Consider the following 144,179-nt stretch of genomic DNA (forward strand, 5'->3'; position numbering starts at 1 on the left):
CATTTGACTTTAATCTATTTTTCATCTTTATCTTCCTTGTTCTCTTTTTTCGTGCCTTTAATCTATTCATACTTACTTCATGAGATTTCCTAATTTGCCTGCATGCATCTTGTTTCTTTTTCCCTTAAAATAATTTTCTTTTTCTTTTATGAGACCCTTGCCTTTGCTGGTAGTAGCATTTCAAAAAAAGTGACTGTCCTAATGGCTTTGACAGAGTTGGTAGAGTTCCTCGTTCTCTCCAAGCTGTCATTGTATTTACAGGTAACTCATTGTCATTTTTTATGTGGCAACAAATATTTTCATTTTTCACATGTGACCCTCCCTTTGTGGTTTAACCTTTAATATTAGTCTTCACGTCTCTCTCACTTTTGTATGTCAAAGGGCCTTGTAGGTGCCTCTTGCATACTGAAAACACTGAATAGACCTGAAAAAAAAAAAAAGCAAGATGTAAGCAAAATTCCTGGAATATATAATTCCAAACCAAAATTTTAGATATTTACTGAGAGGTGGCCTGAAAGAAGGCAACAAACCCAAATTTTAGTTCTTCCTAACTCTAGAACCTTAGCAATTGTTAAGATAAATTCTGTTCTTGACAAAGTTAACCCACCAAATGAAGTCAGCACTCCTGATGATTTTTAATTTACTGAATAAACAAGCTACCACCAGTAAAGGGTTTAGATAGTCACAGGAAGCCCATTTGGTAAGCTTGTTTTCAAGATAATTTTAAATGCTTTTTCATTATATCAGTTATAATTAAACTACTCTATATATGTAATTATGCAGCATAGTAATCAAGACAGTATATTATATAACTGTATAAAACAATTCATAAAGATTTGTACTTCTTCAGGGCTCTGTTAGTTCTTAATCTGCTTCTGACCACCCACCGAGCTGCCCTGGAAGAAACTGTTTTGATCTCTTTTATGAAATGACTTTTGGGGGCAAAAATAGATGAGAGTAAACTTTAAAAGATTTGTTATGAATTTTCTGTTTGGCATCATGTTTCTTTCTAAAATGTCAGAATAAAATACTTAATAAAAAGGATAACTATATGGCTAAGTATATCTTACTGTCTAATACTACTTTCATGCTAACCAACAAATTTACATCAAAGCCCCCAACATTTTCCTTGTTTAAGGCTGGGGGCAAACAAGGATGAAGAAACTTCCACGCACATGGTCCAGGAGTTGGGCTTTTATTATTTAAACTTTCCATTCCCCTATAATTCTCAGTATTTTCAATCTGCAACCAGTCAGTGCTCCCCATCTGTCATTAGAAGCAACATATGTACGCAGAAGGGAAGGACAGCCTCCACTAATGATGCCAACCTGCTCTGTCCTGCTTTAATCAGAAAAGGCTTATTTAAAGCCTGGATAAAGATGGCAGGTGAAATAGCTTGTGACTACCAAATGCCATGAGTTCTGAGACTATTAAAGTTTTATATTTTACTATGATTAAACATAAGAGGAGTGTCTGAGATAAAACATTGTTAATTTCTCTTGCAAAAGTGATACAAGTAGGGTTGATTCCTTCTTTCAAAATTAAAATTTCTAAATTAGTTACTTTCCATCACTTACTCATTCACCAATCATTAATGAGTATGTGAAAGACACTAGTTGGTACAAGTACACCAAATGTCTAAAACTCTCCATACTGACAGCCTGAATCATGGTTTGTATTCTCACTGTTACAGTTCAAACTTCCATACTTAACATGCATGACTACTAAGCTTCTTTAAGAGCATTTAAAAAAAAAATCTTTGAATTATCTTAAAACTGCTGCTATTTTAGTGATTTTTACCAAAATTGCCACCCGTTTTTGTTATGGAGGAACCTATAAGATACACACCCTTGGGGCTGGTAGTAGCATTTCAAAAGAAGTGACTGTCCTAATGACTTTGCACAAAGGACCAGGTAGAAATCCAGCCATACTAGTGACTCCCTGTGAAATGGAAAATCCAAACAAATCGTGTTGGAAAGTCATATTGGCATGAAGAAAGGCTTAGTGGGCAGGAAGTGACTGAAATGAAGTGGCAGTGATTGAAACGACTTAAATGTCTCAACAAGGAAATCAGCAGGAAAATGAGGTCATAAAATAAGGTAACCACTCAGAGTATAAGAAAGAAATGGAAAGAGGAATTCTAAAGTAGAATGTTGGCTTACGGAAATAAGGATTCAATATCTGATTTAAGAAAAGATAACAGCAACTGCAAAGCAGTTACATGCCCATGTACACACATGCGCAAATCCTCTACAATTCTACACCCACCTCAGGCTCTCTGTCTCTGTCTCTGCTTCTCTTTCTCTTTTCCTTTCTTTGTCCTTCTCCCTTGCCCTCACCCTTGCCTTCACCCTCTCCCTGTCTCTGTCTCTGTCTCTGTCTCTGTCTCTGTCTATGTCTCTTTCTCTGTCTCTGTCTCTGTCCCTGTCTCTGTCTCTCTGTCTCTCTGTCTCTCTGTCTCTCTCTCTCTGTCTCTCTGTCTCTCTCTCTGTCTCTCTCTCTCTCTCTCTTTCTCTCTCTCTCTCTCTGTCTCTGTCTTTCTCTTGCTCTTTCCCTGTCTTTCTCTTTCTCCACACCAGGAGGAAGGTTTATGTGACTGAAGGAATAAACAATTGATTAGGCTGGTGAAGGGAGCAAGAAGGAAACCATTAGCACAGAAGAATCAAATTTGGACAAAATAGGTTTAGAATTTATTCCAGGCTTTTACTTTAAATAAATAAATGACACTTTACTAGCTTCTAAAAGATAATAAGTATATTAAAGAAAGTACTATTATAATAAATATCCTACAATTTTGAAACACCTAAAAATTATGTAACATTTAAAATTCTGATTAAAATAATGGCTTATTACTTTAGCTGCTAATTTAATGAAATGGCATAAATATTATCTTAAATAATTCAACTTTTCATTTTTAACTACTGGAAAACATTAACACTTTGTGATGGATTTACTGGTTTTTGTATTTTGTTTTTGGTGTATTCTTTTTAATTTTGTTTTTTTTTTTGTTTGTTTGTTTGTTTGTTTAACTGAAGTGTTTATATAGTTTTTACTGTTCTGCAAAAGCCTTTGTACTAGTCAATTCCATTTCTCTTGTGTGTTTCAAATGTTCCCCCTAGGTTTATTAAAAAAGAACAAATTAAAAATCTTTATTTTTCAAGAAACAAAAAGGCCAACAGCGAGACAGTAAGAAAATCCTTACTTTTTTCTTTAAATTCAATTAGAAGAGATGTTAAGTCAGATATTTCTGCATTGTCTTCTAAAACAGACTTCTCTAACAATTTGGGTTAATCATTTCCAAGATGCATTACCCACTTGAGGATGTTTGAAGTGCAGTGTTATCTTAATTACTTACGCTATCATTAAATAATAAGCTTTAAAATATTGGGTATTTTAGAATAATTATTGAAACAAGAGGTATAATCAACATACTTGGGATTTAACCTTTGAAAGACTTAATTTTTAACATGCTAAATTTTTAACATGACTTTAACATTGTGACTTGCCTGACTTTTGGATGCAAAAGAAAACCTTGATCCACTGATGTCTACCTAGATATAGCTACTGATCAGCCTTTGCCCAGTAGATCTGTAACACATATTAATCGTATCATTGAGATCTGTGTGGTTGCTGTGTAAGATTTTGTTGTACTTCTTTCAATGAACTGTCTTTTTATCCTGTTTGCTGACAGTGGAAAATATGTCTGCAGTTCATTCATATAATGAATGGGGTGGGAAATCAATTCTATAGGGACTGAGATTGTTTGGTTTGCTATGAGACATACTCAACATTTATGATATTTTCCCTTTTGTGCTATTGCAGTACACTGTTAAAAGATTGTGCCATAAATCTGGAAGCATGTTTTGCAAAGTTCATATCTGCATTTTGTACCTTTAATATTAATAGGAGTGCATCTTTAAAGTGAGTAAATTGAGAAAATGGCTGAAACTATAGTTTATAAAAGAAGATTAGTGGGTTTAATATGCACTGGAGAGTAAAAGAAAAATCTTATTGCTGTATGGAGAAATTACCTCATAAAGCAGCTAATACAGCAGGCTAGGGAGTAATTTTTAACAAGGTTTTTATGATGCACAAGTGTAGGCAAGTTAATGAACTTATCTTTCTAGTTATTTTCAGATTGTAACGATGCTTTTCTTTTCTAGTTCTTGTGCTTTAAAAAGTAAAATACATTTAATCACTTACAATAAAACTAATTCATTACTTTAATAAATCAAGTACAATCGTATACTGTACACTTAAATGCTATTACAATAATGCTGGAAACCAGATCAGGTGCTAACATTTAGCATGGGTTAGAGCCAAAGGTAACCATGGAACTTATTTATTATTTAAATGAAACTGTCTCATTTTGACAGTGCACTGTCACTCTGGGAAAATGTGATTCCCTTTCCAGTTACTGGATGCCGGAAGTGAATATGAAAGAATAAAAAAAAAAAAACACTTTAAAAGGCAATCATATATATTTTTGCATCATGACCAGGCAGTCCTTGAAACTTGCACAAAATTCTGAAGACTTATACATTGTAAAGAAAAATAGTATGTTAAATCTAGTAAACTCAGGAGGCTCATGTGCCCAGCAATTTTCTTTGACCAGGAAGAGTACATCAGCATTCTTCATGCACAGATAAAAGACAAATGACTAAATCCTCATATTGATCATTGTGATGCTTTTTACACTAAAATGTGATGAATTTGCTAAAATAAGGTAAAGGCAAATGCATAAAGAAATGATGTGAAAAAATAAGCTCCTGATATTATCTAACTTAAATAAAATGTATTATCACAAGTTCACTTCTTTTCACCGTGAATTATGATAATACACACATTCAAGACTAGTTTTACTCAAAATTGACGAACCAAGGAAAGTAATTTGAGTTGGAATACATAGTGTAAAATTCTATATGTGTCACCTTAGAACCAGTACTAGAGTTTGATAAACTTGTGAGATAGGTGCTTGCTCGATTCGGTTGCTTTTGCCAACCTGATGACATAGACTTTTCAGAAGTATTTTAGGGACCTTTTGATCTGTAATCAAACCCTGGTGCCAGGCCTCACTATTCTAGTATCTGTGCTATCTCTCAGCTGAATACTTCTTACCTTGCATATTCTCCTTCTGTTTTTAAGTCAGTACTGTTCAATCAAGTAAAGTTTCAGTAATTCATGCCCAAATGCTCACCAACTGATAGACTGACTGTAATTGACAATTAAATACCTATTTCTTCATGCATTCTATTTTCATCTTGTTTTCATTTTTAAGATTAAGATTATTGATACATTTTAGAAATATGTAATGACCACATTTATCACAGGATATTTGTATCTGTACATAATATAACTTAATTCTTTTTTCTCCTTTACCCTCCCTTCAATTGCTTTTCCTTTTATTTACAAAAGCTCCCTTTACATTTTTTCTTTTCTCAGTGTTTTCCTTTTCCCCTCTTCCCTCCTTAGTTTCCCTTTTCACTGAGCATTTTCTCCCTATTTCACAATATCTATTATGCATTTTTGTCCCTATTTACACTTTCAGCTTCCCACACAAGAGAAACAATGAGATATTTACACACATGTGCCTAATTTATTTCACTGAAGAATGTGGTCTCAAGGAGCATTCATTTACCTAGAAATGTCTCAGATTTATCCCTCGTTATGGCTGAATAGTACTCCATTATACAAAAACACCATATCTTCTTTATCCAGGCATTAGTATCTTATGCTCATTTGAGCTGTTTCCAAAATTCATTACAAACTATGCTGCTATACACATGGGTATACATGTATTACTATGGTATGATACTTTTAATTCCTTCAGGAAGATACCAAGAGGGAAAATAATTGGGTTGAATACAAACTCTAGTTTTAGGTTTTTTTTGAGGACTCTCCACATTGATTTTTCACAGTGATTGTATGTGTCCACACCACCATAAATTATGGAGAAGAGTTATTTTTCTCCGCAATCCAACCAGTGTTTGTTATTGATTGAATTCTTGATAATACCCAAGTGAGATAGAATGACTGAAATGAAATCTCAGCATTGTTTTAACCTGTATCCCTTGAATGACCAATGATGTTCAACATTTTTATATATTTATTTATCATTTCTAATCCTTTATCTGAGAAATGTGTATTGATTATAGATGCCCATGTTTGATTGGTTTTTTTTTTTTTTTAATTTGGGGGCTCTGATTTTTTTGAGTTCTTTACATTACATATTCTGGATATCAGTCCTTCGACAAACAGCTAGCAAAATTTTTCCCACTCTGTAGATTATCTTTTCATTCTGCTATTTCTTTTTCTGTGTAAAAGCCTTTTAATAAAAAGAGATGCCAGTTGTTCATTCTTTGTAATATTTCCTGTGCACTCTTATGGGTACTGATTTTAGTAAATTTAGGCATTGGAGGAGGTTAGTGAAGAATGTGCCATATTTTCATCAGTGTTATTTAAAGTGACTTTAAGTTATTTCACAGAACTTGAAGACTACCCTGAATACCTTTGAATTTCTGGAAATTAAAGTTAGAAAATTATAAAATATATTCATGTTTTAGAAAGCTGTTTTTACTACACTGAGTAATTTATATTACTTTATATAACAGAACATATAGTGTTTATATATGTTTCATGTGTTTAAATCTGACATGAACATAGGCAGAACAATAATGAACATACTGGAAATTATTTTCTGAATCACAGAAATTAAGACTCTTACATAATATTCAAATACTGGCAATTCAACCAAACCAATCTTCTACTGTAATAAACTGGTACAATTGTAAAATTTCTTGATTCCAAATTGTTTTTGTTGTAATGAAGTAAAAACTAAACCTACTTTGATATGTTTTTCCATCTTGAGGAGTGTTACTCCTAAAGTACTTCTTGGTTGCTGGAAAGAATTGAATAGATCATATCTATGTTTTCTGACAGTCAGTCACAGGTCAGGAAAGTGTTACAGTCAGCTAGGAGGCAATGTGCAAGGATCCATCTTGCTCTGGAGACTTGACTGGTTTGTTGGATGGAGTCCAATGGTCAGCATTGAACTGAGCTCTTCCTATGCAATGCCTGTCTTTATGAACTAAATTATTCACTTGCTTTCTTTGGTCAAAGAAAATTTTCTCACAAAATCTTCATGAGCACTCTTATTGTCAATAGTCTTATATTCAATGGCATTATTGCTCTGGAATGGTGTTTCCTGGTGTTTTTTTTTTATTTGTTTTACTAAGCTGACACAGAAAAATCTCCTAAAAGAGGTACTATGCATGACTGGGATGATGGGAAGAAAGCAGAGCAAACACTGAAGAAGGTATGTCCTCCACACTGAGTATCAGTTCAGTGAGAGTAAAGTTTGGTAGCAAGAGTTAGGTCAGGATAAGACTTGAGCAGAGTGGAGAAGGGCAGCAGGAAGTGAGATTTGACATCGACATGCCACAGCCAGTCCAAAGTCTTCCCAAATCAGATAGATCACTATTTGGTGGATTGACAAATGCCTGGTACAATAGAGGTAATAATTCAGTAAAAGAAGTAATTCTTATCTAAAACACAAAATTTCACTGTTGTTTTGTGATATAAAAGCTAATCCTCTAATCTGAGATGTTTGGTTGTCAGAATTTCTTCTACTATTCCCTTCCCTTCCCTTCCCTTCCCTTCCCTTCCCTTCCCTTCCCTCCCCTCCCCTCCCCTCCCCTCCCCTCCCCTCCCCTCTTTCCTTTGTATTACAAGCAGCCCCATAATTATACCTACGGTAAACCCTAAAAATAGAATTGTTGCATCAAAATGTACTAAAGTGTGCAAGGCTTAAAAAATCTGCTGTCATCGTCCTTCACAAAAGACCTACTATCTTGCTCTTTCTCTACTCCCTTACTTAACATAGGTATTATCATTTATTTTTTGTAACTTTATAAGTAAAAACTTTGTATCAAGATTACTAGTCATTAAAACTCAATATCTCCAAGAAACTGACCCAGAACTTTGTATGGTTTGTTCTAAGAGGCACAATGATGTTTTAAGAAATGATTTTATTTATACTCTTTCTGAATTACTTCTTAATACCAAAACTGTTTAGCAAAGCATCTTATTACTTAATTTGAGAAAATACTCAATGTAGTAATTTTAATGTATTGATTCCCTTATAATTAAAAATCTCCTAATCTTTGGTTTATTCTTGTCTTACAATTAATTAATTGCTTTCAGAAATGTGTGTGTGTGAGTGTGTGTGTGTGTGTGTGTGTGTGTGTGTGTGTGTGTGGACAGCCGTCCTTTTCTAAGACAATTGAGTCATCAGATGCCTCCAGACTTTGTTATCTTTACTTTTCTTCATTACACTCAATGGAAAATTTAAGAAATTACCACAATTGCATGTGGATGCCATGAATAGGATTAGCTGATGCTATCACTATTGACTGTCCATAAAGATAGTGAATAGCTCATCATCATTCGTGGATACATTATATGCATGCATATATATATATATATATATATATATATATATATATATATTTGCTGACAGTAAGAGTAAGAGAACAAAATAGTAAAGTAAATTAATAAGAAACATTAACAAATTTTTGTTGTGTATATGAAAGATTGAAAGTGAAGCTGTTTTCATTAAAAAATACACATAATTACATTATTTGTGACATTATAAAAAAAACAATGCAAAACTCAGTGTCTCCCACTATTTGGAAATGTGATTCAATCAAGATTCATGGTTTTATTCTCCAGTCCCATTTAACAAATGTATCCTCATGTTCTATGCTTTTCCAGCTCTGAAACCCTTCTTGAGTCCCCTTCTGTCCAGCAATTTTATTAGGAGTCTCCTGAACATAAAGGCTCCCAGACATGTGTTTATGTTACCTATCTTTTTTTCTTTCTTTTTGGTTAATGTTTTCCACATGCCACTGGCCCATTTTATGAAATAGTTTCCTTTTTCTGTTCTTCTTGCCTCCATGTCCTACTGTTCTGAATATAGCCATTCTCTTTCATGGTATCTGCCACTGAGAGTGTTTAATGTATATGTTTTTCATTCAAAAATTTATTTCTCAGATAAATAATGGCACTTGCAATATAGTCTAGGATCACAGAGCAATAATCCTCCCTACACCATATGTTATAAATATTTTAACTTTAAAAATAGGGTTTAAAAACAGGGATTCAATTGACAGAGAAACAGCCTATTTGAAATCTGTTACTCATACAGACATCAAGCAACATTACACATTTTCACTTGCTATTAGCTGTTTGTTATTTGGAAAACCTTTTACATGGATAATCAACCATGTGAGAATTACAAGGTACTTTACAAATTCATTTATTAAAGCAGATTTTCACAGAGTGTCTCCAGAAAGAAGGCAAATGGAAGGAGGAGGTATTCATACACAAAAACGGAGACCCTGAGCCCTCCAGTGTAATGCAGACAAAAGCACACCTTCATCTGACAAATGAATGAATTATCCTAATCTGAATGCAATCTCAATTCATTATTTGGCCCACAATATAACCACAACCCTCTTAAGAAGTGTAAGGACTAAATATTTTCCCTGTATCCTGTCCTGAAATGAGAGGATTTTTTGTTTGGTTTTGTTTTGTTTTTGTTATTAGGACTGAGAATCCTTCAGCCAGAGCTGTCAAATTCTGTGGTTACTGACTGAAGCAGTTTCCCAAGCAGCTTTCAAAACTGCTGCGAAATCTGTCAGTGAAGACACAGCTGTGGTGATTCTATACTCTGCACTGCTCACATGAGTGTGTGTCTTTTTTCTGGGCTGGGCTTCAATCCCCAAGGAATACCCGCTCTCTTTCTACTCCCTAGGGACCACAGTGTGATACAGAAAGCATTCTGCTGGAGGAATCAGACAGGGTCCAGGGATAGGTTGGACACAGCCTGAAATAAAGGCAACTCAGTTTTTTTTTTTTTTTTTTTTTTTTTTTTTTTTTTAATGACAGCTAAGTAGACAATAATCTTTATATTGCCTTACTTGTAGGTTGTTGTGGGTAGAAAGTTTCTGAAGTTTATGAGTTTTTCAAGTTTTTGCTTTTTTTTCTTTTTTTCTTTGTTTCTTTCTTTCTTTCTTTCCTTTTCTGGTACTGGAAATTGAATTCAGGACCTCACATTTGCCAAGCAGGTGCTTATGCAGCTGAGCTTGGTCCTGGACCCACTATTTTGACTTTTAAACAATAAACTTTTCAAAACTTTTCAAAATAAAAAGCCACCCCACTTTAAGAAAATTATGCTTACAATACCAAGATATTCTATAAAACATCTGTTGCCAAACTGAAACAGCAAAATAATTCACGGTAGAAAGGTAAAGGTAATATTGTTCCAAATATTCAGAGTAGAATCCCAATGTGAGTTTATTTTGAAAGGTTTGAGAAATAAATATGTCTAAACGTGTGCTATTTGCATCCTAATGACACTATCAAAGCAATTCAAAAGAATCACGTTTGCCTGGGACACCTACAGCTGTGGAATCTGCCCTCTCCAGGGTTACTTAGCAAACCTCTGTGACAATGAAACTTATGGATTTGGGAAGCCAGGGAAGTTCTTTTTTTGGAAGGGGGATGTTGAGCCTTTCACCAAGCAAAGTTACAAGATCCTCATACCTTTAAAATTTAGGAGCTACTTTGATTTTGGTAGAGAGGGATTAGAAACTATCTCTACTAAAATCGTTCATTCCAGTACTATAGTGACCTTCATTAGTTGATGCCTGGCTATTTCCCGGCCATCATAGTCATATTTTTCAGTTGTTCATTTGATAGATTATTTTCTTGACTTGTGTTCTTCAGGCTCTTGATGTTTCTCAAATCGTACTACCATTCCATCTGGAAATGGCATCTTCTGATTTGGCAAAGTGTAGACAGTTGAAAGCAGATATTTATTTATCTGTATTTCCTAACAGAAATTACAGGAAAATGGTTGCTCCTGAAAAGTGTGGATGAAGGGAGAAAGTAACTGCCAACTTTTCCAGGCAAATGATAAACTTATTTAAATTGGTTGCGTTTCTAAAACTGTTAAATTTAAGCAACTAGATCATGAGACTATTAGCAATATGGGGGAAGAGATTTGAGTCTTCTGAAGTGATCAGTAATTTTCTTCCTGCCCTCTTAAAGACAGTAAACCAATATATAAATATATCTGGTTTACGAAAAAAAAATAGATTTTTCAATTTGCTCATGCATTTTAGTCTCATTTCTTGACACATGGCAGTCTCTTTACGTTGTCACTTCTTACTTGTCTGAAATCTTTCCCTTTCTGAGACTGGGATGACCATGGTTTCCAATAACACAGGAATAAGGAAAGGACATTTCCATCTATGGAGCCCGTATGCTTCTTCCAATTGGAAAGCAAACAGAAAGGTTGCTAATATATTTTCCTGGGATGCAAGGAGTAGACTAGTTTGTAAATGAAAAAAGTAATGAATATAATCTCATAAATTAGGCAGCTAAATATATTATATTGCTTAAACATTGCCTTCAATTTTAGGTAAGTACAGAGGATACCTTTATTTCTCAAAATCAGAACTTCCAGCATCTAAATTGAAATTTGCTATGGTATCTGAAACAATCATGTGTTTCTGTTTCCTGCAATTCTCTATTTACCATGTTCAAAATATCTGTAAATATGATATTTACAAATGTGAGTCTGATTCATTTCACTTACGAGGATGATCTTAAGTTGTCATCATTTACCTATAAAAGCCTCAAGATCATCCTTTTTTATAGCTGAGTAATATTTGATTGCATAAAAATACCATATCTTTTTCATTCATTCTGTGGTTGATGGGCATTTTGGTTATTTCCAAGATTTAAATAATTAACAATAATAATAATAAAGTGAAAGAGTAATATGATTTAAAATGTATAATACATATTGTAATAATGAAAGGGATAGAAAGTACTCAGAAAGAACAACTTGCAGATATACACATATAACTATATGCATGTTTAAGTGTACAAGACAGATAACCATACTACTAAGTTTTTGTTAGCACATGAAACAGGATAGTTTTTGCTGTCATTTTTTTTTTTTTTTTTTGGTCTTTTTCCTTTTTATCGGTACCAGGGATCGAACTCACTACTGCCTGCTTGCAAGGCAGGCGCTTATGCCGCTGAGCTAAATCCCCAGCCCCTGGTGTCATTGTTTGATTGTTGACTTTTTATGCTTTGATTGTGTAACTTGAACAACTACTTCTAAGATAACAATATGTAATATAGCAATTACTGATGATTTATTAATATTATTTTTTGAAATGCTGTATCAGTTCTATCCTTTTTTCTGTTTTGCTTTTTTAATTAAAAATAAAATAAAAATGATAAAAAAATTTCTGATTACTGTTAGATTCCCTTTGTACAATGAGATAATCATCAAAGATCTTTAAAGTCTGCTTTGTTTCTTTTTACAAATTATTTTATTAACAAGTAATACATGTACATGGTTCAGAACTCAAGGACACTGCAAGAAATACTGTGTACAATAGCTTCTTTTTCTTTTCTTTTTTTCTTGACATTTGGTTCACCCTGTAGAGGTAAAGACTGCTACCAATTTTTATTGCATCTTTTCTTGCATATGCTGTGCATACTAAATTCCCTATGGAGATCCCTTTAATTCTTTTTTTTTATTTCTTCACATTATTAATATATTTTGCAGTACATAATGATTACATTATTGTGGAGAGTTGGTACACATACATAATACATCTTAATGCACTCTTCTTTTTAATCACCTAACCATGTTCCCTCCATGCTTCTTCCAACTCGCTCCTCTTCCCATTTCAGAAGCTCTATTTTAATTTTTCTTGCATTCTTTTTTTCTTATCCCTTTCGTCATCTCTTCCCTTATCTTTGACTTTGGTTTCCACTATCCATTTGAAAAAGATCACCTTGCTTCCTGTTTATCGATCTTTCAGTTTGCTCTCACTCCTTACCTCTTTTCCTCTTTTCCTCTCTTTCCCCTTTCTTTTTCTCTCTATGTCTCTCTCTCTCTCTGTGTCTCTTAATTTGCCTGTCTCTCTATGTCTACCTGTATGTGCATATACTTATATGCGTATATATATGTATATAGAGTGAGTTTCTCATATAAAAGAAATCATGCTGTGTTTGTTTCATTTTGTCTATCTCATTCCATTTAATAGTATCTTCTTAAGTTGTATTCATGATTGCATGAAGTTTACAGCAGAGAAGTACTCCACTGTGTGTAGGTACCATATTTTTCTTTTATCCATTCATCTATTAATGGGCATATAGTCCATTTTCAAGCTATTAAAATTTGTGCTGTTTTCGACAGTGATATGCATGTATCTCTGAAATTCTCTGACTTGAACTCTTTTGGAAAGATATAGCAGGCGTTTAAAAGGGGAATATCTGGGTAAAACTGAATTTCAATTTTAAATTTTTTCCTCATGCTGATTTCCACAGTGTTTGTACTAGTTTCCATTACAATCAACAATGTAGAAGAGTTTCTTACGCCTTGATAATCACCTTTATTCTTCACTGTGATCAACCTCTCCAAACTGTTTTACTCACTTTAAATACCAGTTAAGTGCTATAACTTCCTCAATTGAATAATCACTTGATGATGTACTGTGGTGAAAAACTGTTGCCCCATCATAAGTAGAGGTTAAAAAAAAAAAAACTATCATAGACCACTCTGGGAGGGGAAATGTTATGAAATCTCTCAGCATCCATCATGAAGACTATAGAGAACATATCTGCAAGAAAAGACAGACTAATAAAAGACAAACTTGTTTGATGAAAGTTTTATATAACTTAAGACCCTTCAGAAATGAACACCCCAAAGGCTGTGGAATATTGTCTATTTGTATGTTCAGGTTTGATGAAGAACGGACAACCCTGTGGAAATATAATTGGAGAAAAGTGGTCAACATGGTGGTAGAAGACTACGAAGAGAAAAACCATAAGATCTCTCCATCCAGATCCTTCCTGTCCTTTCTGAGTAGCATTCCCTCCTTGCAAGTGTGCAACAGGGTCTTTCCGGATTTAAAATTTCCAGGATGAAGCAAGCAGAAAGCTAGCAACCTTATTATGAACCTTGTCTGTGAGAAAGAAGGGTCCTATTACCTATGTCTGCCTTGAGGCGGAGGAGCTCTGTTTCTATGCTTGCTTCTGGGGATCAAAGTGGGAGACAGGCAAGAGGTGAGAGAAAACTTCTCCTGAGGCTTTTCAGTCTCCTTAACATTGAAGTACACAGCATGGCAAAATATCATGCTTCCGAGTAACATTTTCTGAGCCCTGATAACAGAAATGTCATGTGATTATGGTAGAGAAACTGAACCAAAAAGAAATATATTAAAATGTAACAACTTATTTCAGCAACTGCAGTTTTTTTCCCCCAATATATTAATGCAGTAGTTTAAGGATTGCAGTTGATATCTTCATAGTAGTTCAGAAGCTAGAACATGAGGAAACTTTTTTGGATGAACAGTATGAATTGAATCTTGATCATTCAATACTCTTAATTTGTTACAAATGTCTACACTGCTACTTATTGAAGCTGAAGAAAACTTGAAGAGTTCCTAAGCATCACTTGCTTTTAGCTACTTTCTTTTACCACCAATTTCAGAGGCTATGCTGTCAGAAGTATGGCCCTATTAGTTTTGTTATTGGTAACACTTCTGACCTGTGGGCAAATTGCAACAGGTGACAATTTTTTTTCATGGGAGATAACTCAAACTGGTTGAAACCACTGATCATTCTCTTGGAATTGCTAGGTGTCAAATGGGTGAACTTTTGGTGTCCGAAGATCAAAATTTAATCCATGAAATGCACTAATACTACAATTTTCTGTACATATATCCTTTGAAGAGCCATAAAATTTGATTATGCATATGTAGAACACTGATTAGTTCAATTTTCCTTACTCCTATCTTCCTGGCACCTTAGACCACTCCTACTCTTTAATCCTAAAAATATGCCTAAACTCTTTCCTCAGGGAAGAAGATTTTAGGGAGCTCTCCAGTGCACATGATCGCCACAGCATGAGTGATCTCTTTTACAAAATTATGGTTTCAGAAATCATCATGCTATATAGTAGGTGAAATAGACTTGGCTCAATAATAATAATAATAATAATAATAATAATAATAATATAGTTTTACTTGAAAAAGATTCTAAATCAGTTTTAATTATTCTATCATTTCTTTTCATACTGCCTTAGTGCAATTTTTTACTCCCAGAGTGGAAGTCAAATGTACATGACTTTGAAGTTAAATACATGAGATATGATAGAAAAATACTGTGAAAGTTTAAATATAAACATTGAACTTATTACAATAAAAAACACATTATCATGAGCACATTTTTCAACTTTCTGAAGCAGTTTGGGAAATCCTACTTTGTGTCTTTAGCTGTGGTATGGCAGCTCTCTCAATGTCCTCAACTGATTCAAAACATTTAATTTTTGGTCATTTTGACACTGGGAAAGAATCAGAAGTTTCTCAGAACCAGATAAGGTAAATAAGATGGATGAGAAAACACTGTAATTCCTTTTATTTGATAGAAATTAACCTAAACAAAACTATAACCTGCTTCAGAAAGTGGTGAGAACCCTGAGACAAGTGTCCTTGAAGTGAAGAGTTGTATTTTAGAGGAAGATTGATACAATGTTTACTTCATTACAATGCATTTTTTATTAAAACATTCACCTCACATTATGATCATGCCTTGTAGGGTTCAGTTTCATTTGTTCGTTTTGTTAGCAATCTTAACAAAGAATGTAGTAGGAAGATGAAGAAAAATTACCACAAATGAATTGAAAGGATGTTATGTGCATTCCTATTGGCTGTACTGTTACAAGAAGAGAGACCAGAACTAGTGATGCACTTGTGCCATCCCAGCTGGTCAAGGGGCTGTTGAAGGAAAATTGCAAATTTGATGTTATCATGGGCAGTTCAGTGATATTGTCTCAAAATAAAAATTAAAGAGGGGGGGAAGATATAGCTCAGTAGCAAGCAGAGCATTTGCTTAGCATATGCATGGCCTTGATTCAAACCTCAGTACTACAAAATAGGGAGGTAGAAAGGGGATTCTTAAACATTATAAAGTATTATTCTCCCTTTGTTTCCTTGAAATTCAAGGCAGCACTGTAATCAGTGATACAACTTTCTGCCTCAGAGCATGTCTATGTAGAGATTAGGTACCTTGCAGAAGGCACTTACACAGAAAGAACAAATGCATAAGAGGATTATGCATAAAAACAATAGCTGCATAAACCAGACTATTGCCTTGAAAAAGGATTTCCCCAAATTGCACGTTCTCCTTCTTTAGTATAACAAAAATTCAACATTAATTTTCTGAAATTTTTGATGCAGAAAAGTTTCTTTTTCTCTGCTCCAGGCAGAGAAAACTGGCTTGTTGCTGCTAGGTAAACAGCCCATGGTTTAGGGTAGTGTAAAAAAATCTTCTATGTACCTTTGAAGAAACAAAGAAGAAAAAGATGATCAGGCAGTCATAAATCCGAGCTTTGGCCTGGAGGAGAAAAGCATAATAAATAAAGTAGGATAGGACCGATAGAGAAGATACTTTGGAAGACACTTTTAAAGAAATCTCAAGATATTTAAACTTATTCAAAGAAAACACTACTGCTATATTTTGTTTATGTCACCAAGAATTTATATTAATTAAAATGTTTTTGCTGATTGTAATATCTAGTATCATTATATGGTAGATATTCAAATTTGCTTAAACAATATTTTAAAAAACGATATTTAGATAATTTCTCTGCTAAAAGTACAACTTTCCTACATAGCTGATACTTTTCATTAAGTCACAAGAGAAAAAAAAAGCTATGATGCATTTGTTTTGTTATGTTGTTTTGGCAATATTTGCTTTTGGAATGAAAAATCTATAGCATAAAGGATATTTATAGATCATCTCTAAAACAAAGAAATCGTAAGTTTACAAATAAATATTCTGGAGGCAGTTTAAATAATTATCCAATAGAGTAAGTAAATATTTTTCTTATTAAATATAATAAGTATTTGAAGAAAAAGTGAACTGTGTGGCAGTTATTACTATTCTCAACTGAAGCCAACTGAAACTCAGGCTTACATCTGTTTGTCCAAGGCTGGAGCAGTATAGCTATGAGAAATTTCATGGCACCCAGTGAGTGATGCACAGGTGTTGTATGAGTCTTTAATGACAGCTGTTTTCCCAAAGGATAGGAAAAGAAGAGACCAAGCAAGATTTTAAAGCAACTCAGTGTTCCATGTACTTTAAACATAATATAGAATGCACAAAACTATGATTGAGTAGGTTTCCAAGGTGTTCACTTAATTGTAAAGTACAACAGGAATCTGGGAACTACGAGTGCGCTTTGTCCGTATGTTTATTTTGATTCCTTTCTGCCCCCTACTCTGTTAATTCCTCTGCCTCATTCTGATGCAACAGGAGACAGTTGGCAAGTGACACAGGGGACTGTACTGCAAAGTGAAGCAAGATTAGAGTGGAATGAAGTGTTAAAGGTTTCTTTTTAAAATACATCGGACATTCACACCCAAGTTTCCAAATCATTGATCAGTGTATTCAGTACTTCCGTCAAGAAAGTGAAGAAATATATTAATGGGTGTCAGAAAACACATTACTAGGATCCACTCCCGAGCCAATGGTCCTGTGAAATGGCAAAATTCAACTGTGAAAGACACATCTAGGAGACCTGTGGTGTCTGTTTCTGAACAGTTTTTGCAGGAAACTTACATAAATTATTTGGTCTTCATCATTGACTCCTTAATTCATAATACATAGAGTTTGTAATTTTATTTGTGATAGGTCTACAGATAATACTGAAATAAAAGAAAAATAGGAGAGTGTTCAGAACTGAGGATTGAAACTAGAGCCTTGAGATTACACACATTCCATTTATTTCATTTTATGTTTTAAATTTAAGTCAGGATTCCTGCTAAGTTTCTAATTTTCCCAGACTGGGTTCAAATTTGTGATTCTTGCACTTAAGCTACTCAGATTGCTGAGATTACAGGAGTATGTCACCATATCTGACCGAAAATTAGAGATAGCTTTTCTTTCAAATTCAAATTTTTGTTGTTGTTGTTGTTCAGGGGATTGAATTCACGATCTTGTGTTTGCCAGGCAGGCACCTATACCTCTGAGCTAAATCCCCAGTCCCCAGAGATTTTTTAATAGCTGCAAATAAGAAATGACATTGGAATGAGTAGAATATATTTAAAACAAGAGATGTAATCTAAGAATAGCACCAAAATGGCAGAGTGGTAAGCAGCAGAGAAAGAGCCTCTCTGAAAGCTGCCATACAGATGCTGGAGTAAAGCATTGTGAGGAAGACAGGAAGGAGGAAAGCAGGTCCCCTGGGCCCAGGAAGGACTTGAGGTGAATATTGAAGCCCATATAGACAGTGAAAAGATAAACTTCAATGAGGAAGAAGGAGGTAGCTCGCAGAGCCTTCTCCCTGAACCAAGATTCATTGTAAGAGAGGAGCAATTCAAAATCTTCAGACACAAGGTAACTGCTGGTGGCCCCAGAGACTTGTAAAGAAAGATGCAGCAGTGGAGGGAAGCAGTATTCGTGAATGAATACACTAGCTAAGGGTGAGTGTTGAGGTCTCAGCAATTCCACATGAGAAATTGATTGGCCAGGAGCCATCTTGGAAAGGGCCCAGGTGAGCTTAGAACTCAGAGCAACTGCTGGCTCCATCTAGCAGCTCCCAGCTTGGCTCAGATCCAGCACAGAAGATGTGCTGACTCTTTTAGGCTAAATGAATCTGCTCTCAGCCCACACAACCAGAATACAGACTGAACTTCAGAGAAAATAAAGGTACAGTCTTGCTGAGATTACCCACTACTCCACCTTAACGCTACTGTTGGTTTGCTGGGATAAATAAACACAGATCGGGACTCTGTCTCTACATGTTGTCTACCAGTGACATCAGAGACAACCTGGAGTTGGACATTTTTCTCTCATTTTGTTATTGTGGTGGTTTTGCTTTCATATTTTGTTCTTATTTTTGTTCTTTATTATTTGGCCTTGTTTTTATCAGTGTGAATATAGTATCTAGCCTCTGTATGATTGTTGGTCTATTCTTCCTTCTATTTCTTCCTTCTGTCTTTTCCTCCAGTCTTCCACAGCAGTTACCCAATATTAGCATGATAGCCTTTGTCCTCCAGTCTTACTTCTAATCTCTTTCTCTTCTTCTATTTCTATATCTTTTTTCTAATCCCTTTTAAATTTTAACTAGTGAGGGCAAAATTGACATATTAAGGACATATATATATATATATTGCATATAATTTTTTGGTTTGATTTACATTTTATTATATAATCGTGAATCTAGTTAAAATGGTTAAATTAATTGTTACCTCAATTTGGCAAATTCTAGGATGTGTTTGACGCCGTTATTGCTGATAGCACCACTGGAGCCAAAAGTGATATAATTGTTCTAACCAGCTGTTTTTTTCTGGTATTCTAAAACTTAAATTGACTAAGGGTCATAGAAAATACTATGGGACAGTGCCAAAGAACCAGGAACTAGACCAAGAAGGCAGCAATTGTTCATCCCCAATAAATTGAAGACATAAGAGCTTGTAAAAGATGCAAAACCCAGAATCCAGCTACACATGGAAGACATCTTGGAGAAGTAATAATTTCTTTGGAGTTCTAAATACTAGCAATAAACAACTCATCATAGGCAATTTACAAACATCAACCCAGGAATTAAATTCAAAAAAAAAAAAAAAAAAAGAGAAAGAAACAAAGAAAAGAGGAAGGAAGAAAGAAAAAGACAAGACAAGAAAATAAAAGAAACTGATAAAACACATAAAAAGATGCAAAATAAGACCTTAAGTTCCCCCCAAAAAAGCTAGAACAGAACCAAACTTTTGAACAAACGGACTAAGTAGATATCTACAAGAGTGTTTCACGCTACAACATCAGAATACACATTCTTTTCAGCTGCACATGGGACATTTTCTAAAATAGACTACATGCTGGCTCATAGAACATGATTAATTAAATGCAAAGACATTGAGATTATTCTATGCACATTATCATATCATAGCACAATGAAATTGGAAATCAATGGCAAAAGAAACAAGAGCTTTGTAAATACATGGAAATTAAGTTATACACTTGTGAAAACCCAATTGGCTACCGATAAACTTAAAGAAGAAATTATACAGTTTCTATAATAAATGATAATGGCAATAAAACATACCAGAACTTACGATACAAAATGAAAGCAGTCCTATGAGGGAAATTTGTAGCCATGAGTATCTATATCAGGAAAAGAGAGAAATAAACAATGTTGAATATCAAACTTCTATAAAAAGAAGAGAAGACCAAGCCCAAAGCTCATATAAGGGAGGAAATTATAAAGATTAGAGAAGACATTAATGCATTGGAGACAAAGAAAACAATTCACAGAATCAATGAATCAAAGAGCTGGTTCTTGAAAGAGTAAAATTGGAAGGGTATGGAGACCCTGAAAGAGTGGTGCTCGAACAGCTTAGACTATTCTACACAGGAGATTTTGGTCAGAGCTCAGAAGGACAGAAGGCTGATAGAAAGCCTTCAAGTAAAGACTGGGCTCAGAAGGTTTCTGCTGGAAGGAGGACTGAATTGGTTGCTGGACTCCATACACCATGTGTGTTATGGCTTGGCAGAAAGTTTGTTTGAATTTTGCTCATGTTCAGACACTTTGCCTGAGACTGAGATTAAGGGCAGTGGACTGATTAATCTGGCAAAAGAAATTTCAAAGCAGTCTAATGTTGAAGTGGTGGCATGGCTATTTAGGGGGACTTTTAGCCAGATTTGTGTTGCAAATCAAGAGCAAAGAACCCAGTAGGGTGATTTAAAATGTTGTAAGTTTAGCCAGAAAGAAAGCTCCAATAAAGCTGTACCTTACATATAGATCTGAGACCTCATTTGCTAAGAAAGAACAGAGAAATAAAAAAGAGGCCTGAGGGCATCTCAGGAAGCAACAGATCTCCACCTCTTTACAACCTCAAAACTGCAAAGGTAAAAAGACTTTTCTCAGAGGGGAAAGCTGCAGAGTGCCATGTTCCAGAGTGGTGGTGGTGGCCACATGAAGTTCCAAAATGGCAGTAGCATAGAGTAGCTATGTCTCACAGTTTGATTGAGAATGCTCAGTGACCCATGCACTTGACTCCTACGGCCAAGAGAGAGGAAATCCTGGCTACTGCTCCATCTGGCAGCAGACTTTGGCAGCATTCACATTGCCCTAGTTTTAGGTGAATGGAGAATGCATGAGTTCTAGGGTTAAGACAACTTCCACCTGACTTCAGAAGGTCTGGGAGGCCAGTGTGCCCCTGAGAGGGCAATGTGTGAAGCTGTGAATGTGAAGCCAAAGATGCAGTGTAGACCCCAGAAGTTTGGAAAAGCCAGGAACATGGATCATCTAAGGAAAGCTGCAATACTGAGCAGAGGGGTTTAAGAGAGAAGCTGTGGGAGCTGAATCCCTGGACATGCCATGGTGGTGGCATCACTCAGGCCTTTTGGTGCTTGCAACCAGATTGTTTCAGGTGCTGAGCATAGGGCTCCAGGACTTAATGTTTGCCCTGCTGGATTTTGGACTTGCTTTAGTTTCAATGCTTTATATTCACATTTGTAACTTTTGGAATGAAAATGTTTATCTGGTGCCATTATATGTTGGAAGTGTTTAACTTTGGTTTCATTTGTACAAGGGCTTGCATCTACAAGTTTGCCTTAGATCTCAGAAGAGGCCTGGGACTTGAACTTTTCAGCAATGCTGAAACTATTAGGACTTTTGGCAATTCTTGAAAATAGATTAAATATCTTTTACATAAAAGATATATATGAGTCTTTGGGGTTCCAGGGATGAAATGTTATGATTTGTGTCTAGGTGGCTCCCCAAGCATCCTGTAATCATGGTTACTGCTGAGTCCAGATTTGTGATTGGTTTGTTGTCTAGTGCTGGGATTGATAGTGTGAGTTCTGTACCCGCCCAGGGGAGGAGCCAACATATGATGTAAAAGTAGAAAGAAGGCATGTTTTTTCCTCTTTGGCCCTGTTTGCTCTTGCTTTTTGCAGTGGCCTTGAATGGCTGCCCCTCAATCATACCATGAGCCAGCTGAGTATAAACTGAAACCTTTAAAACTGTAAGAAATAAACCTCTCTTTCCTTCAGGTTGGGCATTAGGTATTTTTTCCCAACAACAACAAAAAAGTAACCAAGACCATTGACAAAGTCTTAGCCAATCTTTAAAAAAAAAAAAGAGAGAGAGAGAGAAATACTCAAATTTATGCAGTTGGGAATAAAAAGGTAAAATCACAAACAGACATTGCAGAAAGTCAAAAGGTCATCAGTACCCAATTTCAGAATTTGAAATAATAGAAGAAATGGACAGAATCCTGGATACATACAGATTATCAAAGTTGAATCAAGAAGATATAAAAATCCCAAATAAGCCAATATCAATCAATTAAATCAAAGACATAATAAAAAGAAAAGCCCAGGCCTTGACAGATTCACAGATGAATTACACAAGAAATTTAGAGAAGACCTAATATCACTATTTTACAAACTGTAATGAAATAGAAAGGGAAGCAATATTTCAAAATTCATTCCTAGAAACAAGTACTACCCTGATACCAAAACTAGAGTAGGACCCAACTAAGAAAGAGAATTACAGGTTAGTCTCCCTAATAAACATAGATGCAAACATTCTCTAAGCCACTAGTCAACAGAATGCAGCAAATCATCAAGATCATACACCATGACCAAGTGGGATTGACCCCCATGGATAGAGGGATAGTTTGACATACATGAATCAATATTGGTAATACCCCATATTAACAGAGCAAGGACAAAAACCATATGATCATATCAATAGGTGCAGAAAAAGCCTTTGACAAAGTCTAGCACCCATTCATGATAAAAAATCCTACAGAAAATCAGAATGATGGTATCTACCTCAATCTGATAAAAACCATTTATTAAAAAAATAGCCAACATCATACTAATTGGACAAAAACCTGAAAGTGTTCTCTCTAACATCAGGAGAAAGATAAGGATGTTTACTGTCTGCACTCTTATTCAACATAGTCCTGGAGAGTTTAGCCAGAACAATTATAAGAGAAAGAAATAAAAGAATAGGGATAGGAAGGGAAGAAGCTATATTATCATTATATGTGGATGACACGACACTTTACAAAGAAGGCCCCCAAACTGCACTAAAAAGTGCTATACGTAATAAGCAAATTCAGTATTGTAGCTGGTTACAAAGTCAGCACTCAAAAATCAATAACCTTCCTATGTACAAATAAAAACCTCAGTGAGAGAGAAATTCGAAACAATAAATTTCACAGTATCCCTCCAAAAATGAAATGCCTAGGAATCAATCAATCTAATAAAAGACATAAAATACCTCTACATTGAAAATTACAGTTCTCTGAAAAAGAATATCAAAAAATGGGAAGATAGTCCTTGCTCTTGAATAAGAAATAATATAGTGAAAATGGCCATACTTCTAAAACTTTTATACAAATTTAATACCATTCTGATCAAAATTCTAACAGTAAATGTCACAGAAAGAGAGAAAACAGTTCTAAAATTCATCCAGAACCAGAAGAGAATAACAAATCCTGAGCAACAAAGACAAGATGGAGGACACCATCACCTCTGCTTGAAATTATAGTATAAAACTTTTGTGATAAAAGCAGTGTGGTGCTGGAAAAAAAAAATAGACCCGGAGATCAGTAGAATAGATTACAAGATACAGAAACCCAAACACACTAAACCCCCTTATCTTTGACAAAGTTGCCAAACACATTCACTGGAATAAAAAGACAACCTCTTTAATAAATGATGCTGGAAAATTGAAATTGGACACATTTCTTTCACCATGCACTTAACTAAATTTGAAATGGCTCAAAAGTCTAAATATTGAAGCAGAAACAATAAATCTGCTGAAAGATAAAATAGGTGAAATTCTTGAAGACATTGGGGTAGGCAAAGACTTTATGAATAAAACACTGATTACACGGGAACTAACACAAAGACTCAGCAAGTGGCATGTTATTAAAAAGATTTTGGAAAGCAAGAGAAACCATCAACAGAGTGAAAAGGCTGCTCACAATTGGGAAATAATGTTTGCTAGCTGTTCCTTAGACAAGAGGTTACTATCAAGGATATATAACAATTTTTTAAAAATCAGATCTCCCAAATTCAAAGACCCAATCCAAAAATGGGCACCACAGATGAATATACACTTTTGGGATGAAGAAATACAAACAGCAAATAAATCTATGAAAATGTTCAATATCTATGGTCACTCAAGAGATGCAAATTCAAACAAATCTAAGATTCCATTTCATCATGGGAAGAATGGCTGTTAGCCAGAAATTAACCAGTAACAAACGTTGAAGGGAAGGAACCTTTCTCCACAGCTGGTGAAGTGTAGACTGGTGTAGTGTTTATGGAAATCATCATGAATATTCCTTTAAAAACTAGATTTGGAGGTCCTATTTGATCCAGTTATTCCCCCTGGGTATTTTCCCAGAAGAATTAAAAACATCATACCACGATGGTATGTGCATCCATGTTTATAAGTGCACAATTTTTAATAGCCAGATACTAAAAACAACCCAAATGCCCATCATGGAAGAATGCATAAAACATATGTGCTATTTTTATTCAATGGAGTACTACCCAGTCTAAAGAAGGATAAGCTTGACACTTTTGTAGGTAAATGCATGCAACTCAAAACCATGCTTATAAGTGAAATAAAAGATTCACATATGTAAGCATGGCACAGTATCCCTAGTGGGAGAACCTGAAAGAGCAAATCAGACCAAAAATATACAATAGATATTGTGAAATGGGAAAAAACTTTTCAAAATAAAACAGAAACTGTGATGGAGGAAAGGAGAACAGAAGTATAGATGGGAAAACTACAATTAGATAGTTAAGATAGAGTTAAAATGAGAGTTAAGATAGTTATACTACTAATTTCTCTTAGTTAATTGAAAAGAAAGATTTTTGTGATATTTTAGTCAATTAAATTCTCATGTGTTGTACACTGATAACTAAAGATAACAATATGCAATCTGTTAACCATTGTTATTCCCCTATTATCTTGTTTTGAAGTTTTATTTTATTTTTTTACTTTAAAATTAAAAACTATAACAAGAGATGTTAAATTTAAATATGTATGTATATAGATTTTTCCAAACAGATGAAAGAGAAGTTAGGAGTGTAGTGACCCGTGGGAAATTATAGATATTCATAAAATGCAGACACTTTACCACATTTTTCGGTCTAGTCCCTGCATACTTTTCCATCTTTATTTCTTCTGCTGCTGGCCTGTCTTTATAGGATTTTGACTGGTACCATAGCTGCCTTAGATATTTCAATCAGCTAAAACAAATTATCATAGAATCTATGTCTTAAACAACAAATATTTGTTTCTCACATTCTGGAAGTAACGGTGCCTAAGATTAAGTGCTAGCAGATACCTGGAGAGGGTAATGGCTGCCTTGTATCCTCACAAGAGAGAGAAAAGAGAAAGAAATTAAGCTCTGTGTTGCTCCTTCTAATAAGGTCACTAATTCTATCACAAGGGCTCTATTTTCACAGCCAAATTACCTGAGCTCCAGCCTCATTACTTAATTACCCTCCAAAGCTTTCATTTCTAAGCACTATCATACTGGCGATTAGGACCTTAATATATAAATGTGGCACTGGAATACGTCTATGAGCAGAGGAAATATGTGCAATGTGTGATGGTTTTGACTGCTGAGCTTCTTATTTGGGTCTTCGGTGAGACTCAAAATGAATACAGATGTAGTGTGTTATGTCAGTTACTGAGTAAATACTGACAACTCCTAGACCATCTTTTCCTTTTGAACCCGACTTTGCTTCATGTGAAGAAAGAATGCATTTTTTGACAGTCTCAGTAGGTTGCCAAGACTGGTTCCCACTTTGTGATCCTCCAAGATCAACCTCCTTAGTGGCCTGGATTGTAGACATGTGAAACCACACCAGTTTGGCAATAGCATTCTGAGAAACCCAAAGGATCAAAAAAACACTCATTCTTTCTTACTCATTCTCCTTAAATGTGGTGATCATGTACACCAAAAAGAATGATGTAGAAAAACAGTAAAGAGGGAGAAACTCTTAGTTCATTTTCCATGTAGGTTTTCCCTTCTGATTCATTGGTGAAACTAGAGTGTTGGTAGAACGTGTTCATCTCATGAAGTGAAGTAATAACAGTTGAGTTACTTTTGTGCAGCATTTCTACTTTAATAAAAAGAATGAAATGCACATTATTTTATTTTGTTATTTGTTACATGTGAGATCAATGTGCATATGTCTGCATTTCAAAGTGACAGTGCCCAATATGAAGATAATGAGAAGATGCAAACTAGTATTTTAAAATTAAAGATTAAAATATGGAATGATATTTTCAAATAGACTATGGCAAAGCAGAAGAGAAAAAGAGAGAAAAAGGAAATTATGTGCATATTAGGACCTTTAATGACATTTTTTTCCTGTTTTTTGAGCAAGAGACAGCTCCATTGTGTGGTGGGCCCCACAGATCATACAGCTGTCTCTCTATTTCTGTGCTCCTCTTTGGCCACCACATTAATCTTTCTATTTTATAAACTCAGTAATTGTTCTGTATTCCAATCTTTCCACCAAACTCTTTCATTTGTCTACAGGACTCTCTTTCTTGCTCTTCATCTGTGTATGAGTCAATGTACCATTCCTGGCATAGTAACAGACACCCAAAACTTAAAGAAGGATATGTTTAGTTTGGCTTACATTTTAATCATTCTGTTGTCAGCTGATTGATTTCAAAGCAGAAATATCATGGTGGAAACTGTTCAGTTCGTGACATCTGGAGAGCAGAGAAGGAGAATGGTGTTGAAGGGGAGGAGGTAAGAGACTAGATACAGTATTAATGTTACACATTTGTGGCACATCAGACACACCCAAGGTGTACTTCAGCAAACCCCTGGGCAGCTCCTATGCCAATTAAATTGACACTCTCATGCTGACCTTCACATCACACTCTATGTTGACTTGCCATCCAAACACTTCTCCTTAAACTATACTTAACCTCCAAATAAACACAAGGTCATAATTCCACCTAATGTGATACAACTATCTGCATTCCATTAAAACACAATAATCCAATTCCCAAAGTCTCAACAGTTCCAGCATTTTTTAAAGAGCCAAACTCTTTTGAGATATCAAATCACAATCTTAGATGAGACTTTCTATAAAAATTAAAGAATTGTGTAATCCCAGATACAATAACACAGCTTAAACATTCCCCTTCCAATAGGTAGAAATAGAGAAAACTAAGTCTAAAGCGAGACAGTGATCCAAAGGAAAAACATTAAATTTTCTTAACATTATATTTAGTATTCAGGATATAAGACTGTGAGAAATGAGTTGCAGGGGACTTGGGTGCCCTCACACCTATAGACTTGTTGGTGGCACTCACATATCCTCCCTCGTGGGCTGGCTCAGGTCACGGTCTGCAGTTTTCCTTTTGCCAAAATCTCGAATTAAAAATTTGCACCTTTGTACCTTTATGTGTGCAATAAGTGGAGATTTAATGACTCCTAGGGTGCTCTCAAGGCATCATTCTTTTCCTGTACAATCTATTTGATTCCTTTTTAATGGCACGAATCTCTTCAACAGCCACACATCCTTTAGTCTCAACTTTATAGAAATTCTCTGCAGACCATCTTTCATTCCTTCTGGTTTTTACCTGCCCATTTCTCTCATCTTTGGTTTTTATAAATATAATTAAATCTATCCTGTGTTTCTGTTTCCAGAATCACTTATTTCAAATCATCATTTCCCATCTGGATAAATATATTAGCTTTTTAACTGGTCTTTCCTTACTCCCTTTCGTTTATTTCCACATGGTATAACTTTCTAGTAAACTTTTATCTAAAACATATATTTGACTATTTATCACCAAGTCAAACAGCAGAAAGAAGACTATATACATATTTATGTGGGTCAAGGTGTCTCACTGAGGATTTAGTTTAGAGAATTGTAACAAAAGTAGTATTTTGTTGATCTCAGTCTTACTGTCTGTGAAGATTTCTCAGTCCATCTGAGATACTATAACAAAATACCATAGACTCAGTAGTTTATAAACATTTGAAATTTATTTCTTACAGTTCTCAAGGCTGGGAAGCTCATGATCAAGGTGCTGATATACTGGATTTTTGATAAGGATTTGTTTCCTAGTTCATAGATGGAGCCTTCTCTCTGTATATGCACATTGTCGAAAATGTAAAGCATGCCAGTGGGGCCTTTTGAGTAAGGATCCTAACCTCAATTGTGGAGTTCCAACTCCTGTGATCTAATTATCTCCCAGTGATCCCTCTCCTAATATCCCTTTAGAGATTAGTTTGAAACATCTGAATTTTAGGAAACATAAATACTCAGAATATTGTGTCGTGTGAAAAAGACCAAGAAAATGCAATTTTTAGAAGAAAGTGTCAGTTTTTGAAATCTAATAAAAATCACTACATAAATGTATAATTTTTCTTTTTCTTTTAAATGCTAAATTCCACAAAAAGCATGCTAACATAATAAAATGGACTACATTAGACTTTCCATAAAAATAAATATCACTTAAACATATCAAAACTGTACATGACACCAGTTATTTTACCCATAGGTTAAAGAATGAATATAATGATATCCTGCTACAATTTCCTGCTTTGATCAGGGATATTATTCATTAAATAAACTATACATTTTCTGTCATAAGGGATATGTGTTACTTTCTAGTTTAAATGTGCTTCTAGAACACAAGTAATGTATTCTACATCCTTATTACAAAACTCTAATACTACACATGTACATGAGTTAAGTGTGAACCAGTTCTCTTTGATGGGTTCTGCTCATATTGTAAATGTGAATAGAAACTAATGGAATCATGCTAATTTGAAGACATTCTGTTTAGGACACATATTTATGCTTTTATGATTATAGTTTCTCACACAAAGTTATCTATCTATCTATCTATTCTCTCATAAAAATGCCAAGTGAATTCTACAACAAATATTTACAAGTTCATCTTTAATGTACTCTCCTTTTCTAGTTAAAAGTAACCTAATGGTCTATTGGAAAATACAGCCCTCCTTCCTTGCCAACCCTCATTAGTAGATAAGATAGACGCACCCTTGCTTCATTTGATCTGTTTGTTTAATCCGCATTGCTCTCCTCCAGGGCATAACGACTGGTTTCTGAATGAATTTTGAGCCTATCTGAGCCAGCGCAAAAGGAGTCACGTGATTGAAATTTATAAGAAGATGTAAGATTAATATGAATCTGAAAAGTCAATAGATAAGGTATTTCTTTGCCTGGACCTGGTTTTTATAACTTCAAATATAATTAATAAGACAAACATTTAAAAGTATCATTAATCTAAAGCTGCCTGTTTAACATAGCGTTATATGAAAATATTATATTCTGGGTTCTGGGTGTTGGTTGAAGGATTTCTCATTTTTAAATATTTCTAAGTTGGAGTAGCCACCTCTAATTCTTAACACACATGCATATTTTTTGGCAGGGAGCTTGAGCTTCTACTTCAAAGGAAGAAAGATTTCACAGTGAATTTCAGGGTAAAAAGTGATTGGCAGAAATGAGAGCTATTCAAATCTGCATTACCTAATTTGAAAATGATTTAATGAGTCAGGCCCTCTTGTCGTTCACAATTAATGTTAAACACAAGTTGGTACAATTATTAGATAAATATGTCCCAAAGCAACTACATGTTTTATTTATTGCAAAGTTTTGGATTAGGTTTCTTTTCCATAAATGTATCCACAGATTTTAGGGTAATTTTCTCAAGAGTCACACTCTTTTTTCATCATTTTAACCTAGAAAGAAAAAAATATTATACATAAAAAGAGTATAAAGAAAACTCCAGGCTTATAAAAATATGACCAAGTGTTTCTCAGGGAAGATAGAAAAGTCACCTCTTTTACGAGAGTAACCAGAAAGAACTCCTGGGCATGATCACACTGAAGAAGGAGGTCTTGTTGCTTTTGAATTCACGTGAGACAACTCTATTCAATGCCCACCTCACTTTAAAAACTATTTTGACTTAAACTATATGAAATGAAATTTTATTATGTTCTAAATGGTGGAAAGCCAAAGATAGATTTTCTTATTATCAAAGACTATAATACAGTCATGAGAGAGACAACAAAATGGAAGACCACAATATGTGCTTGTAAAAGGACACCTAAGAGATCCTCAAGTATTTACAGAGGAACGAATACCCCAAACTGAAACTAAAACAGAAATTAGTATTCCATGAATTAAGATACATAGACAAATTCAGATAGAGATTAGCATGTGAGCATGCAGGGGAGGATTAGGGAAAGAATAGTGGTTTTCGTGGATATTCAAAGAGTTCTTTGTTTAAACAGGTAAGTTGAAGGCATATGAAGGTATTATGATTAAGACAGATGATATTCTTACCTTCAAAAATTTTACATTACAGTTTGTATTTAAAAATGAATCTGGCATTATGGTTGAAGGAGACAGAAAATAAGGAAATCAGAATAATATTTGCAATAATATTAAGTGTGATTAAATACAACAAAGTAAGAATGATTGAAGTGTGATGTAGAAAGCATCATTCTGTACACATAAGTCAGGAAAAGCTTCTGTGATAAGATGATGTAACAAAAATTGCTATCATACATTTTTTTCCGCTAGGAATTAAACTCAAGAAACATACCCAGCATCTTTTAAAATTTTATTTATTTATTTATTTACTGGTACCAGGGATTGAATTCACGACCTTGGGCTTGCCAAGCAGGCGCTTACACCACTGAGCTAAATCTACAGTCCCTAAAATTTATTTTTAATAATGAGATAAGCTCTTGGTAACTTAATAAACTGCTCAGGCTTCAAACTTGCACTCCTCTTGCTTCAAGTGTTCTCAATCACTGGGATTATAGACATGGACTACAATGCCCACCCACTATTACTCATGTTTTATTTTTCCTTGGTTTGTACAATAATTAAGTTTTAGCAGAGCACACAACCACACAGTGAGATGACATTTTCTAGCCTTGCAGTTGGTGATTAAGCTCTGCTTCATGGGAAATGTGTAGACATGAAGTGTATAACTACCAGTTGCCCAGCTGCTTCCTCTTGTCTTTCCTTCTCTCATAAACATGGTGGTTGGAGATGTAGAGGTTGTACTTCGTTCTCAAGGTGGAAACTGTGTTTTGACTTTGGCAGCGTGACTGAAGATATCCAAGTCTTTGTGATTGTGTCATCAATAATAATCTTATATACCCAATTTCAGATACATATGTAAAAGAAAAAACAAATTTCTAACTTATTTCATGAATTTCTCTGTTAGCATTTGCAATAGTACTTGATTTTAGAGTCAAATATGTAAAGTTGACATTTGAACAATGCCAGAAATAAGCGAGCAGTCATGAGTCTTCATAGACAAAAAGCATTCCTGTTAGGGGTACGGCAAGAACAAAAGACCTTCAAATGGAACACACTTTACTTGGAAAGTTGCAATTACGCAAAAGTCATAGGTGTAAAAGAAGTAGGGTAAACAATAAGAATGTTAATTTCTAAAATCAAGAGATTTACAGGAGTCCAAGTCACTTAAGGACTTGTAGTCTGTGGTAAGGTTTTACATTTTATTCTTAGAGACCAGAGAGACCAGGGGCACAAGAGCCTTTGTGCAATGAGTTCTATGACCTAATCTGTGTTTTCAAAGTTACTCAATTCCAAGATTTAGAATACTCATGGAATCAAGAATATAACTGCTGAGTCTTGTTTAGAATCTATATTAACAATCCCTTGAGTGACAGTGCTGTGAATAAGTTAGGCAGAAGGAGATGGAATTCATTGTAAAGTTCAATGGAGTTGCCAATGGTTTGTAGTAAGAGACAGAGGGAAGTAAAAAATACACTGAAAGAGGCTGACTTCAGATTTTGGAAGCTTAGGCCATTTGTGGAGAAGGAAACTCAAGGAGAAAGCAAGAATTTGGAAATCAAAGACTTAATTTTGGAATTATTGCATTTGCAGTACCAATTAGACAACCAAACTGAACTAAAAGGAAGTGTTTGGGAAAAAGTAAGTCTGGCATTCAAGAAAAAGGCCTAGGACCCTGAGATATATTTGAGGAACATTAGCATATAAATAAGCTTTAAAGGTATGAGGTATATAAATTCACCAAGAGACAGGGTGTACACAGTGAAGAAAATAGTTCTGGGGATACAGAACTGAGGGCCTCTGTGACATTTAGGGCCTGGGGAAGTGGGTAGGATCTAGTAAATGAATCTGAGCAGAAGCAGTCAGATAGGTCTGAGGAGAATCAGGTCAGAATGATGTCCAAGAAGCCAATGGACAGAATAGTTTCAAAAAGTAGCAGTTATCAACGTGCCAAACACTTCATATAGATTAAATAAATTGAGGATTGACATTGGTTATTGATTTTAGCATGTGGAGTTCATCAAAGATGCTGACAAGACCAGTTTGGGTGCAGTGAAAAATGAAAATTTAAATGAAGAGGTTTACAGCAACAGTGGGTAAGACGAGACAAAGCGGCAGGTAAGTTTTGGGGCTCTATTCCTCTGACATTATTCTTGATGGAATTGCTATTGTTTAAATTTGATTTTACCCTAACTAAAAACAATCAGATAGGGAATCTAAAAAATAAATTTTCAAAAAAGAGGAGACAACTGTGTTAGTTCATGAGTTAGACCTGGCCTCAGAACAAAGATTTAATCTATTATGACAGGAGGAAAGACAAATCACATGAACAGACTTGGTGATGGGAGCTCAACTCCCCACTTAGATCAAAATGGTGCAAATCAATGAAGAGATACGTGTTAAAATGCAGCAAAGCTGAGAAATTAGTAGAAATGACAACTTAGAACCAAACATAGATACGAAGTCCTCAAGATTCCACAGAAATGCTTAAAAGCTACTGGGTTCGTTACTCACATCTGACTTGTTTTAATCTCTCTCTCTCTCTCTCTCTCTCTCTCTCTCTCTCTCTTTCTCTCTCTCTTTGTCTCTCTCTGTTTCTCTCTCTCACACATGCAAATACAAACACACAAACTTCTCATTATGTTCAAATGAGCATTGATTAAAAGTCAGATAATCATATCAAGTATTTATTAACTGTAATATCTTGTGGAAAATTGTATTTTTTAAATTTCCTTTTCATTTGAAAAATGGAGCTAAAATTACACTTACATGTAAAATTTGAACACAGATCTATTTGTTAAATCATTTGTAAATTTCTGTCTGATTCCAATAGATATTCCAAATATTCAAAATTGGAATAATTTCTTTTGTTTCTCCATTGAGTTTGGAATTGACACTGTCATAAATTAGGTTAACCAACTCTTCTAATTCCACAATATTTAACCTAGACTCTCCTCCAATCTCTCACTATTTTATGTAAAGTTGATAACAAATCCTGGAAATTATAACCCATAATTATATCATTTTATCTTCAGATTAGATATGTATGAATAATTTTCCTTATATTCCATAATTTAGCTCTTGTATTTTCTAAATTGTGTTCTATTCTAATTTTTCTCCCTCCCTAAGTTTTTGTCTCTATTTTCTTAGATTTACTAATGAACCACTAAACTATTTTGACATTTCTCACTTCATTGTTTTATATATGTTTTCTCAACCCTTTCCATAAAACATCTACTGCACATGTACTCATGTATACTAAATGTCAAACACCTTAAGTTTTGTCAGCGCTGGAGTGTACTGACCTTCAACTTTGGAAATGTGTTTCAGCATCTGGATTTCTGACTTGCCCTGGCTTTTGAATAATGAGTCACAAAACCTTGTGAGTAATTGGATCTTTTGTGCAATTAGAACTTTTTTCTGTATTATAATTTATAGTGTGGTTGAATTGAGGGACGTGTAATGAGTCATTTTACTGAGGCTTTTAAGGAAGTTATTTTTGAAGGTCTGCTTGAAAGGCTAAAATATGTCTGAATTAAAAAGAATGACAGGCTGCAATCAGGACCACAAAATAAAGGTGCTCAGTAAGCAGCCCTATTACAATCAGAAAGTGAAGGAAAGGGATCTCAGTCTTGTATGCAGAGACAGAGGAAATGATGAATACCTTAGGTAACTCATTCTGTGCAAAATCAATCTTTCACTGTCAATTTTAAATGAACTAATTTGTTCACAAATCTGCTCAGTCAGTTTGGAAGCATACTCTGTTCCTTCATATTAGCAAATCCTTTAATCTTGACTAGTCCACAGAGTAAGAAATCTAGAAATGTGTTAATATGATTGGACATATGTAGTAGGATAAGAATTGATTCTTTTAATTAGTGTCTGCTCAAGTTAGAGTCCCTTTCTTGGCTGAACTATTGACCCACTAATATATCAGGAGATTATATTATGACTAACATTTATCCAAAGTTAAATTTAACTCCTTCTTCTTTGACCACTATTACAGTATACTTCCCAGAAACTAAATATGTAAATGATTTTTCAAGGAATATTAGTTTTAGTTGTTGTATGAGAAGTAGTCAATGAATAAGTATCCAAATACTAATTTTTGTAGTATGACATACAACGCATTGTGCATCGATATAACCCTTATTATTTAAGGGACCTAAATTCCTCACTGTTCTCATCTAACTTTTACTTAAATACATTTATACAGGGATATTCCTTTCTAAAATGTATTTTTATTAGCGTGTATTTATTGTACAGAGTAGTGGGGTTCAGTGTGATATTTTCATACATCCACACAGCATACAGTGACCCAATCCAACCACATCTTTCACTACCTATTCGCAGTCCCAGTCCTTTTCAACATTTAGTAATGGTGTTAGGCTGGGTACTTAGCAAACATTGGGCCTGGGTTCAATCCCCAGCAACACCACCTTCTCCACACACACATACACACACAGACACACACACAGATACATATACACACAAAGAGAGAGAGAGAGAGAGAGAGAGAGAGAGAGAGAGAGAGAGAGAGAATAGTATTCTTAAATAAATTACAGTTATCTAATCTCTATTATGAGCTAATTTTGTGGTTGGAGATGTACCTCAGTAGTAAAGTACTTGCCTCTCATACGTAAGGTCCTTCATTTGATCTCCAGCACTCCTCTAACCCCCTACAAGAAGAAAAGGGTAATATAAATATTATCAATGCGATTATTTTACCAGTATTTGAACTATTTTTCATCTAATTAAGTATTTAAAGCATAAATATAGCATTTCATTATTAATTTGAGAGCATCTATGTCCATACAGTTCTCATACAGCCTGTGGAGAAAGGCTGAAGGGCTGAGTGTGTTTTAATTTGTCCAGTGAACATTCATTTGACCTCATTTGTGTGCAGGGTCCTATATTCTGTATTTTGTGGGAATTCAAAAACTATTAGACATAGTATTTGACTTAATGAAAATTACAATTTGAACTTTAATCCCAGAGACTTTTAATAATTTTAATATGAAAATTGAAGGTGCACTTTGCCCAGAGCGATCATCTTTCTCTCCTCCCTGAAAACTGCTCTCCCTGTAGTCTTGCTCATTTTACTTTTGTCAGTTGCTTCCTTCTGGATGCTGTTTGTGATCATCAGTAATTTCTTTCATCCCCTTTCATTGCACAACCAATTTGGTAGGAGTGATCATTGCTTCTGTAAGAAACTTTACCCAGAAGCAAAGTGTTTCACCTCCTTCACAGCTTCCTCATTGGTTACAGGTATTTCCATGTCACTTTTCTCTTGGATATTATAATTACTTCTAGCCTAGTCTCCTTTCTTATATGTTTGCCTCTCCCAGGTTCTACATTTCAGAATAGTCCTGTTAACAGTAAAAGCTAATGATATCCTTCATCTCTTCAAAATTTTGTAACCATCTGTTTCACTCACCAAGTGAGTAAGTCTTTAGTACATGGTCTTTGAAGAACCAACTTTTTCTTATCCTATGGGCTCTTCTGTTCCTTTCTCTCTTTCTCTCTCTCTCTCTTTTTTTTCCTTACATGGGACTCCTAGATATTTTTCACATGCACTGCCCATTCTGCTGTGATAGGGCCAGATTTTATGGTTAAGTGAAAACGGCAACTGTGACACTGCTATAAAGAGTGGTATGAATATAAACATTCATATGGATGACTTCCTTTTATTAAAAATAGGAAAATTATTCACAAATTAACAATGAAGTTTATTTTATGGAGGAACAAGATAAATGGTGGTACAAATAAGGAAACAAATCTATGACTTCACTTTACTACAGAGTGATGTAGCTGTTTGATATGATTGCAATACAAATTAAAGTTTAAAAATTTCCTAAAAGTTAAAAAAAGCAACTGAGGGGCTGGGGATTTAGCTCAGTGGCATAAGCGCCTGCCTTGCAAGCAGGTGGTCGTGAGTTCGATCCCTGGTACGATAAAAAGGAAAAAGACAAAAAAAAAAAAGCAACTGAAACACATTAAACTGACTTTGTTTCAATTAGAGAAATAATCAAAGAGAATAGTATGCTACTTTAAGTGATTTCAAACTACATTACTTTGACTAAATGTTTTTGTTATATTTAAAGAATGAAAACAAAGTAAATATCAAATTTTAAAATTAAAATATTAGTGTTTATCAAAATTTATTATATATAATATAGATAAACTTTTAATACATTAAAGACTTTTTCAACATCATATACAGGATTTTAAAAATGGTTATAAGGGGAAGGAAAAATAGAACCAAAATAAAATATTTTTTCGTAGTAGAATGGCTATAATCAAAAAGATAGGTAATAACAAACACTAACATGGATGTGCAAATGTTCAAAATTTAACTCATTAGTGATATATATATATATATATATATATATATACAGCTACTTTCGAAAAAAAAAATAGCATATATGACAGGTATTTCACCGGAAAAGAGCCCATGAATACTGTAGTGGTGAGGACCCCTGCTTCCTAGTTGAAGTCTCTAAAAATCATTTGCCACTGAAGTGAATCAGCATTCAGTGTTCCTTGGAGAAATGATTGATTTTGAGGCTAAGCCAGGAGACGTCCCGACCAATATTGAACATTTGTTATCTCAGAAACAAGGAAGCCCTAAGGATCATTAAAAAAGCAGATGTAAAAAAAGAGACTATGTGAAAGTCCTCTCATTTGCTTAAAATGTAGTTCATATTTAAAAGGAATAATGATCACTTGACAAAACTCAATATACATAAAATTAATCATAATTCTTCAAAGTAATCTCTACCAAAATCTCAGCTCATAATTTTTTGCAGGTTTGACATGATTCTGATTTCACATGGAAACCTAAAGAACAAAGCAGCCAAATCAAAACTTAAACAAATAAAGACTAAATCAAGTGGATTCATATTTTCAATTTCAAAAATTATCACAAAATTATGATAATAAGGAGAGACTGGTACTAAACATGATGAATATGGGTGAATATAATAGAACTGAGCATAGAAATAAAGATTAACATTTCTGGTCAATTAATTTTTTGACAGGGAGGACAAGACACCTCGGTGGTGAGAAAATATCTTTTCAATAGATGGTGGTGAGACAGATAGAAAACCATTCAGAAAATCAGTCTAAAAAGGTATATGTTTCCACAATTCATAAAGAACTCATACAACAAAAATAAAAATATACATTAGGAAAATTAGCAAAATATTTGAATAGACCTTTTTTGCAAAGAAAGTATACAAAAAAGCACATAAAATGGTGTTCATTATCATTAGACATGGAAAAAAGGTAAATTAAACTCACAATGAAATATTGTCCCAGTAAGGTGGCAAAATTAAAAAAAAAAAACAGATGAAAACTAGCTTTGCCATAAATAGATAGAAATTGGAATTCTAATTTACGGATGCAAGTGGGCAGCCACTTAGGAAAATAGATTAGTAGATATCAAGATGCTAAATACAAATTTACCATGTGACTCAAGAACCCCACAATAGATATGTGTATAAATAAATGAAAATGCATACCCACACAATAACTTGAAAGTGACTATTAATATTGGCATTGTTAATAGTAGCTAACAGCATAAAATGTCCAAATGATTACCTAAAGATAAAGAAAATATAGTGCAACAGATTATTTGTCAATAAAATGGAATGAAGTATTCATAGAGGCTCTGACATATATAATTCTTAATCTGTACTAGGTAAAAAAAAATAGAACATCTTTTGTAAACTTAATTGATGTGAAATTTCCAGAAAGGGCAAATCTCTATAGACTAAACTAGATAAGTCACCTAGGGTGACTAGATCCTCACCTAGGGTGAGGATCATGATAGCAAGAATGAAGAATAATTGTTAAGAGGTACATATTTGTTTCTGGGATTATGAAAGAGTTCCAGAGTTAGGCTATGATAGCGATTGACACAAATCTACTGAATTTAATAGTTAAAAAAGATACCTAAACACAAGGCTTCAACTAATTACTACTGATAGTTGTTGAGATACAAGTTTATCATTGCAGGAATTTGTGAATTGTTATGAATTGTTTTATGAATTGTTAACCTTAAGCAATATTTATTTGTCATTCCACTTGAATGTGATATACATTGGAAATACTTTGAGTCAAGCCTAAAATACTAAAATGTTTTAGGTTATAATTTGATAGCTTTCCTCACAGTGCTCATTATAAAATCAAAGTTTGATAACATTTATTTTGTGCAAAATATAGATTTCTAACATTATAATAATATTTATATTTTCTCCATAGGTTTTATTTTAGAGAAAAAAGGCAAAAAAGAAAAAAAAGGTAGAAATAATACAGAATTTCAGAAAAATAGTAAGAAATCACTAGTTAATAAATTACATATTGTTATCTTATATATCTTTCTTTGAATTTTGTGCTGGTTCTTTTGCTTTATATTTCACGGATTCAATCACTCCAAGAAATCTCAGGACTAATGGAAAAATTTATTCTTAAGAAGAAACTAATTTGTTCATACTTACATGCACACAAGCAACAACAGCTCATGAAACAGTTCTTTCCCCTTATAAATGACAATTTTATATCTGAAGCATTCAGTTTGATATTTCCTAATGGCTATGAAAATAACACCAGCACTCTTGTCGTTTACAAATGTATATGTCAATTAGGATCAACGACACATTTCAATTCATGCCAGAAGTAGAGAAAACGGATAAAATAATGATTTTAGTGGTTGATACTAAGTAAAAGTGAGCATAAATTAGAATTCTGCAGTCATTCTTACTTTTAAATTTTGCTCAAGGATTTAATAGCTTTAAGGATATAATATCACTTTGCAGGACAGTGTATACACACACACACACACAACATATACACATGCACACATACACTTAGTTATTAAAATATATTTCAGATCACTATTTGAGCTCCAGAACCAGCCTTACAATCTATATCTCAAGACTGAAAAATCCTAGTTCTCATTTTGTTAAAAGACAACACCACAAAGAACAGGCTGGCAAGCAATGAAACTGGCCAGTGCATCTGCCACCCCAGGTGCTGTCTTGGTGAGACTGTCAGTCCTCTCTGCCTTGTGCACTGATGCTGAAGACTACCCCCCTACCAGATCTGAGTCATTTGCCAGGCTCTCCCCATCATGGGGAGTTACAGTGGCAACTGATCCTCATGCTCACCCTGCTGTCAAAGCATTCCAATTTTTAATCGCTACATGACTTGTCAGATTGAATATGAACCACATGTCTACAATACAGCCCCTCTAATAATGAGAATGCCAAAAAAAAGTAAAACTTTGAGCGTGTCCCCGTCGCAGTTAACATTCTGAAAGTAAGTTTGAAAAAGTTCTTCAACTGCAAATTATGTTCACATATTCAAAGATTAAATTATCGTTCCTTTAATTTTCACATAAAAAAACCCTCTAAACTGTCAAAAGCTAGTCCACACACTTACTGAGTATGGCTGGGGTTCTGGCTGACTCTCACAGAGTACATTTCCACTGTGGAAAAGAATCCATCTCCCACCACTAGTAAAGAAAGCAGCCAAACTTTGGTTCCAGGTTTGTACACCACACCTGTCACTTTCTTACCTACTGAGAGACAGTCTTAGCTTGGCTAAATTTAGTTGAAATGCTAACGCACATTTTTTAAAGAATTCTTCTTAAACTCCATATGTTAAACTTCATCTGCCTAAAACAGAGTCTCAGCTCTCTTGCCTGAGTATGAGATGGCAAATTCTCACACGGTTAAACATTTTGATAAAAATGAAAGACAAATGTGTTATTAATTAAAAATTTAAGTTAACTTAATTGTATTCATGAATAGATAGGATAGGTACTGATTTGATGTTTTGAATGAGTTTAAATGTACCAAATGCTGACCTTTACTTGATTCTGACATAGTTTCTTGTGCATGTGAAAGTCACATCTGTCCAAAAACCCATCAGAGTCTTTGTAGAAATGATCTCATATGTAAGTACAAAAATTAGAAATAGTCAATTCTAATGCTACAATGAATTCCCAGCATTTCAATGAAAATAGGTAAAAGACGCAATAGTTTTGGAGCTCCTATGTTCAGTGAATATCTTGAGAATGAGGCATTTCTCTATTTGCCTTAATTCCTAATAAATTTCATGTCTATCTTGTTTCTCATGGTATTTTTTCAGAGTGTTCATATAGGCATCATTTTGAGTCTTCATAGTCTGAATTCTTGAATGAAGCAAAAAAGCTGTGGAGTTCACCCATGATTCTGCTTTTTAAACAGCATCCACTCAATAACTTTATTATAGACGGTGTTGTAAACACCGGTGGTTGGCTCCAAATATGTAGTAGTCTCCATTACCTGCTCTTTTGCATTGTTGCCAAGTTTCACAATCACTTAAAACTATCAATGATTTATAATTCCCATTCTTCTTTTATTCTTCTTTGGTATTATCAAGTCTGCTTCATCAGAATATGAAAGCTGAGCTCTGCTTATACTGTTTAATGTGAAAACCAAGAACATTTTCCTTGTCATTTTCTTTATACTTTCTGTAAGCTAGTCCTAGAATAAGGAATATCTTGAAAGAGGAAATCAAAGCACATATTTTCAGTATCAAAATTCACTTACCACTTTGGAGTTTGCTAAATAAAAGTATTTAGAAAACCTTTAGCTCATTTATAATACATGACCACAGCTGCCCTTTGCAGGCTTGGGCCCCTAAGCAGCATGAGCATAGCTAGTTTGTTAGTCTATGCAGGAATACAATTCTTGGTGTTCAGTGAAAAAATCCAGTAGAAATGCAATTCTAGGTCATAAATGAAGTAAATATAACTAAGTGATTAGTCAACTAAACTTACAAACCTCAGAACTAATTCCTATAAAACCAATAGAGAATCTGTGTCCTATTTCGTTTTGTTATAACCTTTAAATTGTAAAGATAGACTCATATCCATAGTTTTTATTATTTTTTATATTATTCCTTATACTTTGATGTAAATACTAAAATAAAAGATAAATAACATTCATTTCCTTTAATTTTTTGTTATAGTTATTCAAGTCTTGCAAATTTGCAGTCTAGTCAACTTAACAAGAGAGGAAAAAGCCCACACTTCATGAACTAAAAGCTGACAGTGTTTCCATTTACACTGGAAACTCCAGTTGACGTCCTTCAAACTGATTGCTTCCCTTGGCTTTTTTTATTTCTTTCTTGTTTCCTTCCTTTCTTGTTCTCTCATCCTTCCTTTCTTCCTTTTTTCCCTTGTTTTGGGGTTTGCTCTGTGACTAAGATTGGTCTTGAACTATGTAGGCTACATGGCCTCTAAGTTGCAATTCTCCTGTCTCAACCTCCTGAGAATATTTTTCATTTTAATACAATTCAAAATACACATGAATAAATTTATGTATGGAATTGTGCCTATATTTCATGGAATTGTAGCTAAATTCCCTTTTTTTTTTTTTTTTTTTTTTCTGAGCATTAGTGTCCTGGCCATATTTGAATTAAAGGACCCATGCAGTAATGAGACAAATGAACAAAAGTTGCTACCACTCTTTTTACTAAAACTAGTGACTATCCATCTAATTCAGCCATTTTTGTGTTTATTACAAAATTTGAATACTAGAGTTGGAGACTATATGTTAAAAGAATTAATCAGATCCATTGTTTGTACTTTCCACCATTTTGTATTTTTGAACAATTTCCCCATTTACCTAGAGGAGTTTTCTGATCTGATCTGACTTTTTTTTTAATATAAGGCTTTCCTTTAGATATTGCAGATTCCATACCACTACAATAAAATTAATATATCCATAAATGATTCATGCAAATTCTTTTGGTTTCTCAGTGCATACAAAAGCTATGTTTACTGAATGCTATAATCTATCATGCATGCCTTAGCATTACACATTAAAATATTTTACTGCTAAAAATGCTAGTGATCATCTGAATGAGTTATTTTTTTGCTGGTAGAGTCCTGCTAATGAGGATGGCTGCTGACTCATTGGGGTGGTGACTGGTGAATGTTGGGCAGCTGCAGCAATTTCCTGAAGTTGTATTACAGTAAAGTTTGCTGTATCAGTTGGCTGTTTTGTTCATAAAATTCTGCTCTGTATCATGCAATGCTATTTGAAAACACTTTTCCCACAATAGAATTTAAAAGATGGAGTGAATCTTTTCAAAGCTTGCTACTGTTTTATTACTTAAGCTTATGTAATATTCTAAATATTTTGTTGTCCTTTCAACAGTTCACAGCATCTTCACCAGAAGTAGATTCCGTTTTTTGCTTATCCATTGAAGCAGCTACCATCTTTGAATTCATGTGACTGCAGCAATTTGGTTACATTTTCAAGCTGTGTATCTAATTCTAGTTCTTCTGTTATTTCTACCACATCTGCAGTTACTTCCTCCACTGTAGCTCTGAATCCCTCAAAGCCATCCATGACAGCTGGAATCGACTTTTTTGAAAGTCCTATTAACCTCAATCTTTTGTTCTCCTCCCATGAATTTCAAATGTACTCATGATATGTAAAATGGTGAATCATTTCCAGGAAATGTTCTGTTTACTTTGTTAAGAACAATCTTAATGATAGCAATAGCTTTGCAAATTTTTCTTTCTTTCTTTCTTTCTTTCTTTCTTTCTTTCTTTCTTTCTTTCTTTCTTTCCTTCCTTCCTTCCTTCCTTCCTTCCTTCCTTCCCTCCTTCCCTCCTTCCTTCTTTCCTTCTTCCTGTCTCTTGATATTGGGTATTGAACTCAGAACCTTGCCTTTGCCAGTCAGGTGCTGTGCCACTGACCTATATTCCCATTCTTGTATTTGTTAAATGGTAAGACTTGAAAGTCAACATTACTCCTTGATCCATGGGTGGCAAAATGAATTCTGTGTTAGCACTAATTAAATCAATGTCTGTTGGGAGCCGCAGCCCCGAGCCCGGTCGCCTCACTTGGCGGACGTGAGGCCTGTAGGAAAGAGCAAAGCCTGAGGTAGATTACCCCTCCCATCGAGCACGTTAGTTTCCTGCTTACCGCGTAAGCAACCCGCTCAACAATATAGTCTGCCTGGCAACTGATGATGTTAGCCAATCAGCTTGCCTTGCTCACTTTAACATGATTGGACACTGTATCCGTATATATACTGGTGCCACCCCTGGGGGGAAGAAGAAGCCCGGAAGTAGAAGCCCAGAAGGAGCCGCGGGGAGCGGACCAAAGGAGGCTTCGGCTGGGAGCGATCCCAGGGCAGGCTGTACGGAGAAGAAAAATAAAAGAAAAGGTTGTCCACTGCCAGACTTTGTCGTGTGTCCTTCCTGCCGGCCGGGAGCGGACATCGACAAATGTCACTTTCCTTGTGCATCTCTAGTAGAACCCTAGGATGACCACATACATTTATGAATAAGCAGAAATATTCTTTTGATTTTTTTTATTTTAAAGAGATTAGGACAAACAAAACATAACAAAGATCAGAACAATGTAAGCAACACAGTACTTCACCAAAAGACAACCTGTAATTAACAGTAACTACCACAAAGTTTCTTTCTTTGAAATAGTTGAGTATAACTTCATATACAATAGTCTCAAACACAACAAAAAAGTATAAAAACATTCAAGAGAATGAGAGTATTACAGGACATTCAGGACAAAATAAGAGAACAAACAATGGCTACTATATTATCTCATTTTCTATAGAAAATTTGTTTATACTTTTACAAGTAATACAATCCAATAAGATACAACATGATAGAGCCAATGGAAACAGAAGAAGAGCAAGAGCATGATAGGACTTCAGAGTAAGATGATATTACATCAGTACTGGCTATTATAATGACTTATTTCCCTCAAATTAGCGGTTCACAGCTAATAAAATCAAACAAATCAGGACAAATCCATTTCAAATAATTGAATGTGATCATTATAAAGCTTCAAAAACAATGTAATGGGGAATCATGATTACCATAAACTCTTATGTACTCTTATTGTTTCTTACACTAGGGAGACTATATGGTATTTATACATGTGAGTTTGATTTATTTTGCTTATGAGTATGGTCTCAAGCTGCGTCTATTTATTAGTAACTATCTCAATGTGATCATTCTTTAGAGCTGAATAGTACTCCATTGTATGAAAATACACAACTTTTTTATCCATTCCTCAGTTAATGGACACTTAGGTTGTTTCCAATATCTGACTATTACAAATTGTGCTGCTATAAACATGGGTGCACATATATCACTGTGGTATGATGTTTTCAGTTCTTCTCGGAACATGCCCAGAAGTGGAATAGCTGAAACAAATGGAACTTCCAATCCCAGCCTTTTGAGGTATCTCCAGACTGACCTCCACAAAGGTTGCACCAGTCTGCACTCTTGCCAACAGTGCAGAAGAGTTTCTTTTTCCCCACAGCCTGTCCAGCATTTGTTGTTAGTAGTTTTCTTGATCTTGGCCATTCTTTCAGGAGTGAGATGGAATCTCAGTATGGTTTTAACTTGCATTTATCTAATGAGTAACAATGATAAACATTTTGCATGTATTTATTTGCCATTTGTATTCTTCATCTGAGAATTTTGCATTCATCTCAGATGCTCATTTTTGGATTGGGTCCTTGAGTTTTAGGGATCTGATTTTTTAAACTCTTTATATGATTTAGACAGAAGTCCTCTGAGGCACAGTTCACTAAGATTTTTTTTTTCCCAGTTAAACAGAAATATTTTGAACGGAGTTCTTTTTCTTCTATGCAGTAAGTGTCAACCGTGAATTTGAAATATTCAATAAATCATCTTGCCAACAGATGTACTGTCATCCAGAATTTGTTTCCTCTACAGAGCACAGGCAAATAGATTCGGTATAACTGTTAAGATTTTCAGTGTGACAAATGAATGTTGGGTTCAAATTAGTCATCAGTTGCTTTACCTTGTGACAGAAGAAGCAGTCTACCTTTTGAGGCTGTGAAGTTGGGCATGCATTGACTTCTCCTCTCTAGCTATGAGAATCCTACGTGGCTACTTCTTATATAAGGTTGCTTCATTAACCTTGAAAAATTTGTGTTTACTAAAGCCATCTCCATTAATTATCACAGAAAGATCTTCTGGGCTACTGGCCGAGCTCCCCTAGTACCAACTGCCTCACCTGTGAAAAGAACTTCCTTTGTTAAGCTTCATGAGCCAAAATCTGTAGGCTTTAAATTTTGTTTTGCAGGTCACTTATCTTCTTTTTGGAATTGAAGAGCTGGGCTTTGCTGTGGGTAGTAAGGCTTTGCTGAAGGCACTGTTGTGTCTGCTTTGATCTATCCAGATCATCAAACTTTCTCCAGATTTTGCTGCCAAAAATCTCCAGATTTTGCTTCTATATTATTTAAGTGTTACTCAGAGTAGCACTTTTAACTTTGTTTAAAAAGTTTCCTTTGCATTCAAAATGTGTAGTTGTTTGACACAGAGGTCTAGCTTTCAGCCTGTCTCAGTTTTTGATGTGTTTTTCTGACTAACCTTAGTCATATCTAGCTTTTGATTTGAAGCAAGAGGTATGTGACTTTTTTTTTTTTTTTTTTCTGGTACTGGGTATTGAACTCACAACCACGTGCTTGCAAAGCAGCTACTTATGCTGCTGAGCTAAATCCTGAGCCCCATGTGACTCTTAACTTTCATGTGACTGCATATAAATCATCATAGGGTTATTAACTGGCCTAATATCAATACTGTTGTTCTTGAGGAATAGGAAGCCAGAAGACATTAGAAGGGAAAATAAATACCTTGGAACACATGGAACACTTACCAAGTTATGTTTGCTGTCATAAATGAGCTTATTTTGGGGTAACTCAAAATAATTACAATAGTAACATCAAAGTTTTATAATTACAGATCATCATGGCAAAAAAATTAAAAAATGATTAAAATGTAAAAATTAATCAAATGTAGTCATTATGCATTGAGAACATGCACTAAAAATAAAAATTTACATGGATAGTTTGGGTAAAAAAGTGATAACAAAGAAAACACTGGAAATATGTCTTAAGTATACATAATGTAAGATGTTGAACATCACACTGGAGACCTTATGTGAAATTCAGTAGATGATGAGGAGCCATTACAGAGTTTTTAAAAAATAATAAAAATTACTAAAATTGGATATTGGTCCTAAAATGGGCATACACTAATGAAAATTTGCTAATCGTGGTTTTGCCCAAATCTTCAATTTATAAAAATGAAACCAAAACACACTGTTTATGAAGAGCAATAAAATAAAGAACAGTACTATGAGAGGTGTGTGTCTATTCTTGGTAAATGAAGTTCTTCTTGATGAGCATACTGTCTTCATGCACTGATGCTCTTTTAAGATGTTCCTGCTCTTACTCCAGCAAATTTTGCACAAATCTGATTTTGCTTTACACCACCTGGTACAATGCAATTAACTCATCACTGAAAATGTTTAACAGTGCTATTAGAATGGTAGGTTAATTTGTTCATAATTTTAAAACTCCTTTGAATGTTCCCAGTGTACAGTAGTCAAGAAAAGGTCATTTTTCCTTCTTTTAAAAAATTTTATGTTTTTTAAATTTTATTTAAAGAAAGAAGAGAAAATTTTTAAAAAATAGAAAAAATGAGAAAAAATAGAACACAGAATTAAAAAGAAATTAAAATCATAAAATTGTTAGTTGATACATTACATATTGTCATCTTAACAATAGTTGTTAAAGTTACAATATTAAAGCAAAAAAGTTGGTAGGTACTCAAACATCAACAATGCAATCTCTTCTGTTCAGTGATCTAGTAGAAATTTAGTAATATGGTCATGTCTTACCCACTATACATGCTATAATAGCCTTTAGAGCACTTTCCTTCCTTCTCACTTTTATAATATCTATTATACTTTTTGGGTCCCATTATTCTCTCAGTTCTTATTATTTTTTATACTAGAGAGACAATGATATATTTACTGTGAGGCTTATTTATTTTACTTATGAGGATATTCTCAAGTTGCCTCTATTTACCTCAAGATCATCATTGTTTCTAGCTGAATAGTATTCTATTGTATAAAAATACCACATCATTTTCATCCACTCTGTAGTTGATGAGCATTTTGGTTATTTCCAGGGTTTAGCTATCAGAAATTGTGCTGCTGTGAATATGGTGGTGCACATACATCACTGTGACATGACATTTTCAATTTTTCAGGGATAACACCCAGGAAGGGAATAGCTGGTTTGAATGGAACTTCTAATCCTAGTTTTTTGAGGCATCTCCATACTGATTTCCACAGTGGTTGCACCAGTCCACATTCCCACCAATATTTGGTGCATCCTGCATCCTCATCAACATTTGTTATCAGTTGTATTCTTGATGCAGCCATTCTTTCCAGTGTGTGATGAAATATCAATGCCGTTTTAATTTGCATTTCTCGAATGACCATTGATGGTGAATATTTCTTCATGCTTTTATTTGACATTTTTATATCTTCATCTGAGAACTGTGTGTTCATCTCTGATGCATATTTTTGGAAAGGGTCTTTGCATTTGGGGGGCTTGATGTTTTTCAATTCTTTATATGTTCTGGATATAAATTCTTTGTCTGAAGGATTGTAGGCTAAAATTCTTTCCCATTCTGTGGGTTTTCTTTTCACTTTGTTGGTGATATTTTTTTGAAGTGCAAAAACTTTTTAGTAATATGAGATACCATTTGTTGATTGTTTGAAGTATTTACCATGCAGTTTGCATTTTATTAATGAATTCTTCCCCTACCCCTGTGTCTCCAAGATTTTTACCTATCTTGTCCTCCAGTAGATTTAGTATTTCTGTTTTAATACTTAGATCCTTGATCCATCTTGACTTTAGGTTAGTGTATGGTGATAGGCATGGGTCTATTTTTAGTCTTCAGCATATGGGAAGCCAATTTTTCCAATACTATTTATTAAAGAGGCTATCTTTTTTCCAGTGAACTTGTTTAACCCCTTTGTCAAATATCAGGTGGCTGAGTGTCTTTGTAGTTGCATTTGTATCTTCTAATCTGTTCCATTGATCCTCAGGTCTATTTCTTTGCCAGTAACATGCTGATTTTAACACTGTGGCTTTGTAGTATAGTCCCAAGTCAGGAATTGAGATACCTTCTGTCATGCCTTCATTGCCCACAATTGCCTTCGCTATTCTAGGTTTCTTCTGTTTCCAGATGAATTTTGCAAATGTTTTCTCTAGATCTGTAAGGCATGTTAATGGTATTTGATGGGGTGATTGCTTAGAATCTGTGTAACGGTATGGGAGCATGGCCATTTTCACAATGTTGGTTCTTCCTAACCAAGAGCAAGGACTATCCCTCCAATTTCTAATATCCCCTTCAATCTCCTTTTTTAGATTAGTATAATTTTCAGCATATAGGTCTTTTACATTCTTGGTTAGGTATTTAGTATTTTTAGATGCTATTGTGAAAGGTGATATTTCCATAATTTCTCTTTTGGTGAATTTTTTGTTGGTGTACAGGAATGCTATTGATTTTTGAGTGTTGACTTTGTATCCAGCTATGCCGCTGAATTTGTTTATTATCTCTCTAGCAATCTTTTAAGGGAGTTTTTGGAGTCTTCTATGTAGGCATAAATTATAAATATACATGCATCAAATACAGGGCACCCAACTAAATAGAGTATATAGATGATATATATATACATACATATATATATATATATATATATATATATAAAATCTACAAATAATGATAATTTTACTTCTTCATTTCCTATTTTTATTCCTTTTATTTATCCCTCTTGTCTGTTTGCTCTGGCTAATATTTCCAGAACTATACTGAATAAGAGTGGTGATAGTGGACATCCTTGTCTTGTTCCTGATTTTAGGGTTTTTCTTTTTTTCCCATTTAATATAATGTTGGCTGTTGGTTTGTCATAGATGGCCTTCATGAGATTGAGGCACATACTGTCTATTCCAAGTTTCTGTAGGGTTTTTATCATGAAAAGACGTTGGACTTTATCAAAAGCTTCTTCTGTGTCTATTGAGATGATCTTGTGACTTTTATTTGTGAGTCTGTTGGTGTGGTATATTACATTTATTGATTTGTGTGTATTGAACCATTTCTGCATTGCCGGAATGAATTCCTCTTGGTCATGGTGTATAATCTTCTTGATGATTTGCTGCATTCTATTTGCTAATATTTTATTGAGAATCTTTGCATCAATGCTCACTAGTGAGACTGGTCTATAGTTCTCCTTTTTGATTGGGTCTTTCTCTGGTTTTGATATCAGAGTGATACTTGACTCCAAGAACAAGTTAGTGAGGATTGCTTCTCTTTCAACTTCATTGAAGAATTTAAAGAGTATTGGCATTAAATATTCTCTAAATTTCTTACAGAATTCAGCTGTGAATCCATCAGGACCTGGGTTTTTCTACGTTGGTAAGTTTTTAATCACATTTTTTATTTCAGTAGCTGATATTGGGTTATTCAAAATTGCTATATCTTCTTGACTGAGCTTTGGTAGTTCAATATGGTCTTAGAAATCTTTCCATTTCCTCTTTTTTTCCACCCTTTGTGAGTAGAGATTTTCAAAGTAGGTGTTCATGATCTTTTGAATTTCCATGGGATCTGTAGTAATTTCCTTCTTTTTAGTCCTTTTTGCATGGACTTTAGTGTTTTCTTGGTAAGGTTGGCCAGGGGCTTCTCAATTTTGTTTATTCTCTCAAAAAACCAGCTCTTTGATTCATTAATTCTTTGTATTGTCTTATTAGTTTCCAATACATTAATTTCTACTCTAATGTTTCAATTTTCTCTGTTCTGTGAACTTTGAGTTTGACTTTCTCTTCCTTTTCTAGAAACTTGAGATGTAGCATTAGGTTATTTATTTGTGTTTGCTCCATTTTTTTGACATAACTGTTTATTGCTATATATTTCCCTCTTAGAACTGCTTTCATTGCATCCCATAGGTTACAGTATGTTGTATCTGCATTTTCATTGTATTGTAGGTATTACAATACAATTATTTATTTCTTCCTTAATTTCGTCTGTAACCCACTGGTTATTCAGAAGATTGTTATTTAATTTCCAGGTATTTATGCAGGTTTTGCCTTTTTTTTTGCCACTGATTTCCAGTTTTAGTGCACTATGATTATATATTATGGATGGGATAATTTCACTCCCTTTGCATTCAGTTAAGAATGCTTTATGGGGTAATATATGGTCTACTTTGGAGAATGTCCCATGCGCACCTGAGAATAATGTATTTTCTGATGTGTTTGGTGGAACACTCTGTAAACATCCACTAAGTCCATTCACTCACATGTGTGACTCAGTTCTGTTATTTCTTTGCTGACTTTTTGTCTAGTTTATCTATTTCTTTGCGACAGGGGAGTGTTAAGTTCTCCTATTAAAATTGTGTTATTCTGTATTTTGTTTTGCATGCCCATTAGTATTTGCCTTATATAGTTGGGTTCTCCTGTATTTGGTGCATGTATATTTATAATTGTTAATTCTTCCTCTTGTAGTTTTGCACTTACAAGGATGTAGTGGCTTTCTTTATCTTGTTTAATCCTTTTAGGTTTGAAGTTCACTTTGTCTGCAATTAGAATAGCTACCTCTGCTTTTTCTGGGTTCTTGTTGCATGGAATACAGTTTTCTACCCTTTGACTTTTAATGTGTGAGTTTCTTTTTGAGCCAGATGTGTTTCTTGTACACAGCATATTTTGGGATCCTGTTTCTTGATCCATTCTGTCAACCTGTTTCTTTTAGTAGGTGAATTGAGCCCATTTACATTCATGGATATCACAGATATGTACTGGCTTGACTTTGCCATGTTGTGTTCCTATTGTTGGTTTCCTGCTTTTCTTCCTTGTTTATTTTCTTGGCCAGCCTTGTGGTTTCTTTCTGTTGTTGTTCTAGAGATTGTGGTCATCTTTATCTCTATCTAGCATGTTTTTCAATTCTCTTTTTAGGGTTGGTTTGGTGGATATGAATTCCCTTGGTTGTTCTTTGTCATGGAAGTATCTAGGTCCTCCATTAAATTTGAACGACAGTTTTTCTGGGTATATCAGTCTGGGTTGAAAGTTTTTTTTTTTTTTTTTTTTTTTTTTTTTTCAGGGCTTGAAATATTTCACTCCAAGCTCATCTTAACTTGAAGATTTGTGCTGAAAAGTCTGCCATGATTCTAACAGGCTTTCCTTGATAGATAAGCTGTGTCTTTTCTCTAACAGCTTTTAATACTCTATTTTTATGCTGTATGTCTCGGATCTTAATCGTTATATGTCTGGGTATATATTTATGTTGGTTGTGACTGACATTCTGTATGCCTCACTTATTTGTATAGCAGACTTTTTTCCTATGTGTGAGAAATTTTCTGCTATTACTTCTGTGAATAGTTTAGTTATGTCATTTTCATTGACTCCTGCATCTTCACTGATGCCTATTAGTCTTATATTGTTTCTGTTGGCATCATCTTGAAGCTGCTGGATTGTCATTTCATGATGCTTTGTTGTTTTTATAAATTCTACCCTTTCATGATCACTATCTGCCATCCTGTCTTTAAGGTCTAAAATTCTATCCTCAGCTTCATTTAAATGGTTTTGCAAGCTTTCAATGAGTTTTTTTTTTTTCCTCGAATATCTCTTTGAATTTGTTTCATGGATTCTATTTGTTTTCTGCATTATTCATCTAAAGTTTCATTCAGTTTCCCATGGTCCTGCATTTTAAAAATCTATTTCTTCTCTATCTATGTTGAGCAACTTATTTACTAAGTTTGTTATTTCTTTCTTTACATAAGAGATTGTTTCTAATTTGATTTTCTGTGTAGCTTCATGGATTTGTTTCTTTACTTCATTTGCTATGCTTTCAGAGATTCCTGGTGTACAACTTTTAAAGTGCTCCATTTTAGTGTCACCTGTACTTGCTCCTGATGGACTAGATGTTTAAGATTACATTTTACCTTTTCGTTTTATCATTTTCACCTTTGTGTAAATATTTGGTCTTTCAATCCCAACAGTCTCAACTGTCCTTAGTGTGAATTTAGGATCCTACTGTGTGGTTGATGTTTGTCCAGTTGTTGGGTACCACAATGTAAAAGAGAGCCAGTCACCTGAATTCTTCCTGGTTTTTTTTTTTTTTTTTTTTTTTTGTCTTTTTCATTTTCACCGGTACCAGGAATTGAACTCATGACCGCCTGCTTACAAGGCAGGTGCTTATGCCACTGAGCTAAATCCCCAGCCACTGAATTCTTCCTACAGAGCCTGTTGCATGAGTCCTATATTCTTTCTGGGCTAACTAACATAGAAATATTGATGTAGGTCAGTTCTTAGTTCCTGATGTTGCTATGTCTTCAGGTTGTTGCAGATTACCAGATTTCCCTGTCTCTAGAGTTTTTGTCAGCTGAGGTCCTATTGTGTCACTGGTGATCTTATAAGCTCTTATAATTTTCTCCAAGTTGGCAGAGGCCTTATTGATGTACTCCTCAACCTGTCTGATGTTCTCTGTATGGAGGAGGGGATTACCCAATCTCTTGTCAGGTTCCTCAAGGTCTGACAGTTGAAGGGAGTTTCACTTCCACTCCTATTTACCAATGTAGACCTCTATTTTAGGGGCAAATTCACCACACTGACTGGAGCCTGCTGTGGTCTTCTGTTTGGGGGAGGGGTTCCTGAGTTGCCCATCCATCCAGCATGATAATTCACTGTAGTCCAAGGTTCTGGGAGAAGTGGTTTGAACCAAAGATCAACTGCAGTACTAGGTCCAGGAGATGAGTGTGTTCCCCAGGGATGGGCCCACAGCAGCAGACCGAGGAGGCTCAGTCATGACACAGGTGTCCCAGGAATTTCTGTGGAGGGGTGGGCCAAGCGGTGGCAGTCCCAGATGATTCAGGCCTGCTGGAGTTGCCCACGTGTTCCCATGGTGGGGGGGGCAGCAGTGGCAGTCCAAGGCTGCTAGGCCATGCTGGGGACTGCTCCAGTGTTCCAGTAGAGGGCCCTTCTTCTTCTTCTTCTTCTTCTTTTTTTTTTTTAACCTTTTTTCATTAATGATTTCATAATGAAATCATTCTCAGATAATCACCTCATACATTATATTCTTTTAAAGTAGATCATGTGTAGTGTACTGATAGAAACAACAAATTTAGCTATGAAAATATTCAGACACCAAATTTTAAATCTTCCTAACCTATTATAGCTTTCCTGAATTTCAAATTTCATTGCATTTTATCTGGCAGTTATATTTGTTGATTGTGATGATTAAAATTTTTAGTAAAAATGCTTTCAGAAATATCACAATAGACTATCTTATATGATGTGTCATTTCATACAACAGATGTACTTAAAGCCACATAATATCTGTCGAGTAAAATATGCATAAAATTAGGTGATTTAATTTCCAACCCACTGTCATTGTCTTGGTTACTTTCTTATTGTTGAGACAAATTATTCAATACTCAAAGTTAAAGGAGGAAATTTCATTTTAGCTCATATTTTAAGAGGTCTTAGTGCATCATTGGCTGAGTCCCAGTCAGGGCATCGCAGGAGAGGTCGATAGCAGAGGAAAAAGTGCTCACGGTAAAGTAGCAAAGCAGCTGCACCCTGCCTTCCCCTTTTATCCCTTCCTAACCACCTATGTTTTAGGCAGTGTGATCCACTCCCAGAGGGGGCACTTTTAATATTAGTGTCACACCCTTAATACCAGCATCACACAGCCTGTATCCAGCCATTTCCGTAAAACCGCACTGATGACCACATGAGATGGTCATTGCTAAAATGTAATTGTCTCTCATTCTTCAAAAAAGCCAATGGCAAAAGTAAAAGAAAGATAAATAACCTAATCCAAACTTTAAAAAACATAAAACTTATTATATTAGAAATAAATACTGTAAATGATATTAAATGGATTATATTAGTGTCAAATTTCATAAATTTAATAATTATATTGTGGATATTTTAAGAGAACATGCTTAGAAAATACAAATAGATGTATCACAGGATAAAGAAAAATGATGTACTGCAAATAAAACCCATGTTCAAAAGGTACAAAAAATTTAGTATATGCCTACTCACACATACCTGCATTTGTACTTATCTTTCTAACTACCTATCTGCCTAGAAAAAAGATGGAGTGCAAATATTCAAATGATAAGAGGAACTACCATGGGTGATGGAGGAAGGAAAGGAGAGAAAATGATGAGAAAAAAAGGAAAAAATGGAAACAAAGCCTTTGTAAATAAGTAGGGGAAGAGTGGTTGAAAGGAGGGTAAAGAAATGAGGGGAAAAGAATCAAGTCATATCATGTACAGGTACAAATTCCCTATGATGAATGAGATCATTATGTATACCTAAATTGTATGAATAAACTTAACTAAAAAAAAAAAAAACACTTGTAGTTCTATTTAGCATGAATGACTTTCACAAAATAAAATAATATGCATGAAATAATATGCATCAAATAAAAAATACGGAAAAATGTGGAAGTGTAATAGAACACTCCCAATAGATGAATCTAGGTGAGTAGAATTATATGTGCCACTTTTAAACTCTTTTGTGTTTAAAATTACATAAATCATGCAGTTTTGAAAAGGAAAAAGAAGATTACCAAGGTGTGCTTTCAAAAAAGGTCAAAGTAGATGAAGTGTTCCACAAAGCCAAATGGTATAGAGATAAGCAAGTGTTGGGATTTAGATTACATTTAGGAATAAGAGTTGCTTGCAATGGCAGTTTCAATGGCTTTGTTGATACAGTAGCTTGATTGGTATGGGTATCAATGAACTGATGTGTGGAAATAGACACCAAGTTCAGGAATTTCAGATGTTAGAAAAGGAGAGAGCAGCATGGTAAAAGAGGGAAGTCGGTGGCCTCTGTTTTGTTTTGTTTTAGCTTGTTTTCAAATAAGAGAGATCTGAGCATTTTTGATGGTGCTTGGGTCCATTTGGGGCCAGTGAGAAAAAAGAGGAAGAGATGGAGACGAATGGAAAGGAAGTAATAATGGAGAAGGAGCAAGAAGGGCCTTAATGACAAGTGTGTAAGTTAGAAAGAGACTATTATAAACTCAGCTTATTTATAGATTTTTTAAAATGGAAAAATGATATTTTTCGTATCTTTTGAGTTTTCCTAAGAGAAGTTTTTCAATTTTTGAGAGCTTTTGGATTTTATTAAGGGAGATGTTACGGTAGTATAAGGAACATGTTTCAAAATTAGAGGTTCTATAGAATGGTTTCAAATTCAGTAAAAGCACTGACTTGTTTTTAATAGTATTTTTTTAAATAAGGCATCAATTGCAGTCATATATCTTGAATTTTTTCCATTTTTTTTTTTTTTTTTTTTTTTGCAAATATCTTCTTTCTCTTCATTTTAACACTTGTCTTTGCAGGAATAACAGGTTGGACTTCTCAAGATGTGGGCACTTGTTTCTAACTGCTTTCAAGAGTTACCTTAAACTCCATAATGCCCCAAATTTGATAAGTCTAACTATGGAGAAAGCTTTGAATAGACATGGTTTATTTTCCATGAATGAGTAATTAGATAATTCAATCTTCTGCGCTAAAGCAATAAGTCATGAATCTCAAGGAGAAAAGCATCACATTTGATTTTATTTTTGACTATTTAACTAATCAAGAAAAGAGTGATTTAATATTTCAGCAGTAGTCAAAAAAAAAAAAAAAACAACATTGTGAAATTTATTTTAAAGTCTTAGTAGTAAGGTAATGGTTCAAATTTAACTAAAATACTTTTTTTTTCTTTTAGACTGGATCTTACTATGTAGCTTAAACATGTTTTAACCCCACCATGTAACCCAGAACAGCTTTGAATTTGCAATCCTCCTATTGAGTACTGTGAATACAGGCATCACCTGGCTTGAAGTGGGTGGTTTTTTTGTTTGTTTTTTTGTATGAGTTAAAAATGAGCAAATGAAATGACTTTGGCTGCTTTTCCACATTACGCTTGTTTTTACCAACTCCAGAATGGCACTAAATAACTTCTTAAAATGTTTAGAGAGATAATGGAGTGTGATTATCAGCCAGGGAGACAATTTTAATAAAAAATACTGGGGAAGAGTACAGTTTAGTATTTACTTATGTAGGAAGAGGAGAAAGTAGCTGAGGAAAACATTAAAAAGAAATGGTACAGGATTGAGAATTTCTGGTGTAAATGGAAAAATCTGAATCCCCCCCCCCTCAACTGTATATCAGTGTTAATTGACTATTAACTCTCTGCTTATTTTTCTTTGAATTACTGAAATACAGGCCATGTGATGTCATTATGTGCTACATTTTTAAATTTTCTTGGAATAAATCTTATTTGATTAGAGCATCTTATTTGATCAGAGTAACAATCAGCTAAGCTTTTAGAATGTCAAACTATCAAATGTAAAGTGAGGAAACCATTTAAAATTAATGTATTTTATATGAAGCACTACTTAAAATTTTATTATAGAATTTTTATTTAAGTAAGCAGTTCTAGAATATAATTTTGTTATTTTTCCCAAATTGTAAAAGCATACCAAGATATTGCTTTGCCAGAGCTACAGTACACTTCTTATGTTTGTGATTCGTAGCCACCAACATTTGGGAAGTCATTTCAGAAGTTCCTTAACCTGTTGGAACAAAGCAGATAGAATTTTAAATATCCAAGCAGATCCACTAAAGAAACAAAATCGCATTCATAAAATGATTCTTCATAAACTTATGTTCATTTGGTTAGGGAAATTTGAGAAACCTGTTATTGCTTGAGGTCACTTTAAAAAGCATGTTTTGGAAAAAAAAAAAAAATGTTGTGTGAGTTGTAATTCTTTCTAATTAAAAACCAGGCAGGCCTTTACGTGGGAGACACAGTGAGCTGTCCGGAGTTTTTCCCAAGCCTAACAAAAGAGAGAAAGACTCACTACTGCTTGTGCCTGCCAACGGGTATTGTTAAAGGAATCAAAATAAAGAGGCAAGGGGGTCAAGGGTCAGGAGCTCATATTTCCACTCTACATGACCCCTTCTCAGGCTGGGGTGCTCTTGTCATCTGTTTCTGAAGGTCTCTCAACACAAGATTCTCTCCACCCGTTTTGGGAGTCTTCCATGTAGCTTATGCGGGTGATTAATGAAAAGGGCTTGCAGGAGACCTTAAAATACTTTGGACAAAAGGGTCCTTAGCACGGAAGCTTCAGAATAATACCTGCAGATATTGTCTTGAGAATATAGTGGGGGCTGTGCTTTCCACCAATTCTACCTTCTTCTGATAGATCAAGTAACTTGATTAATGATATGCCATTTTCTATTCCTATTACGGGCTGTCACCAGAATGTCACATTTTACCAACTGGACAATATTTGACTGATGTTTATGTTGTCTTCACCATTTCAAAGTAGGATAAGGAGAAGGTAGGAGTGAATCCTGAAATCTCACTTAGTGGTAGAAAATTGTTGTGTTCTAGTAAATAAAATTTAAACATTTAAAACAATTTGTATCAAAACTGACAAATTGGGGACATAAATTATTAATACTTTCCTTCTTGCATTCTATATGGCTACATCAAAGTGCACAAAAAGTTTCATAATTTGAGGCATCATATTCTCATTGGCTGCTTAACTAGAGATTTCTCAAGAGATGATTAAACATATTAATGAAAATCCAAAGTGATTCAAAAGGATTTTTCCTCCAGTACTTACTACTCAGTGAAATTAAACGTGCTGTGGCTGTGATTTTTTCCACTGGTTTAGGACAGTGAAATAAGGCCTGGGCTCGGGCTCTAAGAGCTATCAGGGGTCCAATTTCTAGAAACCCTAACGCCTAATGCCTAACCTACAACCGTACTGATTAGGACCATGGCTGGCCAATTCCACACTGTTTGCGCTAATGAGCCTGCAGAAAAATAGGAATTATCAGTTAAAGCTGCTGTTAAGCTGCTCCCCTTGCAGTATATCAACTCCATGACTTTTCCTACTATCCTACAATTCAGTACAGCGTGTCTCAAAATAGGTGGCTTCTAGTTAGCATAAATTCATTGTGGAGGGAGAAAGGAAGGAAGAGGCCATATTTGCCTATTGCTATGAGCATAAAGAGCTCCCACACGAAAATGTTCATTTTAAACTAAGCATTCTGTCAAGGATCATCTCTTCATTCTGTCTACATGGAATTGTCTTGAAATATGCCTTACTAAATCCATCTTTTCCTCTCATTCTGTGCTTCCCACTTTTTCAAAGCAAAAACAAAAAAAAAAAAAAAGAAAGAAAGAAAAGACAAGTAAAGAAAAAATCAGACTTGCTAACCACTGAAATGCAAACTCGAACTATGAAATCACAATTTTGGCCAACTGAAAAGAATAAGAAAAAATTCCAAATTGCCTCTTATTAAATTTTCCCAGGAAGATAAGAGCAAAGCAGTTTTTGCTAGTTTTATTTCAGTATCTATCTAACTTCCAAAATAGTCATTGCTATAGAGAACTGATTTATGCATTTTGTCAAGTATAATAATATTTTCCAGTAAAACTGAGTTGTAAGTAAAGCACTGTCCTAATCTCAGAGTGAGAGTACAAATTTTCAAGTTGGTAAAAAAATGGCAGGGGGGGCTGTTACGAAGGAAAGGGTAAACTCAACACATAGGGGGGAAAAACAAATGAGAACATTTGCAATTGTCCAGGATCACTGTCCATTTTGATCACTAAGAGTCACTAGTCAAACTTAAAGTATCAATGAACATGTTCCTTTTCCTCTGAAATTATTCTTTGCATCCAGCTAAAAGCTCAATCTGCTTTCTCTGCCATTCACTCCCAGCCCACACTTCTTTCTGTCTTCTGTTCCTATCATAGTGGCAGTGTCAAATGATGGGTAGGAGCACGGACACTTGAGTTTGTCTTTCTGTGTCTGTTTCAGGAACTTGGCTGTGCTTTTATCATTTATGTGACCTTAGACAAATCCCTTTACCTTCTGTATTTAAATTCTTTATATGTAAAATGGGAATCATAGTAGTAGCCACCCTTCATTTTCTCCATGTTTGTCATCTGGAAAGCAATGTGTCTATATCTGGAGCCACAGTTTAGAATGGATAGTCCTTCCAAAGTGGATAGTCCTTCCGAAGTGGATAGTCCTTCTGAAGACAGGAGCAGAACAACAAAAAGGATGCCACATTAGCAATGTATATCCCAATTTCAGTGCGAACCATAATGTGAAAATAAATACTGTTTTAGAGATTTGAAAACTGATTCTCTGTGATATTTGTGTAGATAAAAAAATCGTTTTACTTTAAAAATACACTTTAAATTGGGAAACGAAATCCTTTTTTTTCTCCACAATGAGCTGAAGCAAAGTTCTGCCAAGTTTTACTTCTGGAACTGATTTTACAAATATATTTCAGTTTCAAAATATATATAATATCAAGAGCAGATATTCTTTGTTGGTAGTCACACACATCTTCTTTATCAGCAAATGCTACCATATTTGTATGGTACAATCCCTGCTTTGACACAACTACCTAACCTCCTCTAAACCTTAAAAGAAATTGCTCCTTTATCTACAAGCTGTCATCACTTTTGCTATTAAGTACTCTTGCTTTGTAAAATATAGGATGTTATAATGAAGATGTCAGATAACATGATATTAAAAAATGTGAGTGTAGAGTTGACTCTCAGTAACCGTACCAAGGATAGATAATATTTCGATAAGAATTCTATTATCAAAATACAATGTAAAAGACAGGGTTGTCAGCAACTAGCAAATGAATAATAGATGTATATGTTCTTCAAGATTATTTTCCAATTAGAATTCACCCCCAGCAAAACTTTTAATTTCACATGTATATTTTTAAATTGATGTAAACAAACAAATAAAACCATGTTAATTATTTTGCCAGTCACTTAGCTTATTTGAGGTATAAACAAAATACCTATCATGAACTCTACACTGACTTTCTGCTATGCATGCAGTGCCTGCTTACCTGTTAGCTTTTATGACATAAACATTACAGCAACAAACTGTAAAGAGAAACCCCAGGTAACATCATCTAGCATTTTGGCATTCTCACGAAGAATTAGTACCTAGGGGAGGCAAAATAGAACATTAGTGAGGATTAATAGAATTTTTTGAGTAAGATTACTTTCTCTTTCTTCTTTTTGTACCAGCTCTTATGCGTTAACCCTTAAATTATGTTAGCAGTTTTTGTGCGTTGAATTATTAAATCAGTGTATTTTTCAGTATCTAGCTGGTAAATTATCTACAATAGTTTCATATTTTCCCCAAAAGTCACACCGTACTTTAATTTCTATACTTTTATATTGGTGTAGCTTATCTATGATGGTTTCATGTTTTCTTCAAAAGCCACACCGTACTTTAATTTCTATACTTTCATATTGGTGTGGTTTAAATTCCAAAATGATAACAGATACTAGGATTCTTATTGAACATATATTTTCTATAGACAGTGCTTTAGAAACTTTTCTGAATGCCAGAGGTCTCGTAAACCACTGCTAAATGTTTTGCAGAGTTGGTAAGAGACATTTAAAAACCGCTCACAAAGAGTTTTTCTGTTACACATTAAGTGATGTTTTCTGTGTCCTTGGTCTCTGAGTTTCTGTGTCAGCAACTAAGAAACAGTGAGCATCAACTAGAAGATTTTGCAAGTGTGCCCATATTGCAGTTATAAGAGACCTTTTTGTTGGGCAGGCAATCTGAAGCTCTCGCTCTTGTGGTTTGTCTTAATCTCTGTCATTGGATGGACTTGAGAGGGAAGCTTTTCATGTGACATGAAATAATACATCAGCTGTGAAATAAGACCAGGAAACTACAATTTCTGATGAAGTTATCACTAATAAAATGTCTATTTACTAAACAGCAATCTTCAGGGTGGAATATTCCAGTTTAATGGGAATTGGGCAAAATGGTTATAAAATAGATTGACTCAACATGTTTCTTGGATCATTTTAAAGGCTTAGACAGTATGAAATCACTGTCTTGTCTTGTTCTGTTATTGACGTAAATGAATTTTTATTTTTTGCTTGTTAGTAAGGTTAGAGTCTGAAAGCATTTTCTTTGCAAATTATTTGTGAAACAGAAATATTCCAAAGTAATATAACACTGTTGTGTAAATGTCATATATTTCCCTTAGTTAATAGTTTGATAGATTATGTCATTATTCTGTCCACTAATAATAAAATAACTTTACTAATTAAACTCAGCCTAGCAATACTAATGGAATTGTCTGATCCTCAAGTCTTTCAGTTAGCTGCAGCACTAAAGTTCTCGGTTCAGCCAAAACTATTATACACATAGTTGCCATGAATAAAGAGACATTGAGAAGAATATGGGTCATAAACATAAAGAATATAATACAAAAGACAGTTTCAAACATATGTTGCTTCATTTCTGTTCAGATAGTCTGGAGAGCCTGTTAAGATGCTCCAACTTCCTGTAATAGAGACTGAAATGAACATTTTTCTAAAAAATGTGTCCCTCTTGGTTATTTAATGTAGCAGAACAATAGCAAAATAAAATACCTGCAGAATATCTGATAATTTTTTATTGAAGAAACAAGGAAGTTAGGATGAAATGTAGTACTCTTCAAGTTAGCAGGAAAACACACTTACAGCTTTCAAGCCCACCTAAAGATCCTCTACCATTTATCAAAAATCTGTTCAATTTTAAAAAGCCCTCTAAAGACCTCCTGGGACTATAAACAAAGGCCATATTGTATCCTTGGCTGAAGCTTGTTAAGTGGCTCATGAATAATACTAAATGCATCCTCCCCATAAATCTCCCTGATGTAGAACTACTGTTAGTCAGCCACAAACTTCGCTGATATCCATCATAAACAAGGAGACAGGAGATTTGCAACCTGCATCCAAATAACTGCTTCCATGTTACCATCGATGTGATTCTCTTGAACACTCAAACCCAATGGAAAGAAATCCTGGCTCTTTATTTTTTCTTTAGTGCAGTATCTTGAAAACACTTTTAATATTTTAGAGCTGATCTTTCAGAACAATAATTTGAGGTTATGAATCATTGGAACTTACATTTGCAATAGCATTTTATTCAGAGTAATTGGAAAAAACTCAATGTTGTGAAAGCCTGTTTCAGAGATTGTGGGCTTTTTACTTTCCATTTTTCCCCCCCTTCATTCTCTTCTTAAAAGGAAACCAAAAATAAGGTCTTTTGATGTCAATGAAAATTGGAAACAACTTAGAATCATTTTTTCTAATGTGTTCAAAAGAAGAAATGGTGGTAAATAGGACCTGCCAAATACCACTGTGACTTTCTATACAGTGGAAGAAGCCTAAGGGGAATTTATTTGTTCAAAGTCCCTCTGTGATCAGTAGAATTTAACAGTCATGGCAGTGTCATTTGAAGGAAGCATCTGTTTTCTTTACTATATATTTATCATGTAAAGTTGCATGGTAACTGCAAAGGATTTATGTAATATCTCACAATGGACTTTTACCTTTCAAGACAAGCGTAAGCACCATAGGCTTTTGTAATAGAATGAAGTAAAGACTGTTTTCCATCTATGGTCATGTGATTTAGTTCTGCTAGGGAAATGTTTTCATATGTACAGTAATAATTTAGTTATATCCTAATTTTTTCTAGAAACTATAATTAAATTTTACTTTCAGTCTCTTAATACTTAAACAGGTAATGTACTTTATAAAATTCATCAGGCTTAGTACCTCTTCAGAGTGAGTATAAATCAAGCTATGATTATGTATTTAGACAGTTGCTAGTTGCACATGCATATAAACTTTAGACTGTGATATTTTGGACTAGGAAAAGAATAAATCAAAATTTAGCATGATTTTATTATAGCAATTTAAAATAACAAGTATTTTGCTGGTATAGATTAAGAAAATTAGATTGAGAGATAATTTATTGATAGTGCTTCCAGACCTGCTGTTCAATGGAATTACTTAACAACATATTTGAAACATGATATTATCATTATTATTAGTTAATATATAAATATTAAAACTAGTACAGAATTTATTTGAATAAATAGTTGTACATTGAAAACTATTATTTCAACAGAAAATAACTGACACTTTCCTTTATGCAGAACATGGATTGTTTAGTACTTCGCACTTACAAAAATTTTTATATGGAAAATATGTTTTAGAGATTGAACATTGTTCTGTTCAGTCAAATACTTTATAAAATCATAAATTCAAGAAGCACAATTACATGCTCCAGCCAATTTCCCTTCATCCCCTAAAATTCTGCTTGGAGGAAGTTTTCCAAACTTTTGCTCATGGACAGTGGAGGACATATTTTGCATCATTTGGCAACTATGTCAAACTTGACCTGCAATGTCAGCTGCATTCCAAAGAAAAGAATAATCTGTTGATACAGCTGTAGAAGACTATGCTTTTCTTCATACAGAAGTAATTGTTTCTTTATAGAATTTAACCAAACTGTGAGGGATGACCTAATCTCTCCCTCCAAACTTGATGCATATTTTGTATACATATAAATATTAGCTAGACAGAAGATGAATTATTTTCTTATTCTACTTTCAAGACTATGTTCTGTAAATGCATGCAAGCACACATGTGTATGTATGCATGCTTCTTTATTTGCATTATAACCTTTTGTAAGGATTTTGCTTAAAATTGTCGTGATGTCATTAAGAAATAGAGTGCCTAGTTTTCACTAACTTATACTTAGAAAGCTTTCTTGTTTTAGTGCAGAAAATGGCAATATTCTTTGTTCATGTATCATGACCTCTGATGGCCCTGTAGCCTTTGTTGCAACTGTAAATCTTGAATCACAAAGAGAGTAACAGACAATGACTTAAAGAATGAATAGTATTTTGTTTCAATAAAAGTTTATTATAATTACTAAAACTTTAATTTCATAGTTTTCACACATCACAGAATATTATTATTCTTTCCATGATTTTCAATTATTTGAAAATGTAAAATCTTTTTCCTTGTGAGTTTTACAATTTGTCTAGTTAGCAATCTCTGTCCAAGAAGAATGTTTGGAAAGACACTTACTCTATAATATGCCTCTTTCTTTGTTAATTTCTGTGTAATATTTTGTTCCTGTTAAATAATAATTGTCTTGAAGTGTGTGCATATGTACACTATTGTCCTGGTTCACAAATGTGTCTGTTTGGAAACAATTTAGTTTACAAACTAAAGTGTTCTGTAAAATTTTGCTTCTGTTGGCACACTCCACATTGGGTGACAAACATGACCATGGTTTCTGAACCACACAAACACAAATGCAGCCATCTTCCTTAAAATTGTAAAACAAATTAAGTTTGAAATTGATAAATATATATTAATATATATATATATATATATATTCCCTGAGTAAAATCAACAATAAGTTTTTCTTTTTTTCCTTTTAGTCTTAAGAGGAGAAATCAATCACTGAGCTATTGATTTTCATCTTGCTTTCACTTGAGTTAAGTAGTTCCCCATACTATGCCTTCACCTAAAGAGAGCCACCATTTCAATAGTCTGGATTATCTTGACACAAAGGTATGAATAGTATCAGAAAAAAATTATCTTAGGGAGGTTTGTGTGTGTTCTAGGGAAATAGAGGCAGAACCTTATTTTGAGTCAGTTGCCTTAACAAGGAATAAAGATCATGTTCCTGAAATTATAATGTTAGGACAGGGAACAGGATTTAAACATTTTGTATATGTTATGGTCTGGATTCCATGGCAAATGAATCAAAATAAATTTGTCAGTTCTCTGACCTTAGGCAAGTTTCTCAACTCCTGTCAGCCTCTACTTCTTCTAATGAAAAAAAAAATGAAATTCTGCATGATAACTGAATTTGTAAATATTTAATTGCATGACAGAGTTTAAAGATTTAAAATAACAGTAAGACAAAAAAGTAAGCATATAAAAATGGTAGTCATTATTACAAATACAAATATTTTTGTAAAATGTGAAAAGGAATGTATTACTATAGTAAAAATATGATCTTTAGTCTTTTAATAACTTTTTCATCCTTTTCCACACCAGCAGTCTAAGAAAAAGTCATTTATAATAATTACTTTTCTGATTATTTTTCTCTAAATGAGATGAATACATTATTGTTTATTGATTTCAAAATTTTATACAGTGTCTATCTTATTTGTATTAAAATAAGCAAGAATTAATAAACCATGCTTATTTCATACTTCTGATTTTGATTTGGATACATAACTTGTTTTTTTTTTTCTTATTTTCTATTTTTGCAATCTTAAAAAATTGTGTTGCTGCTCCCTTATTCAATGAACTATAGACACTGTCTTTGCACTCCTTACTTTGTAAGACGAAGCATTCCATTCTGTACTGTACTTAATCTTTGGATTTCTTTTGACTGATTTGCTGGCAAATCCAGGCCCCAACAAATACCAAAATAGCTAAATCTGATTCTCCAAATAATGTGACAATTTTAGGGACAGGAACTTAATTCCTTGTTTTAAAAAGCAGCTGCCTCAAGATAACTTTCTATCCTTATTTCCTAAAGCAAATAATTAAAAAAAAAATACAGGCAGACACCGAACACCCAGAATTCAGATCCTTCTTCCCTTGTTTCCTTTCTTCCTTCCTCTGCTTCTCCTCCCTTTCCTCTTTCTTCCTGCTCCCCCTTACCCTCCTTTTCTTCTCTTTTTCCTCCCAAAAGAAATTTGAGACCCTAGCCTCTCTCTGGCTCCATTCCTTAAGATATAATCTTTTCATATGCCCTTGCTCTTGTTATGGGTATCAGAGTCCTCACAAGAGCTGGTATTATGCTGATAAAACTTTTAGACTTCAAAACTGTCAGCTAACTTGTTCCTTGACAGTGTGGCACAACCTGGCCCACTCATTTTTATCCTTTGCGACGAGACTTCGAGGGGAGCAATCAACTCAGACCCGACAGATCCTTTTAGGACTGAGGATATAGCTCTGTGGTAAAGTGCTTATGTTCACATGCACAAGCTCTGGGTTCAATCCCCAGGACTGAAGAAAAATGAAGAAAGAATGAAAAAGAGAAAAAAAAAAAGCATAAGCAGCCTTCATGAACCTTAAAACACAGCTTAAATTAATTAGAATAGTTTAAAACCCCTTCATGAAAGAAAGAGCTTGCTATGACTCATAATCAACAGAAGGGTTGGTTGACAAAACTGGTGACTACTTGCATTTTTATTAAAATTCCTTATGGTAAAACACACACTGCCAAGAATGATGGGATAAATATGTTGGAAGTAAGGAGGAGGATTCTGGGGGGTAGAGGAGATTGATGTCAGTGGGTCCCTTATTATATTTTTTTAAGAATTTAAGCATCTATAGTATTTTTGCTTTTTGGTCCTCATAAGCAGTATTAAAGGGGGAAGAATTAACCATTCTGCTAATGGTCTATGGACAAGTGTCTTAATCAGGCAAGTGTCATTTAACCTCTGACTACATCTTACATTGTCTGACTTGTAAAAACATTGCCATGATAAATTGCTCGAATACAGCAGCAGTAGCAGAAGCAACAACAACAAACTGTGAGCTAAAAAAAATCTTTTTTTTTTTTTTTTTTTAATCAGTACCAGGGATTGAACTCACAACCACCTGCTTGCAAGGCAGGTGTTTATGCCACTGAGCTAAATCTCCAGCCCCTAACATCCTTTTCTTGATGAGTACCCAATCTCAAATAAATATAATAGTGAAAAATGGACAAATACATTTTCTGACACTGAGGCCGTGAAAAATGTGGGCTTTTAGTGTAGACCGTTTTTCTTTTTAACTACCCCCAAATGATTTCCTCATTTGTTTCCTTTTGCTTCAATGTACACATACATCCACCACAAAGTGACTTCAATCCGAGCTATCATAACGGAAGCCTGTTGGTGGAAATTTTTTAAGGTTTGGGCAGCATAAAGCACAAGGCACTCAAGACTGTGAAATTCAGAATGTGACTGAGTCGATCCTTCCGCTTTGACATAAAAGACATCGTTGTTTCAGAGAACTGCAATCTTAGAATATATACATTGGCCTTGTTACACGCATGGATTATTAGCAGCTTCTGTGGCCTTGGGCAGCAGCGCTGAGTGCTCTAGATAGTGGGATTCAGTGTTCATCGGTACTATTTTAGCTTTTGCAGAGGCAGTGGTCTCCTCAATAAATACTGATACCTTTGACATAGAACCTGGTGAGCATCAGCAGCGTCTGGAACACCTTTGTCCCTTGGCATCCTTAGCTACAGATCATGAATCAGCTGTCAGATTTAAGGAAGAACATGTCATAATGCCAAACGAGACAGAGAAGTTATACCTTTGAGGACTCCACGCATAAATGAAAAGAGATTTCTGAAGGCAGACTGAGAATTCTTTAAATGACAGAATACATAGTCTCAGCAATAAAGATTTTTTTCAATAATGTCACCTATATATTTGGAACCCTGATTTGTAGTGCTTTATGAAATGCAAGTCGTATTTTGTAAAGACGTCATTTCTTTGTACTTAGGATTGAATCCACCTGACTCATGCAGAGGTCAGATTTACAATGCTTTCTGTTTCATATTTTTTGGTCTTTTAGAAGTTTATCTGTACTTCATTTTGGGGGTGCTCTACTCTATGGATGAACTCAACTATATACTTGTGAAGTAGATGTGATATAATAATAGATTTCAGTTTTATAATTATACATCATTGTACCATATAGATTCAAGTTTTATAGTCATACAATTTTATTAACAAGCTTCAACTGTTTAAGCTTGGATTATGCTGAACATTAATGGATTCATTAATAATTTCATTATTCATTCATTATTTGTATGACAATTTTATGACACTTGACAACTAGTATGTCAAGCAAGTTACGTAGACACAAGTTGGCCTTATATTTTATCATAAAACATAAAACACCCAGAAATAAACACAGTAATGAATCATTGTAAGTGGAAACATGTAGCTTTTGCAATGACATAAATGTAATTATCGTTGACTATTTTTAAATTTGAAGGAATCTTTTTCCACGCTATATCTTTGAATAAGAGCATTACAACCCAAAATGAGACACTTCGTGTGAAGTTCACAAGCTTCTTTTACTAGGGAAATAATAATCAATAATTGATATACCCATTTTCTAGAAACACAGGTTAACCACAGGTTACAAAAACAACCAAAAATTTTTAGAGTTCACACTTCAGAGCACAACTCTGCATACACCAGAGAAAGGAAAGGGAATGCTCCAGAAACTGGCTTTTGCTTGTTTTGATGAAAATTAGTATGATATGATGCATAGATGAAAGAGCAAATTGGTTTTCTTTCCTTGATGAAAGCAATGAATTCTGAAATTATGCACAGCAGGTACAGATGGAAGATACTGCACAGATTTCAAAAGATATTTCACATAGTTTTCATACTGAAATATTTGTTTTATTTTTTTTCACCTCACAGAATTTTTGCGGGGAGAGGAAGAGCAGACAGCAAGCATATTAGCCTCCATAAGGAGACTTTATTTTACAGGAAAGGTAAATGAAAAAAAGACAATTGTAAACCATGCTGTTTGCTCTTCACTCAGTCATCCACTGAACAAATATGAATTAAGTTACCTCTGTGTGCTGAGCATTATGCTAGAGCAGGTTTCTAATATTTCTCATTTAAATCAAGAGAATTATAAAATCATGATCATGTATAGGTGATATTACAAAGCAAGCAAAATTCTCATAGCTCTTGCTCTTTTTTTTCTCTGAGACTCTACTCTTTTATTTCCAGATTTGCCATTTATTGATTTTCCCTGCTAGCATGTTACTATTCCTTACCACTTGCAGTTTCTTTTAAATGCTAGGTTGGAAAGGCTTATGTCATCTGAAGCTAATTTGACTATAGACAATGTGTATGTCTGACAGTTTGCACATATGTGCATAAGGATCAGCATGGATGTATAAAAAATATCTTGGAGTGAAAGCTCAACTTGGAAATTAAAACATCATATTACATTGGCATTGGTTTCTTTTGCTAAAAACATCAAACTTGTATAACCTTCCTTGAAATTCTTGGGGACAAAAACATTTTCTATTTCTTTGATCTTTCCATAGTATATTCTCATTAAACCTTGTCTAGCTGGGGCCTTTTTATTTATCATTTATTTGACTTTTGAGTACATACTCTGAATTAGTCATGTGACATATAAGAATGAGCAAATAGATTTGAAAATCTTGTCTGAATAAAGTTTATATTTTAGGGGCTATAATGTTACAGAAGTTTGAAGATCATAAGTAAATAAATTACATCGTATGTAAGAATATAATAATTTCCAAAAAGAAATATAAAGAGCAATAAAAGGAAATTTGAGAGTGTAGAAATTATAATTTTAAACATAATTGCTAGGGGAGACCTTATTTAAAGGGATACATAAGAAATGCTTCACGCAGATGAAGAAATTATCTACTTGGCTATTGGAAAGGTGTACTTTAAGCCAATGTCTGTGAAATGACCTTAAGACAGGACCCGTGTAAATTATACTAGGAATAGCAAGGAGCCTGGTAGAGCAGGAGCACAGTACGCCAAGGGAAGAGAAGTAAGCGATGGGGTCACAGGACCCATGTTAGGCAGAGCTTTATAAAACACTGTTCAAACTTAACTTTGATGCTTATTGAAATGGAGAGAGATTGGCAGGGCTTTGAAGACAGGAAAGACATGATCCGTTTTACAATTTGAAAGAATTTCTCTGACTCTTACATGCTTACAGGGATGGCAAGAGTGAAAGCAGAGAGACTTCCTGAGGCAAACTCAGTATATGAAGAGCATCTGTGTTTGTTTGTTTTGTTAGCTTTAAATGGATTATTCTGGGGGAGCAGAGAAGATGGAAGATAGGTTATAGCAGCTATGGAGGCTCTCTGAGATAGCCAGTTTATATTCCAGGAATGTTGTGGTGTGGGGAGTCCTAAGCAAGGGGAGATATACCCTGGAGACCCAGGAATGAACTAAGCTGAGAGAAAACAATGGGACACCCAATCCCAGTGCTACAATTGGAACAGCTAAAGTCTCTGTGCTGCTGCTGGAACCCGCGCCGCTGGAACCCATAGCTGAATATCCTTGCCGCTGCTGCATCTGAATCGGCACAGCAGGGATAGAGACACGAATGCTCTGAGAGCGGGAATCAATGAACCAAATTGAGATCAGAGAAGGCGAGGAGTCCTGCATTGACATGCAGTGAGTGAGAGGAACGTTCCATAGACTAGGAGGCTTCAACAGAGGACATTCTGGGACCGGGCGGACTGGCCGGAACAGGGTGCTGCAATGACTTCAGTCACATATTCCCTTCTCAAGCGGGATTGGTGGGGAGGGCTTGACCTAGGTGGTGTCACAGACTGAGGCCCAATAGGCTAGCCCAAACCAGGTCCCTGCACCTGGTAGTGCACCCTAATGCAGTGAAGCCTCCAGCAGTTTGACTGACCTGAAGGGGCAGGCCCAGCATAGGCTGCCCCTGTCTGTGTCTCCCTGGTACACTGCAGTGGGTGGGAACAACTAACCAGCATGATTCAAACAAACTGTAACTGACAAAGAAAGAAACTGGGCCTCCTATATACACCTGTATGGAAGGAACAAAATATACGAGAAGAAGAGGCAACAAGAAAGGGTCCTCGGTGCCCAATCATGAGAACACTGGTCCAGGAAAAGTAAATGCAAAGGAGAATGAGGACATAAAACATGCAGTATCAGGCATAGCACCAATAGACATAAAGTGATATCTCTAGGACCTCATAGACGACTTCAAAAGTGAAGTATTTAACCAAGTAAAGCAAGATGTAAGTAGAACAGTTAAAGAAATGCCAAGCACCTCCTAAGAAAAAACAGATGGTGGAATGGAAAAACAGAAGAAAAGGGGAGAATTGTTTGGTGGAGAAAATAGAGAAAAAGTAGAATACATGAAGCAGGTTCAAACAGATTACCAGAAAACTAAAAATGCTATTGAAAGCTGGCATAATAGCTTGAAAGAAACTAAGGATAGATCTGAACTGGAGGACAGATTTGTAATGGAGGAACATGAAAGGAAAACTTCTTAAAAAATAACAAGGAAACAAGAAGTTACAATACAAAGGCTAGAAGATGACAAGAGAATCTATAACTTAAGAATAAAGAATATGAGAGAAGAAGCAGTGGTACAAAGAAAGGAACTACAAAGGCTATTCAGAGAAATAATGAGGGAAAACTTCCCAAACCTAGGAAAAGGGAAAGATGCTCAGATGTATGAGGCATACAGAACTCCAGTCACCTACACTCAAAACAGAACTACACCCAGGCATATAATAATCAAGATCCCAGAAATCCAATATAAGAACAGAATATTAAAAGCTGTCAGAGACAAGAAACAGATAACTTACAAGGGAACACCCATCAGAATTACAGCAGACTTCTCAGCACAAACCATAAAATCTCAAAGAGCATGGGGCGAAATAATCCAACCCTTGAAAGACAATAACCTCTGCCAAGATTGATATATCCTGCACAATTGTCCCTAGAAATTAATGGAGAAACAAGGTGCTTCCAAGATAAAGAGGAACTGGGGGAATTCACAGCCACCAATCCAACTCTACAGAGAATATTGCAGGACATTCTAAAGAGAGAGAAAAGTACCAGGATTCCAGAAGCAATGGCAGAGAGGCCACAATGAATGCAGCAGAAAGCAAAATGAAAAAGACAAACAGACAACTAATGACAGAAAAAGAGCACAATAGAAACGAGACAAAGAAGGTTGGATATAATTTCTAATATAGATGGCCTAAATACACTACCTTAAGGGAAAAAAGAGAGAATCACAGGCAGAGTGGATCAAGAGGTAGGGTCCACTGAGAGACTCTTTATTGGAAATATAATAAGCCTGAAGAAGGTTATATAGACCAAAATCAAATATGAGAAAAATAGAACTTGAAATGATAGGAAACCAGAGAGTAATAAGGGAAAATGGGCCGGTATTTATGGATAGATTCACCATGATATCCATTCTGATTTGATTACTACCTGTTTTTATAGCTCTACATTATCTACAAAGTTGTATTTCTGTTAATTCTGCTATGTACTGGTTTGTTCAATTATACTTTATCTGATGATATAGCCAATTCAGTTGATGATAACACGAAACAGCACAGTAATGATGGTAGAACTCTTTATACAGCAGTTTTATATGTCTTTTTAGCTTTATGTGTCTATAGGAATATGTTTAATCCTGTTGTTCTTTGTTCTGCTTCTCCCATGTTAAGACTCATGCTTGTGTGAAACCTATGAACAGTTTATGAGGACTGACCTTACGACACATGATAAAATGAACATATACTTTGAACGAAAGAAAGGGGCACTGCAGTACCCAGTGCTGATTCCAGAGTGTTATAATGAGAAATCCAGCAATATTATAAATCTTTGTTCAGAATGATTTCAATCTACTGAGTTTTGTTAGCTCTCAAAATAAATGAAGATTTGGATAAATGCGTACATATCTAAGTGTATAGGATTGATACTCATATTACTTAGTTTTTGTTGGATAGTTGAACAGAATGGTTTGCCGTCTCCCCAGTTGAGGTCCCATTTATATGTTCCACTTTTGTATCTTGAACAATAATTTGGGGAGGAGACAATATGTATACATCAACTGGTGATTTATTACTGTTTATTCTTTTCTTTGAAAGTATGTACTATTTCTGCCCATTTTCTATTCTATCTTTATCTAAATTAAAAAAAAAAGAAAAGAAATAAATAGATTATTCTCACCCTCTGGTAGAATCTCTTCATCTCATCTAGCTCCTTCTTCTCCTCCTCCTCTTCCTCCTTCTTCTTCTCCTTCTCCTTTTCTCCTTTTCCATTTCCATCTCCGTCTCCTTCTCCTTCTTCTTCTCCTTCTCCTTCCCCTTCCCCTTCTCATTTTCCTCTTCTTGCTTCTCCTCTTTTTTTCTTCTTCTTTTTATCTTTTTGAGACGAGATCTCACTATGCAGTTCAGGTTGGCCTTGAGTTCACTTTGTAGCCCAGGCTGTGTTCAAACTCACAACAATCCTCCTGCCTCAGTCTCCTGAGTGATGGAATTTAGTTACAGTCATGCTGACATAGAATTGGTGGGTCCTGTGCTTCAGTGCATGGGGTCATCTACTTCAGTGAGAAAGATGAGCAAGCAGGTCAATTTAGCTTGCAACGTTCAGGGTACTCATGTTAGAAGCACTGTGGAGCTTGTAATGACAGTAGCAAAAACAATGTTTCCTGGGTTGCAAATCAAATTAATTAAATCTGAATTCTATGGTAGAATCTTAAACACCAAACTAATTAAATCTGTATTCAATGGTGGAGATTTAGACACTAATACATTTTAGAATCTACTTAAACGATTATAAGTCAATACAGTACACATGGAAACTCTAGGAATCTTTCTTCTGTGCAGAATTTCCAAGACTAATCCAACTATGTCTGCTTATTTTCAACAAAATAGAAAGGAAAACAGGATACTATGTGCAGGGCTGGTATGCTTAAGGCAAATGGATACAGTTGAACACTTCATTTTTACTGCCAAGCATGAATCATTTGTCAACAGCTAGTCACAGAAGAGGCAAGGAACTAAAAGGAAGTTTTTTAAGAGACTCAGTTCACTTAGGAGTATGACAGTTCCTTATAAAAATCTATATGTTAAATTCCAGAAAAGACTGTAAAACACCCTGAACACATCCATGTGAAGCTACTTATTCAATGAGAGAGAAAAGAGTAGTATTTGATATATTGTCTAAGTATCACAAAGGGGAATATAAGTTTGGGGATGATTAGGGATAGGCAAGTTCTTTTCTGGCACCTTTAATCCAGCCAGTTATAGAGGAATTTCTACAGTTAGTTGTCACTGCATACATTTAAAATCCCAGCCCTCTGGGGGACTGAGCTAGGAAGACCAAAGCTCATGCCAACTTGGGCAGCTTATAGCAACTTGGGCAACCTTCTCCTTCTCCTTCTCCTTCTACCAAGATTGTATCTCAAAATAAAAATTGAAAAAAGGCCTGGGGATGTAGGTTAGTATGAAGACATTGAATTTCAATCCCCAGTATCAATCCTCATTCCAAAAGGAAGAAAATCAAGTCTGAAAAGGTGAGAAGGTGACTTACTTGATTGTACATTTTCTTTCCTCATCTACTTTGTGTCAATGTAACATCAGGAAAAAGTGAGTTGACTATGATTGTACAAATAGCAATATAAAAAGGAATGTACCATATTTCCACAGATTGTGTGCTGATACTAGTATAAAAATTTCCGAGGTATGAGACGGAATGTGGGTAGGGAAGGATCATAAGCTATTTTCCTTCTATAGTCATAGCCTTGGTTTATTAAATACATTACCTTGTCATCTGCTACTCTCCTCTATTAGAGAGCCACTATTATGAATTTCTGACATTGGAGATAAATTACAAACAAAACACCAGAGTCTGTATCACCTATTATAAACAGCAGTTGTTACACAGGAAAGTTGGAGATTTTATACATAATTAATGATTACTCTGGCATTCATTGGAAGCAAGAGAATTGGATACTGCCATAAACACTCCCTGTTGAATGCATAGTGGTACCTCTGAATTTACACTCATACACAAAGCACAAGGTTAAGTAGGGAAAAGAAAAGTGGACAGAGATAAAACACATAAGTTTTCATTTTGAAAATAATTAGTTCGAGATAGAAAACAGCCTGCTCGCATCAGCCAGTTATATAACTAAGAACATGCAAAATCCACAATTCAGAATTCAAAACTTCCTCTTTTGATATTGTAATAACTGTTATCTTTTATATTGTCTATTAATAACTGTTATCTTTTTAATTTTTTTCAGATTTTTATTACTATATGTTTGCCTTGCATAATGATTATATTTCTTAGTAAGAGAAATTAATTATTATTGTCAAGGCCACATATCTGTCCGTATTCTTTACTGTCAATTCATCAGACTTCATTTTCAATCTTGCCGTTGGTTTTATTTTATATCTAACTTTCTCCAGATATTTTAGACTTTAAATTGTGAGACTATAAGGACCCTGATATCAATATTTTTATTTGATCTGATCAAAGAATATTAAATAAATGCATACCAAAATGTATTAAGAAGTTTCATTCATCTACATGCAAATCAAAATAAACCTTTCTAAAACTTCCCACTATTCTTGTGCAATAGCACAGCAAATTGTGGGAACTTTAAGGAACTATTTCCCTCAGGGATGCTCAGGTTATCTCTCTTGAGTTCAGTGCTTCAAGAAATACTTTCACACTGACTCTCAACCCTGTAAAAGTGACTTGCTTTATTTTCAACTAAGTGAAAAACTGGCTTGATTAAAACTAAATGGGTACAATTTTCATAATGTGACTGTGTGTAACACCTGCTGTCATTTATTTTTATGATTAAGTTGTGACAGGTGAGCGAGGCTGGCAGCTTAGTGATAGTATTACTGTAAAGCAGAAGTCCAATTCACCTTCTCAATGCCTGACTACATAGGGAATACAAAAGCTAAGAAAAATTTAGGATCTCCAACGGGTATCATAGTGGTCTGTTAAATTGGTCATCTCTAGTAATAGTGAAACATCACAGTAATGTTTTAGAGTCTTTTCTGAAATTTAACGTATAGACTTTTATGAGGAACTGTCATAGTCCCAAAAGAATTGAGCCTCTTAAAAAAGAAGAGTGGTTGGTTAGATGAGGGAATGGGTTTTTTTGTGTGTATTATTTTTCACTGATAGACCTTTTAATATGTAGAAGATGTGGAGCATAGTAGGTACTCAATAAATATTTGCTAAATTACAACTCCTTTCTTATGAGGATCACTGTTGTCTTGGTGGAAGGGTCTTTCATGGCGAGGGTAGAAAGGAGCAGTAAGGTTATTTGTGTAGTTTATCTTGTAATCTAAAATTTTAATGTTCAGGTCCTATTACTGATATTAAAGCATTGCTATTATTGAGACTCTTTGCACTAGTAACTTTTCCACCCCTAGGACAAAATACCTGACATCTAAAACTTAAAGTAATAGAGATTTAATTCTTGGTTTTCAGAGGATTTAGCTTACAGTTCTTTGTCTCCAGGTTAGAAATGACATGGTGGAGAAATGCTGCTCAATTCCTGGCAGCTAGGAAGCAAAGAGGGAAGGGAGGAGCCAAGGACAGAAATACACTCTTCTGGGTGGTGCCTCAAGTGAGCCATCTGCAATCAGGCCCCACTCCCAAATACACATTTTGCTACTGTACTCCTCAGTGGGTTCGCCTTTGAATGCATGACACTTTGGGGGACATTTTAGCTCTAATCCCTAGGACCTGTTGGTTCTTTTCATCACAGTCCAGACGAAAAGTTACATTTTACTGATGTCATTTTTGATTTTTGCAGTGGGATGTGGTCTGCCTTGTTTGAACTATGCCATTTAACATCTTTTATTCTTGGCTTCATTTCTATCTTTTAACCCTTCCTGTCTAGCTTGACACAAGGCCTAGAGTCATCCACTTTGTTTCTTTATTTTGTGGTAGGAAAATATAAGCAGTGGAACAATTGAAACACCAATGGTTTTGAAAATAATAAATTTTTCAAACTTAATAATATCATTCTGAACAAAAAAAAGGCAAACAAACCTATTAGGGAAAACAAATTTCCAGACAATAGAGACTATACTTCTAAAAAAGACAATGATGGAAAATAAAAGATTACCCTATGTTCTGCATTCTGATTGGGAAAACCAATAATTGGAAGGGAAGCAAAAGAGAATGGGACAGAAGAGTGGAAGAAAAGTGGAGTGGAGGCGGGGGTCAAATGAGGAAGAAAAATGTGGGTTGACAAGAGTAATACTACTGGGGCTGGGGATTTAGCTCAGCGGCATAAGCGCCTGCCTTGCAAGCAGGCAGTCGTGAGTTCGATCCCTGGTACCGATAAAAACGAAAAAAGACAAAAAAAAAAAAAAAAAAAAAAAAAAAAAAAGAGTAATACTACCTTGTTGTTGAGAATCAGAAGAGTCCTCTGATAAATTGGAAATTGTGTGTAAGCTTTGCCAGCTTTAGTAGTAGAGAGGTTTGTGGATTTGTTCAGAGAGCCAACAATCCTTTTTGCCATAGTGAGAGGTGCTGTCTCGCTGGGCTGTATATGCAACACTTTTTTAGTTTCTTATGAGGCAGAATCTTACTCAACTCCTTAGAATGAGCTTGAACCTGAAACCCTCCTTCCTTAGCCTACAAAGTAGATAGGTAGTTTCCCTCCAAGTATATTTTAAGGAAAAACAAGCAATGCTATTCCTGCAGCAGCAAAGTATTTTAATGCTATATTTCTGTTTCTCCGAAAGTGAAGAAGAAATCAACTTTACCCATAAACCTGGCTGAACAGCATGTCAAATGAGACAAGCTAAAGGAGTTCTTAGCTTCCCATTTCCACAAAACTCACTTTCACAGTTGGAGCCATGCCATATGACATCTTGAAAACATAAAGCTAAAATGTCAGATGGCACTTTCTGAGTCACTGTGCTTCTGAATCTGGGATTCTCTTTTCATTGGCATAATCACCCTACTTCCATTATCTTAGGGAAACACAAGGAGAAACAGAAGCTATTAAATAAGAAAGCTATTAGTCATATTTAGAAATATCTGACTTTTAGTCAACAACTTTATGGATGATGCAGATTCCCAATAACTAACTTTTAATTTAATTTCAGAAACCAGACACTTTACTTTAGAAAATAAATTACTTCAAAAAGTCTAGTGCTTCTGAGAAGTGTTTGTTTTGTCCACTAAAATAGTTTTACTTCTCAAAAGATACCATCATGTATGTACAACAAAAGTATTAATACTTGATGTAGATAATTTTCCCACTGTCAATTTAAGTGTTTACTCTACTAATATCAAATTAGATCTGGTATTTAGCTACTCAAAGTATAATAAATATATTGATAAACTTTATATGTATCTGGACTCTGTAAGATTTCTGATTTATACATCTGTTTCATTATAAATATTTAAGTATGTCCTCTCTGTGTATCTTTTCTTAAATTACATACACATTTATGTCAATATATTACACATTTGCAAAATATAATTGAAACTAAGGATGAAGTATGGATTGTTTATTCATATTTTTATCTAAGAGAATTATTATTTATCTAAGAGAATTATCTGAGAGAATTCATAATTTTATCTAAGAGAATTCCGCCAATGTAAAATTGCATAGGCTGGGGCCTGGGGATTTAGCTCAGTGGCATAAGCTCCTGCCTTGCAAGCAGGCAGTCATGAGTTCAATCCCCAGTATCAATAAAAAAGGAAAAAGACAAAAAAAAAAAAAAAAAAAAAAAAAAAGAAAAAGAAAAAATTGCATAGGCTGATTTGGAAATCCCTAATCTGAAGACTGTTACAGCCAATCTGGGTGTGATGGCACACGCATTCAGGCCCAGCTACTTAAGTGGCAGAGGCAGGGGGTGACTTCAACCCAAGAGTTCAAGGCCAGTCTGGGTAACATCAAAGGATTCCATTTTTAAAAAATATTCAGAACAGTAAATGTATTTAAGCAACAAAAGAGGGTCAGAAACCATGGTGAAAAGAGAGTCCCAGGCTATACTCTTGAGGAAAACACTACTTTTAATGAGGAATGTTAGCAGCAGCAGCCTTAGATAAATGAAGACATTAACAAAAGTCTTATCACTCATCATTAATATTTCATTAATTTAAAAAAGTATTATCAAGACTTCTTTTTTTGAAGATTTCTTCTCTTGCTTCATCAAAATTATAATTTGATTACACAGGTGTGTGTGTGGAATTTTTCATAATTGTAGATTGAACAAAAGGCTATTATGCATATATAAAGGTCACTGAATAAGAATTAGTTCAATGAGAGTGGCCAAAGTCTTAGAATAAAGACTGATTCTTTTCCAATGACACATTGAGAAAACACGCTAAGGTTCACCAATTTCATTTTGCCTTTTGTTTCTTTCTCATGCTTCATGCTGTATCATGAAGAATTTATTCAATGATTTTTTAAAAAGTAATACTATAAACACACTCCCAGGAACATTATAAATCATATCTTACTGTCCTGAGATACTTAACTAAATTCAGAGGCATTCCTGTTTTCAAGTAAATGTTGACTCTTGTCTTGTTTAAAAATGTATCCAGGATTAGCACTATAAATTAGTTTTTGCCTTTTGTCATTAAATAAACACACCAGCTTTCAATGGGAAATTATAAATTGATTGTAACTAAATACTTAGACACTTTAAAAGGAGATTTTTTAAAAATGCGTATTTCCTATGGATTTCTGTCAATTCACTAAAACTACACTATCAATACATTGCCAACTGTGAAGCAACACTTTGTACACAAATTGAGAAGGCAAACTAAATGTATTTAAAAATAAAACTAAATACTTTTTGTTTTCTGTGATTAACAAGTGAAATCTCCTTCCAAATTTACTATGCTTACAATAGCCATACAAATTTTCCTTTAGAGATTGGCAACCTGAAGCAGATGTAAGTGATTTTTTTGTTACTTCACCTTAAGTTAGCTTGAGGGATAACACATTATTACTCCTGAGAAGAGAATTCTGAAGCACGTTAATTCCCAACAGCTACCGGGGCATGGTGGGATACCAGAGTATGGCTCCATCAATGAAAAAATGTCCCAGGAAAATACAAACACCAGCGGAGAGAGATTTTTTTTTAATATAACTTTAAAAAATCATCTTCTTAAGCTTCCTGATCCTCCTATATCATCATCCCAGTGACATGACCAGTTGTCATTTTACTTTCTGTCTACGTAACCTCATGCACAGCTAGGAAATAATGATTTAGGACTTGAAATTCAAAACATAATGGTGTTCCTTTTTTTTTCATTCCTCATTTTACTCAACACCCCTGCAGAGTTGATGCAAGTCCTGAGCTCCCTTTGAAGTCAGCTTGCATCATCTTTGATGGAGTATAAAGCAATAGGAGATACTGGCTGCAGATTTGAGCATCTCAGTTCTCATCTCAGACTGTGTCCATGCATTTGTCATTAAACACATGGTGCGAGTAAATCCTTGAAAGAATTGCCAAGCAGTAAAATTGGCAGGTTTGGTCACTTATTTATACTGTAAAAGAATAGCAAAATAAAATATTAACCACTTTTAAAGCAATTTATTCTATATTCCGCTTTGGTTATTCTGATTTGTGTTTGATTTTGTAGCATATTCTTGCTATTTGGTCGACTATTTCTAACAGCTTTGAAGCTTTATGAAAAATCATGTTAAACAGACATATTTAAACACCAGACACATCTGAGAACTTAATGAATGGGAACCTTCTTTGCTTACATGACAGCAATATAAATCAGTGCCTAGATAAGCACTGGTAGTGTTGGCTTTTTAATATATGTCTTTTACTCTTGCCAATATTTTTAGTCACTGATGATTAGACAAATTTGGAGATAAAGGAAGAAGAGTAAAGCATCTGGTTGTGAAATCTGTCTGCATTTGTAGCAGTTACCACTACTGATTACCAGTCTGCATATCTCACCTTCTATGAGGCACATGGGAAATTTCCATTCTCTGTCACCTTGATGTTGTATTTTAATCATGTGACATACTTTGACCAATAAAATATGAGCAGAGGGACTGCTTGAGGCATTTAGTTATTTGAACTCTTTTCCTGTTTTTCTTCTGCAGGGGGTTCATGAAGGCATGTGTGTAATAAAATGAAAGCAAGCTGAAACCCAGAGAGCTTATGTGGGACCCAGCTGCTGTTCAGGGTGACCAAGGATGCCACACTGAACCAGTGCAAAAAATTTAGCGTTTTACTAACGTCTTAAGATTGCTTATTATCATAACACAAATTAGTCTATCTTGATTAATGTATATAAATATTTTATACATATATATTATACATAGTGTTTATATACACAAATTTTAAAAAATAAGATATAACAAGAAAACAATGACACATATCCCATATTTTAAGATTTCCACAAAACTCAGCGGGATTATATATTGGTCTGGCATGTCTTTAAAGTTTCTTAAGCTCTCATTTTCTAATCATTAAGATAATCATACTAAATTCTATTGCCTACACCAGTGATGGCACTTCTATGACACATGCACCATAGTGGGCTGTTTGTATCATTGTAAGCTCTAAAAGATTCACCATCACTGGCCTAAAGTTACTTTTTAAAATTGTATTTTTTATAACCACAAAGAAAAAATTTTGATTGTTGGGGAGAACCAATGTCGAAGGAGAGAGATTAGCAGGCTAAATTTCATAGGAATTTTGAAGAGTTTAGATTTATTTTAGAGAATGATCTGGAGGACTAGATCATGGGTTAAAAGGAGGCCTGGAATACAGGCAAGTATTGTGGCAGAAAATGTGTGTGGATAATTCTTTCCTGTGTTGCCTCTCCTCTATATATCACAGCAAGAGATTACATTCCAGTATGTTCTACAACATTTTCATTAAAAATACAATCCTAAGAGAAAAGTCCTGGCTACCAGAAATATAAGATTCTCAAAGGGTTTAGCAAAACTCTATGCTAAATCGCAGGCAGACACGCTAGTTTCCTTTGAATCAGTGACTTAAATCTACACTCTTATTTTTCCATCTAATTTTCAGTAGGTCACTGTCAAGTCAAAATTTAATTTTATGTGGTTGAAGTGGTTGAGCCAAAATGAAATTGCATGCTGTAGGGGGAAAAAATTTAACCTACTTTTAATGGCCCCTTTGAAAGAGACTTTGAAGACATGACTTATTCTCATAGTATGTTGACTATCTGAAGAATGAATTATTATATCCTTGTCAAATTTTAAATATCATGCTGTTAAAAATATTAGTCACACAGGGGGCTGTTTGACAGTAATGTCACAGAAAAGCTCTGGTCTCTATGAGTCTGCAACTTAATATCATGACTCCATGGAGCTCTGCCTCCCAAGGCAACCACAGAGGGGTGGGGGTGGAAAAGTGCTTGAGCTGCCTTGGAACACTGGCCGGGCTCTGCTGGCTGCAGTGGACTTGCTGTTCTAGTCGGCTGAGGAGGCTTGGTGCCTTTCTGCCTGCCGTCCTCTCCCGACAGAGCTTTAGAGAGTCTAAAAGAAATGAAAAAGCTATCATTTCAAGTGTGGAAGAGTTTTTTTTCTTTTTTTTTTTTTTAATACATCCAAGAAATGTGAGTTGAGATCTAGACTAGAGGTTGCAAAGAAAATGATCCAAAGAATTTCTTTTAAAAGACAGGCTTTTTTTTTTTTTTTTTTTTTTTTTTTTTAAGCCTGAAAAATAAGATTAGAAACTAGCTTGGATGAGCCCAACTGTGATTAAAAAAAATAAGCCTTTTATAGTTAAGTCAAGATTTTTTTCTCCTCTTTTTGTTCTTTGACTTTTTCTTGCAGGGAAAGGGGCAATCTTTACCTAATCAGAGCAAAGCAAGCGTCACTGAGGTAGCAGAAGCATCATGTAGGTGAAGGTCAGGCCAATTTTCACCCAAGTAATGCTGTTTTATCACTCATCTAACAAAGATTGGGGCCTTTCTTTTCTTGATTCTTTTGTCCCTATCCCTATTACTTTCACAGATCTGAAAAAAAAAAAAAAAAAACCAGAGATTCTTCATCCAAAAGTTCCATTTAGAGCACTTATTTCAAATCTTCCAAATTTGATGTTTCAATGTTACAGCAACTTAAGGGTAATACAAAAACCCATATGTTTAGGCAGGAAGGCAAAGTTAACTGAAAGCAGAATTAACAGAGGACACAGTGTTTGCTTTCATTGGAACTTGGCCATTCATTAAGGGCTGGACTTAGTGTCAGCCCTATTAATCCAGCCACCTTTTAGTTTCAAGGCTTCTGTCTTCTGTATGTCTACAAAACATGAGCGTTGTTGATGAAACATTGAGTTACAAATTGGGTGATGTTACACTTGGCAACTTGGATAAGGGCAGGGTGAGAAGCCAAGACTATAAAACAAATAACCTAGCAGTGTTTGGTGTCCAAAATAAATGTATTATGCAGTTGCCTCGGAGTTGCTCCAATGCAGTGACACTTCAGGTCACATTATGCCAGGCCTGGTAGCTCTTGTGAGTAAACTTGGTGTTTTTAAAATGGGAGATAACAACATGAGGAAGTTTTAAAACATCATCTTGCCAATGTGAAATGAATAGGTTTTTAAAGTCACTTCATTTTTAAAGTGTAGCATTTTAATCTCTGCACTATGGTACTCATTCCTTATCCTGGCATCTGTGATTGTTTTCCCCATAAGCACATAATTCCAAAATATTTTCCTGTCTTTTACCTTGCTCTTTCTCATTGGTCTTTGCTTGCAAGTTATTTCTGCCTCCTTTTCTCCTCTCACCCCTCAACCCCAACAAAAATCCAGGCTGGGGAATGGGTGCTTCCAGATTGAGGAATTATTCTGGAAACTTTCCCCTTTTAAGTGATTTATTTATTTATTTATTTAACCAGGAATCAAACTCAGGACCTCGGGCTTGTCAGGCAAGCAACCATGTCATTGAGCTATATTCCCAGCTCCTAAATTATTTTTTAAACTTTTTAATTTTTCTTTCTCTCTCTCTCTCTCTCTCTCTCTCTCTCTCTCTCTCTCTCTCTCTCTCTCTTTTTTTTTGAAACAGGATCTCGCTATTGGTGCAGGCTGACCTTGAACTTATGTAGCCCAAGCTGGCCTCAAACTTGCAGCGATCCTTTTGTCTCAAGAAAGTCCTGAGGTGAGTACCACCACCACACTTGACAAACTGATTTAGACTCTTAAAATTAAACACTCCATAGCTTTTTGGTCATATTGAAAATCTCAGTATTTAGCACCACCCTAATAAATTTCCAAACATCCACAACTGAGTTCTCCAGAGTTGAGTCAGTACTACCTCTTACATTCCTGAAAATGTGCACAGACTTGACTTATTCTTTGTTACTTTTCTAGAAAGGAAAACATTGTATAACTCAATGATTTTATTGCTAGAATAATAAAAATATGAAGAACCCTCTCCTTCGGAAAGGGACATTCTCTTTTATCATTACATCTCTATTAATACGTACACAGAATTCCAATATTAAGGAAGAAAATGGAGTGAAGACAAGTTAGTGCACAGCCTTGGAGAAAGCTAACACTGCCCTTGCCAAGGAGCTGTATGCAGTCCATCAGCTCATTCCCTAATCCTTCCCACAGTCTCTCAGCACAGCCTTTTCCCGTGCATGAGGCCAGCCAGCACTCAGCCATGCCCTGACCACCTGATGCTCTGTAGTCCACCTAACCCTCTTGACTGGCCTCTATGACTTTATCTTCTCCCCTCATAGTTGAAATAAAATGAATACAGAATTGCCATCTTTAAATTCAACTTTGGATACTCTCTCAAGACAGGAAAGTCATGTTTACTTATTTAAGAATCAGGACAGGAAGGGCTAGGAGAACTCACTCAAGGATTACATAACCATCTGCAGCCAGGATAGGATCTTCTTTCTGCAGTCTGCAGCTGTGTAAATCATTTGTATTTTACTTATTTCGATTCTTTAGTCCCTTTTGACATTGTGTATTCATCTCTAGAAATGAAACTATGAATTAGGGATGCAATGTAGGGAGGAGGGCTCATGTGCACACACAAATAAAAAGTTGTAGGGAAGTGTAGTTTGCCTTAAATTAAAACTTTAAAAGCTCTTATCCATCTATTTTAAACACAGAGAGGATTAACATTTGCATTTAATTGTAAGCATGTTGTTTTCATAAGAAAAGATCCAGAATTATTTGGTGGCCTTTAAATAGCAAATTGTCTTGAAAGAAAATATGACCAATTTGTCCTATATTTTGTAATATACATTCTCATACTCATTTCATATCATCAGACTTTTATTCTGCATTTGTTTCTCATTCTACAGGGTTCCATTTATCTTTAAGTGGAATAATTTCAAACCACACTACAGTGGATTATTGTTATTATTATTGCTGTTATTTCATTGTCCAATAACTTCCTACTCTATCACACATACACCTAAAATAAAAATGTTTACTTGGCAGCTTTTTATTTGACTCACAGCCCAGATTTCCAAAATCAGGAAGGTACAATTCAGTGTCTGGTGCAGAGAGCAATAGAACATCCTTTTATCCGCTTAACTGATGTCTGTATGCTCAGTTAACCAGCCCTTGTGTGTTAAGGGTTGTAGGCATTTAAACTTGGTAAATGCTCTATGACAGCACTGCTATTGTGGAGTCAATTCATTTCCTTGAGCAGAAGAAGATCACTTCACAATTACTTCATGGCAGTCTATACAAGCCCTCTTAGCTGGTCATTAATTAAGCAATAAGACATGACAGGCAATATATTTCTGGGCCATTTAACATATCTCTTGAGGGATTTTGAAAGCGAGAGGCTAAAGGTCAAGTGACTTTAACCATTTGAGAAGTTCACAGCCAGGAAATTGTGATACTACAAAAAAATTGCATGTAAATTATTGAAACTAAGACAAACAATAATTTTAATGCATCAAGCCAAACAATTTATTAAGCAAAAATATTTTTAATGAAAGTATGAAGTGCCATACATTGTACTATAGCTTATACCCATGAAATGTGCTCTCCTCTCATAATTACAGTTGAAGCATGTAAAGCTCACTTGTTTTATGGCCACAGTGTTTGTGCTTTTGAATATGATATCACATATTTATTGGAAAATAAATACTTGAGCTCACTAGACTAAATGCATTGTTCTGTCCTACCCAAAATGTTGCTTCTCTTGGTGGCAGCAAAGATTATTTTAGAACATGGTGCTCTCAGGGTTACTAGGAAATCTTACCACTTCTCTAGATCTCATGACTCTTCTCTTAGTTACTTTTCTCTCTTGCTGAGACAAACACCCAAAACCTACAATTAAAGGAGGGAATGTTTGTTTAGCTCACAGTTTGTAGAGGTTTGAGTCCATAACTGGATGACCCTCAGGGTCATGGCAGAGTGCTATGGCAGAGGGGCAACTATTCATGGAAGTGGAAGACAGAAAAAGCAACAAGAGCAAAAGGGTAAATCTCTTTCTGCACCTTTAATCTTATCCATACTGCTGGGATTAGGGCAGTGCCAATCCAATCAGTGGACTGATTCAGCAATCACCCAGCCTTAATCTGAATACCTTTAATCCTAGTATTGCACTATAAATGAGTCACACATTCTAGATTGCTTCCTCTAAAAAAAAAACCCAGCTAAAAGTGCATGTGACCTCTGGAGAGATCTAGAAACAAATCATAACATTTTGGTCCTGGCCCCCAAAGATTCTCATACTTCATTTATGCAAAAATCATTTAGCTCATCTCTAAGAGTTGCCAAAGTCCTAATAGTTTTAGCATTGCTGAAAAATCCAAGTCCAAAATCCCCTATAAGATTCAAAGCACTCTTGACTGTGAGCACCTATTCAAATAAGTGCTAAGAAAGTTAAGCAATTACAACATGCAGTAGTGTAAGATAGACATTTCCATTTCAAAAGTTACAAACAAAGGAATACAAAGGAACAGAACCAAAGCAAATTTAAAATCCAGCAGGACAAACATTAAGTCCTATAGTTCCATATACAGTATCCAAGGCAATCTTTGGCAAGATGTGAACTACGAAGGGTTTGGGTTACTCTGCCATTAATAGCACTTCTGGTAGTTATAGCTTCCGTGGCTTCTCTTTTTAGTTTTCTCTGTTCCTTCTTTGCAGTTTTCTCAGAAGACCCACATTCCTGGTATCTTCAATCTTCTAGAACCTCCCTGCACCTTTGACTTCACACTCTAACCTTCACACACTGCCCTCCAAGGGCACACCAATGACCTCCCAGGCCTTTTTATGAAATCTGAATGGAAACTTTCCCAGTACCACAACTCTTCCATTGTGCATGGACCTAAAACCAGCACTGTGTGGATGATGCCAAGATCTGCTGTCAGCAGGAGCAATAGCCAGGGCTTCTTTCTCTCTTGGTTGTAGAGGTGTAGTGCCTTGGTCCCTGAGAACTATGAATCCAATTTTGAGGAACAAATTTTCTATGATGCCTGTCATTCTAGAACATGCTGTGCTGCAGCTTTATTCTCAAAGTAGAAGTCTTTTACTTTTTTCAATTTTGAGGCTGTCATGGATGGAATCCTGTTGCTTCTTACGATACCTTTCAACCGTCTTTTCTATTCTCCTGTTTATTCTCAGCAATCAAAATCTCCTCTCCTTTATCTTTGCAGTACATAGCTTTACTGGAGTTTCTATTCTAGTGAAACTCAAAACATTTTAAGTCAATCTTATGGCCTCTTTGCCCTTGATTTTAAACACAGATCTGGCTAAAAGTCAGCAACAGTGCCATATCATGGCCTCAATATTAGGCTGTCTTAAATTTTCTTCTCCCAGATTAGTGTGCTGCTCTTAATTTCAGTCTCTTGCAAAGTTTGCAGGTATGATAAAAATGGAGACAAGCTTTCTCCCAAGCCATAACACACATAGTCTGGAATCCAACAACCAATGCAGTCCTCTTCCTGGCAGAAACACAAGCCCAGACTTCAGAGGCAGGATTTCTATCTGCCTTCTGGTCTGAGATCTGACTAGCTCCTCCTATACAGAACAGTTTAGAGTTCTAGTTATACTTTTTAGCCTGCATCTCTATATCTTTCCAAACTCTTCCCACGAGCCAGTACCAAAGGCTCCTAAACTACATGGTCAGTTATAGTCACAGCAAAAACCCTGCTTTTGGTACCAAATTCTGTCTTAGTTATGTTTCTCTCCTTGATGGGACAAAAATAGCTAGTACATGTAAGAAAGAAGGGAAGGTTTGTTTAGCTCACAGTTTGTAGAGATTTCAGTCCAGAATTAGATGGCTATTAGCCAGAATGGCATGACAGAGGAGCTACTGTTCATGACAGCAGAAGATAGGAAAAGCAACAAGACCAAACGGGATAATCCACTTTCTGCCCTTTTCATCTTATCCAGACTACTGGAATTAGGGCAGAGCCAACACAACCAGTGGACTGATCTTTAATTCCAGTATTGCACTATGAATCAATCACACGCTCTAGATTCAGCTGCTTCGGACAATCTCAAACTAAAAGTGCATAAGGCTTTGAGTTGACATCTAGACACAAAGTGAAATAACTCCTTTTAGAGAGTTTTGCAAAAGTTAACGACATTCTTTATTAAGTAGATAATTACTTTTATAAATAACAGAATAAATGGCTAGAGGGGATAGCTCACTGGTAGAAGGCTTGCTTAGTGTTCATGAGGCCTTAGGTTTGATCCTCTGTATGATACATTTGAAAATACAAAAAGAGAATAAGTATAACAAAAATAGTAGGCACATTAGACAAACTACTGAAAAGAAACTTTTGACTGAGGAATATATATATAATCTGCCCTACCATGCTGAGATTCTTTGACTATCACTTTTTTCCCATTTATGCACCTTCCTCCATCTCCCCTAACCCAGATTCTCATTGTTCATTCCTTCCTCTTAAACTACTTCCTTATGCTGTGTGTGTATGTATACTCTCCATTAACTTCCTATTACAGATTATAATTGGTTCTATTAGAGTTAATTAGAAAAATGTTCCTAAGTTATTTCTGACAGGATGATTCAACCCCCAAAATTTACCTGTGCTTCTTTTTTCCTATTCTATTTATGCTCACCTTTTTCTAGTCCTTGTTTTTATTGTAGATAGCCTGGCAAAAGATAATAAATTTAATTCCATAGCCTGCAAGCAAATCATGACATTAAAAATATATGCACAATAAGTAATTAGTTCACTGGCTAAATTGATGCATAAGCAATTTCATTAAATCCAATGTTTCAGGATTTTTGAACTATAACTAAAGGTTAAACAGCACAGAATGTTTGCTAATGTTAAATTTAGTATATTTATCGCATCTTTTCCTAACTTTCTGAACTTAGCTTCACATTTAGCAGATTTTTTTTTTTTTTTTTATCCGTACCGGGGATCGAACCCACAACCACACGCTTGCAAGGCAGGTGCTTACGCTGCTGAGCTAAATCCTCATTTACTTTCATTTTTAAATACTTAGAAGCATTAACTAAACTTTATTATTTTGTCTTTAGTGAAACAGTTTCTTCTGCTAACTTACAGTATTTGCCTTATTTCTATTGTTTAATGATTTTATTTATTCATTTATTTACTATTTTTGGAAGATAGATGATGCCTTTCCTATATTTTTGTTATTTCGGTTTTAGTTATGTTCACTAGAGTTTTAGTGACTTTATACTTACTTAAAAATAATTCTTTACAATTAGTCTCTGTCTGAGTTTCTAAATTTGTAAATTGTGTGTGTGTGTGTGTGTGTGTGTGTGTGTGTGTGTGTGTGTACATGTTCAGGATGTATATATACATGCTTTCAAGATATGCCACGAACTAGAATTTACTGAATCAACAATTACGATACAGATGACATTATAAACCATGAGAATGGCCTTCAGTTACTCTTTGGGTCACATTCATGGGAAATCACTTTGTATACCTTATTGTAATTTGTATTGTTTAAAATCAAAGAAAAACTGTTGGAAATCTGATCAAGTATCTTTTATCATTTAAATATGAGTTGATTCAGTTAAAGCAAAAATAAGGCTCTCTTGAGTTTTAAAAGAGTATTTTCTCTTGAAGTTGAAGGGAGCAGTCACTTCTGGAAGAAACACATGCATGTGGAGAAGCATGCATTGCTTAGCTGATGGTTGAATTCTCTTGAGGTGGCGACTATCAGACAGAAATCAACCTAAGGAGACCAGCAAAACTGCAAGGAGGCAAATTTCAGAGATCAGCGTTTACATTTCAAGAGTCCATTGTGCTCCCAAGCCAGTTGTTACCAACTGTATAAACCAGCAATGATTCTATCTATACTTCTTTAAATCAGGGTGAGATCTTACACTTCCTTTTTTCATTACCCACTAATATGTTACTGATAAGATATCTTTAAGTTTTTGTGTGTAGGAGGCATAAAATATAGGCCTCAAGTAAATTATCTCCTCCCAAATCTATTACCTGAAGATTTGATTCAGAATGCAGATTTATTTTGCAAGAAAGAAATCTCATTTTGAAAGTACTCTTGATAAGTTTAAGTGTTTATGCCTTTGATCTCTGTCCCTAATTACACTCTTTTACCCTCTAGCAGGCCATAGAGAATTACATGTGAGAAAAAGTATGAGGAAGGTGTTTTCATATTTCATTATTATTTTATTCTCAAGGATATTTCCAGGGAGAATGATTTAAATATGTTCTGTCTAGGTTGAGTATACCTCTCCAAATATAAATTTATGGCAGAAGTAGCCAAGGTAGACTCCTAGCAATTTTCTTAGGATCCTTTTATAAGGTGGATTAGATTGAATGTTTACCACATGTCTTTCATGGTTGCTCTCTTAAGGAAGACTTTCAGCTGTCAAATTATAGTTTAATACAAAAATTTACTCAGTAAAGTCTTGTGGAAATCTCAGGTAAAATGATGCTCTGTTGATGAACTGTTTGAGTGCTTCTTTCTGTTCAAATGAAATGCAGTCATGGAGACTGTATTTTGAGCAACATTGAGGCCAAACTTCAAGGAGCATTTTGTTAATCTTTTTCTGGGCTTCTGAAGTCTACATAAATACTAAGCTTTTATTTTTGAAATGCTTTTTCAGACCATTGCCAAGAAGATCTGATCTGCTATATTACTGCAGCTGGCTGTCTCTAATATACCAATATTTATTAAAGGCTCAAATCATGGGTTCTTAGATTTTTTTCCTTCAATTTTTTCCTTTTTTTTATTTGTAAAAGGGTTCTATAAGAATTACTGTGCATGCACCAAAAGGATCCATTTAGAAAATAGTTTGTGAATTCCCATTCCGTACTGTAATGGTCCATATAACCGTATTAAGTCAGTTCCTTTAATAGGAAGAGTGGCTTTTTAGTTTGTGAGAAATCCACTCCTGCTGAGATTTGAACCAGGAACCCTTGGATCTAAAAGCATTTGCTTTACTCTTTAGATAAGTGAAATCTTCTTAAAAGAGAGGGGGTTAGGAGTAAGAGTTCTCTTTGACTTTAGAGGTATATTTGAGAATTTTATTCTTTCTGAATTATTTTGTCTCTTCCACTCTGTTTTGTTTTTCTAGGTTTTTGGAATCATTTGTCTAGCATTGATTTGAAATATGAATATGAACATCTGCATCTAAGATCAGTATTTAATATCTCATTGTGGAAAACTTTCTAAAGTAATCTAAAAAAAGCAGATTCCAGGATTGAACTGGTTAACCTAATATTAAACCACCTTTAAGAGTGCCTAAGTCCATTTGCTAAAAGGAATCAAAGGGAGGGAAATGAAAAGGATAAAGGACAGGAATTGGAGGAGTAGAAATGACAAAAGCTGGGCTGTATGGATGCACACACAGGCCAGTTTGAAAACCACTATTCGTATAATAAATATATACTAATAAAAAATACATGGGAAGTCAGTTGTAAAAATTTAAGAATTCTTTACAAGTGTCAAAATTACAGAATTAATTTTTCCTATAGATAAAAGTAGTCACATGTTACTCTTTACATTTTTTGTGATTGCTTGATGAAATTCATCCTGTCCATAAGCCTTCTATGATCTTCTTAAAAACACGTCACGACAGAAAAAAGAATTTAATTTCCTCTGACTCCTCAGAGTGTCCATGAATGTGTACTAGCTAAATTCTAAAGATCATGCAATTTCTGATGTAACATTCCATCATTCTTTGCAAATCTCATCAGATTCTGTAGAGGGTTAAGACATGAATCATAGATGCTTATGAGTTTCATGAGTTACACATTTTCTCTTTTCAAAAGCAGATCTTATTCCAAGTGTTTTTGACTCTAGTAAAAACAGCAGATAAGACAATAAACTGTGCTATTGCAGTAACCAAAGAGACTTTTCCTCCCCTTTTGTCGTAGCTGAGTTCCGTACAGATTACTGTTGGCACAGGAACTGGGACTTAGATCCTTGGTTGCAATTTTTCCATCATTAAAGACTTTTAAATGCTAGCAAGATGCCAGGTGTTTTATGGAATATATAAAGACTAGCTGCACAGAAGGGGGAAAAAGTTTATTTAAGGGTGACATTGGAAACATTGTAATTACTCCCACTGGAACCATATGGATAAGGAAAAGCATTTAGGGTTCAAAAATAATTTAGCAAGGCATTTTTTTTGTTGCAATGTCTTCTGTAATTCTTTACCCATAGCTTTCTGAGGTCAAAATAATAGCAATCTGGATACGATTTTGGTTATTTTATTAGAGATAAGAATATTGTTATTTTAGAGCATCTTTGAAAATGGAGAAATTCAAGGACTTTTTTTGGCTTACTCAACTGTAATTTGATTCTCAATTTCTAGAATCATATTCTATTTGTCTTAGAATTAAGACATTAACAAAAGATAGGACCTAAAAATTCAAATATGGTCTAAGATAAAACTGAGCACACTGGTGACTGTATATAACAGAGGGAAAAGTCATTCCTGCATTACTTTGGGAATAAAACCTGAACACAAACCCTCTTTATTTATTTATAGTCTATTCAGGGTAAGACTTAGTACCCAACGGTGTCACTGCAGAATTCTACAAGAACTTTGGGGAACATTTAATATCAATAGACCTTAAACTCTTCAAAAACAGTGATAGGGAAAGCATACGAACTCATTTTTGGAATCTAGCATTTTCATGATACCAAGACCAGACAAGATCTTAATAAAAAAGAAAATTATGGACTGATCTCTTAATAAATATAGTTGCAAAAACCTTCACCAAGATACTGGTAAACAGAATGCAATAAATGATGTCCAAGTTGCCTGCATCCACAGATACAAGGATGACTCAACATATATAAATCAATCAATCTAATAAGTAATACAAAGAGAAGGCAAAACAAAAAACACAATCACCTTAACAGATGTGAAAAAGCCATTGACAAAATTCAATGTCCATCCATCATAAAAGCTCTGTCAAAAATAGGTATAGTATGACTTTATATCAAACTGATAAAAACCGTTATGTCAAACTCATTGCAGACATCATAGAAGGTAGAGAAAAACTGAAATGTTTCCCTCTAAAATCAAAACAAGTCCAAAGTGTCCACTCTCATTATTTCTCTTCTATAGAGTAGTCAAATTTGTTTTTTTTTATTTTTAAAATTTTTTATTTAAAGAAAGACTAAACAAAACAGAAAATAGGTAGCAATAATACATTCAGAGAAAAAAATGAATAGTAAGAAATCACTAGTTGATGTTTACATATTGTCATTTTACAAATAGTTGTTTAAGATACAAAAATGGAACATGTAAAGTGGGAATTCAAACAACCAGACTGCAAACAGTTCCGTTCAACTGTCCAACAAAAATTTAGTACCATGGTTGTCAATCCTATACACTTAAACATACATGCAGTTATCCCTAGCTTCATTTATGTTTAGATTAAACAAACTAAAGCAGGTTAAAATCATTCTGAACAAAGAATAATAGTATTGCTGGATTTCACATCAGGACACTCCATGATCAGCACTGGGTACTGTAGTGTCTTTTTAAAATTTAATTTAAAGAAAGACAAAAAAAAAAAAAAAAAAAAAAAAAAAAAAAAAAACAGAAAATGGGTAGAAATAATACACAATTTCAAAGAAAAAAAATAAACAGTAAGAAATCACTAGTTGATGATTCCAGATTGTTTTCTTACAAATAGGTATTCAAGATACTAAAGTGGAGCTTATAAAGTGGGTATTCAAACAGGGAGATTGCAACCAGTTCTGTTCAACTATCCAACAAAAACTTAGAAATATGACTATCAATCCTATACACTTAAGCATACATGCAGTTATCCATCTCTTCAATTATGTTGAGATTGAATAAACCCAAGCAGGGTAATATCACTCTGAACAAAGAATAATATTATGATATTATGACACTCCGGGATCAGCACTTGGTATTTTAGTGTCTCTTTTTCTTCAGAGCATCTGTTCATTTCATCATGTGTCATATGATCAGTTCTCATAAACTGTTTATAGATTCTACACATGCATGAATCTTAACATGTATTTCTATCATTTCTATATTAGAGGGAGAAACAAAACAAAGCAAGGCAAAGCAAAACATATTCCTATAAACACATGAAATGAAATAAACATATAAGACCATTGTATGAATCATTCTACCATAGTTCCTGTTCTGTCTCTTGTTATCTCCAATAGAATTGGCAAATTGGCAAGAGCAAACAGCAAGAGAAAGAAATAAAAGGGGTATGTTTAGGAAAGGAAAAAGACAAACTGTCCTTACAGATGATGTGATACTTTACATGGAAGATCCAAAAACTCTATCAAAAGACTACTAGAACTAATAATCTAATTCAGCAAAGCAATGGGATTCAAAATAAGTTCACAAATACTAATAGCATTCCTTTGCACCAACAATGAACACAAAGAAAAAGAATTTAGGAAAACAATCCCACTTGCAACAACTTCAAAAAAATAAATACTTAGCAATGAATTTAACAAAGGAAGTGAATGACCTCTGTGACAAAAATTGTACAATTCTGATAAAGAGAAAAAATATCAGATAATGGAAAGGTATGTCCTGTCCCTGGATAAGCAGGACAAATATTGCCAAAATGGTCATATTATCAAAGTTAATATATTAATTTAATGTAATACCAATTAAAGAAATTTTATAAAGGCAGAAAAAAACAACCCCAAAATTTACATAGAACCAGATATGACCCAGAATAACAATCCTGCACAACAGCTACAAAGTAGGAAGAATCAAACTCATGATTTTAAGTTAAACAGCATTAGAAAGTTATGATGATAAAACCCAAGCATACTGTTGTCACAAAACAGATATGCAAATCAAAGGAACATAATAAATGATGCAGAAACAGCTCTAGGCACATTCAGTCATGCGCTCTTCAATAAAGGGGCCAAAAATACATGTTGGAGTAAATAAATGGTACTGGGAATATTATCAGATGCAGAACAATAAATCTATCCTCATATCTAACACCTTGCACTAAAGGAAAATAGAAAGAGACCACTTATATAGTTCTTAAAACAGAAACACTTAATCTGCTGAAAGATAAAATAAATAAAATTCTTAAAATATATGTCCAGGCAAAGACTTTATAAAAAGAATCCTGACTGAAGAAGAAATAATGCCAGAATTCAAACAAATGGGTTTCTATTAAAATACAAGCTTCTGAATAGCAAAAGTAACCAACAGAATGAAGAGACAACTTATGAAATAGGAAAAAATTTATTGTCTATTCTGTCAACACAAGACTATAATAGAGAATATATAAAATCTCGAAAATCTTAATTCCTCTAAAACAAGAGATCCAATCAAAAATGAGCAATTAGAATAAATATATGCTTCAAAAAATATAAATCTCTAGGAAGTACACGAAAAAAAGTTCAGTATGTTTGGCCATTACAGAAATGTAAGTCAAAACAATACTTGAGAGCTCATCTTACTCCAGCAAACATGGGCAACAGGAAGAACTCAAAAAACAACAAATGCTGGTGAGATTTGAAGGAAAAAGTAACCTTTATGCATGGTTTACCTATTGTAACCATTATATGGGCAATTCTTAAAAAATAAAAACATAGAAATTCTATTTGACACAGTTATACCTCTTCTGAGTGTCTTCCTGAAAGAGTTAAAGACGTTATAGTATGTTGATACATGCATACCCTGCTTATAGCAACACGACCCACAAGAGCTAAATCTTAGAAACAACCTACATGTCTCCTGATGCATTAATGGACATGCAAAATTTGGCACATACACACAGTGGAATACTACTCAACTATACATGAGGATGCATTTGAATCACTTATAGGAAAATGGATGCACCTGGAGACCATGATCTAAGTGAAATACAAGACACAGAAAGTTTTCCTCTTGGTGAAAAACCCAGGTTAGAAATAATTTAAAGAGAAAAATAAAAGACAGATGATAGGAAACAGGAGGTAAGACTTTTAAGATGGGAAAGAGAAGCAGGATGGAGAGGAGCAAGTGGAGTGAAAAGGAGAATAAAACTGATCAAGATGTGATATACGGTTAACTCCACATGATGAATGTGTTCATTATATACTGCAAACACATACTAACAAAAGTATGAAGGTTATAATTTAAAGAAGCAAAGCTACAAACATTAATATTTCTGAAAGTATTAGCACTAGAAAATTATTTCCTCATCATTCTGGAGTTAGAAGTCCACGATCAGTTTACTAATGACACTGATATTTCTAAGACTTGTCTCCTCTGTAAAATTTTTATTTATCCTCATTAATTTGATCCAGTGATGCTGTCTTAAAGTAGGAACCCCAGATTCCTAATTCTGATCCTGTGTGAGGTTGATATTATAGATTATTTGGAGAACATTCTGTTAAGATCTTCAAATTGTGATGATTTCAGCTCTTGAAGTTTTGCTGTTTTAGGGGAAGGGAATGCTACCTGACTCCAACATTAGTCCTCATGGTATGAGAAGTTTACTCCACACACACAGTCTTAGGGTGTGACTCCCCTGTCACCTCCGGAATCTCTTTTGAGAAATTTCCTTCTTTCCTGAGCTAATTCTTTTTTCTTTCACATGGTCCACATGGTGACCTTGTGCTTTTGGTTTTTCCAAGGGACCATTTCTTCTAATGTAATTATCTTTCCTCACCCTCTGATTATTCAGACACTTTCTATCTTATTCTTTAGACCTTCCATTCCTAGGATGTAATCAAAATCATCTGATTATGGAAGATACATGTTCAGTTGGCTAAAATTAAGAAGAAGATGCTCATTTTAACACTATGTGATGACATACGAAAATTAGTTTACCCCTCTTGCCCTATAAGAGACATCTATCACAAAACTAGACCTCCTGCTTCTCTAAAGTTAAAAGCTTCTAGGGAAAAGAATGTAACCGACTAGGTAAAACACATTGAAAAATGTTCTACAGAGGTATTTGTTTATAGTTTTAAATGACTCCCTTCAGTGAAGACAATATTAACCACTATTACTTGTTTCTACATAATTTCACATAAATTCAAAAATGAAGACAATGCTATTATCCAATTTTGAATTTCTAGACTATTATTTTAGAGGATCTGCCTTATAGATATTATTGATCAGGTTTTTTCCATGTATTCATAACTTCTGACTAAACACCTTCTTATTCATTTACAATAACGAGGAGGCAATGCAGAAGCATTCTATTACAAAGCTCCCTCCTCAGTCCTTTTTAAACTTTGTTTCGAGAGAAGTCTGGCTAAGGTGGCTACGCTACTCTCAAACTTTTATGATTCTTACCTCAGCCTCCTCAATAGCTGGGATTACTAAGACATTTTCTACGAGACAAAATTAATCCATTTTCTGTCCCTGACCAAAAGTCAGTTCTTATCAATCTTAGCACACTTTGTAAATTATTTTTTATCCTTTCCATTTACAAGGGACTATAACTTGTAAAATAACTTAATTCTATAAATTCACAGTTTAATCGTGTCGGTAATTTAAAAATTTTATTCTTGAGGAATTTTGGGAGATTCAGTGTGAATTAGTTGAAATAGATCAGGTACAAAAATTAAATTTAATATATAATCTTTTGAGTATGATTAAAACATTTAAGGGTGATGGTATATTGAGAAAAAGATTCACTTTTAATCGACAAATGTTTAAGCAATAGGGCAAGTTTCTGAAAAAAAATTTCTATTTAACCTAAGCCTTAAAAATCTGGCAGAATATTTCAATACGAGTAATATTTTGTCAGACTGAGGAAGCAACATACGTACAGTAAAAAATATTGTGACATTCAAACTTAGGCCATCTTAAACACCAGGACTAGAGAGACAGAAAGTTACTCAATGAAAAAGGAGTGTAAGAATAGTATTGAAATTTCCAGAGAATAAAAATTAAACAATTGCATATTATTCAGAAAACTTTAATTGATGGTAGAAAATGTTGAAAGAGGAAAATAGGAAGCATGAGTTTAAGACAACTGGCTAATCAAAAGCAATGAGCTTCTGAGTAAATGGATCTAGTAGAAAGAAAAGAAAGGAGAATCCAGGGTAGAAGACATTTCTGTAGTAAAGTAGACAAGAATTGAATTGGACATGGAGATTAGAAGTCACTATAGCATCAAAGTTTACACCATGAGGGTGTAATCAGGCAACGTAAAGCAGAAGAGATTCCAACACACACAAAATTACTGACTGACTACAATACCAAGTATTGTTGGATGTTTAGAAAAGAGAGCCATTGGAGTTTGGAGTAATTGAGGAAAAGGTTTTTTGAGATCTTAGCAAAAATTTAAGATGAGATTGATAAGTAATGTGCACATAGAATACATAATTTTGTATTTAGGATCTAATATTTTAAAAGTATGCTTTTACATTTTATTCTTTCCTTTCAATAGTACTCAAGATGATCAAAGAGAGAAGAAATTAAACTTAGATTCATTTAAGATGATACTAAGGCAACTCAGGTCAGGAAAAGACTTATTTAAATTTTATTTTTATATTCTTCAATTTATTTTTAATCCGCAAGCAACAAATTTACACTCTTTGGTAGATAGTTTTCAAGGGTGTTGACAAGTGCATAAAGTTTGTAGCTCCAAAAGAACAAGATATGGAACATTTCTATCTCTCTGAAAAGTTTTTTCTTGTCCTTTGTAGTCAGTCTCAACTCCTGCATCTAGACATTTGCAATCACAGATCCAGACTCCTTTTGCAGTTTTGCTTTTGTAAAAAGTTATTTTGGTAGGCAGGGTTTTAAGATTGGTATTAATGCCTAGTCATAATAATTCCTGTGGTTATGCAAATATACATTATCTACATGTATATCTATCTATTGCTCTATAATGTAATTGCATAAGCCCCTAAAGACAGCATTTTTGTCTTCTGGTTACAGGAAAAGAAGTCAAAGATTTGAAGCATCAGGTTGATTTAAAGTGTCTCATTGGCTTGCAGATGAGGGAGATGTGGGAAGGATGTGAAAACGGAGCTGAGAGCAATTTCTGGCTAACAAGTGACAAAGAAACAAGTACCTACAAGTGCCTGCATCCTATAATAATTGGGAACTGAATTCCGCCAGTAACAGAGATGACTTTGGAAGCTGCTTCTAACCCAGAACTTTCAGATAAATATCCAACTCTAAGAACACAACTAGAAAATCCAATTCACCCTACTCTAGACTTTTGACATGTAGAAGTATAAGCTAATAAATGAATTTTGTTTTTTAAGCTGCTGAGTATATGGAAATTTGTTATTCTGTGATAGAAAATGAATAGCCATATAAATAGAAACATAGAGCATTTAGTTATTTAAAACTTGTTTGTTTCATTCAATATCCTTAAGACATTTGAGATTCATATGTATTATTATGTGAGTCACTGGGTAGTATTCTATAGAATGAACACACCACAATTTGCTTACTCGTTTATTTTTGTGTTTCTTATTCCCGGCAACTAGGAAAAAAAGCTATTTCTACTACTAGTGTATAAATTTTATAGAAATTGTTTTAATTTTTCCTGTATTGCTACCTAGGAGTGAAATTTCTACATGACACAAGGTATGCTAAAATCTATAAAAACTGTCAAATTGTATTTTTACTAGCATAGCAAGTTTGGTATTTGTATCAGTAATATATGAGTCCTAGTAAATATCATCAATCACATTTACTTTAGCTGTGAAAATAGCTATATAGTGGTGTGTTGTTGAATCTGCTTTTAAAAATGTTTATCACAAACTTTGGAGGTTCTGCAAAAGTTATCACCTTTGAAATAATGTGGCATAAATATTAGCATGTTTCAGTATGTCCACTTTAAAAATCACATCTTGAAAATGTACCTTTGTGATAGGAAATAAGTTCAAGTGAGGATATGGACAAATTTAAAGTGTCATACATTGCTGGTGGGAATGAAAAATGGTACAGCAGCTGTGGAAAGCAGTTGCCAGGTACTCAGTTAAACGAACTTCCCATTGAGCCAAAGTTAAACACACATACACACAAAAGCTTCTACAGCAGGGTTCTTGATATCCTAAGTGCGGAAACAACCCAAAGGTCCATTAAGTGATAGGCAAAAGGCGGTATATCTGTATGATGGAAGTTAGCCATAAAATGGAATGCATTGTTTTCTTAAAAAAATACACCTTTGATCCAGACAATCATGTTTTAATTAATATTTCTGTATTGATACATTAAAAAAGTAAATTTGAGCTAAGAAACATTTATATTCAACATTTATTGTATCAGCTATCCCCCAGGAACCAGATTTCACCATAACAGATGGCCCTTCCCTGAAGAATTTCATGCCCACTGGAGAAACAGACACATATAAATTTAATAGTGCCTAGTAATTGTCAGAGTGGAAGTATGTAAGATGTGTTGATAGGTCACAGGTGAGAGAGCAAAGAATTCTGCCTAAGAGACCACGTTGGTGAGATTACAAGATATGAGCTATAATTACAGTTATGCAATGACTGAAAGTGAAACTTGGAATTAGCACTGAGTATTATATTTGCATAAAATATACAGCTAGTGTTTAAATGGAATCATTTTGTATAATCTAATGATAAAAGATTTTTCTCTCAGTTTCTTTCATGTGTTTGGAATCTTTCCCAAATAACTGTATTAGGGATATCAATACACACAACGTAAACCATGAAATTGTGGACTTCCATTTGTAGGATTCTTATTCTTACAAATGTGTTTTCATAGTAGAGGACCAAAATTGGCCTAACAAAGATTCCTAGAATTTTAAGGGAACCAGCAAACACTGTTGACAAGATTTTTGGTAGAATCTTTGTAGTCTTGTTGAGTCTTTTGTCTTGAAATTAGAATTATTCAAAAATCATTTAAATTAATCAATAGTTTATAGAGTATTAGTATTGATTAATTATTAATTATTGTGTCCATGTATGCATACACATGCATGCCAATCATAAGGCTTGTAATCTGCTCATTCTGTGACCTTAAAATTTCTTTTTCATGAGCAACTTAACAATATTCTCATATGAATTATATATACATGCTAAACAATTAAAAAGTTAAAGATAATAACATGTATTAACTTTTGTTATTTTCTTATGAAATTTTTAATTTAAAAATTTTGTTTTACTTTTTCATAAGATAAAAAAAAACCAAAATGGCTTTACCAGCATCACACGCCCACCCCCCACCCCCGCAAAGAATACATAGTTAGTTTTATATTGACCAGAGATATTTATTTGGAGAGCTGTGCCGAAGTACCAGAGTATAAAGCATAAAGTCCAAAGATGTTGCCTACAAGTATCTTAAAGTCCTATTTATGTTTGGACATGTCTCTTTCAAGTGTCTCTCATAAATTATATACATATGATAATTTTTTTCAAAAGTACAAGTGTAGCTTTGTTTTTACAGTATATGCAATATTCCCTATATCCTGGCCCTGAGGATCAATGCTAGGGCTGACATAGGGGAGCAAGTGAGAGGAAACAAATTTTGCCAAACAACTTAACAATTCCACATAATGGAATAAATGTAGGGCTAATCATTTCAAAATTAGAAAATTATTATTCAAAAGGCAATCTCATGTACAATACCACAGTTCTAAAGAAAACATTTGGATATTTTTAGTTGTATTCCATTTTAACCTTCAGGAGCATTTTCATTGAGGTAACATTTATTTCTGAGATGTGTAATCTGGGCTCAGCAGGTTGCAATGCTAGAGACTTTGATGTTCACCAAGTTTGTTTATGAACTGTGCTAGAGATGGCAATCCAATATCTTCAAGGAAAATTCAGAGACAAACATAGCACACATTTTTTTTTTCTGTTCTGTTCATAATTGTGTCTTTACTGCCTGAATGTAACCAAGGGCTTGTTAGAAATGTAAACAAGATTGCCTTTGTGCACCAAAGAGAATGTGATTGGTGTACCAATATCAAAAGCCAGCACATTTTAGGTGATGCAAAATATGCTAGAATGTGTGCAGTATCCTGAAGCACTTCTAAAACTGTCTGAAGCAGAAAATAGGCACTGATTCTACAGTATTATATGTGATTTGTGTATAATAACATCATTAAAGTATTAACAATGTTTTCTTTTGTTTGTTTTTGGCTTTTTTCCTGCTCATGAGTTTGAGCGAGGTGTAAGAGCCTGCAAGACACCATATTGCAATTTTTGAGAGCTTTGTTTTTGATGGCTTGCAATAAACCACATAAGATATTCCCACTGGGGAAAAAGAAGTTATAAACTGTCTTGAATATTACAATTTACATGATTTGGAGCTTTAGGATCTCTTGTTTAAATTTTTTACTCTAGCAAATCATCTATTGTTTCCTGTTTGAAAACAATGATTTGAATATAAACCAACTCCAAAGGGCACAATAAAGAAATTTTGACAAGCTAATTAATTTGTTAAAAAAAAAAAGAGAGAGAGAACACAAACTCTGAATTTGCTTTTGAGGATGCCTCAAAATCATACACTTCATTTGCAGAATCAGTGAAAACCAATTTCCCTGATAAACAAAGAGTAGAGCTCAACAGACTGCATCTAATGATGCCATGTCCCCAGGTAGTGCTGTGAAATATATCAGCACCCATCCAAAAGAGTTAATTAGGAATGTCAGATGAAAACACTTAACTTTTTTAAATCCTCTACTACAGACAAGGATTTTCATTTTCATAAAATTATAAATTTAGAATTTTAAGTGATAAATCTATCATCTCCTCTACATCTAAAGAAATAAGAATGGTGACAAATTTCAATCTTTTTTAAAATTTTTTATCCCCAAAGATATTCTTCAAGTTTCTACAAATACTGCCATCGTGTCAGAATTTTTTTGAAGGGAAATAAATGTGTGTCCTAAAAATAAATGAACCAGATGAGTAATTCTTTTAGTCGTCTATTAAAAACAAGTGTAACTTGTTTATAACTAAATGTTCTTTGAATTTTTTAAACATAAAGGGAAATGTACACTTTAGACATTTAAAAAATCTACATGTTGATCAAATTTTTAAAATCTTTGTACACATCTTTTATTCTATTTATGGATAAACGACAGCTATCAGTGTTGAAGGGGAAATCTTTTACTACTTGGTTGAACAAACATTTTGCAATCACCAGAAACTAATTTTGCTCATCTCAAACCTACTTTTTTTGTTGGAGAGACTGAGTCTCTGGCTAGAGCTGCTGAACTAGGCATCTATGACTTTCTGCTGTTGCTTTTATTTTCTTGTAGCCTGTTTTTAAAGAGCAGTTGGAATAAGCATGTTAAAGTGTATGTCATGAACTGGAGATTTAGCTCAGTGGCTCAAGCACTTGCCTGGTAAGTGCAAGGTCATGAGTTCAATCACTGATACCAAAAAATTAAAGTATAAGTCCTTTGGTTGTTCTCACACCAAATTCTCTCAGAGATTTCTCATCTCACTAAAAGATACAATAGAAATCTTTCTACAATTTCCAATGACCTTGAATACTCTGCTCCTTCATGTTCCCCTTTTATCTCTGACCACATCTCCCCTCTCTTCTTTACTTCTGTGATTCTAGACGCTTAGTAAATTTGAACATTTGTAGAGAGCTCCAGGCACACTGATACTTCATAAGATTTGCATTTGCTATGCAAACTTTCTTCCTGTCATGTACTTTACCTGCACTCTGCATGACTTTCTTTTTCCTGAGAGGGGTGGCTGCGATTCCTGATTACAATAATGCTGCCTATTTGAGAACCTCTTTGCACATCTTAAGATTCTCTCTTTCTCCTTCCCATTACTAATGCAAAGTTGCGATCTTTCTTATTTGATGTTTCTCTCTTACTATCTAATGTACATATGCCTTTCTAATAAATTTTATTTACTATCTGCCCCCCTACAGGAATATTACACTCCAGAAAGGGATTTACTGATAGGAATACATTCTGAGACACAATATGACAAGGAGATAAGACACAGAGTTATGGGCAGTAATACAAAGTATTCTTTCAATACAAGTGGTCACACAAGGACACCTGAGAAGAAATAATTAAACTGATGACTGAAGGACAAATTTCAAGGCAAAGAAAAGTGTCAAATGCCTAAACTAACAGAGTATGAATCTGTGTTTAATCAAATTCATTATTAACCTGCAAGGGTTAATTTCTTCTTTGTCCCTAGATAATATGCTGTTTTCTAAGGAATGTAAGACAGACTGCTAACTATAAAGGCATTAATTATCTATCTGGTGATACAACTCTCAATGATCCCAAATAAATATAAAAGGTGGGATTTCAGTAAGAGAATGCAAGATATGAATGAGGTTTGTAATGATCGGCTAGAAAATGTAGAAGCATGAAGACTAGAAACCTGGGCAAAGCAAGGGAAAGGCTGTGTATGAAAAGAGTAACAAAGAAGCATGCTTTAATCAGGTATTGTGGTGGAGACGGGAAGTCAGAGTGTATAGGAAGGGAGGCACATGTCTTGAAAACAAGACACATAAATTTAAGGCTCATTTATAGAAACCAGTGGAGTTATCCTTGATTCTTTCATTTTACTCATTTTCATACCCAATTCATCAGCAGAACATGTGGAATCTGTCTCCAAAACATATCCCAACATATTTACTTTTCCAGTGACTTCCAAATTCAACACTTCAGGCTTGAAGCAAGAGATTTCTAACAGCTCTCTCTTTCTACTTTTGTCCTTCTGAATTTTACTTTTCACGTGATAGCTGTGGTCATCTTATATAAATATGTTTTGAGTTTCTGCCCAGAATGCTTCACCAGCTTTCTTTTGTACTTAGAATGAAATTCCAACTCCTTATCATGACCTACAAATCCTGCAGAATCGACCTCCACCCCACAGGCTTCTCCCTCCCAATCTTTTATGAGGTATCCTCTGTTTCTCCATGCTTCAAACACATGTTCCCGATATTCTTAATTTTCTAAAATTCATCGAGTTTTAGCAGGCTTTAGAAACTTAGATGTTTTTAGGCCTTTGCTTTAACTATTTTTCACTCATTTTCACATAGTTGTCTTCTTTTCACTATTCATGACTTTTCTTAAATGTCAAGTCCTTACAGGCATCATCTCTGACAATCTTACCTAACATGGTACCCTTGCCATTTCATAAAACATTATCCAACTAGATGGCTTCCCTAGATTTAACCATTAAGTGAAATATGTTGTTTACATATTTACCTTTTTATTATTCATCTCCTTCTATGAGGATATAAGGACCATGACAGTGAGATCTACAATATTTGTCTTTTCCCTTACCACGAATCCAAAGACCAAAAACTTTTTATAAACATATATAAAATATAGTAGGTATAAATAAATTTAGTTGAATAAATGAAAATAGGAAACAAGTGAACATTTAGTTTATTTATGTGAAATTCTGAAAGCATATTTTGGAGTGTGCAATGAACAAAATCCTGAAGTATTTGCCCTGACAATAAAGATACACTGATATTTGGAATATAATTCATAAAATAAATCAATGAGATTTACTGATAGGAAATAGAGACTTACAATGAAATCAAACAAAAATATACATAAGAGGATTCTAATCATCAATGAATGAGTCAAAAATTTCTCTCATACAGTTTTCACAAGATAGGCTAATTTATCATTATTGATATTAGTAGTTAGCAAATGTTGTTTATGATTGGGCATAGCACGGTGCACAAATTTGGTTTTTATGATTGCTATCCTGGCATATTTTTGCAATACTATTGTTGTCCTTGTTATTGTGGATTTATTTGCAATTGTGAGCCCATAATGAGGTGTGAACTGCTCCCATGGAGTAAGTAAAGCACTTTTGGAAAGTTGTATTATATTGTGGAGCCATTGGGGTTCTATTAACTCAGCTATTACCACCCTCCATTTCCCTATCTAGGTTTTCATCATAGTCCTCTATCTTTGAGGAAAAGCCTTAAATCACCTTCCAACTGTATTTCTCTCTTCCACCTCTTTTATGTCAAGACATCCTTTGTCCATCATATTTCCCTGTCTCTGTTTTATTTTGGATGATTTGTTTGAGGAAAAGACTTATTACATACCCCAGGATCACCTTATACTCTAAAAAACTATGAAGGACCGAAACAATTTGTTATATGGGTGTTTTCTGGCAATAGCCATCATATTAGAAGAAACTATATGCTTGCAAAAGAATAAGAGTAAAAATTAAATGATATCACCATTAAGTAATACTGTTACAAAAAATTATAATATGGCAATGCTCTGTAATGTCATTTATCCTGGAAGGATAAATGCTATCCTTCAAGGAATGCATGTAGACTAAGAAAGAAGTTTTAGCTGAAGATAACAAGTAACTGGATTTTTTGTGTGTGCTTTTGTTTCTATTGATCTGTTCTTTTTATCTCTTATTTCTTGAAATTATTCTTACATGGAGATGATATATGACCTATATTACTTTTAAGTACATGATTATCATAGTTCTTTTCAAGCTATATTTTTATTTTTTGAATTTAAAATTTCTAAAGCAGATCATATGCTAATCCAGTAATCCAAAATCTGGATTTTGTGTGAGGTGTGAAAAATGACTTTTTCTTCTGTCAATCAATGATTTTTGACAGAAAAAAGAAACCAAGATTTTACTTGCCTCTTTAGTAAAAGTACTGAGGATGTTATTTGATACACATTATATTAGAAATTGAATGCATTAAGCTAATTTATTCATCATGAATCTCAGTCAGTTAATTACATTGTTAAATTATGGGGGCACAGGATATATAAGTTTTGATAAAAATATTATAAGACATGAAAAGAGAGAGGAGAAAGTAGATGAGTCTATTTGCTGGTGGTAAACAAGGGATTAGTTTCTATGCACAATGGTTTCCCTGTGACAGTAATGATAGTATTTCCCCTTAAGAATTGCTATGAAAATGAAGTACACTAAGGAGTTAATTCACATAGAATTCTTAGATCATTGTTGTACTTAGAGCCTTCCACATATGAAAGTAATATATTTTCAGAAGTGCATTTATAATTTTAGTAGTTATTTTTAAAAGAGAAACAATAGAAGTGTGAAAAGAAGGTTAAAATCATCTGCTTCTAGTTCAGTTTTCTCCATAGCTGAACCCACTTATACTTTTGAGATTTTTGTATCTCTGTATTGTCTTATGTTTTGGATCTGAAATGTCCTCCAAAAGTTCATGAGTTGAATGCTTGGTAGGGTGACTGTATCACAAGGGCTCCAGTCTCGTCAGTGGATGAAGTCATTGTCAGATTCTAATTTGATAACATTATTGGAAGATGTGGAAACTCCAGGAGAAGGACTCTACTGGGAGGCAGTAAGTACATCACTGTGAGCATGCCCTGAGACGCTTTACCTTGTCCCCAGCCTCTCTCTCAGTCTCTCTCTGCTTTCCATATAATGAACGGGGATCAGCTTACTGTCTCATACTCTCTGCCTTGGTGTTATTGCCTCAACCCTGGGAAAATACGGTGGAGCCAGCTAACTACGGACTGAAACCTCTGAAAGGGTGAGCCAAAATAAACCTGTCCTCCTTTAAGTTTTTTGTTTCGTTTTGTCACAAATTGAAGGCTAACTTGCTCTGCTAACATGAGATAATTATCTGCAAAATGTTTCCTTAATTCTGTAAAACAATATATATATATATATATATATATATATATATATGAATGAACACACATATATGTATATATATATATGCATATATATTTGTATGTATATGCACATACATATATCACTATCCTAAAGCAAAAAGGAAATTTCCAGGTTTAGTTTTTTAAAGGAATAATGGTTGTACTACCAACATTATACAGGAGTTTGTTTTTCAGTCAGCTATTCCTCTCTTAGGCATCTTTCTGAAGGACTCAAAGACATCATACAACAGTGATGCGTACATACCCATGTTTACGTAAGCACAATTCAAAATAGATAAATCTTGGAAATGACCTATATGCCCATCAACAGATGAATGGCTAAAAAAATGTGGTATTGATACACAATGGAGTATTATTCTATGAAAAAGATGGATAGACTTGTATCTTTGGTAGGTAAATACACACATGCATGCATCTGAAGAACATAACATTAAGTAAACGAAATGATATATACAAGTTTAAGGTGATGAACAGATGAAAGGAGAGCTATACATGTTGGCGCATGCTTATAATCCCAGCACTCAAGAGGCGGGGGGGGGGGCTGCTCCAAATTCAAGGCCAGCTTAGGCTACATAATGAGTTCAAAGGCAAGCCTGAACTATAGAGTGAGACTCTGTCTCAAAAGAACTCTCCAAAAACCACAAACAAACCAACAAGTGACATAGGAAGAAGGAGCGGGGAAGGGAAGGAAAAAAGATTAAAGAAAGAATTGAGAGAAAAAAGAGATCTTTTGCATATGGGAGGGGATCAAGAGATGAACAGAGCAAAGAGGGAGGAAAGGAGCTAGAAAAGTAAAAAGAATTAAGATGCATTATACACACGTGCCAAATCCTCACAATAAATGTAATCATTACGTACTGCATCTATTAATAAAAATAAAAATTGATTTTCAAAGCTTCCACACTTGATCTCAGAATGTCCTATAATGATTATTTCCTCTTCCTAACATTTTATGTAATATAAATACATCCACAGAGTGACTCCTCCTGCCTCCAGTCCTCAGTGCCTCGTCTCTTCTCAATCTTGGGTTGTCTAGCTAACTGCTGTTACATCATCAGCCCTTTTAACATCATCAAGCCCTTCTCAAGTGGGGTTACTTTTAGGAATATTGACAGTATAAAGATAAGTCCTGGCATCCACAAAGTCTGTGAATGTCTTCTCAAATCACTTAATTGTAATGTGTCACAGTCTCTTTCTCTCTAAAATGACAATATTCAGGGGTGAAGAACACTCAACCTAGTTCCTGTGGTGCATTCTCATCCAGTGAAAGTGTTTTAAATGTGTAACTCACTGTATGAACATTTTATAGTGAAGGGAAAAATTATAAAGAAACCTGTTTGCTATTTATGCACTAAATTTGAAAAGTCAAGAATTATGTTACATTTGTAATTCAAAAGAAAATAATATACTGAAATAGTGTACATAAATCAAACCATACAAGATAGACTTGGGATATTAGGACCCCTGATTCTTCCAGCTCTCTCCAGACATAAAACTCTACAGTCCAACAGTAAATTCTACTCATATGAACTTCTCCCTCCCTGGTGATCAGCCGGCTTTGCAATTTTACATTTTCTCCCTTCCCTTCCCTTCCCTTCCCTTCCCTTCCCTTCCCTTCCCTTCCCTTCCCTTCCCTTCCCTTCCCTTCCCTTCCCTTTCCTTCCCTATTTCCTTTTGGAAACCACAACACCAGGAACAAGATTAAACACTACAGGGATGTGTAAGCAACCCCTCCCCTGTGACCTGTAGTTAAAGAAGGGTAGGTTATTAAACAGCCTTGCCCCTCAGACCTGTGCAGACCCAAGCTGTCCCCACGCTGCTAAGAGTGGGACCAGAAAGTCATCTTACAGTCCCCCTCCATCTTGTATGAGCAAGTTACAGATGGCAGCAAAGGAGGGTGATGGAGGCAGTGGAACTTGTAAAGCAAAGAAGAATAGAAAGTTAGCAACCCCCCTCCCCCAGAAGAGGAGTAAGAATTGGGACTGAGCAGCTTGGACACTGCAAGAGCAAGAGCAGAGGACCAGACTGTATCGCAGCATTTCACATCAGCCTGCAGCAAACAACCTAAAAGGACAGAGACTTGCCAGGGGAAGAGGAGCACAGAAGGTGAATAAGGACCAGGAAGAGCCAAAGTTTCACAAGATTGGGAATAGACCCTTGTCTCTGTCTGAAAACATCATAGCAACTGAGAGAGAGATCCTACCAAAAGAAACAGGATAAGGAGTGGGAGGCAGCGAAGGGACATACAGGAAGGGTAGGCTGAAGATTCTGCCCTCAGATTACACATCTGGAGGGCTAGATCAGCCCAAATCCAGCACAAACTAATGCAGGCTTGACAGTGTTTTCAGAAGTTTTGGACTCTCAGTAGACACCAGAGGAGTTTTGAGTTTTGTTTTCTAACTTTCTCTTCTTCTTCTTCTTCTTCTTCTTCTTCTTCTTCTTCTTCTTCTTCTTCTTCTTCTTCTTCTTCTTCTTCTTCTTCTCCCCCCCCTCCGCCCCCTTCCCCTCCTCCTCCTCCTCCTTCTTCTTCCTTGATTTATTTACTTTTTTTCTGTTTTATGGTTTGTTTCCCATTCCTTTTCCTTTTTTGGGGGGGTGTTTCTTTTACCCATTATTTCTGTTCTGATCTATTCATTTTCCAGTTTTACTCAATTTACTTCTCTAGACTTAATCATATTTTCATGAGTAACTAGTTTGTCTAAGTTTTCAAGTCAACTTCAATAATGTCTTGTTTATTCCTCCATTCTTTTTCTCCTGCCCTCTTGTCTAGTGTCCCAAAGCTTGCATGATCATCCTTCTTCCTCCAGCCTGATTCCTACTTTATATTCACTATTCTTCTTAAATTTCTCCACCACGGGGTAAAACCACTCTACCAAGAAGAAACACTTTGCATAAAAGCTCCCAATTCAGAATCAGTTCTGTTACATAACTGTAGATTTTGTTTCTATAGTTAATGTTTCAAACTTAATACTTACTATAGTTTATCAGTTTCTAAAATGTGGTTGATGTTATTGTCAGTGCTAATTAAACTACTCTAGCTAGAATATCACATATTTTTTAATCAGTTCTCATTTCTATAAGAATACTGGGAAATTCTAGAGTAATAACCTCACACAGGACTGGGAACTGAGCCAAACAGATATCAACATCTCACTCTTAATAAATTGGAAATGTAGGATCTTGGAAGAGACACAAACAAAGAACCTCCTACCCACAGAAGACATCCTGAAGAACAAAACTTGCCTAGAGAGGTCTTGATATTAGTGATAAAGCTACTTACTAAAAGACTTGCAATGCTCAATACAGAAAGCAAAATAAAAACTTTTGAAATAGAAATAGATAAGACGTATAAGCAAAATGAAACCTCAGACCTCCAGCGCACCCAGCACAAGTCTAGGAGACAATGAGACAGAGGACAATGGAAGATGCACACCTGAAATGTTTAAAATTATAGAAACTGAAGAAACAAATTCTTGAGACTATAGAAAAAATCAGATTAGAATATGTCTCTCAGGTTAAAAAAAAGTCAACATTTATAAAGGAATTGCTCATCAAATCTACAGTAGGGGGGTGAAAATTGTGTGAGACTAATATAAGAAAGAAATAGAATATATGAAATGGATTCCAATAGATATCCAAGAAATTAAAAGTCCATTGAAAACTGTCAAAACTAGCCAGGTGTGGTGGTGCATGCCTGCAATCCCATTACTCGGGAAGCTAAAGCAGGAAAATTGTTACAAGCTCAACACCAGCCTGGGCTACACAGAGAGTTCAAGGCCAACCTGAATTTCATAGTGAGACTGTCAAAAAAGACAAAAAGAAGAAAAAGAAAGTTGGCAAAATCAATTGAATGAAACTGATGGCAGACTTTCAGATTTTGAAGACAGGATCTCTGCTCATGATCAGGAAAGGAAAGATCCCTTGAAAATTACAAAATATCTGGAAATCATAATTGAACAGCTGCACAATGACACAAAGAAAAACAATATAATAATAATTGATGTCAGTGAAAAAGCAGGAGCCGACACAAATGACATTAAAAAAACTATTTACAACAGCAATATAGAAAATTTCTCAAGCATGGGAAATAATGTTACATACAAGTAAGTGAAGAAATTTAACTAGCTATAACCAAAATAAATCTCCACCAGAGATATAATAATCAAGATCCCAGAAATTCAGCATAATAACAGAATATTAAAAGCTGCTAGGGAAAAAAACGTAATATCTTAAAGGAAAGCTCACCAAAATCATGGCAGACCTCTCAATACAAACACTGAGGTCAAGAAAGCATGGAATGAAGTATTTTAAGTCTTCAGAGGACTACTTGCAACACAAATTGATGCATTCTTCAAACTTATCTTTGAAAATTAATGGAGAAATAAGATACTTCCATGACAAAGAACAATGGAAGCAATTCATGACCAACAAACCAATTCTACAAAGAATAATAAAAGATATTCTAGACAGAGATAAAAATGACCACAATTCTATGAACAGCATCAGAAATAAATCAACAGTCATGGCACAAAATTAAGCAGAGGGGAAAGCAGAGAATCAATAGTAGGCAAAACACATGACAAAGATAAGCCAATATATAACAGTTATAACCACCAATGTAAGTGGCTTCGATTTACTAATCAAAAGAAACATATTAGCAGAACAGGTCAAGAAACAAGACCCAACAATATGTGCATGCAAGAAAACATTTAACTCAAACAGAAACTTATAGAGTTCAACTCAAAGGTTGGAAACAATTCTCCATGGAACAGAAACCCAGAAAAAAGCAGAGACGGCTCTTCTGTTTGCAGGCAATGAAAATTTCAAACCAAGAATGATCAAAAGAGATGAGGAAGGTCATTGCATATTTGTTACATGAAAAATTCAAGAGGAAGAAACAATAATCATATATATATATATATATATATATATATATATATATTTATATTTATATATATGCACCAAATTCAGGAACACCCAACTTATAAGACAAATATTGATAGATAGGAAAAATTAAATAAGCAGGAACACAGTTGTAATGGGAGACATTTGTATCTCATTGTCACAGTGAGGTAGTTCAACTAGACAAAAATCAGAAAAGAAATAACAGAATTGAACCAAACCTGTGAACAAATGGGCTTACTAGATGTTTATAGTGTTCTACCCAAAAACATTAGAACACACGTTCTTCTGTGCTGCACACAATAGGTTCTCTAAAATAGACTGCATACTAGACCACAGAACATGTGTATACAAATTTAAATTAATTGAAAATGTCTCATGCATTTTATCTGGTCATAGTGCAAAGAAATTGGAAATTAATGGATAAAGAAACTGCAAAAAATACATAAACACATGGAAATTGATTAACATCTACCTGAACAACCAATGAGTCACAGATGAAATTAAAGAAGTCATAAAACATCTACAATAGAATATGCAAATAAAACATACTGGAACCTGTGGAATGCAATGGAGCAGTTCTAAAAGGGAAATTTATAGTGATGAATTCTCATATCAGGAAAATAGAATGAACACAAATAGACAACCTTATATTGCACATCAAGTATCTAGAAAAAGAAGAGCAAGCCAAGACCAAAGCCCATATATAGAAGGGAATTATGAAGATCAGAGAATTTATTATAAAGATCAGAGAAATTATAAATTATAAAGATCAGAGAAAAATTAATTCAATTGAAACTGTGAAAATAATATGATTAGGAATCAAAGACGCAGTTCTTTGAAATAATAAATAAAATTGATAAACCCCTCACCAACTTTATCAAATAAAAGGAAAGAAAAACTCAAATTCATGCAATGAGGAATGAAAAGGGTGAAATCATAACAGATTCTTTGGCGAATCAAAAGTTCCTCAATACCTACATCCAAAATCTTTACTTGCATAGACTGGAAAACACAGAAGAAATGCATAGATGCATATATATTACCAAAGCTGAGTCAAGAAGAGATAAAAATTCTGAATAACTCAATATCAGTTAAATAAATTGAAAATGTAATTAAAATCTTACCTACAAAGAAAAATGTGGGTTCATGGTTGAATTCTACAAGAAATTTAGGAAATATTTATTAACATTCCTCAAACTCTTTAATGAAGTTGAAAGGGGAGCAATCCTCCCTAACTTGTTCCTGGAAGAAAATATTACCCTAAAACCTGAATAAAAGAAAGACCCATTTAAAATAGAAAACTACCAACCAATCTTTTTAATGAGCATAGATGCAAAAATCTACAATAAAATACTAGTAAACAGAATGCAGCATATCATCAAGAAGATTATACACCATGACCAAATGGTATTCATGCCAGCAATGCAAGGATGGTTCAAAATATGCAAATCAATAAATTTAATACACCACATCAACAGAGTCAAAGACAAAAATCACATGATCATCTGCAGCATCTTAAACTATTATTTTGTGGTAGGAATTTTTAGAGATAATACTGAGGAAAATGTTTTGATTCTGTAATTTATCATGTCACTAGGCAACATTAATTTTTAAAAACAGGAAAAAAGAATGAGTATGATACACAAGTGTAATGACTTACAAATGTCTTTTGAAATATGCTTAGAAGTGGGGCTTTTGGAAAGGGGTTAACTCGTGAAAACACTGTAGCCCCCCCATGGCCAAGCTCACTGTTGAGTTCAGAGCTACAAGTGGTGTTAGTAGATGGGACCTGGTTGGAGGAGGCAGGTCACTGGGAGTGTGATCTGGAATGCTATACTCTTACCTCATTTCTTCCCTTTTTGCTTTGCTTCCACCTTTCTTTTGCCTGGCTACTCTGCTATGTTGTTTCTGCCTTGGAGCCACTGACAAAACTTGGGAGGCAACATAAGCCTCTCTGCCTTTAAATTGTGGACACTAGGAAAAAGCAACATGCTTGCCTCCCTAGTAAGCAGCCGTAGCTCGAGCTAGTGGTGGGAGACCCAGGGAGACAAACAACCAGAAAGTGTCTCCTTTAATTTTTTAAAAATTAATGTTGCCACGTTGGAACTTGGGGTGCTGAGCAACAAAGCAACCTCTAGAAACCTGAGCAACCCACTTACCTCCCTGGTAAGCAGCCATGGATCAAGCGAGCATGGGTGACCCAGGGAGAGAACCAGTTAGCCAGTGTCTCCTGAAATCCACACCACATGAGAACTTAGGGTGCTGGGAACAAAGCAACCTGCTGACCTCTCTGGTAGGCAGACATGAGCCTACTGTCACAGGCTGAGAATTAAACATCCCTCTCCCTCTGTTAGCAAATGGGAATCAGAGGTCTGAGCATCTCTTGGGAGGATGACTGAATGCAATATAGCAAATGTGGGGGATTTCCTTCTACCATCTCTTTGAAGGCAAATATTGTTATCACTGTTTTGCTTTTTTTGATTAATTTTATTGCTCTATTCAATACTATGTTTTGATAGGTTTTATGATGTTCTGAATTTGGTTTGATTTTGTTACACTTGATTGAAAGGACAACTATTGTGAAGACAACGAGATACACTATGGTACCTATTACTGTTATCCTAGTATCTTGCTGTGCAGTTCTGTACCAGTTTCACTGCATTGTCTCAATTGGCTTTATTCTGTCTTGTTCTGTTGTATTTTACTACCTTCAAAATAAAAAAAAAAAAAAATGTGGACACTGGGCTTTTGTCCGAACAATAGGAAGATGGCTAACACACCATGGCTGCAAAGGGAAACAATGAAGTCGAAGGCCCTTAAGTCACATTCACTCAAGATTTATGCATGTCAAAATTAGAAACTTTACATTTACAGTGTTATTTTGGGAAAATTTATCTTAAGTCTGTGTGTTTTGAATTATAACATATCCCTTGCATAATACCAGACCACCCTGTATCATTTAAGTCCCATTTCAGCCACTGTGTCTATTACAGTGTTCAAACAATTTGGGTAAATAAATACTCTTTGGAAAGCTTGCACTTACAAACCAATGATTTATTTTTTTAAAAAACATCTCTAATATGTTCTTGTAAATGAAGAAAGAAATGTGTCCTACAATGAAGAAGCAAGATGTGAGCTGCAAAATCAGGGCGGCTCTTAGGCACTCTTCTTGTTGAGTGGCAGGAAATTCCCTGTATCCTTCTCAGTCTGGCCTGTGTTAGACAGGTTGGTTTGAAGGAGTTCCGAAGCTTGTCTGATGCTCCTCAGATGTATCTAAGTGATAGGTCAGGGCCTCCATGTCCAGCTCAGCTACCTAGGACACTGATGAGGGCAGAGGCAGAGTATCTTGGAGCCTGCTAAGGACTCCTTCTTTATACCTCCATCAGTTCTCCACACATTGGACTCCTGGATACCTTCACTAGAGGCAGAAAGTTCTCCTTGTGCTTCCTAGAAATGCAGAGGATATGAAATGTGTAGTTGATACTACTATCATCTCAACTGCTCTTTGAGTCCCCCAGCTTCCTGCTTTATTTTCTGGAATATTCTCTGCTCAGAGTCCTCAAAGTTTGTAGAGTGGGAACTCTTAGGTCTGAATGGGGTACATACCTGAAGGCTTAGAGATCACAGATGTCTATACTCAGATAATTCCATCTTTCAGGACACTTATGGGTAAAGATTTTGTTATATCTAAGAATATACTTGAAAAAATTCTCTAAGAATATACCTTGCAAAAATAATTTGCAAATTATTTACAACAGGACAATACACAAAAATATTATACCACAAATACTTTGGAGCATAATTAATTCTCACTTTAAAAGTGAGCTACTACATTTATTTAAAATTGGAAACTGTGTTTAATCAAATGGAAGCTATATCTGCCAAATGCTATAAAAATAATACGTGGGAAAGGTTTTTCTCCAGATTCCTCAGTATGTATGTACAGCATATATTTGCTATTCTCAAAGCTGCCAATCTAAGTAAATACTGCTTGGAGAGCTTATGTGAATAAGGGTTTTATTATCTAAGCTGTTTATTTTATGAAGTCTATCTCTTTCTCATGTTTTTCTACAAATACACACTTTTTCCTGTTCTCCAACTTTTCCTACCAGGATTGTGAGCTACACTTACAGATATTAAAATGCAACTCCATTTCTAATAGAGCCTACTAGGGACTGTTTCTTTGTTCCTCCATCAGTTCAGTTTACGTTTAAAGTTATCAAATTCAATTGAATCTGGGGATAAATGAAAACTATAAAAATGTGAAACAAATAGTCTCTCAACTTTCATATGCAGTCTTCAATTATATGTATCATACAACAACAAGGACGTAATTTTTTTTCCTAACAAGTCCCAGAATTATTTTTAAGTGAATTAGGAAAAATAACTTACCTTTTACTATAAAAGTTCTAAATAGAACTGATGAGATAACAAGTTTAACTTTCTTATTTTTGTGAATGATATTAAAATATGTAATGAATATTAGTAGCATGGGCATCAATAAAACTGAAGGAATATTGAACTACTTAGAATCATCCTTTATTAAAAAAAAAAAAACATGCTACTAGCTCTAAATTAGCCCTTCTGAGTGGCCCTTATTCTGTAATTTCCATGTTTTATTTTTGGAAAACAGAAAGGAAAGAGGGTGATGAACCGTATGATTTTTCATTTACTCCCCATTGGATAAACTAAACTGTGGCACATAGACACATTAACTCAAGAACTACTACTATTTTCCCAAGAGAAATATAGCCGTATTGTTCCTCTCTGTTTACGGGGTGATTCTGAGTCCATTTTACATTATCTAACATTAGAGCTATGTGTTCTGAGAATTTAGAATCGAAGGCTAACTTATGAAGTTGGATTCTTTAATATGAAAATCCTCTGAAAATTGAGGACATCACCTTGGAGACGGAAGTTTCTTGTCTCAGTAAATCTGGGCCCAATTTTTTCCTACAGTTTGAAGACATTGTCATTTCTTGTTTTGATTCACAGATTGTTATGATTGTGTCTGAATCTCTCCCTGAAGCCCCATGCAGTCACAAGGCTTTTTCTGAGGTGGATGAATCTAGAGTGTGTGATGTTTTAGTAAATCCATCCAGTGGTTGGCTTGGCATAGTTCTGGTAGGATTAAGGCTGCAAGTGCTATATCCACTCTAGAGTGGGTAGCCTGAATAGAATATAAAGTATAGAAAGAATCTTGTCTCCTTTTTTGTTTCTTTGGCTACCTCCTGCTTGCCATAAATCATTCTCTGTGAAGCCTTTCTGCCTTGGACCCAGCTGTGTATACTGAAACTTCTACATTGTATTGTCTTCCTAATATACTAAAAAAACCTGATAGAATAATAAGATCGAAAATGTACAACAGATATTGTGAAAGTGAAGAGGAAAGAAAGTGCTCAAAAAGAAAGAACTGGGATGGGGAAAAGAGAAAAGGAAGAACAGAAAAAATAATATATATGTGTATATATATACATATACGTGTGAATATATATATATATATATATATATATATATATATATGACCGATAACTATACGCTAATCTCTGTAAATTCATCAAAATGAACAGCTTATGCATTCATTGTTTGCTTGTTTGATCATTTTTACGCCTAAATCCTAAAACATATAACCTGAACAACTACTTCTAAGATAGCAATGTGCATTGTATTCATTAGTGTTAATTTCCTACTTTTTTTTGAAATTCAGTATCATTTATGTCTTTTGTTTTGTTTCTAAATTTAAAAAAATGTGAACTAAATAAACCTTTCCCCTTTTAACTTTGGGAGTTGGGTATTTTGTTGTAACAATGGGAGAAAAGTAAGTAAGAGATAGATTAAATCACTGGTTTGTACTTAAGCAGAAATACTTGTTTTAAAACACTGTATAACCACAGTGATATATGTGCACCCATGTTTATAGCAGCACAATTTGTAATAGCCAGATCTTGGAAACCACCTACGTGTCCATCAACTGAGGAATAAATAAAAAAGTTGTGGTATTTTTATACAATGGAATACTACTCAGCTATAAAGAATGATCACATTGAGACATTTATAAATAAATGGACGCAGCTCGAGACCATACTCATAAGTGAAATAAATCAAACTCACATGTATAAATACCGAATAGTTTCCCTAGTGTAAGAAACGATAAGAATACATGAAAGTACATGGTAATCATGATTCCCAGTCACACTGGTTTGAAGCCATATCATGTTTTCACTCATTAATTGGAATGGTTTTAATTTGGGTTGTTTTATTTTATTGTCTGTGATACTACAAATAACCATTTTGAAGAAAATAAGAGCGTAATAGCTAGCGCTGATTTAATAGCGTCCTGTTTTGAAGCCCCATCAAGTTTGTTGTTCATTTGTTTCCATTGGTTCTAACATGTTGTATCTTATTATATCTTAATGTATGCCATAGTATAAGCAAATTTTTTATAGACAAAGAGATAATATAGAAATTGATGTTCAGTTTCTGCTAGCTGGTTCTAAATAACCTGCAATAATTTCATTCTCTTGAACGGTTTCACACTGTCTTGATAAGTTTGATGCTATAGTATACAAAGTTAGACTCAAATATTTCAAGGAAAGAGTCACTATGGCAACTACTATTAATGTCAAGCTATCTGGGGGTGAAACACAATGATGCTTAAATTTTTCAGTTCTGACCGGTGTTGTTCTATCGATATGTTCTTTTTTTCTCAATCTCCCCCCTTTTTCTTTCCTTTTTTTTAAAAATTAAGTGATTTCTTAGTATCTTTTAACTAAGGGAAAACTAAATTAAAAATAGTGTGATAGATTATAGTAACTTTTTTGTTTCCCTATTAACCTGATTTGAACCCCTGAATTGTTCTCCACATCTTCTTCTGACGGATTTTATTATATTCTATTTTGCTTAATAGTATCAAGTTTGAGGGTATAGGCAACCATTTGGAAGGCAATCAGATATTCTATGATGCCTGTTATTGTTTGATTATTATGTTCTTTGGAATCCTTTAAGCTCTCCAATGTGGGTTTTATTGGTCTTCTGTACAGTTTTGTTCAATTCTTTTATACCAGCTGATATAGGCTACTCGTTTTAGGATAACAAGAGGCATAATGGTAACCACTGTTGATCACCTAGTAATCTTTTTTTTTTTTTTTTTTCATTATATACTATGTCCATCCTCCTGATCTAACTGACTCTGTTTTGCTTTGTCACACTGGGCTTTTTTTTTTTTTTTTTTTTTTTTTTTTTTTTTTTTTTTTTGTCTGTCTTGTTTTGTTTTGTTTTGTTTTGTTTTTTGTTTTTTGGCTTTTTAAAAAAATCTTTTTTTCTTTTCCTCTTCAAAGAAAAAGTTATAAAAACTGTGGGAGTAATGGAAACTAAAATGTGTGATTGTTAGAGTAAAAAAGAGAGGAAGGAAAGTGATCTAAAAGATATAACTGCAAGTATATTTAAATGTGTAGGATAGAAAACCATATTGCTGAGTTTTTCTTGGATCATCAAACAGAACTGACTGCAATCTCACTGTATTAATTTCCACTTTGTATGCCTTAATTTTGTAATCTGGACAGCTGTTTCTAGAATGACAATGTGTGATCTATTAACTGGTGAATTCTTACTGTATATTTTTTCTCTTGAAATTCTGTATTACTTCTAGCCTTTTACTGTTTTGCTTCGTTTAGTTTTGTTTTTCTCTTTAAATAAAAAAATAAAATAAATAAAACACTGTATAAGTAACATTAGATGGCACAAGATGTGTAGAAACTGAGGCCAACTGTGAGAAACTTGCATTCACACTCTGTCATTGGAACATCAGTTCTTTGTCTAAAGAACTCAGGGAATCTCCTACACCCTTTAGCAGTGTGATATTCCTCGCATTTCACTCCCCTTCCTCCCTATCTTCCTTCTTCTCTTCCTTCCTTACTTTTTCCCTGTCCTTCCCTTCCCTTCCCTTCCCTTCCCTTCCCTTCCCTTCCCTTCCTTTCCTGTCCCTTTGCTTCTCTTTCCTTCTTGTCCTTTCTCTCCTTCCTTCATTTCTTCCTTCATTGTTTTCAGTACAATCTTGTGTATGCTAATTACTTGATCCACCACTGAGTTACATCCCCAGCCCCTCTCTTTTTCCCATCCTATACTTGAAGTTCAAATTTGTAGTGTTATGTGGGCTTTACCACTAGTTAAATATATATGTCATGCTACAGTACTGCATCTATAATATTTGTAATAACTTCAAAGTAAAAAAATCATTCTTAATTCAGTGAAAAAGCAAACAGCAAAACAAAATGAGAATAAATTAAAAGATGTGTTGTGTATTATAGAGGGGCAGAGGCATTTCCTGAGAGCACTGGCTCCATTATATCCTGTTCCTTCCAGTGCCTACAACCCCTTGAACTAGTGACCTGGTACTATAGTGGGTACAGAAGCTTTACCAATGGCCTTTCTAGTCTTTATATAGCTTCATTTTCAGCCAATTTTTCCTTAGAAGCACTATCTATGGGCTGAAAATATTGCTTTGACTTTGAGGGACTGATATCAGTCACATCAGTATCTATAGTCTGGAAAAACACTGTATCATGGGGATTCAGCTCACATCAATTATAAATTTGGAATAAAAAAATTGAAATAAAAATTTTACTTACCCTCAAGTATTTTCTGCTATTAGTCATTAGAATTATCAGCATTAGGTTGAACTAAAAATAATTGCTGTTTCTATGGATGAGAAATGTTGATTATAAGCAATTTAATGGGGTCCATAATAAATTTCTCACCATGAGTTTTTCAGTAGAAAATGTACTGTGAAATGATATAAAGTGCACCTGCTCACCCCTTAAAATGTAGCCTTTTGGTGACTTTATCACCCTGAGTTATTTCTTGTCATTGCTGTTCTGTTTTATTTTTCATTTGCTTGTTTCCTCTCTCTTCATAGCAGTTGTCAGGACCCAGGGCAGTCTGTTCTTGTTTAAATCTGCCCACCCTTTATGTCACCTCTTGTAAAATTACTATCATCACCTGCATCCACATAGAATGCAGGAAATACTCAAAAAATACTTGTTGGATAAAACAAACTCAATAAATCAAAAATATATGCCTAAAATTTGAGCCATGAGACATGTTTTCTATTTTGAGTGTTACTATAGAGCATGTATTTCCAATTCCCCAATGTACTTTGGAAAAAACAATTGATTCATTTCATTAGTGATATTGTGTTACTTGTGGCATGATTTGTCATGGTGACTTCAATAGACTAATGGCTGGATAACAAGAGTATATTTATCATGAAACCAATTTTCCCATTAAACAAATATAAATAATGGTATACTAGCATTTATATTATAAATACTGTTTTAGGGTTTCTTAGTTGGTCATAAAAATTCTCTTTAGGCCAAAACAGCTGGGGGGTAAACAGTGCACATATTATATGTATCAGAATAAAAGCACAATGATTTTTTAATAAAAAAACAAACATTGCATGTGAAATTATTTTTATACTATATGAATGAAGTTCTTGAATAACCCCCTTTCTATCATTTATATTTTCCATCTTGGAAATAGTAGTAAGATTAAAATAAACTTAAGGAAATAAAGTATATACCCACATGAAATTCTACTAGATAATTCATTCAAAAAAGAAAATTAGAATCTTCAGATAAGATGAGCGGAGCAAGGTGGTTTAATTATTTAGTGGTAAAAACCAGAGAAGGAAAAAGTGCTGCCATGAAATTCAATGATATATTTATTATTCTTTCGTGCCTGTATTACAAATGTTGAAGTTCCATGTGACCTCTCACAAATATGAGAGACTGTTTTCACAAGTCTTCTCTATAAATCATTACTTTTAAGGAATATATGGTATAGCTACAAAAATCCATCCCATGTCCAAATAACTTATTTTTGTGATGTGAGAATATTAAAAACAAAAATCTTTTCTTACACTATGGAGTTGCCACTCAAGTGACTTCACTGGGATCAATGCAGTTAAAGATATCACCTAATTCAGAAGAATTTATTGAGCAGCCTGTACATGGAGCTTTTGGTTTGTTTGTTATTTATTTATTGATAGATATGAGTAAGTAGATTCTGAAAACATCCAGCTTCAGGGAATGATAGTTACTTGTATCAAGAGGCCTTAAAAATTACTAATGAGTATCTAAAAGAATTAAAAATTTACCTGAAATAGTAAGATTCCTGCTACTTTGCCTAGTTTGAATACTGCATTAGTCCATTTGGAATGCTACAACAAAATGTTATAGACTGTATAGATTCTATAGACAATAGATATTTACTTCTTACACTTCTGGAGGTTGGTAAATCAAGAAGGTTGCTGGCAGATGTGATATCCGGTGAGGTTCTACTTTTGAGTTCACAGGTCACACCTCCTTGTTATGTCCTCACATGGTAAAACTGGTGTGAAGGACCTCTCTCAGGTCACTTTTGTAAAATCATTAATTATATCAGAAAGGCTCCATCCTTATGATCTAGACACTTACCTAAGGTCCTGCCTTCCAATAAATCACCTTTAAGATTAGGATTTCAATGCATGAGTTTTTTGGAAAGACACACATTTAGACAATTGAACGCATAGTTTAACTCAATAGAATTATCCTTTCTTCACTAACACCTACATATCTTTCCAGGATTCTATTTTAATATATTTTTTTCTGTACATCTTTCCTTATCTCTATCTTCCACCATTCCCTCTCCGTTATACCTTCTCAGAGCTTCTATACTTCCTCCATAGCAATTCAATATGTGAGTGATCACTACTTCCCTAATATAAGAAATGCCTCTTAATTTTCTTATTGCATCCACAGAATGTTGCAGAATACCTGGCATATAAAAGGTGCTTAATAACTATTTTGGAATTCTTGTTTTTGTGGAGTTATTTTTGTTCTGTTCTTTTAGTCTTTTCTGCAGAGGAATTAACAATAGTTATGGGCAACATGTTCCTTCGTGGGATTGCTTTGTTTTCTTTCTAGCTTTAACTCTACTCTCTTGTGAAACAACCATTTGTCATCATTTGTATGCTGCTCAGTGACTGTCCACTGTAGCTGCCGCTCTGGAACTGTCTCTGCTGTGTGATGCATGGTGAAGACAAGCTTCTTCAGCTTCAGGGATTAGGCTTACTCAGTAAGCACTTACTGAGCAATTTTCTAGATATTTGCTAGGAGCCTAGAAATAAAAATGAAGCAGATGTAACTTCTTATGTTGAGGATCACACATAAACGTATAAACATATGTTTGAGGATCTTTGAGTCAAGGAGTATGAAGAGAAACACACGGCTATATCAGTGCAAAATTCCCACAGTCACATTTGAGCTGCTTTTAGGATTAACCTACATTATGGGAAAGGGCTTTTTCTCACTATTTGTGACATGCTGTTAGGCATAGGATGGTAGTACTTGAATGTTCAGTGTATTATACAATTCTCTGGGGAGAAGGAAGGGCTACGCAGGTTGAATCATGGAAACACCCCATCAATTAGTAATATGAGTTCTTAATTACACACATGAAAACTTTGGGGAAAGAACCTTAAAAACTTTCTTCTTCCATATCTAGACACAGAATTCTAGATTCTAATTTCAAAGCAGTTATTACTTCAGTTTCTTTTCATTAACCATTTTGAGATTTTCTGGTGCTATTGTTTTCCAGATCAAGCCCTTTCTTTCATCACTAAATTAACTGGTTTGGGCTGTAGAAGTTGCATGTTACTTAGCCACATACAGTTTTACCTTTGCCTCAATCTGAAAGATTTATTTTCTTAGAAATCACTCTCATTTTTTGAATGCTTTCATTTTAAACAACAGGAAAATAATCATTTATGATAAGAATAGCTTCTAAACAAAGATCTTTGCTCCGATGTTCTATGTATTTCCTCTTCTATTAGTACATAATGAATACATTTACTCTGGGGAGTTGGTCCATGTACCTAACACATCCTAATTCTCTTTTTTCCCTATCTCCTTCCTTTCACACCCCCCCTCCCATCCCTTCCATCTTTTGGTCTCCTTCCCTTTTGCAAAACTTCTATCTTCTTTTTACTACTATCTCTCTTTCCTTTTGTTCTTTGATTTATTTATACTTTGCTTTTTCATCTAAGAGAAAGAATGTAATATTTAAACTTGTATCTCTGATTTATTTCGCTTAACATTACGGTCTCATGGTGCATTCACTTTCCTACAAATGGTTCATTTATCTTTCTTTATAGCAGAAACATCCTCTATTGTATGTAAAGACCGTATTTTCTCTATGTACTAATCTGTTGATCAACATAAAGAGCACTTCCAAGATTTGGCTACAATGATTGTGCAATAAATACATATATATATATAATAGTATATAATATGTATAGTATATTATATATACTATATATACATTACAGTATATATGTATAATATATATGTATATCACTGTAATCTGATAACTAAAAGGGAATACCATGCTGTTGTTTTAGACAGAGAGAAATAAAATGTCAATATGACAGGCAACTGCATTTCATCTTAGTACTTCCCTTGTGAATGACAAATCTCAAAAATATTCTCGCTCAGTGGGCTTCAGTTTTTAATGAGAAGTCTATCAAAAAGTGTTATTTGGGCCTTTCCTCCACACCCAAAAGACCTCAGCAGCCAACAGGAGCCTAGGCCACTCTCTGCCACACCCAGAATTCCTCAGCGGATGGTGAGAGCCTCTGCCACGCCTGGCCTACTACTGAAATATGTCGTCAGCCAATGGGAACACTGGTTACCCCTCCCCCTCCTCTTGATAACCTTCGCTGTACACAGGAGTGTTAGTGACCCCTCCTGCTTCCTGCAGTATCTTGGTGGGCTGAATGTCAGGGAACCCTTCCCTCAACCCAAAGGAATTTGGCAAGCCAGGGAGAAGGTAGTGAGTGGCCATTCAATCAGAGACCCTCTGTGGGTGGGTAGAACACTCCCCACTACCATGAGGAGCTTGGTAGGCTATCTGTTGAACCCTTCTTCCATATGCAGAACCCTGAGTCGGCTAGTGAGAGCACCAGCAAGACCTTCCCTCCTCCACCAAAGAAACCTGGCTGGGCCTGTGAGACCCCAAGTGACACAGTAGAGGAAAGGGGACTTTAATACCCATTGTCACAAAGAGATCAGCTAGACAAAAAATCAGCAAAGACATAACAAAACTCAATAAAATTTATGAACAAATGGACTTACTAGATGTTTATGTTCCACCAAACTACATTAGAATACATGTTCTTCTGGGGCTGGGGATTTAGCTCAGAGGCATGAGCGCCTGCTTTGTAAGCAGGCAGTCGTGAGTTCGATCCTGGTACCGATAAAAATGAAAAAGACAAAAAAAAAAAAAAAAAAAAAAGAATACATGTTCTTCTCAGATGCATGTGTGACATTCTCTAAAATAGACAATATATTAGCCTCTAGAACATCCTTAAGTAAGTGCAAAGGGATTGAAATTGTCCCATGCATATTATCTGACCATAGTGCACTGAAATTGGAGCTTAATGCAAAAGAAACTGCAAAACCTACAGAAACATATGGAAATTAAATAACACCCCCCTAAGCAACCAATGGGTCATAGATGAAATTAAAGAAAAAATAGAAGAATATTTACAATTAAATGAAAATGGAGATACAACATACCATACCTGTGTGATGCAATGAAAGCAGTCCTAAGAGGTAAACACACAGCAATTAACTGTCATACCAGGAAAATAGAACAAGCACAAATAAAAAACCTAATACTATATCTCAAGCTTCTAGGAAAAAGAACAGTCAAGACCAAAGCTCATAGAAGAGAGGAAATTATAAAGATCAGCATAGAAATAAATACAATTGAGACTAAGAGAACAATAAAAAGAATTAATAAATTGAAGAGTTGGTTTTTTGAAAGAATAAAAAAAATGATAACCTTACCAAGAAAAATCAACTTTATCCAGAAAAGGGAGAAAACCCTCAAATTCATGCAAGGAGGAATAAAAAGGGTGAAATTACTACACATGCTGTAGAAATTCAAAGATCACCAAAACCTGCTTTGAAAAGCTTTACTTTCATAGGCTGGAAAATACAGAAGAAATGCACAGGTGCTGAAAAAAGTACGAATTACCAAAGCTGAAATCAAGAAGATATAAAAATTTTGAATAACACAATAACAGTTACTGAAATTGAAAATATAATTAAAAATTTAGCAACAAACAACAAAGAAAGGAAGAATTTCAATTATTCTTATTTGTAGATGCCATGGTACTCTGTATAGAAGACCTCAAAACTCACCAAGGGACCACTAGGGTTAATAAGCAAATTCAATAACATAGCTAGACACAAAGTCAATACTTAAAAAAAAAATAACATTCTTGTACACAAACAACTCTCTGAGGGAGAAATTATGGAAATAAAACATTTTACAATAGCATAAAAATGAAATATGTAGGAATCAATCTAACAAAGGATGTAAAATACCTATATATAAAAAAGTATACCACTCAGAAAAAGGATGTTGAAGAGGATATCAGTAAATAGAAAGATATCACTTGCTCCTGGATAGGAAGAACCAACATTATGAAAAAGGCCTTACCCTCAAAATTGTTATACAGATTTAATGCAATCTCAATCAAAATATCATTAGCATACATCATAGATCTACAGAAATCTTTCCTAAAATTCACTTGGAAAAAGAAGAGACCTAGAATAGCGAAGCCAATCCTGAGCAACAAAGGCAAGGCAGGAGGCATCACAATTCCTCACTTGAAATTATACTACAAAGCTACTGTGATAAAGTTAGCATGATACTGACAAAAAAAAATACAGACGAGAATCAATGGAACAGATTAGAAGATGCAGACAGAAATACAAAAACACTCAGCTACCTTGCCTTTGACAAAGGACTGGAAGTAAAATAGCCTCTTTTATAAATGGTGCTGGTAAAATTGGCTTTCCACACTCCAAAGATTAAAACTAGACTCATGTCTAGCACTATGCACTAAACTAAAGTCAAAATGGATCAAAGATGGAAATATTTAAACAGAAATACTAAATCTACTGGAAGAAAAGTAGACAGAAATCTTAAACACTGGCAGAAACTTCATGAACATAACCCAAACTGCACAGGAAGTACTTCAAAGAGTCAACAACTGGGATCTCAATTTATCAAAAGTATTTTGCACATCAAAAGAAATCACCAATGAAATGAAAAGAAAACTCACAGAATGAAAAAAAAATTAGCCAACTCTCCCTCAAAGAATACATATCCAGAATATATAACAATTTTAAAAATATCAGACCCCCAAATTTAAAGAACCAATCCAACAATCGGTATCTGAGATAAATATACAATTCTTATATGAAGAAATGCAGATGGTAAGTAAATATACGAAAAAATGTTCAGTGTCATTGGTCATTCAAGAAATGCAAATTAAAACAACACTAAGATATCTTATTCCAGAAAGAATGGCTGACATCAAGAAATTAACCAATAACGAATGCTGGTGGGGCTATGAGGAAAAATGCAGGAAAAAGGAACACTTCTCTATTGTTGCTGGCGCGACCATTCTGGAAATTAGTGCAGAAATTCTTCAAAAAGCTAGGGTTAGAGGTTCCATTTGACCAAGCTACTTCCCTTCTGGGTATTTTTTCAGAAGAATGGAAAACATCATACCATTGTGATATATGTGCACCCATGTTTAAAGCAGCACAATTTGTAATACTAAATCTTGGAAACAATTCAAATGCCCATAAATTGCAGAACACATAAATAAGATGTGGTCCTTTCATATAATTGGGTATTACTCCATCATAAAGAAGAATAAACTTTAGTCTTTTATAAGTAAATGGATGCCACTCATAAGTGAAATAAATCAGACTTGCATGTCTAAATATCATATTGTCTCTCTAGTGTAAAAAAAGTAAAAAGAGTAAAGATGATCCAAAATGCATATATATATATATATATGTAAATATATACAAGATAGATTTCTGTACTACTAAGCTCTATTCACCAAAAGATCAGTTGTGTTTCCATTTTGTAATTGTTTGATAATTTTGTGCCTAAATCTTGTAATATGAATGACTACTATCAAGATAACAATATGCAATATATATATATATATATATATATATATATATATATATAACTAGTTAGTGTTAACTTCCTACTTCTTTCTTTGTTTTGAAATCCTGTATCATTTTAATCCTTTTTTGTTTGTTTTAAAATGATAGGAAAAAACAGTAAAAAAAGTGTGTTATGCCCCTTTAGGCACTGATGGTACCAAATTGAAGGAATCTGCAGCATTCCACTTTGCTTTGGAAAGTCTGCTATTACTACACTGGATTTAGCTTTTGTTTTAAAGGTTTTATTTACTGGTATTCCCTCATACCTAGTATACTTACTTAGCTATTCCTTAAAATATAGTCAGAAGACAGAACATAACTTTGCAAAGAATGTCACGTCTAGACGGACAAAGGAAGATCAAGTTATCAGTGCTATAGAAACCACAAGCCCTTCCTGCCTCCAAGCAAATCATTGCTAACATGAATACAGTGCATCACATTTTCCTAAGTACAGCTTTTCACACATTTAATTCTCACATCTTCCCTGTAGTTATTCATAACTCTGTTTCACTGATAAGAAAGTAGAATTCTAGACAAGGAAAGTTCATAGATCATAGAACAAGTAAAGAAAACCAACAGTCAAAAGAGGACCACAACTTTCAAATTGTATAATCTTTATGTATCTCCTCCATGCACCATGCCACTGTACATGGGTTGTGTTAGTCTCTTCCAAGGTGAAGATTTTATTTAGTGTCACATCTATAACTAAGTGGCCACTCCACTTGGAATATACTGCATATTTCTTTCTTGGGTTGAACTTGTCCTTTGGCAAGCGTTTGTTTAGTAATTATTATGTTTTTTTCTTTTTTTTTTTTTAACAGAAATGCGATTTACAATCTTATTTTCAAATCCCAGAAGGAAACAAAGAATAACAAAATGGCAAAACAAAACAATAAAAACCTCAAAATTTCCTCTAAAAATAAGGCAAGGCATTTAAGCTTCAATTACACTTCTAGCTGTGCTATAAGCAACCACGCCAGCCCCAAGGCTTCTTGCTGATTGAGAGCACATTTTGAGGTCCCCCATTGTTCCTGGCAACCCTGCTCCTGTGTAGCAAGCAGGATATTCAACTTGACAAGCCTCTTTCTTTCTGGATCAGGGAGGGAGCAAGGTTCTTGTCAGTTCGAATCAGGAACTAGCACTTGGCAGAGCTGAGCCAACAGGCTCAGTGGGGGAAGGTACCATGTGTACACCATTCCTGCCCCATCATGTGAGTCTCTCTCCACTGCTCCCAAATAGCTCAACTGGCTGCAAGCTCTGCTCATCTGAGAGGCCTCTTTACGTTTGGCCAGTTGACTTGCTTCTGACACTAAGTCTCCTTGTTATTCAGCTTCTAAGATTTGACTTTAAGACTTAGTGTCTCTGTCCACATTTATTTTAGAGCTATAGCTCAGAATATTCAATTCTGCAATTGACAGTGTTTACATGTTTTAAAACATATTTCTAAGAATGAAAATAACTTTTTTGGAGTTCATACCTAAAGGCTTTTAGAATTCATCAAAAGAAAGAAAAAAGAAGAAAATCTAGTATATGCTACTCTAAAATATTTTGTCATTAGTATTACTAATCATTATTATTATTTTGAGATAAGTTTTAGAAGAATGACAGAATTAATGAAAGGTGAAACTTGGGAATTTTGATTAGTACTAAAGAAAATAAAAGTATATTATTAACGATTTATGCCTATAAATTTGCACTGCAGTTGCATTTGCTTTGTGAAGGAAAAAGGGTGAACCTTTTTATTGTTTAAGCATCCTAACAGATGTTATGGAAATAAGTGTTCTGGTCCTCTTTTTATTTTCACAGGCATTGATGGCAATATTTTTGATTATACAACTTTGCTTCTCTTTTTCTTAATCATGAAATAGCTGTAAGGAATTTTTTCCTTTGGTATATGTGTAAATCCTTGTTTAGAATACTTTTATAGCCACAGAGCCCATCACTAGCTATTTGTGATTTAATTGTAGGATTTGGGGATGCTGACTATTAACTTGCCAAATATATCAACAAGCCAGATAATTAAGAGAGTGAGAAAAAGAAAGTGACTAATAATGTTAAAGTCAGTCAAAACCAGCTATGCTGGGCTTTCAATATTCCTTCTCAGTAACATTTTAGCTGAATTGAAAAATCCAATGCTACATTAAATCCTTTGCCTAACAGATTCAATTTTTTTCTTAGTTATCTAGTATTAGATGAAACCACATCATATGCTTTTGCGTGTACACCTAAATTTTAGATTGCCTTAAAACATTCAAAAAGATAATACTTGGGAAATTATTGTTCTTTAGAGTTGTTGGCAATAAATTTTTTGTTTCTTCATATTAGTTACATTCTTCTTAAAACATTCTTACCCTCTCAAATTTTGAAAGAGTGAGAAAACATATGTATGGTGAATTCTTCTGTGTTGCTATCCTTTTGTATACTGCAAATACGCTGACGGCAGGGACTATTTATTTACCAGGATCTTAAACATGCCCTGTATCACTGAGTGACAATCGTATAGATAGGGTCAGGTAGGGGATGTAGGTGATAGAAAACTGATGTGTCACTGAAATTTCACTTCCTGATTCAATAAGATTTTCAATGTGCAAATAATGCTGATCCAATGCTAAATTCAGGTTGGCTGACCTTCAACATAATTGGGTTTTTCGCGTTATGTAATTTAACATGCAGCTATTTTTTTTCCTGAAAGTGATAAAATGTTTCAGAGATAACTAAGAAAAGTATTTGTTGTAGAGTTAATAAAGTACATTTTAAAAGGACTACAAAGTCACCTATAGAAGGTCAGACTTTGAACTAGCACGGCATATATGCATGTGTTGCAGGTTAGTGGTCTTGTGATTTTCAAATCATGCCACAGTGTATAATAGAGTGTTGTTTGATAGGCCTCACTAAGTGGACTGGCATCAGACCAGACCTGTCATCTAGAGTAGAGGAAGGCAATTCCAATTTCATCCAAATAAACTCATGTTAAATTAAGGAAAAACACATGTGACACAGCTGCAGTAGTCTAGCCAAGTTAAAATGCTTACAAATATTTTATGTCTGTAATCTGAGACTGCTTACTAATGGGAGTAAAGAGTGAAAAGAGTGCCAGCTTGCCTTTGATATAAGTTGGTAATAAAAATGCTGTAGGTTTAGTATTTATGATCCTTGTACGTTAGAATAGCATTCTTTCTGTGTTATCACTTTAACAGACACTAAGAAAAAATCAAGCAGCATGGTCACTTTCCTTAAATAGCATGCATAAGGCATGTACAGTCAGTCAGGACAGTAAATTCACAGTTTATAGAACCATGTTGTATATCTAGAGAGTGATACTTTATATGTACACCCTCCTACTCTTTGCTGAGGGGAATGCCATATTTGTGCTGGATAATAGTACCTTACATTGTTATACAAATATGAAATAAGTAAAATTGGTAGATGTTATGGTTTGGTAAATATCATCTAATCTTATGAAGTAAAGCATCTTTCTGTTTATAGAACATTAAGAATTATCCCTTGGAGAAAAAATAAATACGACATATCATTGATGTATTTGAAATAAAAAAATGGCCATTAAAGAGTCCGGTGAAATTCTCATCATTTCTAACTGCACTGATAATTTGTAAATATGGGAATACCATGAAGAAAAATAATCTCAATGGCACTGCAGAGTAAAAGGCAGAGAGGATTGTAGTGATAGCTATTTTGAAGTTAGCATTTTAAGTGTGATTGTATAATTAAAATTATTTTAGGAGACACATATGCATAGATTCTTGTAATAGCAATTAGTATTATAGAAATGTTCCTATGAAAAACAGTAGTTGCATTAAATTTTAATAATCTCCCTTTAGGCTATTTGGTCAACTCACTTCCTATTGGTAGGTACATTTTTGAGTGTAAATCCCACAGAATGACTCTATTTGATGTTAATAGTAGGTACTATTGAAAGCTTGCGAAGACATTTTTAAATGGGTATGATATGTCATTTCTTGTATCACACTATGAGTGTGGTTACCTCTTCTATTTCCATGGTGGAATGGACCATCTCCAAGGCTTCCTCTTGAGAAATGTTCTCTAAATTTATTTGACAGAGCTGAGTAGGATTTTCACCTACCTTGTTTTTAGGACTAGCTTCAGTAATTCAATAAAAAATGACATCATTCTAGTAAGATATGTAAAACTTGAAGCACTATAGAGACAGATTTCTAGGATGACCCCTAAGAGCTCTGTCTTCTCAGGCAAATATCCTGAATTATCCTCTCCTATTCAGTATAAGAGGGATCTGTGAATATCTGTGCTATCACTCTCATGATTCAGTTACTTTATATGACAAAAGTGAAGTGATTCAGTTGATTTTGTATTAATCAAAATAAGGATTATTCTTAGTGAGCTTGAACTAATCAGATTTGAAAAGGATGTTGAGGAAAAAAAATTAAAAAGAATACAAGAGACTTTCCCCTGTTGACCTTGAAGAAACAAACTGCTCTTGCATGGAAAAAACCAAGGGTCCACAACTGGGTGTTAGACCTCTCAGCTTCAAGAATCTAAATTCTAGTAACAAGTTGGTGAACCAGAAAGAAGGGCCTGAGATGACACAAGAGTGAAGCTCTATCCAATACCTTGACTTAAACACTGGGAAACTCCTAGAATAAGACACAGAATGAGCTCAGAATTCGAACTCAAAGAAACTGTCAAACTAAGTGTTCATTGTTTCAAGCTACTAAGTTTGAGATATACACTTGCTTGTTACACAGTCAGTTCAATATAGATGGTCTCCTCTTCCCTTCACTGGGGTTTACTTGCTGTTGCTTCCCAGAAAGTTTTTTAATGTACTGAGGTCTGTGTCCTTCAGGTGCGCATTCTAAAGAAACACAGAACAATTGGAATTTCCCCTTTGTAACAACCTAGTAAAACATTCCTCAGCTCAATTGTCTTTGCATCAAGAAATTTAGAGCCTTCTAACCTTTACCTTTAATCTCTTACTTTAATACTTTTTAACATTCTTATGGCATATATTTTTAGTTCTTATAATGTTTCCTTCTGAGAACACCAGTTTTCTCACATGCACTCTCAATGTGAACTTATCCAAGATTCTGTGAAAAACTTGCCATTGATAAAGAGAGAAAGTCACGCACACCTGTATTCTCAAAAATTGAGCATCTGAGACCAAAGGATCGTCATGAGTTCAAGGCCAGCCTGCTCAATAGTGAGAACTTGTCTAATTTCTTTTTTTCTTTTAAGAAGCAGAGGGGTATTAGCACTTGCCATTCTTATGTGTATCTTGGTATGCTATGTATAGGAGAATATCCAGTTTTTTTGGTGTATGTAATTTGTTACACTTTTTAAAATACCAACTGCAAATCATTTGTTTCTAATTCAGTTCCAGTGTCCCTCCTGACTCATGTATCTTTCCTGTGTCATTGGAACCATAGCTGACATCACTGAATTTTTTTTAACAGAGTAGATTATTTTCAGAACCAGTAGAATCAAGTAGATATTTACAGATTGTCTTGATTCTTGTTGTTTTGACTTTTTTGTATTGATTAGGGTAAAATATAATATAAAATGTACTTGGGATCAGTTGAATACTAGTAAGTATATTCACATTGCTGTGCAAGCAGTCTCTGGTTATTTTTCATCCTGCAAAACTGAAATCACATACCATGAAATGACTCCCTGTTAACTTTCCTTTTAACCTCTGGAAACTACTATTGTACTTTGTTTCTACGAATGTGACTATTTAAAATAGCACGTATGAATGGAATCATACATTTTTGTCTTTATGTGCCTAGAGAGTTTTTTCCCAGAATGTCATCAAGATTCTCTATACATTAGCCAGTACAGTCAGTATTCTCTGGAGAGACATAACCAATAAGATATGCGTATGTAGGGGCTGGGGATTTAGCTCAGTGGCATAAGAGCCTGCCTTGCAAGCAGGCAGTCATGAGTTCCATCCCCGGTACCGATAAAAAGGAAAAAGCCAAAAAAAAAGATATGCATATGTAGAGAAAAATATTTACTTTATGGGGGTGACTCACACACTTATAGAGACTGGTTAGTCCAAAATCTGCAAGGTTGGGTAATCAGGCTAAAGAGCAAGGGAAGATCTAGTGTTGTAACTCAAGCCTGGTGGTCAAATCCTGGTAGGATTCACTGTAAGGATGAATAATAATCTAGTGTCTGTATGTACCACATTTTATTCATGCATTCATGGAGGGCTCTATGTTTCTTTTATAACACAGTTATAAATAGTGCAGTTCAGAACATGAGTGTTTTCCTCAGATCCTACTTTCAATTCCTTTGGATGTGCATCAGAGACAGAGCTCCGGTATTGTGTAGCGATTGTATTTAAGTCTTTCTCATGTCACCTTACTATTTTCCATAGCACTACATTGCTTTCATTGCCCTTTTCAGTGCACGTGGGTTCTCATTTTTCTATATTATCACCAATCATTCATTTTTTCTGATTTGTTATTTTTGATAGTAGTCTAATGATTGTGAATTGATTTTTCATAGACGCTTTCATGTGTGTTTCCTTAATATAATGATACTGAACATCTTTGCATATGCCTATTGGCCACTTTTAAATTCTCTGTAGAAATTCCATTTCCTTTGCCCATATTTGGAATTGTTGCTGCTGTGGCTGTTGGTTAGTTGTAGATATTTACATATTCTAGATACTCACTTCTTTCTATAGATTGAACATTTGCATTCCTCCCAGAGACATATTAAATCTTAATTTTCCACATGATAGCAGCTGGAAGGTCATTAAGTGGTGAGAGTAGAGTCCCCAGTCATCAATGAGATAAATGCTTTAAAAGAAGAGGTAGAAGAGAAATATTCTCTTCCATGTGCTGATATAGCTCAAGAGACAAAGGATCCTTACTAGGAACCACATAAGCTGAAATCTAGATTGGCACTTTCCCATATCCAGTATATGTGAAAATAAAAGTTTTTTAAACTACTCTGTTTATGGCATTTGGTATGGCAACCTGAGTTAAGACTGTTTTTATCAAGTATACCAATTTACAAATATTTTATCTCATTCCACAGGTTGTCTGTCTATTGTGTTGATTGTGACCTTGAGCACAATATCCTAAACTCACTTGCAATCCAGTGTACAATGGATTATCAGGTGTTTTACCTTTGTAATTGCAAGGGCAACAAGTCGTGTGGCTCACAGCTACTCCCCTACATCAAGAGAGACTGTTGGACTGCCTATGACTTGCCCAGGAGAAGACTGAATTTCAAAGTTTGAAGTATAGTTTTTACTGAAAGTGTTTCCATTTTTATTTGGTTTTAATATATTTTGTAACTTCCTTTTTGCTTTCTTCAGTGATCCATTGGTTCTTTCTTTAAGAATGTATTATTTAAATTCAACATTTTTTGCAGATTTTCCAATTTTCCTTTTTTATAGATTCCTAGTGACACTGCATGATGATCAGAAAAGATGTTTACATGATTTGAGTCTTATTGTATTTATAGAGGCTTGTTTTCAGACTTCATACATGTTCTATCTTAGAGAGGGTTTCATATGTACTTGAAAATGTGTATTCTTATTTTTTGGTGAAGTGTTTTACAAAGTGTATTTGAGTCATGGCATTTTTAAGTCCATTCTTTGTAGATCTATGCCAGGATGTTTTCTTATTTTTAATAGTAAAATTTAAATATATCTTTGTTGGATTTTCATAATATAATTTTCTTGCTTTAATTGCCCCCATGTCCTTCATTTCTGAGTCCGCCCCCTTGGGAGAAGGGATGGGAGAGAAGCCATTGGGTGAAGAATGCCATTAAGCAGGTTGCTGTAAAAACAAACAAAAAATTGGCTAAGTGATGGAACTACAATATCTTCCATTCAGATAAGTTGAAGAGTTATATGCAACCCTTTATCATCTGACTGGTGCGCTCAGTTTAAATCTTGGAAGGAGGAGGTTAGTTACAATATTCCCACAATGAACCTTGAGGCCAAAGAAATGGGCCATTGATTATATAGAACTTGGATCTGCCATGAAAAAAAATTATTCTAGATCTCATTGGTCATGTGATCTATGTATCTGAAAAGCTCTGCACCAGCAGGTGCTCCTTTTCTCTTCTGTGGATCCACAACTTCTGTAGCCAGAGGTCTGCCTCAGGACATTCTATTTATTTTCACAAATATTACCAAAGAAATTTATAATTTAATCATTTGGACTAAAAAATTTTACATTCAAACACTATACCTGTTTATCCACATCTTACCTCTAACTATGAGTGAGCAATAAAAAACACATGAAATTCAGAAAGGGACAAGTAAATCTGACTGGAAGAAAGTTAATTCAAGAAAAAGAAAATATTCAAATTGATAATTTTTCATGGAGATTTTAAATCATATCACTTTCACTATGGCAATTCACCAACAACTAAAATAAGCAACATTGGAAAAGTACTTGGAAGGAACTTCTCCATGTTACTTTCGTTCTTTCATTCATAACATTATACTCCTATACCAGTGATTGTCAAAGTGTTGTCCCTGGACTTGCCGCGTGATTATTATCTGACAAGTGGAGAGACATGCAAATCCTTGAGCCAAGCATAGACTTACTACACAAGAAACTTTGGTTACAGGGCCCAGCAGTCTGTGTTTTATTGATCCCTGCAGTTGAACCTGATGCACACTAAAGTTTGAGAACAAATGCTTGACTGAACTTTGAAATCACCTAAGGAACTTTAAAAAATATTGGTGCCTGGCTCCTACTCCAAGCAATTCTGATTTAATCGACCTTGGATGGAACTTAGGCTTTGGGAATCTTAAAGGCAACCAGGTGATTCTAATGCACAGCTAAAGATGAGAAGCAATGATCTATATCTACTGGGAATTTTGACCCCTCTTTATCCAGAACTGGATAAAGCACTGTTTTCCAAATGTGTCTATTCATTGAAATTGCCTGAGGACCATTATTAACAACTGATGCACACACTGTCCTGGTCCGAATTGTGGCCAGGTCTTTAACAAAATAACAAATTAGGTGATTCTAATGTCAGCACCATTTTGAGAAACACCTGGTTAAATGTTGTATTTCAAATTCTACAGGTAATTCTGAATACTGAAAGCACTTACTAGCTATATGCTTTATAAAATCTAGCTGAATGTGTTAGTATAAGTAAAGCAAGACTTAACTGCCTTCCAGTATCCTTAAACATTACGGGGATTTAAAAAGCTGATACAGAAACCAAAGTAGAATAAAGAGAATAGTTTTATACAATGCTGGGATGACATTAGATTCCCTTAGGAGATTTTAGAATTTCTGTACTTAGGCTTCACATCAGGTCAATGAGATCAGCACCTCTGGGCAAACGTATGGTATCACAATTGTTTAAATTAAATTAAACATTGCAGAGTAGTCAAGAATTTAGTTTTACTTAAATATCCTTAGAAGGTTCCAAAGGGGATCTGAGGTTGGAAATGCTTATCTAGACTGTATCACTAATCTGGATAAAAAGGGAATGTACTCATTCTAAATTGCTTACAGATTGTGGTGAAACGTTCTGCCTTGTGTGCTCAGGAGATGAATGACAATGTCACCAGCAGGTGTAATGACCTTGTCACCAAGTAATACTACAGACTAGATTACAAAGATATAAAATAAATCTTGATATGTGTTTATACAGCATAATTATTGTTAGTTTCTTGGCCCTTGGTTGCTTCATGCCCTCTGTACAAGTTATCCAACAATCTTTTAATATTATGCCATCACTAATAGTAAAGTATTTGAGCCTAATTTCAATTACTGCAGTAAAATGAAGTTATGATAGCTTTTGTTAGTTCAGTGGCTTTCAATCAGCAGTGATTTTGATTCTCAGGGTTATTTGACAACATCTGGAGACATTTTGTTTGTCACAACTGCAGAGTAATCAACACCTTGAATGTGAGACACAGGCCAAGGGTGATTCCAAATATCTCATAATACATAGGACATCTCCCAAACTTGGTAGAGAACTAGTCAGTTAAATATGTCAACTGCTTTTGAGTAAATATTATAGTTATTATTTGATTTCTTGATGATAGTCATTCTTTCAGGTATAAGAAGAGATCTCAATGTTGTTTTAATTTAATTTTCTCTAATGGCCACTATGTAAATAAGTATAGAGATTCTCCAAAAATCTAAATCCAAAAATCCCAATCCAAAAATCCCATTCAACTTAGCCATTCTCTTTCTAGTTATCTTCTCAAACGATTTGAAGACCTCAGATTACAGTGACACATTCATACCCATGCTTACAGTAGCAGATACAGCATACAACTAAATCTTGGAAGAAGTTGTATGTCCATTGACAAATGAAAGGGTATAGAAAATACCATTTCATATTCAAAGAAGGGTAAACTTATCATTTGTAGGAACAGATAAGTTTAAATATCACAATAGAAACCCAATATATATTAAATTATATGCATTATATAATATATAAAATTATTGTGTATTAAATATATGTTTTATATATAGTAATGATCTGTTATATGTTAAAGACCAAAATAAAAGACAGAGAACAAAACAGGGAGATAGACCATTTGTGAAAGGGAAGGAGGGTGGTGCAAGGGAGGAGAAAGGGAAGGGGATTAAAGAAAGAACTAAGATATGGTCCATATGTGTACCAAAACCACCCAAGAAATGTAAACATTGTGTACTACAGGTAAATTAATAAAAATTCAAATTTAAAAACTTACAGAAATTACATTTTTTAAAAACAATTTGCAAGTGGAAAAAAAGGAGCTTGAACCAGCAATGTGTGTTTTCTGGATTTTCTTAACTACATAGGTTAAAGTCCTAGCTCTAGGAACTTGTAAGAATTTTTAAAATCACTGTGCCTATTCATTTGAATGAAAGGAATTGGATGTAAAAAGAAAGTGAGCCCTTCTAGAAAGAGCTTTAGAAAGAGTGCCATTAACATTTTTCTACAGTCAAATTTAGTCATCAGCTTAATTGCTGACATTTAATTGTTCTCATGAGGTTTTAACAGTGATTGCTTCATTGACCATCTTGTTCTGTAAAGAACACATGTGTACAGACTCCAATATTCTATATTACTTCATGCAAAAATTATTGATAGCGAAAGGAAGCATATTTCATTCAAAATAAGCATTGTAAGCATTTTGGAGAATTGTTACTGATAATCTCAGAGTCCTTTTTATTCCACCAGTACCTGACAGCTTAAAATCTCTATGCACTATTTAAGGAATATCAGTCAGCAGAGAGTCAACAAACCTGTAATAAAACCTTCTCTCTCTTCATTTATATTTAACAAAAATAGAAAGAACATTGAAATGCAGACCAAAGAAAAAGTAAGACTATAAAAACCAAATGTGACTCACAGAGGAATTTTTGTGTCTTCCTTCATGCTGAAACTCAATTATTTATGAACTTTGGTGCATTTCTGTGAGTTCTTTTCCTGTTTTTGCAAGATAATTTTGTATTAAGGAAGAAGAAGAACTGGAATTTTGTTTTCTAGCTAACAAACAAAATCCCTGCATATTTACCTTAACCTTTCTACTGACCATACTGTACAGTTATCATCAGAGTAGTACTCTTTTCTGTATTTCACATAAATCATCACTGGTTACAGTTTAATGCTAAGTAAATCCTTAAGCACTGTTTAAAAACATTATACTGACTACAACTATATTTGTGTGCTTATATAAACATATTTGTGTGTATTGCTCCACAGATAAGGTTTAATAGTTTTAGAAACGATGAATTATGTAGTAGAACTGATGTTATAAAAATAAAAAGAAACTAGGCATATATATTCTCTTATGCTTATGGAATTGTGCTTAGTAGAGGTAAAAGAATGGAAAACATACACACTCACTTGGAACGATATGTCCCCTTGTGTTGGATGGTAAACATGAGCACAAAGGAATGAGAAAGCAAAATAAATAGATAAATTATAAATTAATTACCTATAAATTGTGCTGAGTTATATAGATTCTTATTTCTTATTCTTATGAAGTTATGATTCTATTTATTAGTTTTTTAAGTAAAACATTTACTCCATGTTTTATATATGAAGGTGAAAAGCTGTAAATCTGTATTCCTTGCCCCCCCAAACCCCAACAGGAGTTCAGAACTTTAACAGCATAAATCAGCCCCCTGGTCTCATTCCTTGGTAGTTCTTTTTCATATGCTCAATCAACAGTTCCTTGAAAAATTGGAGATTTTGTTCAGAGGCTTAGTAAAGAAAGAAAATTGTAGTACTTGTTTTATGGCATGAGAATATGAAAAGCTAACTGGTAAAAACTGCTGTACCTCTTTCAAGGGACAGTTATTCTTTCATTTTTCTAACTGATGAGCTTTCTGTAAAGCATTTTATTACTTGCAATGATTTCAGATGTCAATCAACTTCATGAATAATGTTTTTGATTGTTTTATCACACACTTCTTGCGCTCAGAGCAATTCTGGACACAGCATTGTAGTTAAGAACTATTTCTCCATGGGTAAATGTTATCCCATGAAAGGAGGAGCCTATAATTTTCTGGCTCCATTGGAAAGAAAATAATGACTATTAGATGTGTTAATCTTTAATTAAAATTTTCTATTCTAGAATATAAACTGTATCATCCATACTTCTTGGTTTCAGACCATCGAATCTATTCTCGCTAAGGAAATAAGAATGTGTTGATTATATTTCTGAGATAAATACCCAATGCCTAAACATAAGGAAGGAAAGATTTATTTAGGTCACAGTTTGTGAAGGTTTCAGTCCGTAATCAGCTGGGTCTATGGCAGGGTGGCTAATGGAAGATGGCAACAGGTCATGGTGGTGGAACACAGTAAGAGCAGTAAGAGCAAAAAGGGAGAAATGTGAGATAAAACTTTTTGTCCCTATATGAGGCTACTGTCCCTAGAGTGAGTGTAGCACTCACACCCACAATCCTAGTACTGGACCATGAATCAAATACAAACTCCAGAAACCTATCCCATGATTGCATGAGACTTTGCAGCGACATCAAAACTCAAATCATTACAAGAGAATTATTAGAAATATTAGCCAGAGGTGGTGGCATGTGCCTGTGGTCCCAACTACTGGGAAGGTTGATGAAGGAGGCCAGGGATTGGAGATATGGACAACGTAGAAAGACTACTCCTCAAAAAATTTGAAAATAACATAAAATTGAGCATTACAAAGAAAATGCTAGAAATGTAATAAAATTTTGGAAGGACTGAGAAAGCAGATTGTGAATTGAATGTACAGTAACAATTTCAATCATAACACTGCAGACATGCCATTTTCCACACTAGAATCGCAGTATTTTTGTGAAAGTTCGGTTTTTGATTCACCAAGCTTGGGACCATGCTTTGTACCATGACAAAGAAAATGTCACACACAAGGACAGACTCAGGTGCAAACCACCTGGTGCCCCACTGTCACAATTGAATAGGCAAAGTATAGTTCGAGTTCTTGTGCACTTCAAGGAAAGAATTGCTAAGCATATACCTCAACACAAGTAGTAAGTAGCTTTGTTTATTGAAGATCATGAGACAGTAGCAAAAGGAAAATGCTAGAAGAAGAGGAACTCACAGTCAGAGGCAAAGCTGCCGCTGGGAGAATTCTTGATGAAGAAGCTGGTGGTGTTGACAGTGTGCAAGTGAGTAGGCTAAGGGACTGATACATCAGCTCCTGGGCTCTGGGCTGCACTGGGCCCAGGAGGAGGGGAAGAAGAACCTGGAGGGGCACCAACGCAATTCAAGATTCCAATGCTGAGAGTCGGATACCTCTGACTCCAGCTGCCTCCCTTTCTGTCTCATACTCCTGTCAGAATTAATGATCTGACACTTGGACAATATACATAATCACCAGAGCAGGGTCCTTCCCACTGCTGAAGGGAGGAGGAAGAAGAGGAGCAGCCTACTCAGTCGCTTGGTTTCTAACTGTATCTCCACCGTTCTCTACGGTTCCTACAAATGCATTTATTGGTGGGTAGGACCCTTAGCAGAAAGAAGAAACGTGTAATTTCTTAAAAATTCTGCCTTGGAAAACTTCATACTATTGGAATAAGATTCAAAATGGTTGAGGCATCCAAAAATGACAGATACTGAACTTTGAATACTTTTCAAAGCAAAATAAATAAAATTTGTAATGTCTCTCAATGTTGTGGCGTTACTTTTACAATGGATTGTCTCTTATGTGTGTTTCAATTTGAGTTCTGAGTTTTCAGAATAAAAAACAATCAGGAAGTCCTTGGCTGGCAATGAAACAAGGCAATAAAGAAGGTAGAACTTACTGATTATGCTGAATAGTTTCCCTGAGCAAGTATGAAGGTTAATAATAAATTCAGTCAAAGTTTAACTTTTAAAATTTATTATAGCAAAAGACCAATTGTCATCAATAGCTCTCAACATACTCCTCACCTCTTCAAACACACTTTTTTATCATTGACGCTTTCTAAAACAGTTCAGGAAGCTTCTTTCACTTATGTTTTTGAGAGCACTGCTATGGTCATGTCAGTGTTTCAAATCAACTTGAAACATTACTTATTATGGCCATGTGAACTTTGAGGAAAACTCGGAAGTCACATGGTACCAGATCCATGTGAAACAGATGAAGACACACTAGACTATTATTACAATCCTGCTTTTCTGTTACATGGCACTCAGTAGCAGCATTCACTGCAATTTTGATCACACTGTATAGACACTTATGAAAGAGGACTTCTAGAACTAGATTAGCCTAGAAAAGTTCAGACATTTAAATCCACACAGCATTTTGGGAGCTGCAAGTTCCAATTTATTTTGAAAATTCTCTTTGGAGAATACATGTTGTTGCTATGGTTATATCAGAATAATTACCACAGTCTTAATTTTCTCTAAGTAATTACTAGCTGGATAGTCTCTCCAAACTTACACAGGTTCTTTCGTATTTATCTTGGATACAGATGGATACAAAGTAGTACAAATGTGTTTAATAATAGTCAAAATATCTTTGTATGTATATGTGTATATATGTGTGTTTTAAATCTAAAATAAGAATATAAGGAATTTGTGTCTAAGTAACTGCACAAATTTAACAAAAGTCCACAAGAAATAAAATGAAAGAATTATAATGGTTTATTTGATGAACTTACTTGATTATGCTGGTTTCTATCCCTCAAACCAAATATTCACAGTAGCCATTTTATACAGATAACAAGTGCTCAGGATTCAGGCAAGCACGTAATTGCTTAACGAAACAATTAGTAGCATTACAAAGTGCTTGCTTGATGTTTCTTTTTTCCATGTTCATGAATAGATCAATGTGAGAAACATTCATATGCATTTCTGGCTAATCCAGCACTGTTATTTTCACAATTTACGTTCCTCAAATATTTTCTAGTGTTCACCTCACCTTTACCACAAGAAAAAGGTCCTCTATATTGGACTTGTTAA

General features: G+C 34.6%; 1 long non-coding RNA gene across 4 annotated transcripts; it reads left to right on the plus strand.

The window, feature by feature from the left end:
* The first annotated feature begins 8,592 nt into the window (after positions 1-8,592).
* Positions 8,593-102,280, plus strand: LOC111753403 (uncharacterized). 4 transcript variants are annotated; one of them, XR_010047610.1, is made up of 7 exons: positions 8,593-26,903; positions 29,227-29,348; positions 32,482-32,592; positions 33,805-33,856; positions 49,774-49,816; positions 83,862-83,954; positions 99,111-102,280. It is a non-coding gene; the product is annotated as an uncharacterized LOC111753403 (long non-coding RNA). The 4 variants fall into 4 exon arrangements; XR_010047609.1 differs by having other exon boundaries at positions 8,593-29,348; XR_010047611.1 differs by lacking the exon at positions 33,805-33,856 and having other exon boundaries at positions 8,593-29,348.
* The last annotated feature ends 41,899 nt before the right edge of the window (positions 102,281-144,179 follow it).

The sequence above is a fragment of the Cavia porcellus genome, unplaced genomic scaffold, assembly GCF_034190915.1.
Source record: "Cavia porcellus strain 051 isolate PalLab524CR breed Dunkin Hartley unplaced genomic scaffold, mCavPor4.1 scaffold_5, whole genome shotgun sequence".
Lineage (NCBI taxonomy): Eukaryota > Metazoa > Chordata > Mammalia > Rodentia > Caviidae > Cavia > Cavia porcellus.